We start from the raw sequence: 121896 nt of genomic DNA, 5'->3' as shown, positions 1-121896 counted from the left end.
TCACAGAGTGGAAATCCAGAGGTAAGTGGTGGAGAAGATTGCTTTTTTTGGGAGAAAGTCCAGGATAGAGAGTGACTAGGGAGTATGCAACATTTTATAAAGGGAAAGTTCTACCAGTGTAAGATTTGAAAGAGTTTCCACCCAGCATGAAATTTCAAAGAGGCAATAAAATGGCACATGTGCCTGTGAGGTCTGGGGGTGAGCAGGCTGTATTGGGATGCTACAGGAGGCAATAAACATGGGCAGGCAATTAGGCTTACAGGTATCTAGTACCAAATCAGATATATCGATGGAAGTTTTTCTTTCATATCTTCTTCAAAAACCCAAATAGGAGAAAACAAATGAGAATAAATAATCTGTGGATTAAAGATGAAATTATAAGGGAAGTGATTTTAAATGTTTTAAAATGAATATACTAAATATTTAAAACTGAATGACAATGAAAATACAGTATATTAAAATTTCGGGGATGCAGCTAATTCGTGCTTACTGAGAAACTTCAATTTTATTGAATAGAGGAAAATTAGACTCAATGACCTAAGCTTCCACCTTAAAACTCTGGAATAAGAAAAGAAAAGTAAGCCCAGGGCAGCCCAGGTGGCTCAGCAGTTTAGTGCTGCCTTTAGCCCCGGGGCGTGATCCTGGAGTCCCAGGATCCAGTCCCATGTTGGGCTCCCTGCATGGAGCCTGCTTCTCCCTCTGCCTGTGTTTCTGCTTCTATCTCTTTCTGTGTGTCTCTCGTGAATAAATAAATAAAATATTTTTTAAAAAAAGGAAAAAGAAAAAAGAAAAGTAAGCCCATAGTCCAGAAAAGGAAAGAAATAATAAAGAACAGAAATTTACAAAAGAGAAAAGAGATAATGGAAAAATTCACAAAATAAAAAAAGTGTTTCCCTGAAAAAAATAAACAAAATGGACAAACCTTTAGCTAGACTGGCTCAGGATAAACAACACAAATCATCAATATCGAGAATGAAAAGTGTCATCACCACAGATCCTGTAGATATTGAAGAGACAATAAATATTTTAAACAATTTTATTTTATTTTTTTATTTATTTATTATAGTCACAGAGAGAGAGAGAGAGAGAGAGAGAGAGAGAGAGAGAGGCAAAGACACAGGCAGAGGGAGAAGCAGGCTCCATGCACCGGGAGCCCGACGTGGGATTCAATTATTCAATTCCGGGTCTCCAAGATTGCGCCCTGGGCCAAAGGCAGGCGCCAAACCGCTGCGCCACCCAGGGATCCCTTAAACAATTTTATGCTAATAAATTTAACAACCTAGATGAAATGGAAAAAAAATCCTTGAAAAATACAATTTGTAACAATGATACTTTTAGAAAGCAAGTACTCACAACACATTTTTCAAAGAATTTGTATCCAGAATATGCTATATAACAGTAATAATTATAGTATAATTTAATATAAAATATATAGATCTTCTAATTCATTATATAAGAAAAACTGTCCAATTTTAAAATGGACGAAGTATTTGAAGAGATCTTCACAAAATAAGATCTATAGTCAATCTGCACATGAAGAGATATACAATATAATTAGTCATCAGGGAGATGCAAACTAACTATAATAATTTACCACTAGTACCCACTAGAATGATTACAATTTTTAAAATTCTAAGTGTTGGAAAGATGTGGAGAAATTAAAACTCATATATTGTTTTTAGGAATATAAAAATGGTACAAATACTTTAGAAAACAGCTTGGCGGGATCCCTGGGTGGCGCAGCGGTTTGGCGCCTGCCTTTGGGCCAGGGCGCGATCCTGGAGACTCGGGATCGAATCCCACGTCGGGCTCCCGGTGCATGGAGCCTGCTTCTCCCTCTGCCTGTGTCTCTGCCTCTCTCTCTCTCTCTCTCTGTGACTATCATAAATAAATAAAAATTAAAAAAAAAAAAAAAAAAAAGAAAACAGCTTGGCAATTCCTTTTAAACATACACTGACCATAGAATTCAATAATTCTACTCCAAATACCGGAAGAGTAATTAAAAACATGTCCACACAAAAGCTTATACATAAATACTCCTAGCAGCTTCAGTCATAATAGCTTAAATCTAAAAACAACCCAGTGTCAATTAGCAAGTAAATGGACAAATTGTGGTATAACCATAGTCAGCAATAAAAACAAAAACAAAAAAACCTACTGATACCTGCAGCAACATGGACAAATCTAAAAAAAAAAAAAAAAAAAGTATGCACAATGAGAAGAACCATGCCATATGATTCCATTTAAATGAAATTTTAGAAAATGCAAATCTAATCTATAGTGACAGAGAGCAGGTCAGTGGTAGCCTAGGATGAAGGGAAGGTACATTGCCTGGACCCAGGCACAGAGGAACTTTTAAGGGTGACAGAATTGATTGCATGTGTGGTTACACAGATATATACATTTGTCAAAATTCATCTGCTTGTGTACTTAAAACTAGTGCATTTTATTGCATGTAAATTATAACTCAATAAATTTGAATGTAAAAAATCTTCCCACAAGGAAAATTCCAGGCCCAGATGACTTCACTGGGTTTTCATTAAATATTTAAGGAAGAAATCATACCAATTTTACACAAATGCTTTAAGAAAATAGAGGAGCGAACACCTTTCAACTCATTTTATGAGACTAGCAATACCTTAATACTGAAACCAAACAAGTTACAAGAAAACAAAACTCCAGGCCAATATCCCTTATCAACATAGATACATAACAGACAAAATATTAATAAATTGATTGTAGCAATACATAAAAATGATAATATATCATGACCAAGGGGAGTTTATCCCAAGAATGAAAGATTGGCTTAACATTTGAAAATCAATCAACGTAATTCAATATATTAACGGAATAAAAGAGGATAAAAACAAATGAGGCAATTTTGTAGGTACTCTAAGAATACCTTTTAAACAATTCTCCCTCCAGCTGAGTCTCATCTAATATGGGCTAATATTATGTGAGTGGTTTGACCCCACCTGCCAACTTGCCTCACATCTAATCACCAATTCTTTCTTGAACAAGCTTTGCATTATCAACATCCCAGGTCCATGCCTGCATGGTTGCAGGAGAGGGTCAGAACAGGCATTCAGGTGATAACAACACCCTTTCTTCCTTACAACTTTATTGAAATATTTCTTTTGTAGAAAGGGTTTACATTACTATGGCAATCACGCTGGATTCTGGGATTTATTGTTTTTTATTCTGCCAGTGGAATACCCAGACTAGGAGAATTCTTTCTGGTGCTCCTCTCCTCCAAAAACTTAAAAAGTTAGTAAAAGTACAGCCTGCCCACAAACTGGAGGCATCCAAAGGAAACGACTGCAGCCAGATTTTGCATTTAATAGCCACCCTGAATCCTGGGAAACTGGTCTCACTTATCTGTGACAGGACTCAGCTTCTGTGCTTCCAAACCTGGTCCTTACCTTGATCCTTGCAGCCCCTGTGAGTCTCTTTACCTGCATTTCCAAAGAAGCTTCAACCAAGCCACTGACAGCACACAGACCATGTTAGCAAGATTTCCTCCGCCAGGTAATTCACTACTCCAAATCCCAAGCCACATTCCGGCTCAGGGAGCTCAGAGAGGGACTACCACATAAATGCTCTTACCAGCAATAAATGGGAAATGTCTGCAAGAGCCTGGAGGTGGGCCTGAAATCCCCTGTGAGGAAAGCAGGTGAGAGAAAGAGCTAGTGATTGTTTTGTAGTAACTCAAGAGGAATCAGCTTGAACCACAAACTCATCCAAGATGGGAGTTCAAGAGATATTTAAGAAACTGAAGTAGTAACCTCCATGCTTCTTGGGAAGCATGCTCAAGCCTTTCAACTGTTTATCCTCAGGTCCATCCTTGGTACCAAACTGTCTCCCCATGTTTTCTGCTCTTGCAGCAGTCCCTGAGTCATCTGCTGGCTTTCTCACCTCCTGTTGCTGTCAATAACTAGTGCTGGCCATAAAATTTATGATCTAAACTCAGACACTTTTAAGAATGTAAAGTGGGTACTATTAATAATTATACAGTAACAACAGGAATAAACTGGTTTTGTTCCAGGAAAACCAGGACATACGGTCACTCTAACAATGATCTCCCCACCTGAAGGAATTCTCTCTCTCTCTCTCTCTCAAAACTAACAGGAAGGGACGCCTGCGTGGCTCTGCAGTTGAGTGTTTGCCTTTGGCTCAGGGTGTGATCCCAGAATTGTGGAATCGAATCCCACATGGGGCTTCTTGCATAGAACCTGCTTCTCCCTCTGCCTATGTCTCTGCATCTCTCTCTGTCTTTCATGAATGAATAAATAAAATCTTTAAAAAAAAAATAACAGGAAAAGTCATAGACACCAACCAGCCACATCATTTTCTTCACTGCCCCCAGGAAAAAGCAGACACACTTGTAAAGGCTTTATCTCTACTCACTAGAGGTAAATTGACAAATAGGTTTTAACTTATGGCCCCTAGTCTGAATAGCCAAATTTACTGAAATGGCAAATAAAATTTCATGGACTTTAGTTTTAGATTTTATTTTTCCCCTTTATATAAATTATTATTACAAACCCATCATATGTGTATTGTGCAAAAATAGAAAATGTAGACAAACCAAAACTACAAAATAAAACAGTACATGCCCATCATCAAGAGATTATTGCTGCTGAGCAATGTTAGCAAAGATAGTGGACTAAGAATCTCAAAATCCTCTCCTCCATAAAAGCAATGAAAAAAGTAGCAAAAATCATTAGAATCAATTTTTCAATAATCATCAAGAGATTATTGCTGCTGAGCAATGTTAGCAAAGATAGTGGACTAAGAATCTCAAAATCCTCTCCTCCATAAGCGCAATGAAAAAAGTAGCAAAAATCATTAGAATCAATTTTTCAGAACTCTGGAAATTAAACAAAGGCTTACAGCAATCCAAAGAGTATTTATTCAAGAAAAACAGCTAAAACTCAATAAGAACTATGAGTTTGTGATTATTTCACTTGCTCTATTCCCCTGCACCTCTCTCCAGCTTTATAGCAGCCTTGAAAACCAATAGTCTACAATTACAATGAAAACCAGCAGTCTGGTAGCCACTAGAGAGGAAGAAGGGAGATGGAGCTCCTTCAAAGCCTCATTTATAAAGAACTGTCATTATTTGACTTCTTTTCGAGGCTCCCTAGGAGACCTCACTTGCAAGCTAGCTTTATTTGACTAACTCAAGGTCATCCAGTCAAAAACCCTTCTCCCAGGACATTTGTTTAAAATAATAAGAGGTAATTGCTTAACTTCACAGCTACCTGGGTTATTGGATAATGGTTGGGGCAAATAATAGACTAGCTAAAATGCTTTAAAAGGAGGCACCTGGGTGGCTCAGTTGGTTGGGCAGCCAACTCTTGATTTCAGCTTGTCATGATCTCAGGGTAGTGAGATTGAGCCCCACATTGGACTCCACATTCAGCCAGGGAGTCTACTCAAGATTCTCAATCTCCGTCTCCCTCTGCCCCTCCCGTACATTCTCTCTTTCTAAAATAAATAGATACATCTTTAAAAAAATTTTTAAAATAAAAATCTTAAAAAGGAAAATATGGGAACAAAATGTCCATAGGGGTTGTAAAAGGTCTGTATATTCCTGAGAATCTAGAAAGCCACATACATATGTGGGCTTGTGCTCATGGCCAGGGCTATGCACATGATCAACCTTAAGAACTCACTTTTACTGACCTGAGGCTCTGTGCAAGCAGGAAATGAAGGCAAAGGAAGAATTTTCAACTGTCTGGCTGAGTGTTGAAGGCATGCCCCAACATACATATTGAGCTCCTCTGCAAAGATTAAGAGACTTACTAGTTCCAAGGAAATCTCTGTTTATTGTTAGTTGACCACTATGCTAACAGTTCAGAGAGTTCAATAGTCACAACAAAGAATACAGACTTTACAAAATTTGTTCAGAAAAGCCACTAAACAAACAATAACAAATATATTGTTAAGAAACTCTGGCAAAGAGAGATTTACAGATTATATTCCAGAATTGCCAACCTGAATTCCAGACTACCAGATATTATGATATTATTTTAAATGCCCATTTAAAAAGAATAAAGATAAAAACTAAAATGTTTAGTTTTTAGTAAAAACAAGACGTGAAAATAAGAACATAGATGAATATACAAGGGAGGAAAAAAAAAGAAAAAAAAAAAAACAAGGGAGAAAAGTAATCAGTAGAAACTCTCTGAGGAAGCCCAGACATTGGGCTGAAAGGACAAAAATTTAAACTGGATATTACAAATATTTTCAAAGAATGAGAAGAAGCCATATGTAAAGAACTAAAGGGAAGTTTGAGAGTAATGCCTCCTCAGATAGAAAATATTGATAAAGAGGTAGACATTATATTTCTTAAAAAGGAATCAAATAAAAAATTCTGTAGTTGAAAAATACTATAATGGAAATGAAAACACTCAAGGGGCAGGCAGAACAAAGAATTTGCAAATTTGAAAATAGTTCAATTACCTTATCCAGGCTGAAAAATAGAAAGAAAAAAGAACAAAGAAAAATAAAAAAGAATCTTGGAGACCTGTGAGATACCATCAGCAATTCAACAAAAGTTGGCAATTTCAAAAACCCGCTTTTGATAATGGGTAAAACAACTAGACAGATTAGCAAGGAAATAGAAGACAGAAACACTATGAACCAACTAGATCTAACAGATATCTCCAAAAAATTCTACCCGACAACATGAGAAATCACAGCTTTCTCAAATGCACCTGGAACATCCTTCAGGACAGACCATATGTGAGATCATAAAACAAGTCCTAATAAATTTTAAAGGATTGAAACAATACCAAGTATATTCTCTAACCAAAATGGGCTGAAATTAGAAATTGCTAACAGAAGGAAATCTGAGGAAGTCACAAATATTTGGAAATTAAACAACACACTCATAAATAACACCAGGTAAAAGAAAATGTCACAAGGGAAATTAGAAAATATGTGAAATGAATGGAAATAAAACACAGCATACCAAACTTTATGGGATGCAGTGAAAGTAGTGTTCATATGGAAATATATAGCTGTAAATAGCTACACATTGCTTCTTTAAAAAGAAGTTTTCAGGGCGCCTGCATGGCTAAGTCAGTTGGGTGTATACCTTTGGCTCAAGTTGTGAACCCAAGGTCCTGGGATCGAGCCTCACGTCGGGCTCCCTGCTTCTCTGGAAGCCTGCTTCTCCCTCCGCCTACTTGTACTCTCTCTGTCAAATAAATAAATAAAATCTTAAAAAAAAAAAAAAAGTTTTCATGTCAATCATCTAACCTCCATGTTAAAAAAGTAGCAAAGAAGAGCGATCTAAACATAAAGCAAATAGAAAGATAGGGAAAAAAAAGATTACAACTGAAATAAATGAAATAGATAATAGAAAACAACAGATAAATTTAATGAAACCAAAAAGTTGGTTCTTAAAAAAAATCAACAACATTGATAAAATGTTCACTAGACTGACCAAGAAAATAAAGATAGAAGATTCAAATTATTAAAATAAAGAATGAAAGAGGGGACAATACTAGTGGCCTTACAGAAATAAAAATGATTATAAGGAAATTCTATAAACAGTTGTGTGCCAATAAATTAGATAACCTAGATGAAATGCACAAATTTCTAGGAAGACACAAACTCTCAATACTGACTCAAGAAGAAACAGAAATTTTGAAAAGACCTGTAACAAGTAAAGAAATTGAAATAATAACCAAAAACTTCCCACAAAGAAAAGCCCAGAACCAGATGCCTTCAGCAGTGAATTCTATAAATGTTTAAAGAAAAACTAACACTAATCCCTCATAAACTGTTGCAAAACATAGAAGAGAAAGGCACACTTCTCAACTCATTCTAGGAAGCCATTACTAGTCTGATACCAAAACAAGATAAAGATATTACATGAAAAGAAAATTTAAAGCCAATATCCCTTATGAATATAGATGCAAAACACTTCAATCAAATACCAGATCACTGAATCTAGCAATATATAGGAAGGAATATACACTATGACAGAATATAAGGTTCCTTCGACATAAGAAAATCAATGTAACACACTACATCAATAGAATAAAGCACACCACCACATGATCATCTCAACAGACACAGAACAAACATTTGACATTTCATGATAAAAATACTCAACAAATTATAAAATGGAAGGGAACTTCCTCAACCTGATAAATACCATCTACAAGAAACCCACAACTGACAACATACTCAATAGTGAAAGACTGAAAGCTTTTCTCCCTAACATCAGGAACGAGGCAAAGGTGTCTGCTCTTGATGCCTCTCTTCAACATTGTAATGAAGGTTCTAGCCAGGGCAATTAAGCAAGAAAAAAAAGACATCCAGATTAGAAAGGAAAAACTTTTTAAAATTATCGTTCTTTGTAGATGACATGATGTTGTAATAGCAAATCCTAAAACACACACACACACGTAAAATTAGCACTAATAAATGACTTCAACAAGATTACAGGATACAAGATTTAAAAATCAATTGTATCTTTATACACTGGCAAAAAATAAAACTAAGGAAACAATTCCATTTATAAAGAATCCCAAAAATTCAGGGATGAATCTAACAAAGTGCAAGAGTGAAAACCACAAATATATTGTTGAAACAAATTAAAGAGGACCCAAATGGGATCCCTGGGTGGCTCAGCGGTTTGGCGCCTGCCTTTGGCCCAGGTCGTGATCCTGGAGTCCCGGGATCGTGTCCCACGTCGGGCTCCCGGCATGGAGCCTGCTTCTCCCTCCTTCTGTGTCTCTGTCTCTCTCTCTCTCTCTGTCTATCATGAATGAATAAATAAATAAATAAATAAATAAATAAATAAATAAATAAATCTTAAAAAAAAAAAAAAAAGAAGAAGAAGACGACCCAAATAAAAGGAAAGACATCCTGTGTTCATAGGTTAGAAGATTTATTAGAGGGATCCCTGGGTGGCGCAGCGGTTTAGCGCCTGCCTTTGGCCCGGGGCGCGATCCTGGAGACCCGGGATCGAATCCCACTTCAGGCTCTCGGTGCATGGAGCCTGCTTCTCCCTCTGCCTGTGTCTCTGCCTCTCTCTCTCTCTCTCTCTCTCTCTCTCTCTCTCTGTGACTATCATGAATAAATAAAATCTTAAAAAAAAAAAAAGAAGATTTATTAGAGTTAAGATGGCAATACTCTCCAAGTTGATCTATAGATTCAGTGCAATCCCTATCAAAATCCCAAATGCCTTTTTTTTTTTTTTTTTTTGCACAAATTGAAGGTGATCCTATAAGTCAAATGAAAATGCAAGGGGCCTAGAAGATCCAAACAATCTTGAAAAAGAAGAAAAAAGCTGAAAGACTCACACTTCTCAATTTTAAAATTTACCCAAAAAGCTACAGCATTCAAGATTCTGTGTGATTCTGCCATAAAGATAAACATATAGATGAATAAAATGGAATTGAGAGTTCAGAAATAAACTTATATATTTATGGTCAATTGATTTTTGACAAGGGTGCCAAGATGATTCAGTAGGGAAAAGCTGTCCTTTCAACAAATGTTTCTGGGGAAACTGGATACCCATGTGTAAAAGAGCAAATTTGGACACCTACCTCATACCATATATAAAAACTATCAATATGAGTCAAAGAACTAAGTGTAAAAGCTAAAACTGAAAGACTCTTAGGAGGGACCCCTGGGTGGCTCAGCAGTTGAGCATCTGCCTTTGGCTAAGGGTGTGATCCTGGGGTCCGGGGATTGAGTCCCACATCAGGCTCCCTTCAAGGAGCCTGCTTCTCCCTCTGCCTATGTCTCTGCCTCTCTGTGTCTCTCATGAATGAATAAATACAAAATCTTAAAAAAAAAAAAAAAAAAGAAAGAAAAACTCTTAGGAGAAAATATAGGGGTAAATCTTCATGAATTTATATTAGGCATGGTTTTTAAGATACGACACCAAAGGCATAAGCAACAAAAGAAAAAATAGGTAAGCTGGACTTTATCAAACTTTTGTGCTTTAGAGCACACCCATTAAGAAAGTGAAAAAACAATCCACAGAATGTGAGAAAATACTTGCAAATCATACGTATGATAAGAGTCTAGTATCCAGAAGCAGCTCAATAATAAAGAGACAACCTAATTTTTAAATTGGCAAAGAACTTAGACGCTTCTACAAAGATATACAAAATTGCAAGTAAGCACATGAAAAGATGTTCAGGGACGCCTGGGTGGCTCAGCGGTTGAGCCTCTGCCTTTGGCTCAGAGCGTGATCCCAGGGTCTGGGATCGAGTCCCACATCAGGCACCCTGTGTGGAGCCTGCTTCTCCCTCTGACTGTGTTTCTGCCTCTCTCTCCTTGTGTCTCTCGTGAATAAATAAATAAAATCTTAAAAAAAAAAAAAAGAAAAGAAAAGATGTTCAACATCATTAGCTATCAGGGAAATGAACAGCAAAACCAAAATGAGATGCACAGTACAGCGGTTCTAATAGAAAAGATGGACAAAAACTCGCTTTGGCCAGGATGTGGAGAAATTGGAACCCTCACACATTGCTGGTCAGAATGTAAAAAGGTGTAGTCCTTTTGAGAAACAGTTTGGCATTTCCTCCAAATGTAAGCTATGTGACCAACAATTCTACTCCTAGGTATATATATTCAGGAGAACTGAAAACATATGTTCACACAAAAACTTTTATACAGTGTTAATAGCAGCATTATTCATAACAGCCAAAATGTTAACACAACCCTAAAGTCCATCCATTATTAACAGATAAATAAAATGGGGTATATCCATATAATGTAATATGATTTCAGTCATAAAATGGAATGAAGTACTAATATATGCTACAATGTAAATGAACTTTGAAAACATTATGCTACGTGAATGAAGCCAGATACAAAAAGACCACATACGTATGATTCCACATATATGCAATATTCATAATAGGCAAATCCAGAGACAGAAAGTAGTTTGTTGCTTGCCAGAGGTGGGGAAAGAGGGAGAGGATGCTGATTACTAGCAAGTATGGGGCTTCTTTTGGGGGTGATAAAGCTGTTTTGGAACTACACAGTGATGATTGATGATAGTGGCACAACCCTGTGAATATAGCAAAATCCTCTGAATTGGATACTCTAAAAGCATGAATTTTATGATATGTGAATTATATCTCAATAAAAAAATCTCAGAAAAAGTATCATATCTCAATACCCACATTAACATCTTTATGGATCTTTTTCTATGATTATAGGTAGTATGTAATATTTTAGCCAAAACGACATATCACTAACTATATATACTCTTTGAAACCTTCTTTTCAGTGGACTATCTTGCTGTTTCTGAAAGCTTCATTTCATCCAATACTTGATCCATATCAAAATGTCTCCATTTATTTAAAAAATATTCTCTATAGCTGGTTTGCCCAAATCAGTATCCTGCCCAAGATCATATATCACATCTTGTTGTGATGTCCCTTAAGTCTCTTTGAACATGGCACAGTCCCTTTTCTGTGACACTGGCTGTCAAAGAGGCCAGGTCAGTTGTCTTGCAGAATATCCTACCCTCTGGATTTGTCTGACTTCTTCCTCGTAATATTGTTCAGCTTGTTCTTCCATCTCCTGCTCTTCATATAAAGTAAAAGTTATATCTCAAATATATTTTGAAGTTAATTATATTTGGCTAGAACAGATCATAGGTTATATTGTATACTCCATATTGAGTCACATCAGAGGACACATAATATCTGGTTGAGTGTCTATTAGTAACACTAAGATTGATCCCAGGATATGAGAGTGATGACAGCCTGACTCCTTCATTGCACCTTTTTTTTTTTCACCTTGCCACTGGAAGGCTTCCTGTGATATATTGCTTCTGCACTACACATGTCTCAGCTCCCCAAATAACCATTCACCAAACACTTTTTTTTAACACCAATTGAAGCTCTTTGCCTGAATCCATATTTTCATTAGAGTTTCCAAAATATTGTTTTCCTTATTGTAGAAATCCTTCTACACTTATCTGCTGGCATCCTTCTGGTGGGGTTTTTCCTCATCAGCTAGGTTAACTAGTACCCTGAAATATAGTTCCTACTAGAAAGGAAAGATAAATGCTTAATTCCTTCTATTTAATTATAAATGTTCAGGGTTTTTTGTTTTTGTTTTGTTTTTCTTAGAGTAGGGTTCACCAATCCCATCTTCCATCCTCTACCTTCTATGGATCTTCCTTTCAGCCTGAAAATGTATTCAAGGCCTCTCTCTGGGCCAGGGTTGGTCCATTTGGCATTTCCTACAGCAATGCCATTTACTTAGCCCCAAACTTTTCCTAGAACTCAAATCAGCCCATTGAAACAAAGCATGCCACAGAATATCTACCAGAATCATTAGTTGAGGCTTTAGGTTTTACAGAAATTGTCCAGGTATGCCTTTCAACAAGACTAACTAAACCAGGTAGAGTCTGGTCTCCTTCTTCCATTCTTATTGTACTTGAGCCCTTGTCAGGGCAAGCCCTTGACAGACCTATCTCAACTCTAATCATGTTCTCTGAAAGTAGTCCGCCTAATCCTCAGCTTTTGGAAATGATTATTAAGGTAAATAAACACATGGGCTGGGAACTATGGTATGGGAAGATAAGAACTGTATCAGCAGGAGAGGCCGGATTTCTGAAGAGAGAAAATCCTGAGGAAAGACCCTGCATATCAGCATAGATTGAAAGTCCAAAGCCCACCCGCCCCCCCACACACACACACCTTTTTTCTTTGATGAGGAAGACATAAGTCTGAAGCAAGATGGGCTCAAATCTGGTGGAACTGTGGCTGATTTGAGATACTTTGTCCTCAGCCTGTGCTGAGTGAAGGTACAAACAAAGGGGAACAGGACCTCACTGGCAGCCTCAGTGAGAGCTGGGAGAATGAGCACCTCTGCAGCCCCTGGGGTATATGAACTGACTGATGTATAAACCAGAACACCAGTGCATTCATATACAAAGAGGACAGTCCTTGCCAAATGGACCAGATGTTCATGTTGACTGGTCAGCGCATTCTCTCCTGTTGGAAAATCTACATGGAAAGCCAAATTATAATCCAGAGGTTGTTTGTGAGCATGAAATCAGAACAAAGGCGGGGGTGGGGGGGTGGGGATTGGATGAGCTCTGTGGCATCCATAGGGATAGAGGGTGGATTGCATATTTGTGTCTAACGGTCAAAAAACAACTCTTTCCCTTGACAGGGCTGGAGACATAATGACAAATGTTTGTTCCTTGGCTCTGCTTTTCAGCACTCCCTACAGACCACCCCCCTTCTGCTCACATATTCTTTCTTCAGCTGTTAAGGCCATTGATTATGTTACAGTTTTCCTCCACATTCCGTCATGCCTTGATTAAATTTCCAGGCGCTGCTACATCCTGTTTCTTAGGATGACATTTGCAGACATTTATTCGCATCCATTGTATGTGGATTTCACTAGTTTAACAATCACAGAGTAATATTTATTATCAGTTTGGGGCATACTTCTCAATTACTCCCTATATGTTGATACACTAGACACCAGAAAAAAAGGTAAAAATGAAGGAGACTTCTCATGTTTTGGGTTTCTGTGTATCTCCATGAGCATTGTCACAGAATTTGATTCATTTGACAATACTTACTGTTTGCCTATCATATGCCAGGTACCATAGCAGGCAATAGGAATTTAAAAAATAGGATATGGCATCCCTGCCTTCAAGGAGCTGACAAGGTAGTAAAGGAGGCAGGCAAGGAAATCACCCATCATAGCACAGTATGATAGATACAGGGTGCCAAGGAGGCATTTAGAAAGAGCACTTCTTGAAGTCTAGGATGGGGGTAGGGTTAAGAGAAAGCTTTCAGAAAGGGATAGTTTCTGTCTTTATCCCAAAGGAAGAGTAAAGAGTGAGAAAAGGACTTTTCAAACAGAAAGAACAGACACAAAGACTCACAGGCAAGAGACAACGTGGCATATTTGAAGCTATTCTGTACTTAAGAATGGCTAAAACACTTCCTATGGTAAGAGATTGGGATGAGATGTAGGCAGAGGACAGAATTTCAAAGGTCTTGCTTGTCATCCAAAGAATATGGACTTTGAGATGATAAAACTATGGAGACTCACTGAAGGGCTTTAAAGTCTAGTTTGTCTAAAATTAATATAGCCAGTCCAGCTTTTGCTTTGTTTCATTCTTACTGTGAATAAAATATACATAACAGGAAGCATATCATTTTAAACATTTTTAAGTATGTATAGACCATATCTTGTTTATTCATTAGTTGATGGACACTTGGGTTGTTTCCACCTTTTGGCTAGTGTTAATAATGCTAGTATGACCACTGGTATACAAATATCAGTTTGAGTCCCTATTTTCAATTCTTTGGGGTATATATCTAGGAATGGAATTCATGAGTCATATGTAGCTCTATGTTTACATTTTTGAGGAACCACCACACTGTTTTCCCACAGCAACTGCACCAGTTTTTACACTCCCACCAACACAAGACTTCTAATTTCTCCATGTCCTAACCAAGACGTCTTGTCTTGTCTTCTTTCTTTCAATAGTAGCCATTCTGCTGGGTTTGAAGTAGTAATTCATTGTAGTTTTGATTTGCATTTCTCTATTGACTATTGATCTTCAGCATCTTTTCATATGTTTATTGACCACCTGCAATCTTTGGAGAAATGTCTATTCAAGACTTTGTCCCTTTTTAATTATTTGTTTTGTTGTTGTTGAGTTATAGGAGTTCTTTATATATTCTGGATATTACTCCCTTATCAGATATGATTTGCAAATATTTCTTCCCATTCTGTAAGTTATCTTTTCACTCTCTTGACAGTGATCTTTATTTTTTTTTTTAATTTTTATTTACTTATGATAGTCACACACAGAGAGAGAGAGAGAGGCAGAGACACAGGCAGAGAGAGAAGCAGGCTTTATGCACTGGGAGCCCGACGCGGGATTCGATCCCGGGACTCCAGGATCGCGCCCTGGGCCAAAGGCAGGCGCCAAACCGCTGCGCCACCCAGGGATCCCTTGACAGTGATCTTTAAAGCACATTTTTAGGGCAGCCCCAGTGGCCCAGAGGTTTGGTGCCGCCTTCGGCCCGGGGTATGTACCTGGAGACCCGGGATCGAGTCCCACGTCAGGCTCCCTGCATGGAGCCTACTTCTCTCCCTTTCCCTCTGCCTGTGTCTCTGCCTCTCTCTCTCTCTCTCTCTGTGTCTATCATGAATGAATAAATAAAATCTTTAAAAAAAAAAAAACACATTTAAAATTTTGAAGTCCAACTTACTATTTTTTATTTTGTTGACTGAGCTTCTGGTGGCATATTTAGGAAATCACTGCAAATTCCAAGGTCATGAAGATATCCCCCCATATTTTCTTCTAAGAGTTTTATTGTTTTTTAATTTTTTAAAAAAGATTTTATTTATTTATTCATGAAAGACACACACACAGAAAGGCAGAGACACAGGCAGAGGGAGAAGCATGGAATAGGCTCCATGCAGGGAGCCTAATGTGGGACTTGATCCAGGGACCCCAGGATCATGCACTGAGCCGAAGGCAGATGCCCAACTACTGAGCCACCCAGGCATCCCTCTTCTTTTTTTTTTTTTTTTAGGTGTCCCTCTTCTAAGAGTTTTACAGTTTTGGCTCTTCCATTTAGGTCTTTGATTCATTTTGAGTTCATTTTTGCATATGGTGTTAAGTTTCAACTTCATTCTTTTGTATATAGATCTTGAGTTTTCACAGCAGCATTTGTTGAACAAACTTTCCTTTCTATTTACTTTTAACCAATGGGTATTTTTATATTTAAAGTAGATCTACATTTCTTGTAGATAAAAAATAGTTGGTTTTCTTTATCTAATCTGACAATCTTTGCCTTTTAACTGCAGTGTTCGTACCAGGGGTTGGTAAACTTTTTTCTGTAAAGGGCCAGTTAGTAAATATTTTAGGCTTTGTAAGTCATCCAGGCTCTGTTGCAGCTGCTTAACTCTGCCATTGTAGTGATAAAGAAGCCAGAAAATACCTACATTAGTGGATGAGATTGTGATTCCATAAAGCTTATTTTATAAAAACAGGCAGCAGGCTAGATTTGAGCTGAGGGTCATAATTTATTGACCCCTTGTTTTAGACCATTTATATTTATTTTAACAATTGACATGGTGGGCAGCCCCAGTGGCGCAGCGGTTTAGCGCCTCCTGCAGCCCAGGGTGTGATCCTGGAAACCTGGGATCGAGTCCCACATCAGGCTCCTTGCATGGAGCCTGCTTCTCCCTCTGCCTGTGTCTCTGCCTCTCTCTCTCTCTGTGTTTCTCATGAATAAATAAATAAATAATTCTGAAAAAAAAAAAAAGAAAGAAACATCTCTCTAAAAAAAAAAAAAAAAAAAAAAAAAAAAACAATTGACATGGTTGGATTTAAACCTAACATCTTCCTATGCATTTCCTATTTGTCCCAGTTAGTTTTCAGTCTTCTTTTTTCTGCCTTCTTCGGAATAACTATTTTTATTATCTACTTTATCTCCACTATGGGCTGTTAGGCTACAGTTCTTTTTTCTTAGTGGTTGCTCTAGAGTTTACAATATATATCTTAAACTTATTACAGTCTACCTTGAAATAATGAAGCACTTCATGAATAGTTTAAGAACCTTACAACAGTACACCTCAACCTTCTCTTTCCCAACATTCGTGCTATTATTGTCATACCTTTTAATTCTACATGTTATAAATCTCATAATACATTGTTACTATGTGTACTTAGTAAATTTTCTTTTAAAGAAAACAAAAAGGAAAATATTTTTTATATTTATTCTCATTTTATCATTTCTATTGCTGTTCATTTGTATATGTCCAAATTTTCACTAGTACTGTATGTACTCTTTCTGCCAGAGAACTTCCTTTAACATTTTTGTAATACATACAGGTTTATTGGCAATGAATTCCTTCAATTTTCATTTTTGTGAAAAAGTCTTCATTATTTTCATTGATAAAAGGTATTTGCACTGAGTATAGAATTCCAGAAAAAGATGATTTCTTTTTCCCTTTCTATATTTAATGTTCCTGTACTGTCTTCTACTTTGTATAGTTATTGGCAAGAAGTTTGCTGTAATCTCATCTTTCTTCTTCTGTATGTAATATTTCTTTTTTCTCTGGCTGTCTTTGAGATTTTTCTCCTGAAAGAGGAAAAATATTTGGGTTTGTTTTAGCTTTTTTTTCCATAGTCAATCCACCAGACTGACTATGATGTGTCTATAAGTGGATTTTATATTGATTTTGGTTTGGGGTATTTACATTGCCTGAGATTCTCTGAGCTTCTTGGAACTGTAGTGTCGTCCTTCATTAGTTTAAAAAAAAACTATTAGCCATTTTATTTTATTTTATTTTTTTTTAAAGATTTATTTATTTATTTATTCATGATAGACAGAGAGAGAGAGAGAGGAAGAGACACAGGAGGAGGGAGAAGCAGGCTCCATGCAGGGAGCCTGATGCGGGACTCGATCCCAGGACTCCAGGATCGCGCCCTGGGCCAAAGGCAGGCACCAAACCGCTGAGCCACCCAGGGATCCCGCCATTTTATTTTAAAATATTTATTTTGCCCTATTGTTTATCTTCTTGATATAGTCCCACAGTTTTTAAATTCTATCTTCCGTACCCGCTATCCTCACCTTTTCCTCTGTGTTTCATTTTGGATAAGTACTATCTTTAAGTTCAAGGAGACTTTCATCAGCAGTTATCTAGTCTGCTCGTGAGCACACTATAAGAATTATTCATCTTTGATATTGTATTTTTTTTCTCTCTCACATTTCCTTTTTATAGTTTCCATTTTTCTGCCCCAATTCCCCATATATTCGCACATTTTCTACTTTTTCCACTAGACCTATATTAGTCATAGTTATTTAGAAGTTCCTGTCTGATAGATCCTTATTGATGAGATCTGGTTCTGTTGATTGTTTTCCTTCTTGATGATAAGTTCTCTCTCTCTCATTTTTCTTTCCTTTTTATGTTGTCATAATTTGTTATTGAATGTGGAACATTATTTGTAGACATCAGGAGAGACGGGAGGAAATAATATTTATGCTTGGAAGTGGACTTGCCTCTTCTGCTAGGCCATTATTGGGGGGCAAGGAGGTGAGTTAATCTAGTCAGTAATTGAGCTGGTTTGAGTTTAGTTGTTGTTATCCTTACCCTCAGAGCACTTTGTGCTTAGTGTGAATAGGTTGCTGGAGGATTTTTCTCAATACCCTACTTTATCTTTGGCTTTCAATAGTACCTGCATATTTGCACCATTCAGTGAGGTTCCTCTCCACAGTTGCCTCCTCCTCATTACTGCTTGTTGCTATGCTGTGATGGGAGGCAAGTTGTGATCATTGATTCTCCTGGTCCAGCCTCAGTCTGAGGCAAGTCCTGTGTCTCTTGGCCTGGGGAGTAGGACTTTTTCAATGTTACTCCCCTACTCCTCTCTCCTCCCCTATAGTAACCAAACTCTGTCTTGTATTTTTGGTGGGCCTTGGGCAAGAAAAAGGTACCTGTTTCTCATCCAGTGGTAGTCTACCTCTGCTTCATATTGGTGCAGGTTCTTGGACCCAAGAGGTTTTCATGATCACTCCCCCTCCCCCCACTTTCCACCCTACCACAGAACCACAGCTTTTGCTTCTACCCTTCCCCCTGAAGTAAAAGATATTTTCTGGGTTCTTGAGAGTGAGAGGGATGGTTTCCTGCCCTCCCCCAGATGCAGTCAGATTTGCTTCTATCCCTTCTCTGGTGACCTTGGGGACAGGAGGGTCTGCTTTCCCTCCCCTAGTGACTTAAGACCTTTTGGCTCTAATAAAAAATAAGTCATAAGACACAAGTGATTTGTGCCTGTCCCCTACAGCAGGCAGTCACCTCTTATAAACCTGCACCACCAAGTGGGGAGGGCTCTCTCTGGTCTCCTTTTTCTCCCACTTCTTTCTTTTGAGCACCCAATGGACGTACCTGGACAATACCTTGCAAGTGAATATAAACCTCCCTTGTGTCTGTGACTCTGAACCAACATAAATATACAGAGAGATATAGATATAAATGCATATTTATACCTATCTACCTGCGAGAGAGGAAAAGAGATTTAAGGAATTGGTTCATGTAATAACGGAAGCTGATAAGTCCAAAACCCGCAGAGTAGGCCAGCAGGCTGGAGACCTAGCTGTAGTCTAAAGGCAATCTGTTGGGAGAATTCCCTCTTCCTCAGAGAATTTCAGTCTTTTTCTCTTAAAGTCTTCAACTTATTGAAAGGCCCACCATATGATAATAATCTGTTTTATTCAAAGTCTACTGACTTAAATGTTAATCTCATCTATTGCGCTACTGGATTGGATCAGTGGGTTTAGCATCTGACTTGATTTTGGCTCAGGTCATGAACTCAGGGTCATGAGATTGAGTCCCCCCTCAGGTACCATGCTCAGCCCAGAGCACGTCTGAGATTCTCTCTCCCTCTCCCTCTGCCACTCCCCCAGCTCACACACATGCACACAGGCACTCACTCACTCGATCAATAAATAAAGTTTTTTTTTTTAATGTTAATCTCATCTAAAAAGTACCTACAGAAAGATCTAGAATAGTGCTTCACCAAATATCTGGGTATTGTGCCTAGCCAAGTTGATGCATAAAATTAACCATCACAGGCTCCCAGTTATTTTAAACTGATCCACTAGCTCAAATCCAGCCTTTAGAAATTAGTGAAAATTTAGTTTGATTTCTTCATATTCACATCTATGGCAGTCACCTTTTCTCCAGTGCTCTGCCAAATGAGAAATAGTTTGTATGTCTCTTTTTTCCTCAGTACAGTTTGCCACTTTTTGGCATTTGGTTATGTGGCTGCCTTGTGATCTCAGTTCATACATTCAAGAAAATGTATGGATTTTATAGATTATTCATTCTTACTGATAGGAAAGGAGTGATGTTCTTTGCAACTTTCTACATTCTAAATTAAAGTAGAACTCTTACCTCTGTTTGTTTGCTTTTACCATGGGTATGATCTTGATTATTTAAAAACCATGAAGGATAGGAATTATATTTGCAGAGTCTAGCACAGGGGTTGTATGTTGATAGCCTATGGATTTCACTTGAAAACCAAGGTTTCTATATTAATCTGGAAAATGTGACTATCTGACATACAATCCACATTCACTGACCTTTCCACAGAGCATGGGGTCTCTAGCTGTCTGCTGTACCCAGAGTGGCAACGGTACCTCCACACTGACTCCTCCCCGATCCCCTTGGGGCAGACCATTCTGAGATCCAGGTTGGCTCCTCAGAGTCCTCTTGGATCTGGAGCTGTGGCAGAGCATTATTCTATATAAATCCCAAGACAGAAGCAGAATGTGGCATGTGACAACTGAATGCCCTGGGATGGGATCACAGCAGGTAAACGAAGTCTTGGGTCTGCCTGGGAGGGGACATCATACATCCTTCCTACAACAACTTGACATTCTATGTGGCACTCAGAAGTGGCTGCAGAACTGCACACGTGGGAATGCCAACCCCATTATGTAAGCAACCAGGATGCCAATTTTTTGTTTCACCAGAAGGCAATGTAACCAGTGGTGATCCCAAAGAAATCTTGGTGGAGGGTATTACTTTCCTGGGAGGGGCTGTAGGGATGGCTGATGCCTCTGGGCCCGGCCAAGCACTTCAACTCTGGCCTAAGCTGGGCACAGGTAAGGGTCAGCCCTCCACTCAGAGGCTGGTGTGCTACTACTTCCTTGGGCACTCTACCACCAGACAGAGTGACACTAAATTGTTACCAGGACTTCGGGGAATTTATCACAGAGTGGGGCCTGTGGATTTGCGGGTTTGCAGCAGCAGGTGCTGATCCATTTCTTAGGGAAAAGGAAAGAAACCCAAGACTGGACTGGATTGGGCAGAATTGCTTTCCTTAAGTACCTAGAAGCCCTTTATTTAGGGAAGAAAAGTAAATGAAGCCAAGGAAGGGAGCTAAGGCCCATATCTGAGAAGCAATTTCATGAGACAGATCTGAAGGGGGAGGTGCTGGGCTCTGAACAGCAAAGAAGGCTGAGAGCTAAGGGTGAGGGGGATGGAGAAGTAGTTGGATGGTATGAGGCTCTATTCAGGCTGTGCAGATTCAGGCTGAAGGTGGGTCCAGAGAGTTTTAGGCTCAGGAGAGAATCAGACTGCAACACCAAAACAACCACGTAGTTCCCCAGGAAGGGAGGCTCAAGGGGGAAGGGACTGACCAAGCACAGCAGTACCTAAAACATGAGCTACTCTTAAGCCAGCCACACTTAACCTATCTGGGACTCCCACCAACTCAGTAGAAACTAAAAGCTTTTTGGAACACCTACAGGGTTAAAAAAGAAGACATCAAACAAATGGAAGTTCATAAGAGCACTTCTAACTTCATGAAAAATAAGATTAATCAGTGGAAGTAGGAACTTTCAAAGAAAAGAATCAGAACTTCTTCTCTTACAAACAAAGCTTGAACCTCTTAGCAATCAGGACTCTGATTGCAAGGATCTGACTCAAGTGCCTGGAGGGTCTTTTACTGCCAAGCACGGGAGAGCTGCTGCACTTCACAGAGCAGAAAGGAACAGAATACAGCTCAGGTCTGAATTAGCCCAGACAAAGGCCACAGACCATTTTTCGGGCTGAAATCAGAATCAGGCGCTTTTTTTGTTTGTTTGTTTCTTAGGAGCAGAAGGTTTTTGTCAAAGTATAAAATTAATTCAAAGTCACTGAGGAAATGTGCAAGATACATAAAAGTATAAAGAATTTTAAAAATCCACATACCATCATCCAGAGATGGCTTACATTTACATTTTTTCCCCAATTTTTTTCTGTGGGTACCTGTATGTTTCTCCACACAAATCACGGTTATATTAAGTAAAAAAGTGTTTCCAGCTCTTCTCTTTTACTGTATCAGGAACAGTTCTCCATTGCCTTAATTATTCCTTGAAATTTGCTTTTCAATGGTTCCATAATATTACTTTTTATGGATATGCTCTAACTTATTTTAATCATTTTTAAACCGATGATGAATTAAGTTGTTTCGACTTCTCGTCATTTTAAATAAGATTCCAGTAAACGCGGGATCCCTGGTGGCTCAGCAGTTTAGCGCTGCCTTCAGCCCAGGGTGTGATCCTGGAGACCCAGGATCAAGTCCCACGTCAGGCTCCCTGCATGGAGCCTGCTTCTCCTTCTGCCTATGTCTCTGCCTCTCTCTCTCTCTGTGTCTCTCATAAATAAATAAATAAATAAATAAATAAATAAATAAATAAATAAATAAATAAATAAATAAAATCTTTAAAAAAAAAGATTCCAGTAAATGTCTATGGGTGTAATCTTTGTGTATCTCTCTGATTATTTTGTTAGAAGAAATTCTTTGAATATTAAGATTTGAGTGCTTCTTGATACCCACTGTCAAATTACTTTTCAAAATGGTTATACTCCTTTTAGTCACACTAATAATGTTTGAGCACGCTTGTCTCATGCATTAGCCAATATTGAGCATTATCACTTAAAAAAGAAAGAAAATAAAAACTTTTGTCCATTTGTTAGTTGAAAAATGAGATCTAGCTGCATGGTTTTATATTTTCATTATTAGTTGGACATTTCTTTTTTTTTTTTAATTTTTTTTTTTTTTTTTATTTATGATAGTCACAGAGAGAGAGAGAGAGAGACAGGCAGAGGGAGAAGCAGGCTCCATGCACCGGGAGCCCGACGTGGGATTCGATCCCGGGTCTCCAGGATCGAGCCCTGGGCCAAAGGCAGGCGCTAAACCACTGCGCCACCCAGGGATCCCTAGTTGGACATTTCTTCATATGTTTATTAAGTGCTTTTCTTCTATGAATTATCTTTGACATTTATCTATTTTCCATATTAGAAGTAAGCACCTTGCTTTAATTATGATGCAATTTTGCTATACATCCAAAAGGAATTTTGAAGCGAATTTCATTATATTAAAAGCCTTTTGATTTGTAGCTTTAAGATTTCTAAGGATTCCACTGAGGCAAAATGAGAGGTTCTTCTACAGCAGAACCTCTCAAGGTGTGGTCCTTGGACTCTGCATCAAAATCAAGGAGTCAGAGTGGGAGAATACGTATTTAAATGACAGAATCCGGGATCCCTGGGTGGCGCAGCGGTTTGGCGCCTGCCTTTGGCCCAGGGCGCGATCCTGGAGACCCGGGATCGAATCCCACGTCAGGCTCCCGGTGCATGGAGCCTGCTTCTCCCTCTGCCTGTGTCTCTGCCTCTCTCTCTCTCTCTCTCTGTGACTATCATGCATAAATAAATAAAATCTTTAAAAAAAAAAAAATTAAATGACAGAATCCTAAACCCTCACCATAGACACACAGAATCAGCAACCGTTCCCTAGACCCAAGAACCCACATTTTCTATCTCTGTGCATGCTTCACATGCAGCCCAAATTTGACAACTGAAATGAGTACCAAGGCAAATAAAGCTGGTATTCCCATCCCCTCTTGGGAAAAAGGGAGATGATCACACAGAGAAGTGAGCCCAAACATTGAAGAAGGGAAGTTGAGCTTCCTACTCCAATAGGTGTTGGGTCTTATACTTTCTGTTCTTTTGATTTATTGACCTCCATTGTTAATGCATTATCATTCATCTACTTGGTCCCCTAAGCTAGAAATTATAGCCATCTTTGATGCCTTCCAATTCTTTGCACTCCTTACTTCCTCACATGTATATAACTGCTCCTTTGACCTACAGATGTCTTTAGGACTCTGCCTCTCTTTCTTACCATCATATAGTTTAGTCCCTATTCTCACTCTCTTCTCTGTCCTTTCTTCTTTATTCTCTCCATAAATTCCATCATCATCCCACCTCCACATTGCACCAGTAAGCATTCATTTTGAGTAGTGATGTGTCCAGAAGCCTCTGCATAGTAAGATATCCTCCCCACTGCCCCCTTCTCATTTTTTTGCAGCCCCTAAACTCTCCCTCATTGTAATGGAGGGGCGAAAAGCTGGGAATTTTAGAGTGGTTAAAGAACTGGAGAACCCTAAGGAATTTCAGACAAACTCGGTGGTTATTAATGTGCAAGCGACAGCTGTGTCCAGTTTAAGCTCCTGGCGGTCAAGCAAGACGATTTAAGGTGTGGTCCTACGGGTGGGATGCTGGAGGGTGTGAGAGGACACGGGCATGCAAGGCCATGTTGTTGAATGGGTCCTCTGCACAGACCCGAAGTTGCTCAGCTGCATGCTATTATCCACAAGCTGAGAGCCAGTGAATATGAACAGTTCAGAGTAACCTTTCCCCATTCCTGGAAAAACAACTTAGAGTAAAGGACAAAGGGTTATTGTGTTGTTCTCCCATGTAAAGGTAAATAATAATTTTGACGGATTTGGTGGGACATTTTGAAGCCAAAGTCAAACTGTGTGTGTGATTGTTTTGTAAAGGTGCTAGGACTTAATTTTCAGATCTGGAATAAGAACAGGTGGCAGCTGATGGCAGGAGTCACAATGGTTTCCATGACAACGGGACTGGTTCTTAGTCATCCTCCCATCCTCCACACAACCTACTGCAGCTTTTCTCATAAGGTGCTTATTAAATATTTGTTAAATGAATGATGAATCACAGAATGGTGCGTGCGCTTTGCAATTAAGGCTGCCGTTCTCTAGCTAGCTAAAAAGCTTTTGAAACTACAATAATTACTGTATTTACGCATGGTATTTTGCACAATTTGCATATTAACTTAACCCGAAAATAATAAACTCTAGATTCCCCTTCCCGCGGAACCACCCTGTCTCCTATCTTCTCCCTATTGTAGGAAGTAGCCCAGGCGTTTGCTTAAGATGACCTTAGGAGGGGAGGAGGGTGCCGTGGGTCACACATTTGCTCGCACACTGATTGCAATTCTTGTCTCCCCCGCCCCCCCGCCGAGTCCCCCTCCATCGCCTCCAGCTCTCCGGCCCTTCCCCCTCCCTGGGGCCTGCGCACCGGTTCCCGCGCAGGCGCCAGCCGGCCCCTCCCCCGCGCCCCTCTTCCCGCGCTCGGGCAGCAGCCCGCCGGGCCCCGCCGCGAGCACCAGAGGCTTCAGGAGCCGGCGTCCCCCCCGTTGCCCGTGGCAACCATTGAGCGGCGTCTCGCTCGCCCTTGACCCTGCAGTGGGAGAGTAAACAGGGCCTCCATTGGCCAGCCGGAGAAGGGAGGCCAATCGGAGCAGAGCTTGTAAGGAGGCGGCCGGGAGAGGCGGTGGGGGTAGGAAGCTAGGGTTAGAGGCTACCGGCGAGGCTCGAAGCCCAGCGCGGTCGGCCGGAGCCAGCATGTCTGTCCGGAGGCACATTGGGAATCCTGAGGTGAGGGCCCGGCCCGGCCCGCGCAGCCGGAGGGGGCGGGCGCACCGGAAAAGGCTCCACGTGGGCAGGGAAGGGCCGCCGGCGACTTCCGCCGGCCGGAAGGCGGGAAGCGGCGGGCGTGAGGAGGGGTCCGGGGAGCCGCGGGAGGCGGGGCGGGCCCGGGGCCTCGGGGCGAGGCGGCGGTCGCGTGGCGAGGGGCCGCCCCCGCACGTGCTTGCTGGGCGCCGCGCCGGCCGCCGAAGGCAGCCCCTTCCCTCAGGGCGCGCTCAGTCCAGGCGGGCGGTTGCGCCGCCCCCGCGGGCTCAAGGAGCGCGGCCGAGGAGTGGGGAGCCTCCTCACGGGGCTCGGGGGCAGTGGGGACAAGCAGATGGGCCGCCCACAAAGGACGCGCCGTCTGGGCGTGTGACCTCCAGCCCCCCTTCTTCCCCGCCCAGGGCCCTCCCTGCTGCACTCGTGGTCACTTGGTTTCAGCAAAGGTCTGTTGGAGGCCCACGTGGCAGCAGGGGCTGGAAATACACAGTAAGACCAGGCGTTTGTGTGGGAGACTTGGAAACAGTCTGATAGAGCGTGGTTGGGGACCCTAGGAGAGCGGAGGGGAAGGATGGGCCTCCAGGGAGTGAGGGAGGGAGAACAGCATGAACAGAGAGGAGGAGGCGAGGGGCAGTGGACGGCCCGAGTAAAAGTCTGGAAGGGCCTTTCGGGCCTCGCCCAAGTAGTGCCGCCCCCCCCCCCCCCCCGTGCACAAGTGGGGGGAGGGGCAGAGGGAGGAGCCGACGCCCCACCTGGAACGGGGCTCCTGATGCTAGGGGCTCCATCCCAGGACCCCGAGATCATGACCTGCACTGAAGGCAGATGCTTGGCTGACTGGGCCCCCCAGGTCCGCAGTCACTGGCCTTCGTTGCACGCCGTTTCATTCATGGTGGAGGTCGTGAGGCTGAGTTCAGGCTCTGCAGGAAGAAGGCCCTGGTCAAATACAGTCTCTGCCACCAGAGTGGGGGAGCTGGGTGTGGAGAGTGGAGACTCTGCTGGCCTGAATTTGAGAAGCTCTTGACGAGTTTTAAGTAGCTGAGGGAGGTGGTCAGATCTGCATTTTAGGCAGATGGCTGTAGCCAGGTTGTGGCGAAAGGATTTGAGGAGGTTAGGACTGGAAATAGGCAGATTGGTAAGGTGGTATGTATGATACACACCTAAAGTCATGGAACGAGGGACAAAAATGAGAAATACTGAGGCAGTTAAATCATTAAGACTTCAGTGATTCGCTTGCGAAATGGATGACTTAGTTTCCCAGCTTGGGCTGCTGATCAGTGCCGATGCCATTAATGAGATCAGGAATGTAAGAGAAAGAGGAGTGTGGGGGGATAGGAGCAGAGATGCTCTATATGGTCATACTTTTGTGTCCCAGAGGGAGATGTCCAACTTCCTTATTTTAGTGGAGCACAATTTCTAGTAGTTTCTTGGAAAAGAGTGCATGAGAAATAACTCTTTTTTTTTTACTTATGTCTAAAATGTTAGGGATGTCTGAAAATGTTGTTCTACCTTGACATTGATTTGCCTGCAAATTTGATTGAGTGCAGAATTCTTGATTGGACACTATCAGCATTTTGAAAACATTGCATTATAGTCTTCTAGCATCCAGTGTTGCTGTTGAGAAGGCCAAAGCCATGCTATACCTTTGTATGTGATTTGATTTTTTTCGTTTCTGGATGCTTGTAGAATCTTCTCTGTGTTGCCAGTGTTATGTTTCACAAAGGTATTCCGTGCTTTGGGCCTATTTTCACTCTTTGGTGGGCACCAGAAATTCATGTCTTTCTATAATGTGAAATTTTGTTGGATTATTTTGTTGTTAACATCTTTCCTATTTTCTCCATCCCCTGTTTATTGAATTTGTTATATTTCATGTTGCTTCTCTATAAGACTAGTTCTCTTAGTTTCTTAAACTTTGTTTCCCATTTTCCACATCTTTGTCTTTTGCTCTCTTTGGAGATATGTTTATTTAGCTTTATCTTCTAATTCTTCTATTTAACTTCTGACATTGCATTTTTAATTCTTAAAACCTCTGTTTTGGACTCAGGTGTCCTTATTTATTTGAGAGATAGCAGGAGAGAGCATGAGCATGAGTTGGGGGGTGGGATGGGGCAGGAGAGAGGGAAAAGCAAGCTCTCCACTAAGCAGGGAGCCTGATGTGGGGCTTGATCCAAGGATCCCTGAGATCATGACCGGATCCAAAGGCAAGCTTACCGGACTGAGCCACCCAGGTGCTCCTCAGATGTTCTTTTAAAAAAACTTTATTTTGAAATAACTATAGATTCACAGGAAGTTGCAAAAATAGTACAGTTCCATGGTCCTCACCCAGTTTTCCCCATTGATTATATTTTATGTAAGCATAGTACAATAGCAAAGCCATAAAATTGACATTTATATATTGTGTGTATAATTCTAGGTTATTTTTTTCACAAGTGTAGATTTAATATCAAGATTTCACATGTTTGGGTCATAATCAAAATAGAGCTTATTCCATCACCACAAATATTTCCCTCATTCTATCCCTTCCTAGTCATTTCCACTTTCCTCCGCCTCACCAGACTAACCCCTGGCAACCATTAGTGTGTTCTCCATTTCTGTAATTTTGTCATTTGAAAATGTTATATAAATAGAATCATACTATATGTGACCTTTTGAGATTAGCTTTTTTTCCACTCAGAATAATGTCCTTGAGACACATCCAAGTTGTTGCCTATGGCAATCGTTCATTCCTTTTCATTGCTGATTAATATTCTGTGGTATGTATGTACCATATATGGTATGTAACAGTTTGTTTAATCATTCAACTATTATAAGATATTTTGGTTGTTTTCAGTTTCAAGCTGTTATGAATAAAGATACAAACTTTTGGGTACAGCTTTTGTATGGAAATTAATTGTCATTTCTTTAGAATAGATGCCTAGGAGTATGGTTGCTGGATTGTATGTGAGCTTACATTTAGTTTTTTAGAACTACCAAAATATTTTCCAGAGTGACTGTACCAGCATTGGTGGTTCAGTGGTAGAATTCTCGCCTGCCAGAGTGACTGTACCATTTAAGATTCTTATCACCAGTGAACGAGAGGCCAAGTTTTGCACATTTTTGGCAACATCTGGTATTCAGGTTTTTCTGTTAGTTGGGTTTTTTTGTTTTTCATTTTTAGAGGTGAGGGGTATTGAGAGAGAGGGAGAAAGAATCTCAAGCATGCTTCACACCCAGCATGGAGTCCAACATGGGGCTTGATCTGACAACACTGAGATCATGACCTGAGCCAAAATCAAGAGTTGGACGATTGACTGAGCCACCCAGGTGCCACTATTTTAGTTGTTTTAATAGGTGCACTGTGACATCTCATAACGGTCTCAATTTGCATTTTCCCAGTGGTTACCAAGGTTGAACATCTTACATTTTTTTCATGTGCTCATTTACCATTCATATATCCTCTTCAACAAAATATCTTTTTGTATCTTGCCTAATTTCTTTTTTCTTAAGATTTATTTATTAGGAAAAAAAAGATTTATTTATTTATTCATGAGAGACACAGACTGAGAGAGAGAGGCAGAGAAATAGGCAGAGGGAGAAGCAGGCTCCTCACAGGGAGCCCAATGCAGGATTCAATCCTGGATCCCAGGATCATGACCTGAGCCGAAGGCAGGTGCCCAACTGCTCAGCCACCAGGCATCCCTATCTTGCCTAATTTCTAATCGGATTTTTTTTACTATTGTTTTGCTTGTGTGTGTGTTTGTGACTGTGTAAGTATTGATTATTGCCAAAGCAGTGATCATCATGGTTACATTTTCTTTCATACCCCTTTTTGTTTTTCCTGGAGTTTCTGTCTGCCTTTAGTTTTATTCTGTACTATTTCTAAATTTTCATAAATAATATAGGAAAATTTTCCTACATCACTGTTTACCACCTTTTCAGTTATCCTTTCCAAAACATTCTCTGCGCATTTGTGTGTGTGCTCACATGCTCTTGTGTGTATATAAATGTATAGAGAGTTTTATTTTGTGGTTTTCTTTTACTCAAATGTTATAACATCGCATATATGGCTTTTTTACTTGCTTTTTGCACTTAACAATAAGTCTTGGAGACTTTTCCATGTTAGACAAATATAGGTCAACTTAATTATTTTCTTTTAACTCTTACATAAGTACCTGGTCTGGTTTAGAGCAAAAGTTTTTAAATTTTTTTTTTTACTTGTTAAGTTTAACTGTTTTTACTAACAACAGTATGAGATATAATTCACCTATTTAAAGTGTACAATTCAGAGTTATACAATCATCACTGATAAGAACATTTCATTACACCAACAAGAAATTCTGTAACCTTTAGCTATCACTCCTCAATTTTCCCATTGTCTCCCCAGTCTAGTCTTGACAGTCACTAATCTATCGTGTCTCTCTATAGGTTTTCCTATTGTGTCTACATTTCATATAAATGGAGTCATGCAAAATGTGGTCTTTTGTGTCTGGCTCCTTTCACTTAGCATGATGTGTTAAAGGTTCATCCATGTCATATCGTGTATTAATACATCATTCCTATTACTGAATAATATTCCTTTACATGACCATACTTACTTTGTTCTTTTTTTTTTTTTTTTTAAGATTTTATTTATTTATTCATGAGAGACACAGAGAGAGAGAGAGAGGCAGAGACACAGGCAGAGGGAGAAGCAGGCCCCATGCAGGGAGCCTGATGTGGGACCCATCTCGGTCACACCCTGGGCTGAAGGCTGGCTAAACCACTGAGCCACCGGGGCTGCCCTTGTCTGTTCTTTCTGATGGACATTTGGGTTGTTTCTTTTTTGGAGCTATTATGAATATTCATGGAGATGTTTTTATATGGATGTGTGTTTTCATTTCTCTAGTGATAGTTTTTTGAAATTTTTTTTTCCTCAACAGTCTATTTCCTTCCTATTGTCTATTTTCTTTTTATTTGTTGGAGATATTTGTATTAGTTAACTCAAGCTGCTATAACAAAATGTCACAAGACTGGTTGCTTAAATGACAGAGGTTTATTTCTGGCAGTTTGGGAGTACCGGGAAGTTTAAGACCAAGGTGCTGGCCAGTTTAGTTTCTGGTGAGAGGTCTTCCTTGCCTTGCAGATGACTGCCTTCTCACTGTTCACTAGACTTCTTTCTGTGTATACTTGTACAGAGGGAAAGCTCCTTGGAGTCTCTTTTTATAAAGACACTAGTCCTATTACACTCATGCCACACCCTTATGACCTCATTTAACCTTAATTACCTCCTAAAGGCCCTGTCTCCAAATACAGTTACACTGGAGATTAGGGCTTCAATGTAACGCAAAAACATTAATTAATTAAAAGAAGCCTTCGAACATTGCTATGAAGTAAATTGCGTCCTCCCCAAAATTCGCACAGGTGTTCTCAGGTTTATTTTATTTTATTTTATTCATTTATTTAAAAAATATTTTATTTATTTATTCATGAGAGACACAGAGAGAGGGGCAGAGACATAGGCAGAGGGAGAAGCAGGCTCCCCGCAGGGAGCCAATGTGGGACTTGATCCCAGAATCCCAGGATCACATCCTGAGCCACTCAGGCATTCCTCAGGCTTCTTTTAATCCTAAGTTATTAATTTATGTTTTTGAGTAGGAAACTTAAACAAATGATTGGGATCTGTATATTTGAGAAGGTCTTGCTGATGGTGAGCCTCATTATGGGAAGATCTCATTGGGCCATAATTTGGGTGACTATCCTAAATCTGTACCTTCAGCTCTTTCCTCTTAGGCTGGTTATTTTCTTCAGAGAATTACTTCACTCTCCTGAGAGTAAAAGCCTATCTGAATTCCTGGAGGAATTAGGGCTAGCAGTTAAATCTCAACATTAGTATACATCATACACTTAATGCCCCTTTTTCGGTAATGCCATCTCCACCTTTCTCTGTCTAGAGACCTCCCAGTCCAGAAACGCTTCTCAGGTAATAAATCTATAGGGAGCTACTGTGGTGGGTGGGACAGTAGCAGAGAGTACAGGGATTTGGAGACCATGGTGGTTTTCAATCAACTTTCAAACAGTCTTCCTTATTTTAGCCACTTCTCCAACAATCCCCCCCACCCCACCCCACCCCCCACTTCTGGAGTGCCCGAGGCTGTCAATTCCTAAGCCTTTCAAGAATTGTTCTTGGCTTTCCCTTTGACTTTCTTCAATAACTCAAGTCATTTTCACTGTTGATCTGCTTTCTAGAATTCAAAGATCTATTGCTGTCACTTCTCCCACTCTCTCTGGTTTTTTGAGCTTTATGTCCTTAAAATAGAAGACAAAATTGAGGTTTTTGGAAGGAAGTGAAATTAAATGGAGTGTTCAATATGCTATCTTCACCCAGTAGATCATGATCTGTAATTATTTTATTTGTAATCTATAATCATTTATTTCTGGCATATTTACAAGAACTTAAGTGAGGGTCCTTGTATGCAAGGACCTGGCGTGCAGTAAACATCTGTTGAATAAGTCAATGAATATATGCCTGAGCCGGGAGGAAAAGTCAGGCTCAGGTTCCCTATTTTGGACGTCAAGCATATATAAATGGAATTAAACCTAAATGTTTGGCTCACAGAGAATCTATAGATTGAGAGGATGGAATCTTGGGGAATGCAGTGTTTAAGCAGATGACAGAAATGATCCATGTGTCATTGGAGACTCAGGGAAGGGAGATATCACCAAAGCTAAAGGAGTGGAAACTGAAGAAGGTGGGGCTGTATAACAGTGTCAAATGGCACAGAAAGGTCAAGCAAGTTAAAGAATGGAAAGTCACCGTTATATTCAGCAGTTAGGGGATCTCTGATGTTGGATAGCTGCCACAGTAACCATAGTACAATGGTGGGGACAGTAGCCATGCTGTATTGGATTGAGGAGTAAAGTGCAAATACCCTGAAAGTGTTCCAGTTATATATTAGGATATATATTCTGGCTGTATGTTGATTTGTCATGGATCATTCCATGTTCCGTGGCTTAAAGTAATAGTCATTTTATTATGATCTTTATGATTCTGAAGGTTGATCAGGCTCAGCTAGGTGCTTCTTATTTGGGATCTCATGTGGTTTTGCAGGCAGACAGAAGCTGGGGCTAGAGTTATCTTGAAGGCTTCTTCAAGGCCGTTGATATGGTCTTTTGGCAAGGACCTCAGTTGGGGCTGTTGGCCATACCACCTGCAGATGGCTTTGTCTATGTGGCGTGGCCTGGCCTTCCTCACAACATGGTAACTGAGTTCTAAGAACAAGTATCCCAGGAGAACCAGGTGGAAGTGGTATTGCCATTTATGATCTAGCCTCAGAAGTCATAAGACAGCACTTCTATCATAGTCACAAGCCCATCCAGATTGGAGCAGGGGTGTGTTTGGGGTGGAGGTTGGGGAGACATTGGTCCCACCCAACCAGTGTGAGATGGGAAATTCTGTTGCAAATATCTTGAAAAATACAATCAACCATAGGTAGTAGCTGCTAGCAAAGCTAGCAAAAGGGCTGCTACATGTGCGTACAGTCTCAGGGTTTGTGTTTGAGATCAGTAGAATTGGACCAGATTAAAACTGCCGTTAAAAAAAAAAGACCCATGTTAAATGTGAGATTGCCTTAAATAAGGCTATTTTCAAGATTGAATTCATTTCCCTCATTTTATGGACCTCCTGTGTATACAAAGGAGATAAGTAGAGAAATTCTGAACAAAATGTATAATGGTATTTTTAAAAATCCTTTAAATGTAAATCTTATTACATATGTTGCAATTGAAATACAACCAACCTTGAGAGTTTCATTTTGAGAGAGGTAGGAAGTCAGAAAAGCTCATTCATGTTTGAACAATTTGAAATTCAGACATTCTCACTCATATTTTTTTTTAGTGATTTTCTTTCAGAAAAATCCCGTTGTTGACTTCTTTCTTCTCCCTTCTCTGACATCCATGAATTCATAAAGCCCAGTCCTACTTTGCATATGTTAGTAACCTGCCAAAATACTCTTGCAATTATATGCCTCACAGCTCAGTATTTTTGGTACCTTCCATTGTCTTTGTGAAGGGCCTCCTCCAGACCCTCAGTCTACATTCAGGCATCTACTTGGAGCCTACATGCCCACGTCCCACCATACAGCATGGGATTTCATATACCTATGGTTTTTAACCCTTTAGGGGTTATAAGCCCCTTTGAAAATTTGGTGAAAATCACGGTCCCTCCCCGAGAAAAAATGCACATACACAAAATTTTTCATAGTTTCACGGGACTCGTGGATCATCTAAAACCCATTGGTGGATCTGGTATTCAGAATGCCTAAAATGAGTGTGGAAGAGTGCAAGCTCTAGAGCCAGACTACCAGCTTCATTCCAGGTTTCACCCTTATCACCAGCTGACTAGTCTCGGAAAATCACCCCAGCTCTGTGCTCCTGTTACCTGATATGGAGAATGAAGATATACTAGTAAATACTAGTATCTACATCATGAGTGGCTGTGAGGATTAAGTGAGATAATGTAGGTAAAATGCTTAGTCGAGTGCCTGACAACATAGTTAAGTGCTCAGTAATTGTTAGCAGGGATTATCTTCATTGTTGTTGTTGTACCTTCTCTAGCAAATCAAACAACATGAGGTTCTTTCAACATGCTTTTAAAGTGGCTTTGCTATTGTAATTTTCTCCACTTGAAATCCTTTTTCCTTGTCTTTTTATCCATAGAAGTTCAGCCCTTAAAACACAGCTCCATTGCCATTTCTTCCACAAAGTCTCCCACATCACCCCCAGAGTGTAAGCTTCAGAGTCCTAGAGCCGTCATGTAGTGCTGGCGTGCACACTGTGTGCTGCTCAGGGCTCAGAGCCATCTTCATCCATAAGGCATCCTTACTGCTCACACTGGTGTGAGACCTTGCAGTAGGTCCAGAGATCTAGGAGGCAGAGCCGTGTCCCGAGTGCCAGAAGTGAGGAGTGTGATTTGTACAAAGCGCTGTGACAATCCAGGAAGGGAAGGAATTTCCATCTGCCTGGGGCCCTCACAGGAGTCTTCTTGGAAGATATGTTTATGCCGGGTCTTGAAAGCCGAGTAGAAATGAAGTAGCTGTGATGGCATGGGTAGAAAGGGAAGACCTATCTTTGGACCCTCTCTGGGGGTTGTAAACCCTCAAAGGGTCTTTGACATTTTTTTGATCGCTCTCTGATAATAATACAAACATGAACTTTCTCAGCTCCCTCCTCCTGATGAACTTCATCCTGACCACCTACCTGATATCTTTACCCTAAATACATACCCAAAGCTGAACCTTCCCCTGGGGGTTCTGGGCCTCCTCCTCTCCCACTCCCTCCTTTCCATACCTTCCTGCCTCATTTCCAACCTCTTATCTAGCCTCTAAACATCCTCAAATCTCTCCTTTCTTCCAAAACAAAGCAAAGCAACAATAAAGAAGAATTCCTTAGCAACTCTCAAGGAAAAAAAAAAAAAAAAAGCCCATCTGGCTACTATCCTCTTCTTTCCTCCCTCCCCGTCTCATACAACCTGCTATTTTTGCTTCTGCTTCTGTCAATTCACTGTAACCTCATCCACCAGAGTCGTCAACAAGGTCCTGGTTTGTTCAGTCCAATTTTGTTTTGTTATTCTCTTTCTTGACCTGCATTCTTGCTTGCTGGTTCATGTTTGACCTCTTGTTCTCGGCCTTGACAGCATTGATCACTGTTGACCACTCCCTTCCTAAAATTCGTCTTTAATTTTCATGACCCACTTTCTTCTGGCCTCTCATGAGTCTCATGCATGGTGCTTTTCTCTACCTGACCTTAAGTGTTGGGGCTTTTCTTCTCTGTCTTACACAATCTCTGATACTGATCTTGTCCATTCCTATGGCTTCCCCTGCTACCTATCTGTTGACAACCCCCAAACTTTAATTTCTGCAACCCCAAATTTCTCTCCTGATCTCAGACCCAAATAGCCAGCTCACCACTTCCATTTTGGATAATGCACAGATACCTCATACTTGACATGCCTCAACCTGAAAAACATCATGTTTTTTAACATATGCTTCCTCCCTAAGTCTCTCTTTTGGGGAATGGTATCACTGTCCTCCTCCTGTTATACTAGTCAGTTTTCAATCATTGATTTTCCACCTTTAAAGATTTCTTGAAACTGTCTCTTCTTCCTTGTCTCTACCGCCACTTCCTTAGCATCACAGACCTTAGCACAACTGCCTCTTAACGGATCTTTGCGCCTCCATCCTTGACTATGATCCTATTCATTCTCCAGAATGCCGCCAGAGTGAGCTTTCTAAAATGGAAAGATAATCCCATCACTTGTCTGTAAACTTTCCTCAGTGACTCCCCAATCATCTACACTAGCGTTTCTCAACTTTGGCATAACTGACATTGTGGGCCAGTTCATTCTTTGCTGTGGAGGTATTCTCTGTCATTGTCGGATGTTTTGCAGCATCCCTGGCCTCTACTCACTGGATACCAGTAGCATCCCAGCACTACCACCCAGTTCAGACAGCCTAGAATGTCTCCAGACATTGACAGTTGTCCCCAGGAGCATGGAGAGTAAAATTGCCCTTTCGAGAACTAGTCATCTATAGGGGGGGAAAACCCAAGTTTCTTAGCGTGGATACAAGGTCCTTTATGAACTAACCCCTCCTTGCCTCTTCAGCCTCATCCAACCCCATACTGCCCCGGTGCGCTAGGTCTATCCGGAAATCCTCTAGCTTCCACCCGCTACTCCTTTAGCTTGACTCATTTTCTTGACCCTCAGCTTTTGGCCCAGAAGTCCCCATTCAGGACATAGTTCTTGACTATTCTAGTCAGGATCATGGGCCAATCTCGTATGTTCTTGTTGCACTCCCTGCTTCCCTCTCTTTGTTTATCATGTGGTATCTCTTTGTTGGCTTATGCCACCCCCACCCCCACCCCGGCACCATGGAGAGAGCTGGATGGCTGTGTCCTCAGCACAGTGGCTTACTACTAGAAAGCACCCAGTAAATGTCAACTGAGTGGTTGGTGCTCAGTAAGTCTTTGTTGAATGAATGAATAGTCCTTGAAACAGCTTCTTTTCTCAGCTCTTTCATTTTCCACCATTCCATCCTGTTTATGTAATTGAAAAAAGCCAGTTGGTCAGTAGGTCAAGAAACAGTCATCTCCCCCACCACCCCCCAAAGCAAGAATCTTAAGGAAAAAAGTATGGCAGTTCCATAAAATCTATGGTAGTCTGCTTAGAGTGAAGGACAAAGTTTTACGTTGTGGTTGGCACTAGAAAGTCAGGAGCAAGAAGTTGGGCCAAAATGGGAAAGTGGAAAAGAGACACTACATTTTTCTACTGCAGCATATGGATTTCTCATTAGTCTGTGTAAGGGAAAACTGGGGGCGGGAAGGGGCCAGCCACTGCAGCTGTCCACACTCTCTCCCCCCATCGTTCTGCTGCCACCACACCTGGTCCCCAGGGACACCCTCACTTCTTAGCTATGTTGGCTTAGGTATGGACAAATCCCCTTGGTTCAGCAGAGACTAGCCTGTAGTTTTTCAAAAGACACTTTGCTAGGAAACTAGTGGAAAACAAAACAAAAGTAAAAACAGGAAATACCATATAGAAATTATGAAAATAGAAGTACAAAAACAAAAAGAAAAATAAGTGAAGAAAGAAAATTTCTTTTTTTTTTTTTTTTCCTCACTTGAAAATTTTATTGGTCAGGGAGAAAGGAAGTCAGGTAGCCCCCCAGCTTCCCGCCCAGGGTTCCACAAGCTCTCACTGCTTCCCGTTGCCATTGATGGGGCGGTTCACGTGCTCGGGGGACGACAGGAATGCCTTGAGCTTGGGTCTGGCGCTGAGGCACGCCACATAGGCCGAGAGCAGGGGGAAGGAGTCCAGGCAGCTGGGGGCCAGGACCTGGTGAATCAGCAGCAAGTCCAGCAGGTTGTAGTCCGCGAAGGAGATCTGGTTGCCCACGATGAAGGCCTGGCCCCCCTCATTCTGGGACAACAGCTTTTCAAAAGGCTTCAGGTAACCTGGTAGTGCCTTCACATACTCCTCCTTTCCTGCCTCATAGTTAGTGTAGATGAGGAGGGCGTATTTGCAGCGGAGATCTTCCACACCATCGTTCACTACATCCAGCAAGGCCGCCTCCTGCTGGTCCTTCCCGTAGAGCCCAAGGGAGCGGCCCAGGTGTCGCAGGATGGCATTGGACTGGTACAGGGTGAGGTCTCCGTCCTGGAACTTGGGGAGCTGCCCGTACAGACAGGAGGCCTTGAGTGAGCCCTTCATCCAGGTCTCCATGGTCACCACCTCCTCCTTCCAGCTCTGGCTCTGGTCAGCCAGCAGCATGCGCATGGCCTCACAGCGCCCTCGAACAGGGAAGTAGGTGATGGTATAGGGTGGCATGGTTGCAGCGTGGGTGGCGGCAGCGGCGGCAGCAGAGCTCCAGAAAGAAAATTTCTTAGCTTAAAATAACTGAATTTTACTATTAGCTTTTCTTGACTCAGTTTACCAGACACATGTTTTCCCTGGTTTGGTTTTTTTGTTTTTTTTTTTTTTTTGGTTTGCATTTTTGGTCTTTTGTTTTGCTACGGTCTTATCTTCCTCTTGGGGATCTTCTAAAGTTTCCCTTTTCAATCTTTAAATATTTCCCTTCTCTCACTTAAAAATCTTCTCTGTCTTCATCTAGGAAGGAGTTGGAATTGATGTTACAGTCAGTTTCTTTTAAAGACAGCAGGTGTGGGCAGGTGTGGGCAGCCCGGGTGGCTCAGTGGTTTAGTGCCGCCTTCAGGCCAGGGCCTGATCCTGGAGACCTGGGATCGAGTCCCATGTCAGGCTCCCTGCATGGAGCCTGCTTCTTCCTCTGCATGTGTCTCTGCCTCTATCTCTTTCTCTCTCTGTTTCTCATTAATAAATAAATAAAATCTTTTTTAAAAAAATAATAAAAAATAAAAAAATAAAAAAAAATAAAAAAAAATAAAAAAATAATAAATAACGACAGCAGGTGAGTGGTCAGATGGAGACCGAAGCTTTTCTGTCTTTCTCTAGGGGTAAAATAGCTCAAGGGTTCTGCACACATCCTAGGCCCAATGCTAAGCATTCACAAGAAAGGTTTTACCTGCCTGGAGTGAAATAAAGAACAGTTGAGGGGATCCCTGGGTGGCCCAGCGGTTTAGTGCCTGCCTTTGGCCCAGGGCGCGATCCTGGAGTCCCGGGATCGAGTCCCACGTCGGGCTCTCAGCATGGAGCCTGCTTCTCCCTCCTCCTGTGTCTCTGCCTCTCTCTCTCTCTCTCTCTCTCTCTCTCTCTGTGTCTATCATGAATAAATAAATAAATCTTAAAAAAAAAACACACAGTTGATGTCAAGAGTTTTTTAATAACACTAACAGACCAATCTTTTTATTCTGGGATTTTTTTTTTCTTTCTTTTTAGATATTAAATGGCAGAGGGTAGTTATAAGGTTTTGCTTTTTGTTTTTAATGACATTTCTTGACAAAATGCAAAGTTGATTTTTCTCCATAGGTGCTCTCAGGTTTTTTTGTTTGTTTGTTTGTTTGTTTTTGGTGTTCTCAGTTTTTAAAAATTCCTCCTGGTCTCTGAAATCCAAAACTCCAGACCAGGACATGCTATATAGTTCATTGTGTTTTCAAGGGCAAATGATACGGATTTTAAAGTTTGATGTTCTCCACCTGATTTTTTTTCCTTCTTTCTTTCAGAGGGTAGAGCATGCGACTCTTAATCTCAGGGTTGCAAGTTCAAGCCCCACACTGGGCATAAAGATTATTTTAAAAATAAATAAAAATATTTTTAGAAAATAATGAGAATAAAGTTTGGTGTTCTCTTCCAAGGAACCAGGTAGTTACTATAATATACTCTGTATCCTAAATACTCATTTGTTGACTGCCCCTCAGTAAATGTGCCCACCAAGTACTAGGTCCTGGGTGAACACTTATTTGAGTAAATCATTGTTCCTGCCTTTGAGAAAATCTAGAGAAGCAGCTTGGGGTATAAATAGTGGTGCAGGGCATTCTGGGAGCCAGGGAGAAGAAAGTGCCTGATTCCCCCTTGGACAGCTTATGGCGGAAGTAAGGTTCTGCCCAAGGACAAGCCAAGGAAAGGCATTCTAGGCAGACATTTGCTAAGCCTGGAGACTTGAGTGAGCATAGCAAATTAAGGGAACAGTTGGGCAATGTCAACATGGGAACATGTGTGAGAGTGGCAGATGAAGCCTGAAAGGTACTACCCAGTTTTAATTTCATATTCTACAGCTACATGTGACTGAATGTATGATCTTCATACTTGAGGCCTGAGCAAGAAAGCTACATCTTTTTTTTTTTTTTTTAAGATTTTTTTTTGGGGGGGCGGGATCCCTGGGTGGCTCAGCGGTTTAGCGCCTGCCTTTGCCCCAGGGTGCAATCCTGGAGTCCCGGGATCGAGTCCTATGTTGGGCTCCCCGCATGGAGCCTGCTTCTCCCTCTGCCTGTGTCTCTGCCTCTCTCTCTCTATCATAAATAAATAAAAATAAATTAATTAAAAAAAAAATTTTTTTTAAGATTTTATTTATTTATTTGAAGGAGAGTGAAAGTGAGAGCACAGAGGAAGAGGGAGAAGCAAACTCACCACTGAGCAGGGAGCCTGATGTGGGGCTTGATCTCAGGACCTTCGGATCGCAACTTGAGCCGAAAGCGGACACTTAACCAGCTAAGCCATCTGGGTGCCCCAAGAAGGCTATATCTTGCGATGTTGATTCACTAGCCTTCCCTCACTTTGATGGTTTTTGCAAATGCCATTGAAACTTATTATGTGTAAATGTCATGTGGTTGGACTTAGAGTTCACTCCTGGAGTATAGGACAAGGGAGACCTGATATAGCCATTTTTTAATGATCACCCTGGGCCTATGATGAGCCTGGACTGCCCTCAGAACAGATGCTATCGGAGTGACATTTATGGAGCCTCAGACTCCAGACAAGCAGCAGAGGAGTCCTGGCCAAACCGGGCCTAGCAGCATCTAGGCACAGTGCTCAGGTCTGGGTCCAAGTGCTACTTTTCAGGGGAGATGTGGGTAAAATCTAGAGGGTGTCCAGAGGAGATGGCCTAGAAATCATCATACAAAGAATAAAACTTGGGACACCTGGGTGGCTCTGCAGTTGAGCATCTGCCTTTGACTCGGGGCATGATCTCGGGTCCCACATCAGGTGTCCTGCATGGAGCCTGCTTCTCCCTCTGCCTATGTCTCTGCCTCTGTCTCTCTCATGAATAAATAAATAAAATCTTTTTTTTTTTTTAAGAGTAAAACTAAAAAAAGGATGAAGAGAGCTGCCTTTAGTTATTTTAGCAGAAATTTCTTGAGGGCAAGGGTCAGGGGATGGCTCATTCTGGGTGTGACAATGGATCGGATAGAACTGAGAAATAATCTTTAAGAGGTTTTTTTTTCCCTAATTATATGGTGCTATGAGATTATTTTGACAAAAAATGGAAATATTTTGACAGAAGCAAGGTAACCATCTTCACCTGTGGAAAGGCTATAGCAAAGGCTCCTAGATTAAAGGGACAGTTGGATGTCTAGAGCTCCTTCCTTCTTTACATTTGATAACATTTTAGCATCTGTTCTATTCTTTAAATATCTCTTTCCTACTTCTGTCACCCTTATTTTTACATCAACTCAATTAATTGTTAATTTTCTTATTTTTTAGTATCTGACCAAAAGAATACCACAAAACCCAAGGTATCAGCATATAAAGTCAAGACTGGATACTGGTGAGTAAATATTAGAAAACTAAAACTTAAAAAAAAAAATCCAGCAACATTGCTGGCAAGAAGCAGGCTGTTAATGCCTGCTATCAGTCAAAGCTCAAAGTTTCTCACTTTCTTGCCCCATGGCCTAAAAGGCTCAAGATTTATCTTTGAAAGCTTTTTTTTTTTCAGATCATCAGTAAAAATTTCCATTTACATAACTTAGCTCCTTATGAATTGAGAAACTGATGAAAACATGGTTTAATGAGCTTTAAGGCTGAGGCTAAATAAATATCAGGGGGGTGGGCCTCTATTTTGGAAACCTTAAGTATATTCCTTTAAACTCAGAGTAATAGGTAGTATTTGTGCACATTTGTTCAATTCAGTACTTGCAGAGTGCCAACTATATGCAAAGTTATGGACTATGGGACATAGAAAGATGAGTGTGAATTGTGACTTTTGCAAAGAGCTTAGATTCGAGTGCAGGCAGACAGACCTGAATGAGTAACTAAAATACCAGACAAAACTCAGTTCATGCTTCAATTCAGGTAAAATGAAATTTAAGAGTTGCATTGCTTATTTCCATGCTCTTAACATTTTTCAGTGTCATGATGCAGACCACTCCCTAGGTCTCTAGTGGATTTGCAAGCTTGTGAGAGTTTGGTTTCTTACTCATTTCATTTTTCAACCGTTTGAAGTCTGCTGTGGCAAATCCATTCTGTTGAGATGGTTTTGCTAGTGGATTGGGGCACCACATGCCTTTGGCAATGCTGAATTTGCCACCGGTAACCTGAGGACAACTAGAGATATAGAGGAGATAGTGACCTGATTTAAATCTCATTCATTTTGTCTTTCCCTTCCTCCAGTCTTCTTTAAAATTACTGTCTTCCATTATGCAAAGTTCCTCATATAAAACAAACTTCAATTGAATGTTTTAAATGAACAACCTTTGCAGATACAATTTCTTGGGACCTTTCTTTCAAACATTTCCAAGCTGTACAGATACTTATCCTTGCAAATATCCTGTTTGACAGGAGGTAGAAAATTTTATCTCCGTTTTTAAGGAGGAGGAAATTGTGGCGCAGAGAGATTGTGATGTACTTGAAGTTCAATAAAAGGAGACAGAACAAGGATTTGCATGCAGGGTGACGAAGCTGATGGCACACCTGGAGACCTGGTGTGAAGCCTGGCCACGTCTCTTAGGCCAGCTGTCCCAGCTTTTCCCACAGCCTCATTCCTTCTACCATCTCCATCTCTACCTGTCCCCCTCCTCCTTAACTATACTTATGACCCATTCTTCTAGAATAAGCTATTCTGTGATGGAAGCACTTTGATTAAAAATGCCATATTTTTTCTGAGGGGTCCAGATAACATTTAAAAGACAACTATAAAGGAATGCACTTCTTTTGGAACCTTCTTAAAATGAAAACTTAACAGCTGAGCTTTATTTCAGATACATAAATTTGTCTGTATCTTCATAGGTTTTTCTCCTGGAAATTGAATTGGGATTTTTGACTGAAAACCCATTTCTTTCCCTTCAATTCCTCAATTCATAACCAAAAATTTGACTTAATAATAGATAGTACTTGAAATTAATTTCAAGTTTGAAATTGAGATACTTAAGTCTGCTTTTTATAATATATAGAAGTCATTGCCTGTATCCTTTTATGTCCTTGAATTTTTAACTAGTGTTTTTGCTAATTAAACTTGTTATTTTGAAGTAATTTTGGATTCACATGGAATTTTAAGAAATATTATGGAAAGATTCCATATACCCTTTATCCAGTTTCCCATAGTAACATCTTATGGAAATTATACAGTATCACAACCATGACACTGACATTGATACAAGTGGAGATACAAAACATTTCCATTGGGGATCCCTGGGTGTCTCAGCAGTTTGGTGCCTGCCTTCGGCCTGGGGCATGATCCTGGGGTCCTGGGATTGAGTCCCAAGTCGGGCTCCCTGCATGGGGCCTGCTTCTCCCTCTGCCTGTGTCTCTCTGCCTCTCTGTGTGTCTCTCATGAATAAATAATTAAAAAAAAAATTTCCATCATCACAAGGATCCCTCATGTTGTCCTTTTAAAAGCATATCTACTTTCTACCGTCATCCCTCCTTAACCCCTGACAACCACTAATCTGTTCTCTGGTTCTGTAATTTTGTCATTTCACAGGTGCTATAGAAATGAGATCATACAGGGGCCCCTGGGTGGCTCAGTCAGTTAAGCATCTGCCTTCGGCTCAGGTCAAGATCTGGGCTCCCTGCTCATCGGGGTTCTGCTTTCCCTCTCCCTCTGCCCCTTCTCCCTGCTTGTGTTCTCTCTCTCTCTTTCAAATAAATAAATGAAACTTAAAAAAGAAATGGAAGAAATGGGATCATACAATAATGCCACTTTTTTTTTTGAATTGGCTTTGCACTCAGCATAATTCTCTGGAGATTCATTCAGGTTGTTCCATTTATTAGTTGATACCTTTTTATTACTGAGTAGTATTCCATGGTATGGAAGTGCCACAGTTTAACCATTTATCTGTTGAAGGACGTCTGGATTGTTTCCACTTTTTGACCATTACAAATACAGGTGCTGGGATCCCTGGGTGGCGCAGCGGTTTAGCGCCTGCCTTTGGCCCAGGGCGCGATCCTGGAGACCCGGGATCGAATCCCACGTCGGGCTCCCGGTGCGTGGAGCCTGCTTCTCCCTCTGCCTGTGTCTCTGCCTCTCTCTCTCTCTCTGTGACTGTCATAAATAAATAAATAATTAAAAAAAAACAAAAACAAAAAAAAACAAATACAGGTGCTATACACATTCATGTTTCAGTTTTTGTTTGAATAAAAGACTTCATTTCTCCAGGATCAATGCCCAAAAGTGCAATTACTAGGTCATATGATAGTTGCATTTGCAGTTTTTAAAGATACTGCCAGGGCAGCCCTGGTGGCACAGCGGTTTAGCACTCCCTGCAGCCTGGGGTGTGATCCTGGAGACCCGGGATCGAGTCCCATGTCGGGCTCCCTGCATGGAGCCTGCTTCTCCCTCTGCCTGTGTCTCTGCCTCTTTCTCTGTGTTTCTATGAATGGATAAATAAAATCTTTAAAATAAATAAACAAACAAACTGCCAAACTATTTCCCAGAGTAACTAGACTATTTTACATTCCTACCAGCAATGAATGAATGTTCTAGTTTCCTGTATCCTCATCAGTATTTGGTGGTGTCGCCATTTTAAATTTTAGCCATTCCCATAGATGAATTGGGGCATATCATGGCAGTTTTAGGGTGTGTTTCCCTAGTGGCTAATGATGTAACTCTTCATGTACTTATTTGCCATCTGTATATTTTCTTTAGTGAAGTATCCCTGCATGTCTTTTGCCTATGTTCTAATTGGGTTGTGTGCTTTTTAACTTACTTGTTGAGTGTTCCTTATACATTCGAGCTATGGGTCCTTTGTTGGATGCATGGTTTGCAAAGATTTTCTCTCAGTCTGTAGTTTGTCTTTTCATTCTCCTGACCGGGTCTTTTGAATAGCCTAAGTTTTCAATTATGGTGAAGTCCACTTTATCAGTGTTTTGTTTTCTTTTTCTTTTTTTTTTTATTATATAAATTAACCCATTTATTTTAGGCTAGCAATGTTTCAAATGGCGGAGCTTCTACTGGTCTTTCAACTCCTTCAGTCTTCTGTTGGCAGACTTTACTGTGACAGCAGAAGTGGTGTTGTAGGTCCAGGCGCCCCCGGCCACGGTCTTCATGCAGGAGCCGCAGTGCCAGATGCCCACCGCTCGCCTTTTCATCTTGGTCTTGCCGCAGAAGGAGCAGGTGTACTTGGCGTGCTGGCTGATCTCGATCTTCTTCACCATCTTCCTGAGCGAGGCCCCGTAGCGGGTCCCGTATTTACCCACGATCCCGACCTTCTTGGTGCGTTTGGCCATGTCGCCGCCGCCAGGTCCCAGCCCAGAGAGGAAGAAGTGTTTTGTTTTCTGAATCGTGCTTTTTTTGCTGTCAAGTCTAAGAACTCTTTGCTGAGACTAGATCCCAGAAGTTTTCTTTTCTTTCTTTTTTTTTTTTTTTTAATATTTTATTTATTTATTCATGAGAGACAGAGAGAGGCAGGGACCTACGCAGAAGGAGAAGCAGACTTCCTGTGGGGAGTCATATGTGGGACTCGATCCTAGGACTCTGGTATCCTGCCCTGAGCCAAAGGCAGATGCTCAACCACTGAGCCACCCAGGTGTCCCAGATCCCAGAAATTTTCTATCAAGGTTTTTTCCTAAAAGTTTTATAGTTTTAGATTTTACATTTAAGTCAACACTACATTTTGAGGTAATTTCTGTATAAGATGTGCAGCTTAGATCAGGATTAGCCTTTTGCGTATGGATGTCCAGTTGCTTTAGCGCCATATGTTAAAAGGCTACCTTTCCTGCATTGAATTTTGCATGTTCACCTTTGTCAAAAACGAGTTTGACATGTTTATGTGGATCCATTTCTGGGTTCTCTATTCTGGTCCATTGATCTGTATCTGTCCTTCTGCCAGTATTTCGCAGTTTTGATTAAAATTGATTAGACTGGGGCACCTGGGTGGCTCAGTGGTTGAGCATCTGCCTTCAGCTCAGGGCAGGATACCAGAGTCCTGGGATCAAGTCCCGAATCAGGCTCCCTGCAGGGATCCTGCTTCTGTCTCTGCCTGTCTCTACCTCTCTTTCTGTGTCTCTCATGAATAAATAAATAAAATCTTTTTTAAAAATTCTGATGGGATCCCTGGGTGGCGCAGCGGTTTGGCGCCTGCCTTTGGCCCAGGGCGCGATCCTGGAGACCCGGGATCGAATCCCACGTCGGGCTCCCGGTATATGGAGCCTACTTCTCCCTCTGCATATGTCTCTGCCTCTCTCTCTCTGTGTGTGTGACTATCATAAATAAATAAAATTAAATTAAAATTGAAAAAAAAAATTAAAAAATAAAAAAATTTTGGTTAGACTGATTACTCCCATTTTGTTTTTCTTTACAAATTATTTTAGCTATTCTAATTCCTTTGCTTTTCCATGAAAGTTTTAGAATAATCTCATTTACATTTACAAAAAAAGGCATTGCTCTGGTTTTGATAGGAGTTGCATTAAACCCATATATCAACTTAGGACAAATTCACTTTACTATGTTGATTCTTCCAATCCATTACTATAGGACAGTAGTCTCCCCCAATCCTCCATCTGGGATTTCACTTTCCAGTTTCAGTTACCCACCATCATCCACAGTCCCGAAGCAGACGCTCCTCCTCCTGATGGATCTCAGAAGGTCATAGTAGTTTCATGCTATGCCACAATGCCTGTGTCATTCACCTCACTTCTTGTCAGCAGGCATCTTATTATCTCACATCACAAGAAGGGTATAAGATGTTTTGAGAAACAGAGAGAGAGACCACTTTCACATAACTTTTATTATAGTATGTATTATAATTATTCTATTTTATTATTAGTTACTGTTATTAATCTCTTACTGTGCCTAATTGATAAACTTTATCATGGGTATGTATGTATAGGAAGAACATAGTGTATGTATTATGTCTGGTACTATCATTGCAGGTGTCCATGGGGGGTCTTGGAATATATATCCCCTGAGGATAAAGGGGGATGGGGACCATTATAGTCTCTCCATGTGTTTAGATCTTCTTTGGTTTCTTTCATTAACACCGTATGGTTTTCAGCATAAGTGTTCTTTACATGTTTTATCAGATTACACCTAAGTAGTTCATTTTTTTGAGCAATTGTCAATGGTATTGTCTTTTTAATTTTGGTAGCATTGTGTTCATTGCCAATGTATAGAAATACAGCTGATTTTTGCATGTTTCTCCTGAATCCTAGGACTTTGCTAGGACTTATTAGGTACAAGAGGAGTTTCTTTGCCTGTTTGTTGGGTTGGTTTTTCGGTTTTGTTTTTGTTTTGTTTGTTTGCTTTTGGCAGATTCCTTGGGCTTTTCTAGGTAGACAGTGATGTCATTTATAAAAAAAGAATAGTTTTATTTCTTCCCTTCCGATCTAAATATGTCTTTTATTTCCTTTTATTGCCTTATTGCACTGACTAGGACTTCCAGAACTGTCAGATACAAGTGGCCAGTGTGAACATCCTTGTTTTTTTCCTGATCTTATGGGGAAAACATTCAGTCTTTCATCATTAAGTACAATATTAGCTGTATCTGATCGAGGAAGATTCCACCTATTCCTATTTTTCTGAGACTTTTCCATCATGAATGACTATTGAATTTTAACAAATGGCTTTACTGCACCAATTGAGATAATCATATGATATTGTCTTTAGCTTATTAATGTAGTGGATTACCATGATTTGCAAATATTGTACTATTGCAGCATCCATGAACTAAACCTCACTTAGTCACGGTGTGTAGTTCTTATTATATATTGCTCGGTTCTATTTATTATTTGGTGAAAGATTTTTGTGTCTCTATTAATGAGGCCCATTGTTTTGTAATTTTATTTATTTTTTAAGATTTATTTATTTATTCATGAGAGACAAAGAGGCAGAGACACAGGCAGAGGGAGAAGCAGGCTCCATGCAGGGAGCCCAATGCAGGACTTGATCCTGGATCCTGGGATCATACCCTGAGCCGAAGGCAAATGCTCAATGGCTGAGCCACCCAGGCGTCCCTTGTAATTTTATTTTGGAGGAACTGTCTTTGTCTAATTTTGATAGCAGAGTTAACACTGGCATCATAAAATAAGTTGGAAAGTGTTTCCTCTGGTTCTGTTTTTTGGAATTAGTTTTATGAATTGCACACTTTAAAAGGATGACTTTTATGGATGCCTGGGTGGCCCAGTCAGTGAAGTGTCCGACTCTTGATTTTGGCTCAGATCATGATCTCAAGAGTTGTGAGATTGAGCCCTGTGTTGGGCTCTGTGCTGGGTGTGGAGCCTGCTTGAGACTCTCCCTCTCCTTCTGCCGCTCCCCCCTCATCCTGGACTCATGTTCACTCTCTTAAAAAAAATATTTTTTTTTTAAATAAAAGGGTGAATTCTTATATGTAAATTATTCCTCAGTTTAAGAAGATAACATGACCATTAGAAAAAAGATGGACTAGAAAACAAAACAAAACCCTGGTGTTATTTATATTTGGTTAATTGGCATTAATTCTTTGTTAAGCATTTGGTAGAATTCTCTAAAAACCATCTAAACCTGAAGATTTCTTTCCTGAGAGTTTTTAAATTTCGAATTCAATTTTTTCATAGTTATGGGGATATTCAAATTAGTTTCCTGTTGAGTGAGTTGTGGTAGTTTGTGTTTTTTGAGGAATCAGTACATTTCATCCAAGTTTTCAAATTTACGTGTGTAGGACTATTTGTAGTCTTCATTTATTAACCTGATGTCTGAAGTGCTAGGCCCTGTTTCATTCCTGATACTGCTAATTTGTGTTTCTTCCCTTTTTTTTTGCTATAGATTTGCCCATTTTACTGATACTTTAAAAGAATAAGCTCTTGGTGTCATTAGTTTTCTCTTGTTTTTCTGTTTAAAATGTCCTTGAGGGCAGCCCCGATGGCCCAGTGGTTTAGCGCTGCCTTCAGCCTGGGGCGGGACCCTGGAGACCCAGGATTGAGTTCCACGTAGGGCTCCCTGCGTGGAGCCTGTTTCTCCCTCTGCCTGTGTCTCTGCCTCTCTCTCTCTCTCTCTTTCTCTCTCTCTGCACCTCTCATAAATAAATAAAATAAAATCTTTAAATAAAATAAAATAAAATAAATATAAATAAAATGTCCTTGATTTTTGCTCTCATCTCTATTATTCCTTCCTTTTGCTTTGGTTTTATTTGTTCTTCTGTTTCCAGATTCTTGAGGTCAGAACTTAGCTTATTGATTTAAGACTTTTCCTCTTTTTTAATGCATATAAGTTAGTGCTGTAAATTTCTCAGCACTGGGCCACTGGGGTGGCTCAGCAGTTGAGTGTCTGCCTTCAGCTCAGGATGTGATCTTGGGGTCCCGGGATTGAGTCCCGCATTGGGCTCCCTGAATGGAGCCTGCTTCTCCCTCTATGTCTCTGCCTCTTTCTGTCTTTCATGAATAAATAAGTAAATCTTAAAATAAATAAATAAATGTATTTCTCAGCACTGCTTTAACTGTGACCCACAAATTTTGATATGTTGTATTTTCATTTTCATTCAGTTCGGGGTACCTTTTTATTTCCTTTGAGACTGTGTTTTTTGACCTGTGAATTATTTAGAAGTGTGTTGTTTAGTCTACAGGTGTTTGGAGATTTTCCTATTATTTTGATTTCCAGTTTGCTTCCATTGTAGTTGGAGAACACATTATATGTTTCTTTCTTTTTTTTTTTTTTTTTACATTATATGTTTCCATTAAAAAAAAAAAATTCATTGATGGGGGCACCAGGGTGGCTCAGTTGGTTAAGCATCTGCCTTCAGCTCAGGTCACGATCCCAGAGTCCTGGGATCGAGCCCCAACTGGTGCTCAGCCCTCAGCAAGGAGTCTGCTTCTCCCTCTCCTTCTGCCCTCCCCATGCTCATGCTCATTCACTCTCTCTCTCCTTCTCTCTCAATTAAATAAATAAGATATTTGAGGGACACCTGGGTGGCTCAGTGGTTGAGTTTCTGCCTTTGGCTCCCCGTGGGGAGCCTTCTTCTCCCTCTGCCTGTGTTTCTGCCTCTCTCTCTCTGTGTCTCTCATGAATGAATAAAATCTTTAAAAAAAATTTTTTTAATAAAATCTTTGAAAAAAATAGCTTTAAAAATGCATTGAGTTCATTTTACTTCTCAGGATATGATCTATCTTGGTATATATTCCATAGACACTTGAAAAAATGTACATACCCATATTTTTGCTTTCTGTATTATTTCCTGAGATTTCAAGGTTCTTTCTTTTCCTGTTCCTTCTTTTTTTCTAATACCTTTTTTTAAAGATTTTATTTTATGTAATCGCTATACCCAATGTGGGGCTCAAACTTAGAACTCCAAGATCAAGAGTCATATACAACACCAACTGAGCCAGCTAGGTGCCCCTACTTTTTCTTTCTGATTAGAGAACTTTCTTTAGCTGTTCTTTATTGTAGGTCTGCTGGTAACAAACTCTCTGAGTTTCCTTTCATCTGCAAAATGTCTTGATTTCCTTTAATTCCTGAAGATATTTTCTCTGAATGTGGGAGCCTAGGTTGTCAATTACTTTCTTTAAGCACTTGAAAAATATCGTGCCACTTTCTTCTGGCCGCCATGATTTCTGATGATAAATCTGCTGTCGATTGAACTGTTTTCCCACGTAGGTAAGGTGTTGTTTTTTCTCTGGCTGCTTTCAAGGTTCTTTTTTTCTTTTGTTTTCAGAAGTTTGATTATGATGTGTCTTCATATGGATTTCTTTGGGTTTATACTGTTTGGCATTCACTTCTATGTACATCTCTAGGTTTATGTCTCTTGTCAAATTTGGAACTTTTCGGCCCTTATATCTTTGAGTGCTTTCTCAGCCTCACCTCCTTGATCCTCTTTCTGGTACCTTGACAGCACCTCATCACAGCCCAGCAGGCATAGAAATTAAGCTCCTCCCACCCCAACTTTTGCTGATAAGTGTTGGTGGTGTTTGGCTGGAGTAAAGCAGTAATTGTTTAACAGTTTTCTGGCTGCTTGGCAGCCCTTTCTTCAAGCCCTTGGGTGAAGATAGCAGACTTTTTGGGGGAATTTGTTTTTTTCCTGTCCATTGCTATTTCTGGGTTGCTGGCTTCTTTAGCTCCAAATCTAAGATATAAGAGGCAAACACAGAGACAGACAGACAGACAGACAAACACAACAAAAACCCAAGTAACTCAACTATCATGCTATCATGCCATTTCTTGGGTCCTGAGGTCCCTACGCAGTCTTCCTTCTTCTCTCCAACCTTTCAGTCTTCTTTTATATTTTATACATAATGTCCAGGGTTTTTTTTTTATCCAATCTTTTTAATAATTGATATATTCTTAAATTGAGATGTAATTTATATATCATAAAATTCACTCTTTTAACCTTTTAAGCAGTTCAGAGGTTTTTAGTACATTCACAGGGTTGTGACACCATCATCACTCTAGTTGCAGAACATTTTGTCACCCCAAAAAGAAAGCCCATGTCCAAGAGCAATCACTTCCCATTCCTTACTTTTTCTAGTCCCTGGTAACCACTAATCTACTTTCTGTATCTATGAGTTTGCCTATTCTGAACATTTCATATAAATGGAATCATGTTATATGTGACCTTTTATGTCTGGCTTCTTTCACTTAGCATAATGGGTTCAAGGTCTCTCTGTGTTCTAACATATATCAATACTTCATTATTTTTTTTTACTGCCAAATAATATTATATTGTATAGATATTCCACATTTTGTTTATCTGCTTGTCAGTTGATGGACATTTGGGTTATTCATACTTTTGGCCATTATGCTGCTGTAAACATGAGTGTACAAATTTTTATGTGAACATATGCTTTTAATTTTCTTACTTATATACCTAAGAGTCACATAGGACTGTATGTGGTAACTCTGTGTTTAATTTTTTGAGGAACTGCCAAACTGTTTTTCCAAAGCAGCTGCACTACTTTGCATTTCACCAATAATGTAAGAGGGCTCTTTTTCCCCACATCTTTGATGATGCTTGTTACTGTCCATCATTTTGATTATAGTCATCTTTGTGGATATGAAGTGGTATCGTATTGTGGTTTTGATTTGCATTTTCCTAATGACTAATGATGTTGAGCACCTTTTTATGTGCTTATTGGCATTTGTGTATCTCCTTTAGAGAAATATCTATTCAAATCATTGGCACAGTTTGTGCTTTTTTTTTTTTTTTCCCTGTTACTGTGTTATAAGAGTTCTTTTACATATTCTGGATACTAGACCCTTATCAGAAATATGATTTGCAAACACTTTCTCGCATTTTGTAGATTGCCCAGTGTTTTTGTTGTACTTAGTTGGAGTAAAGTACATCTATATCATCTTCCTGGAAGCAGAAGTCTACCAAACTAGTTCTGTAATAGCTTTTAGAAGGGCCAAAGTGTACTTCATTGCTTAAAACTCAAAATAGTTTAAAGTCAATGTGGGCTGGGGTACCTAGGTGGCTCTGTCAGTTAAGTGGCTGCCTTCAGCTCAGGTCATGGTCCCAAGGTCCTGGGATCAAGCCCAGCATCAGGCTCCTTGCCCAGTGGGGAGCCTGCTTCTCCCTTTCCCTGGCTTGCTCTCTCTCTCTCTTTCTCAAATAAGTAAGTAAAATCTTAAAAATAAATAAATAAATAAATAAATAAATAAAGTCAGTGTGGGAGAGAAATCTTATCCTAGTGTTCAATTTTTTTGTGGTTTCAAATTTAGAAATTATTTTAAAGTCAATTTCTATGAAGGCAAGGGAAACAGAAGCAAAAATGAACTATTGGGCTTATCAAGATAAAAAGCTTCTGCACAGCAAAAAAAAAAAAAAAAAACAGTCAACAAAACTAAAAGACAACCTACAGAATGGGAGAAGATATTTGTAAATGACATATCAGATAAAGGGCTAGTTTCCAAGATCTATAAAGAACTTATTAAAATCAACACCCAGGAAACAAACAATCCAATCATGAAATGGGCCAAAGACATGAACAGAAATTTCACCAAAGAAGACATACACATGGCCAACAAGCACATGAGAATATGCTCCGCATCACTTGCCATCAGGGAAATACAAATCAAAACCACAGTGAGTTACCATCTCACACCAGTGAGAATGGGGAAAATTAACAAGACAGGAAACAACAAATGTTTGAGAGGATGTGGAGAAAGGGGACCCTCCTTGCACTGTTGGTGGGAATGGGAACTGGTACAGCCACTTTGGAAAACTGGGTGGAGGTTCCTCAAAGAGTTAAAAATAGAGCTACCCTACAACCCAGCAATTGCACTACTAAGGATTTATCCCAAAGATACAGATGCAGTAAAAAGCAGAGACACCTGCACCCCAATATTTATAGCAGCCATGTCCACAATAGCCAAACTGTGGAAGGAGCGACAATCCCATTCGACAGATGAATAAATAAAGAAGATGTAAAAAAAAAAAAAAAAAAAAAAGATGTGGTCTATATATACAATGGAATTATTACTCAGCCATTAGAAATGACAAATACCCACCATTTGCTTTGACGCGGATAGAACTGGAGGGTATTATGCTGAGTGAAGTAAGTCAGTAGGAGAAGGACAATCATTATATGGTTTCACTCATAAGGGGAATATAAAAAATTGTGAAAAGGATTATAGGGGAAAAGAGAGAAAATGAGTGGGAAAAATCAGAGAGGGAGACAGAACATGAGAGACTCCTAACTCTGGGAAATGAACAAGGGGTAGTGGAAGAGGAGGTGGGCGGGGGATTGTGTGACTGGGTGACAGGCACTGAGAGGGCACTTGATGGGATGAGCACTGGGTGTTATACTATATGTTGGCAAATCAAACTCCCATTAAAAAATATATAAAAATATATATATAAAGTCAATTTCAGAAGAGAACTTTATTTTAATGGGTTTTTTTTCTATGCATTTTTGTGACTTACACCTCTCTGTGTATTCAGCGAGTTTCCACTTGATGTGCCATGGCCTGATAGTTATGTGCCACGGCCTGATAGTTATGTGCCATTATACACATCCCATTAACTCTCTGAGTAACCATGAGGGGGTGTGGCTGGGGCAGCCAGCATTTACACCAGCATTTTGTTCAAATATTACGACTTATATATGTGCCAACAGGTGCAAAGGGTAAGGGATCCTGGTTAAGAGAGCACAAGAGTAACCTTACAGCCCCAGTGAGAGTAAAGAGCCCCTGTCTATGGTATGTTTTTAAGCTCTGCAGTCAGAGCAGTGAAAATAGGCACAGGTATGAGAGAGCATTCCTCATTTCTAGGGTAAATAGATGGGTCTTTAATCTTTTCTTACCAAACAGTGAGCAATTCAGAGTTAATCACAAGAAATCAAGAATTGTGTGGTATCTCCAGTCTTCACCCAAATCACCTCCTGAGTTCTTCAAAGACCACTGTCTTCTTCCTGGGTAAAGATTATTTTTTATTTCTTTGCTTTTGACTCTACTTCTCTAAACTCAAACACTAATGTATAGCCATGGCTAGAAATAGCAGCATTATTTTGAACTTCAAATATTTCTTTTGTTTCATAGGTGCCTGGGTGTCTCTTACCAGCTCCCCAGCCTTGCCCGACTGTGCCATGAATGGATTATGCTTCTGACGAAATCTCTGACAGCGTTTTGTTCAGTCTCCACCACAGGGTTCTTGTGTATTCTCAAGCACCCTCTCTGGGTTTCCGTTCTGCAGCGCCGCAGGCTGATGAAGGGACACTTTCCAAACCACAGGGCTCTCCCTTTGTCAGTGTCCTGCACTCTTTCACCGCCTGCATGAACCTCTCATTTCAATCTCTATCCAACCTAATTTCAAATAGCTTCAGTTTTCTAAAATTCTGTAGATTTTCTCTACTGCATCTCTTCTGGCCTTATTTTTAATTTTTTAAAAATTCACATTATGCTTGTCTCCATACAAACTAGTCGTTTCCATTTTTCTTCTTTAGTCTCTACTTTTCCTGAATATATGCTAATAGCCTTGATCGTAAACATGCAAACTCATTACAGACTAGGTACTCTTCACTTTCATTTGGCATTTAATTCTGTTTTTTGTGTCAAAGGAAGAAATGTATGTGAAAGCCTTTTATAAACCAGAAAGCACTATACACTCATATAACTTATTGAAATTAACAAAGGACCACTGTGCCTCTTTTCACGCTTTCTGCTCCTTCTGAGCCAAAAGAACTTCTCCATAGAGGAGGGAAATATTGAAGAAAAATAAAGCAATGGAGTTGTCTCTTAGCAACTGAGTTCGTGCCTTATAAATCTTGCCCACTTTAGATTACTGCTGCTCAAAATCACTTGCTTGCCTTACTGGCTCAGTGCAAATAATGTTATTAAATTATAGAAAAACCAAGGAAAAAAAATCTAATGAATGAGTCACTCAGTGTATTGATTGTGCTCTGTCTTGCATAGCACTATTGGCAGAGTTGGATTGTCTCTTTCTCTTGATTCTATTGCAAAACATACACACACACACACACATACATATATGTATGTATGTATATACACACATATCTTGCTGCAACTTAAATTATAAACTAAGTAGAAGCTAAACACCACCTTAGACATTTTGAGGTTACCTGAATCTTGAAATAATGTAGATGTCACATAGGTAGTACATGTACTGTAATAAATCAAGTTGTACATAGCTTAAAGAAGATCAGGTGTACAAAAACTCAAGCCAAATCAAGGTGTGATTATTTCTGTTATAAAATAAACCATTATAAGGATTCTTCAGATAGGTTTTCATAGTATATTTCACTTAGCAAGTAATTCCAAGTATTTTATATGCTAGACAGTAGAAGAGAGAAAGATTCTCTGTGTGTTTGTGTGAATAGTCTTTGGCTTTCAGTATGAGAAGGTAGATATAAGACATGCACACAAATAAGGCAGTACAATGATAAATGTCTTGTGAGTGGTGAGCTGAGTACTGTAGAAGTTCAGATGAGGGAAAGGTCACTTCCAGCTGGGTGAGCTATTATGATTACATGGACAAGATGACATGTTAGAGAACAGAAAACTAACAGAGAGTTTGTCAAGTTTAGTAATTAAGGCAAGATTGAAGAGGCAGGTAAGATGTTGGCGCCTTCAGCTCTAGAGCAAGGAGTTTAAACTTCAGTCAGGAAGCAATGGGGAGCCACTGACTTTTTTTTAATCAAAGCCTTGTCTAGGAAAATTTATCTGGCAGTAATGTGTAATTTCAGTTAAAAAAAACTGACTTGCTGATAGTCTTTTAGGCTCCTTTTGTATGAAACAAAGCTGCATTTATAAATAAGCCTATTATAGAATTGATTCATTTCTAGTCTTTTTAAAAGGTAGTCAAAAGCCTATTTTGAGATGCAATTAGATCCAGTAAGATAAGCTGCTTAGTTAAGATATAAGCAGTCTATGAAGTGGAGTAAAATACTACATTTCATACTTTCCAAAATCATTCTCAAGGATCTTTTGTGTCAATTAGCCATCCTAGTGATTCCTCCAGCTGAAACAATGCAGAAATCCTCCATTTTCTCTTTTTCCCTCCCTACTTTGATAGAATGAATGTCTATGATGAAAAGACTTTCCTACTGGTTGCCCTCTCAGATTTGTTCTTAATTTTACCAAATATTCATATACCCCTGCAAAAGACTGTGCTTGCCTGCCTTTCTCCTTTAGTGGGAGAAACCAACAGTAAGAGTGATGGCCTACCTCACGGGGGTTGTTGTGAGGCCCCCTGGGTACAAAGATGAAGTGCTGTGTAAATACTCGGAAAATGTTGATAATCGATTAAGAAGTGGACCTCAGATGTTTTGTTAATAGAAACCACTGTAGATTGGAAGTGCAATGTTTTTGTAATAAAGACCATCTAATAAGGCTGGCTATTGTTTTCCATGTGTGGTATGCCTCGGGGAAACTTAGAGCATAAAATGGGTCCCACCTGCTACTATTAGGGAAGTAACACTTCCTACATATTTACCTCACAGTGAAATGGTGTTTTTAAAACAGCACAACTAGAGAAGCAGTATGTTCGTGTGAGAGCCATATTATAAACCAAAAGGTTGAGAATATTCATCTCGGCTTAGTTACTAATTTGCTGTGTCACTGAACAAGCCAGTGATCCTTTTTGTGCCTCAGCCTTCCGAAGAGACTGCCTGAAGCCAGCCAGGCCAAAAAGATGCTAACTGCCAAATCAACAGGAAAATGTAGGGGACTCAGGAACACGTAACTGAAAGCTATTGTGTAAAATAGCTTAAGAATCAGATGGTGGGACACCGAAGAGCACACCATGTGCCCGTCTTACTCCCTTGTACTGACCAGTGGGTTTCTCCCTAAGGTCAAAGTGGCAGGGGAGAGAGATGGGCCTTGAGGAAGAATTCGTGGTTCCCACTCCAGAGATCCATCTGGTCACCTCTCAGGTCAATCCAAGCCTAAAGAATCTAGAAAAGATCACATTTGATTCTTCTTGGTCTTTGGTGCTATTAGGACCTCATAGGCATTTTCATTGTCTCTCTGGACAAGGCTCAGGCCTTCCAGCAGCCCTGACTGCCATCATGTCTCTGAGCTTTTGGAAGGGCACAGTCTGGCTCTTGGGCGACACTGCATCCTGCTGTCTCCTCCTGATCCAGAAAGTGTGTGTCTTCAGATGGGGCATGGACTGATTTTTTTTAAACTCAGAATATTATTCCCTGATGAATTCTTAAATACAGACTTAATAATGTGATATAAGTTGTTTTTTTGAAAATGTATTTTGGGTTTCAGAACAAGAATTTTCTCTACTTCTGACCTAAAACATGAAGAGAAGCTCAGGAGAGTCTTTAAAAACATCAGTTCATGGCATTAATTGGAAGCATTTCTTTTATCTGAAGTTGGGACTGAATCTGACTAGCTCCTCTCAAGGCTTAAAAGTTAGGAGCACAATTTTAGAAACAAGAAACTTTGAAAGTTTTCCCTTTTTTGCTGTATCTTTCAAATGCCAGGCAGAGCTTGCTGTGTTGAATCAAATTGAAGCATGCCCAGTAAAAAATAATAGCCCCTGGCTTGGGAACTAGACCTTAGTTCATTCGGAAACCAAAATGATCCTGGCCCAGTTTTAGTGTATGGAAACTCTCCAAACCACCTTGGCTAGCGCCTGGTATTGTAGAACCAGGCTGGGGAACACGAGGGCTCAGTGGCTCTCTACAATGGTGGGAATCTGCTGTTATTTCTTAGCAGATCAAATCCATGGTGAATACTAGCATACAGACTGTGTGGTCTAGTTCAGGCTGCAACATCAGCATGAATAGTTGAAGACAGTTCAGGAAAGTGAAAGAAACCACAAAGACTAAGAGAGTGAGGGCTTGCTTGGGTAGCCACAGCAGCACATTTTAGACATTCAAAGATCATTGCTTCTTTCTTCACAGTACATCTCTGTGGAAAGATTATGGAGGAATGAAAGGAGGAAAGCCTTGACTCAAAAAGGAAAATAAGAAAAAAAACATATATTTGTGTGTGTGTGTGTGTGTGTGTATATATATATATATATATAGCAGGCATATAGTGTATATATATATATACATATACACACACACACACAGTGATCATCTATACTGCCTGGGACTTCCTAGTGTTTATTGGGTGTGTACCCTTTCAATACCTTGGGCCAATACCTTCTCCTTGATTCCTCATCCTTTAATGATGCTGTATAACCCAAAAGACTGTTAATGATATGTGGCCCATTTGCCTACTATTAATTCTGTAAGAACAGGATAGGAAGACTTAGGGAATACTTGTACTCCATTCTGTTTTTACACTGTTCACTCTTTTTCTTCCATTAAAAACCTATCTTATTCTCTTTTTAGGTAGCAGTATAACTAAATACACTGAGAAGCTAGAAGAGATCAAAAAAAGTGAGTAACACTAGTGATCGTTTGGGATAATGGGGCCCTGAAGTTCTAGAAGTTGGTCATTAACAACCTTAACCCCATCCTACAGCTGCCACGTGCACAGAGAAGATGGGAAGTGGGCGAGCCCGGCAGGTGCCTGGGAGGATGTGGGAAATACCGTGTACCATCCCAGCCAGCTGCCGAGCTTGTTGCCTGAGGGCCGAGTTCTGCCCAACTGATCCCACAGGAGGTGTTAGTGTTGGAATGTAGAAAGAGCTCTCTCGTTAGGCAGCAAGCGGCCAGGCTTCTGGTTTCATTGTATTGCAGTCTCCACAGCCTTTTTCCAAGGTCATGATCTTTCCCATCTTCTTCGTTTTCTCTACGCCCAAGATAGGAATAATATCATCTCCTCTTTCATAACATCCTTTTGCGTATGAATTAGTTCGGTATTCATGAAAGACATCGAGGAGAGAAAACGAGCTTATTATTAAAGTGGTGCTATGCCTTCCAAATCCATTGCAGTCTGCTTTCCTTTGATTAAAAATCATATTTCATGCACATCCTTTTTACAAACTAATCTTCAAAGATATGCTACTAGTCACCGAATGCATTGCCTTTGCACAAAATCATAATTTTTCAACCTGTGTCCAAAATGGATGTATAGTATACACACCAATGCCAGAACTAAAGAAGTAGAAACATCCCTTTCCTAAAATGGATTTGTTCATATCCTCAGTAGAAGAATCTGGTGCCAGGGGAGTAGTTAGCTAATGGTAGTAGAGAGGCACTCTGGTGGTTCACAATTCAGGACTTCACTCTGGTAATCTACATCTTTTGGCAAGAGAATATCATAAACCCAGAATTCACCAGAACTTCTGTTTTTATAACACAGGCCTTTTAATTTAAATGATAATGTTTCTGCCTCTCTTGAATTGCTGCGGCATTGAGAAACCCCACCAGTAGTGTGGAACTCAGGAGCAGCTTTATGCTGTGTTAAGTTGTCATGTTCAGCTATAAGGGCTCATGTAATAGACATTTGTTTTTTCATGTGTAATGTCATGCTATCTTTTTCTTTTTCAATCTGATATATTAGATTTTATACTTTTATTATGTTTTACATTACGTTGAGTATATATATTTTAAGTATATATTGGCCATTTTAAACTATTTGAAAAAAAATCTCATCAACTCACCCATGCTTCACAGTTGTCGTCCTTAATTCATCCACAGCAGGTAAAATTCAGCTGGCTTGCTTCTGTTTGGGTTTGCCATCTCTGTTGCCTCCTATCCATTCGTAACTTACTGTAAGCTCACATGTCCACACCAAAATTTGTCCCCTAAAAATGTCCCATTCCACCCAGGTTGCTGAACCCTGTTTAAAACATTTCTTAAAAGCACAATGTGGTTTCTCTGATATCTAAACTTCAAATGGAGCTTGTTTCTACCACCCTCTCTCCCCTTGCCCCCCCAACCACCGTCACCAAATACCTCTAAAATAGAGTCCTTGAAAATGTTTGCTTCCCTCTTTAGATGCTTTGGACTTCCTTTTATTTATTTATTTTTATTTTTTTATTTTTTGGACTTCCTTTTAGCAAAACAGGAGGCTCTTCTCCTCTCACCTTGTTTCACACACTTTGTGCTGATTCCCTGACTAGAATTACTTCAGATTCGGGTTTGAGATCTACATTTTGGAAGATATTTCCTTCTTTTTGCCCACTTTCTATTGTAGATGTTCTTTCAGGTCAAAAGGGAGGAGAATATTGCCTTGTTTCATGTCACCCTACACCCGTCATTTTTCTCGGGTTACCTTAGATGCCATGTCTTTCTGTGAAATCACAAACCTTGTTCTGTTACTTCCTTTGATTTGTCTTCCACTGTGAGCCTAACTTCCCTTTGCTAACAGCATGTTTTAACAGAACCCTGAAAACGCAGCATTCCTCTGTAATCCGAATATTCTTTCTACTCTGTCTCGGGAAAATGGACACTCTGTGTCTATTGACTGCTCACAAAGCCTATTCTTGGCTTCTGGTGGTTAGATGACACTCGCTGGACCCAGTGTGAAGCATCCTAGATAGTTAGGTCTCTGTCCTTTCAGTAACTCGAGAGAGCCAGACTGAGACTCCAGACTCACCGGAGAAGCAAACCTTGATAACATATCTGAAACTAGGATTTTTTGTCTCCATCCCGGAGTTTGGGAGAAGCGACAGGAGCAGAAGCTCCATTCTTAAAGCTCTTTTCGCCCTTGCAAGGACAGACTGCCAGAGCTTTCCAAGTCCTCCTTTTTTATAAAATTTAAAACTTACTAGGAAAACGTCTAGTTTGATCTTTTATCTCTGAGTAATAATGTCAGAAAGTCCTAATGATGGCTGTCCTTCTAAACAAGAACCAGGTATGTAGAGTTCAGGCTCAAATGTGCGGTGGGATGTCTAGTGCCTAAGAAACGATCCTGGAAATGCCAATCACTAGAATATAGTAGAGCCTGTTTTTTCATTTGAGATCATTTCTGCTTAGTCAAAGGGGATTTGAACGTGTACATTTTGTAATGGGAATATGAAGAAGTGGAGAAGTACTTCAAACTCTGTAACTATACCAAAAGAGTATCAGTGGATAAAGGCCACAGTGCAAATTACTTGAAAGCTGTTGACTCTCTTTATGGGCTCATTTATTGCCATTGTGATTTACATAAATGACTTAGGTGGGAAGATTGGTGGCTCCTGAAAGGAGGTGGTAGTTATTCTGCTGCACTTTTGAAAGCTTCTGGTCAGCCTCCTGGGTTGGCATCCTGGCAGGTCTTAGAAACTCCTTTGCATCTAGGTTTGTTACTTTGTTTTATGCAGAAGAAGCTATTCTGAGAATTTTCTAGAAGTAATGGTAAGTTATTAGCCACGTTGCTCTCTCGGAGATGTCTGTAAACAGAGAAGCTTGAATTCATTGTAACAAAGAGACTTGCCAGATTGACAAAAGTCTAGTTTTTAAAGTACTGACTTTACTGACTGAGTGGTAAGGTGTTGGTCAACCAAGCTAACGTTATCCTCCAAAGAAAATTCATGGAAATGATTAGTAACACCAGGTAACTAATTTTAAATACCTTTAATCCCTTCCTTTGTTGCTAGGAGTCTTGGTTTATGTGACTTCTATGCTGTGAAGGCCATAGTAATTATCCACCTAACCTTTAGTAATTCGGAAATAATGAGGAAGTACTTAAGGAGTTATGGGCGCCAATATAAAAAATGTTGAAGGGAAATGAAGCGTAAGGGTGGGTGGGAGTTCGATGCTGAAAACTCTTTAGAATTGGCAATCACCTTCAGGAAATTTTAAGGAAGCTAACTTTTAGCATGCCTCCGTGGGACAGATATGAGGTCAAGTGAGATTGGCTGAATTTTAAAAGACCATTCATGTGATATGAAGAGCTGTTGACACAAACAGGCACAGAAATACTGACATTTGAGTATTTCTCGGGACCGCCAGCTCAAGATAGAGCTGAATAAGTGTTGATGTTTCAAAAAATTTTTTTAAATTGTGGTTAAAAAAAAAACATAGGGGGATCCCTGGGTGGCGCGGCAGTTTGGCGCCTGCCTTTGGCCCAGGGCACGATCCTGGAGACCCGGGATCGAATCCCACGTCGGGCTCCCAGTGCATAGAGCTTGCTTCTCCCTCTGCCTGTGTCTCTGCCTCTCTCTCTCTCACTGTGTGCCAATCATAAATAAATTTTAAAAAAAAATTAAAAAAAAAACATAAAATTTACCATCTTCACCATTTTTTTAAAAAGATTTTATTTATTTATTCATGAGAGACAGAGAGAGAGAGAGAGAGAGAGAGAGAGAGAGAGAGAGGGGCAGAGACACGGGCAGAGGGAGAAGCAGGCTCCATGCAGGGAGCCCGATCCGGGTCCCCAGGATCACACCCTGGGCTGAAGGCGGCGCTAACCCGCTGAGTCACCCAGGCATCCCATCTTCACCATTTTTAAGTGTGACACTGCCGCACAATAAATCTCGGGAACTCTTTCATTTTGCAACACTGGGTGGATTTTTAACCAAAGTGGAGTTGCCGAGAAAGTGATAGAAAAGATTATCAGGACCAGGCTAAGTTTTGTGCCCAGCATGGTACCCCCGGGGCGGGGGTTGTCCTGTGTGTCTCCAGCATAATTTGTAACCTCAGGAACAGAACCGTTCTCCCTACAGGGCAGAGTTAGAATAATAGGGTGTGAATGTCTTACCAGCTGTTTGACCTGGGGCAACTGAGTTTCTCTGGGTCTCTGTCCTCATTTGCAAAACGCGGATGTTTATTCCCTGCTCTGTTCTGAAAAGGATTTGAAGTGGCTTACAAAAAATGCATGCAGCACAAAGGTGGGCAAAAGAAAGACAGCAGAGTAAAAGGGAAAAATGGTGACTGGATAGAATAAATGCGGGGAGTGAAGTCATTAAAATAAATGCAAGGGATAAAGTCACTAGTCAGAAAAGGACAGCTTGTAAATTCAGCTTTAGGCTTCCCACCAGCCAAAGCAAAGGGGGGTGGGGGGGAGGAATGAAGAGATGTTTAGAATGCCTGGCACACTTAATTTTGAGGATATTATGACGATCAAATAGGAGATAGTATAGATAAAAGCATATACATCATTGGAAATGACACCATCTAACTTGAGGACTGGAAAGAATGAGTACTCTAAGACAGAAAAACATTCCTAGAGAATTATTTGTCCCATCTTGCATTTCAGATTATAGATACAGAAAGGATGAGCTCTTCAAGAGACTAAAAGTTACAACCTTTGCCCAGCTGGTAAGTTATATTTCTAAATTCCAGGCAAGGTAATGTTTGCGGATGGGTTTCTTCGGAATTTTCACATTTCACCTGTAGGAGGACTGATGTATGGTGTGTGTGCTCATTCAAGGGTAATATGAACAGTCGTCTTCTTTTTTTTTTTTTTTAAGATTTTATTTATTCATGAGAGACACACACAGAGAGAGAGGCAGAGACATAGCAGAGGGAGAAGCAGACTCCCTGCGGGGAGCCCGATATGGGGACTTGATCCGGGACTCCAGGATCACGCCCTGGGCTGAAGGCTGGAGCTAAACCGCTAAGCCACCCAGGCGTCCCAAGAACAGTCTTCTTTGATAAGAACTTTATAAAGTGAGTGTCTGGGTGGCTCAGTAACTGAGTATCTGCCTTTGGCTCAGATCATGATCCCGGGGTCCTAGGATGAGTCCCACATTAGGCTCCCCACAGGGAACCTGGTTTTATAAAGTAAAATGTACATTCTACCTTTAAATCATCACACTTGTTTAATTTTTCCTTGCATGCTTTAATTTGATATTTAGAATCTAGAATTCTGGTCTCTGGATTATTTGGCCATGTTTCTCCATGAAACCAGGTGATTGCTCTTCCACAGCTGAGCTCTTTTCTGCCATAGGCCATTTTCTTACTTTGGGAAAGTCACTTTCTTCTTTCATTTGAAAATTACAGAAGAAGTATCTCTCTGGCCCTCAAACATGAGTTTCATTGATGTACCTCAAGGTGGATCTTGGATCTTAGGAAATGAACAGTGAAAAGTACTTATTTAAACACTGTGTGTAGGTATACAGCATTGTGATAAATATATTCATAATTACATTTATTTTTTCATTGCACGTGGAATTGTTGAGTCAATTCTGTCATTGTAAGTTTTGCATATTATGTTGAGACTGAAATATAGGTGATTGTCATTCACTTTTATTGTCCTAAATTATCCTTTTGGTCTTTTAAGTTTATCATGTGATGTTTTAAATGAATTTTTTTTTAAACCATCATCTGCAGCATAATTAACACTCCCAAAGTAAGGAGGCCTGAGATTTAGTCTCCAGTGGAGGACGCTGACAGTTCTTTAAACCAAGAGATCTTTGATGTTTGATGTTTCCTCGTCTTTTATAAAAGACAGAATTGCCTCTGTTTAAAGACAAACAAACATACACGCCATCTACACATTTCATTCTTTCTTCTATCAGGTCATCCAAGTTGCTTCCCTATCTGATCAAACACTGGAAGTGACAGCTGAAGAGATTCAAAGGCTAGAAGGTAATGAGAATTGAGGATGTGGGGCAAATAAGCGATTGACCATTTGACTGAAGTACTCACCCTGTCTGTCTTTGCTGTTGTGTTCACAGGGAATTGGGACTTTGATGGATCTATTTGTAATTAGATGGCTACTCTCTGAGAAATGCTATCTGGTGCTTTAATTGTTAATTCTTATTTCTTTTTCAAAAGCCATCTGGTTTTCTGGCTCTAACATTTGTAGTTTTAAATGTTTTTGATGTGTTTAATATACTAATTACTTCTTTTCCAACAAATATTTTTAGTGCCTTGGATATACACACAGGTCATAGTATGTAGTACTAAGAGACTACAAAGGTGAATGAATAATGCACAGCTCTGCTTACACAGAATTGGTAGCCCCGTGTGCACTCGTGCACACACATGTGTGTTGACTGAGGAAAATGATAACAGAAGCACAAAAATCACAAACGTGTCAGAAATTCATAATGGAGGACTGGAAAGAAGCTATCTTTTGTCAAATGTATATGCTAAACACTTCCCTCGAGTTTTCTTATTTAATCTTATGAAAAACTCTAGAAGAAAAGTACACCTTAGAGATGAGAAGCCCAGCCTCAGAGGTTAAATTACTTGCCCAAGGTGATACAGCCAGTAAGGAATGGCGCAGGATATAGATCTACGGGTGCCCAGTAACCACCAGAGTATTTACTGTAGGAGTTCTGAGGCTGGAAAGGTACTTTCCAGGCAGAAAACTGAGGTAGGCTTTCTTAAAGCTTTTATACTGGGGCATAAAAGAGGGTAGAATCTCTACAGGTGCAGGTTAAGGGTGAGGTTCTTGCAACCTGAGCAAAGGCATCTGGGAGAGAATGTAAAGGTCCAAGTGAGTTTGGGGAATACGTCACCCAGCCTGGTGGGCCATCTAGGGGAGGCCTGGGTGCTGGGATGGAGATGGAGCTAGGAAGGTAGGCTTCTAGCTCCAGCTTTCCTTCCTGAAACATTGAGCAAAAAAAATCTCTTAGTACTGTCGTGAAAAGAATTCACAGAGTTAAGGTCTTTATTTTATCCTGAGGTACTCAGCCATCAATGCGTGGCTCTTTACTGAAGGGACATGTGTTTTGTGAAGGTTGATATAGGCCAGGAATTTGACTTCTGATTTCGAGACAAGTTTCTCAGGAAGTCCAAACCCTGGTTTTGTGCGACTTAGCTGTCATTTCCCTGGGCTTGTTTTTGTTAGGGAGGATAAAGAGCATCTGACAAAGACAGGAATTTATCTTTGACAGATGCCTCTCACACAGCAGAGAAGTAAGGGCTCTTTGTAACAGAGATAATTGAGTCTCCTCATAGAACTACTCCCAATTTTAACCTGGTTATATAAGTACCTGGATTTGGTCCTTTAATTCATTGCAATTGCAGCACCAGAACATATGGGCACATGCAATTTTCTCTTCTGAGATGAATTTGCACAGCAAAATAGGCTCTTGTAAAGTAGGACACCATAATGTGTGAGTAATATTAGTGTTTTTCTAGTGCTCTACACAGAATAATAACTCACTCAGGAATGCCTGTGGAACAGATTGTATGCATAGTGGCTATTTTTGAAGGAATAAAAAAATCTCCTTTTGTAATGTGTATTGTTTTTTCCTGACTTAAAAGTGTATCTCTAGAAAATTAGAAAACTGCAAAAAATATATAAAGAAGAAAATTATAATAATAATCCCTGTTAACATTTTGCTCTGTGTTCCCCCAAATTCATACTCTTTGTGTATGCTTTTGAATTGTGCTGTTTCAAATTAACATTTTATCATGCAAACTATCCCATATCATTAAATGGACTTCACAAGCTGAATTGTGAAGGTTGTGTTGTCATATAATGCCTGTCCTTTGGATATACCATAATTTAATTATTCTCCTATTGGACATTACAGCTTTTTAAATTTTTCACGTCTATAAAACAATGCTGTAATGTAAATACATACACGTTTCTGTGCTTCTGATTATTCCCTGAAGATAAATTGCTGCAGATGGTCGAAGGGTGGAACCATTTTAAGATGCTCGATGCTGATTCCACATTATCTCCAGATTGGTTCTTCCTGTTTGCATTTCCAGAGAATAAATGAGAGGACCTGTTTCTCCCCATCCTAGCCAATGCTGAATAATTGTCATTTTTGCAAGTGTTTGCCAATTTGATAGATGAAAAGTGGTATCTAATAATTTTCTTTTGAATCTCTCTGATTATGAAATTGGGCTATGTGTATGTGTGTGTTTATTGGTCATACTTATTTTTTCTTCTGAGAACCTTACATGTCCTTCCCCATTTTTTTCTTATGGAACGTTCATCTTTACTGATTTATAAAAGTTCTGTGTATTAGGATATCCTTAAACAGTGGAAGCCAGTACAGCCTTGAAAGTAAATGAGAAAAAGCTTTACTTAATGATTTGGAACAGTTTTCAAGCTTTATCATTAAGTAAAAATAAAACAACAACAAAACAAAAAACCGGAGCAGTATGAATGGCATTCTCCTGATATGTAAAAAGGGAAGGAAATAAACTGTATGCAAAAGTCCATAGTTGTTTTATTTCTGGAAGGAGACAGAAATAAGTGAAGGTAGTTCCCTTGGGAGGGGAGGCCTAAGGGCCTACGGGTCTGCAGTGGTTTCCATATTAATGTTTTTATCTTTGCATTTTTACTGTGCATATGATCTTTTTTCAATTAAAGCACTAGTTAATTAAAAAAACCTCTTTCTAAATTAAGTATATTAACCTTTTCTCATGCATCTAGGTCATAGAGATTTTTCCTAATCTGTTACTCACCTTTTAATTTTCTTTGGGTTGGTTTCTGACATACACGAGGTTTGCATTTTTACATGATTAAATCTATTAGCCTTTCCTGTTGTGTTCTCTTTTATTGCCTTAGACCCATCAAATCCAAAATAAGATAAATTATTCACCTATATTTTCTTTTATTAGTTTGCTTGGTGGTTTTGTTGTTGTTGTTGTTCCCCCCCCCCCATCAATCTACTTATTAATGTTTTGGTATATGATGTGAAGGGGTTTTATAAATTTGATTTTTCAAATCTAGATAGTTGGCACATTATCCCACCACCATTTATTTATTCAGTCACTCTCCCTTTACCCACTGGTTTATGATGTTACCTTTAATATATGTATTAGCTTTTTATATATATATTCTGGGATTTGTTTCTGTGTTGTCTTTTATATTCCATTGTTCTGGTTTATGGCCCAGCATTGTTTTTGATCATTTATCTTTGCAATATATGTTACTATTCGCTAAGGCATATTCTCCAAATTACCCACGTGTGTGTGTGTGTGTGTGTGTGTGTGTGTATAAAAAGTTTTTTTTTCCTTCTCATCTTTAAAATCCTTTTAAACTTTTCAAAAATCCCATTGGGGTTGTATTAAGGCTAAAAATGAAGTTTGGAAAGGATTAATATCCTTTCACTTTTAATCACCGAGTCAGGAATGTGAAGATATATCACTGTCTTCATTTGAGTTTTCTTTAATATCTCTTAGGTAAAAATTTTTATAAGACTTATAAAGGACTTAAATTTTTACAGGTCCTTTACATTTCTTAATAGGCTTATTTTTGAGGAGAGCATATCTTATATATTTGCAGTTGTTACTTAGATGAGATGCTCATCATGTTCCTTTCTAATTGGCGTATAGGAAAAGTAGTTTGCCTGTTAGTATTTCTTTTTTTATCTAACCACATACTTATTTCCCTTATTCTTATAGGATTCTCCTGAAGTTTCTAGGTATATCATATGCAAAATAAATGTTAGTATCCTCTTTAATAACTAGGTCTTTTATTTCTATTTCTTCTCTTACGGTACCAGTTAGAACAGCAAATTCTCAAAATTTTTTGGTACAGTCTCCCTCCACACTCCTAAAAATTATTGAGCACCTCAAAGAATTTTGGGTTATGTGCATTATATATCTATTAATACTTAGGGTATTAAAATTTTTAGCTGAGAACTTAAAAACATTTATTTACTATTTTATTTATACTAAATCCTTTGCAAACATAAATAACACTTTTATGCGAAATAGCTGTATTTCGAAAACAAAAAATTTTTTTACCAAGCATGGCATTGTTTTATATTGTTTTGTAAATCTTGGTGTCTGATTTAATAGCAGACAGCTGATTCTCATGGCTTCTGCAATCAATCTGTTGCAATATGCTCTTTGGGTTGAAGTACATGAAGAAAATCTGGCCTCACACAGACCTGTAGTTGAAAAAGGGATAATCTTTTAATAGCCCTTTCAGGTAATTTTTGGACACACCTCTCTGATACTACACCAAAACTTGACAATTTGTAGCTTCTTAAAGGTAACTTGTAACAGAATCTGAAACCATATCAATGCACGTTTCATACCTCTGTTAAATTAAGCCCACTGGTCTGTCTTCTACTTTGAATTAATCTTTTTACCCATGCGTGATTTTATAACATCATTCATCGATTACTTGGAAGAGATTGATTCACCAAGTTATGAAGATCTTCCAAACATTGACAAATTTCATTCATTACCCAGTATCAAAAAAATCATATTTGTTAATCTAACCACCTATCTTATCACAAAAGTCATTAAGTGCAAGGAAAGCAGTCAAGTTCCTGATGGCAGACACAGTTTCCAAAATTCTGATTTTTGTTCAAAATTGAATCATTACAATGATACCATCAGTTGTTTTCCTCGAAATGACAGTTCACTTAGATCATTTTTGAGAAAATGTCTGCCACATGCACAAGTCTAAGTAACTATAATTTTTCTGTCAGTTTTCTTTCCAAGTAAAAATGGTGTTCAGGGCAAAAGCAGGAATAATCACACTAATACTTTCCCTTGAGACATCAAGAGGTCTCTTGGTATGTAGCAGATTTGCTGGATGTGGACTCCCCATTTCATCACACAGAATATTAAAAAGATGTGTACTTAAAGATGAGATTTAATAGAATTATGATTATGGCTCCATCAGGGACTTTTAAAAATGTGACTGCTGTATTTATTAACCGAGCGCATTCATGTTGGTGAAAAATATGACGATCACTAATAAAACTTGGTGCCTCTGCCCTGATTATTGCTGCAGCGCTCACGGTTTTAGCCACCTTTACTTTTGTACAAAAGCACTTTTGTACTTTTGTAGTACAGATATCAGCACAGTAAAGAGACCTTGCAGGTTCCCCTGAAAGGGTCCCAGGGACTCCTGGGGTCTGCAGACTACATTTTGAGCACATTATCTGTTAGAACTTCTGGGACAATTTAATAATCCTGACTGTTGCACAAAGTGAATAAACTCTGAGGTCAAATTTACTTCTGTATCCACTTGCAAATCTTAGACAATGACTCTGCTACTTCAGAGCCGGATGGGGAAGTCGGTGCCAGGACCAATGGGAAAGGGAGCCCCGGGGAGCAGTCGCCAAGCCCCGTGCAGTTCATAACCAGTGCAGGAGCTGGAGATTCCAGTCGCTCGACCCTGCAGAGGTACGCTGATCAGATTTGTGTTCTCCCAGCATTTTACTTCATATGCATCTGGATACCAGTTTCAGTGATTTAATCACTCTAAAAACAGACTGGCAGTAGTCAAGTCCCACACTTTCACCCTGCCCCCCAGCCCTTCTATCTTCTCTTGATATAAATGCCACCATCTGAATCTTTTCACAGCATCTTAGTTAAGGTAAGAATACATTGATAGGAGAGCATTAATTTTCACTCCTTAACTCCATCCTTCTCAGCCTTCTGTATACAGGTTTGCTATTAGGACTTAGCTTTACAACCACTATCTTTTGATTCCCGCTCCCGCCCCCTTTTCTGTCTGCTGCAGCTTATAATTACCCTGTCTGGAATCAGAAGAAAAATAGAATGCCATACGCCATGCTCTGATATTGCACAGGTGCAAAAGAGCATGAAAGCAGCCTTCGGTGTCCGTTTTCAAACTGGTCGTGACTGGTCCTTTCTGCATAGACTATGATGCAAACTTTCTCACAGATATTAGGTGTTGATTATAAGATGGTGCTGATTTTCGGCACACAACTGTCCCTTCTACTGGCAAAACAGTTGTACCAGAGAAACTGGGTCTGCAGAGAAAGAATTGCTATCATCAGTACCACTATTTCTTTTATAACTACTTGATGCAAAGACTCTAAAATTGGAATTAGCGACACAGATCAACAAGACTTCCATTAAGGTTGCAGTTTCACAGGACACCTGGGTGGCTCAGTGGTTGAGCACCTGCCTTCAGCCCAGGGCGTGATCCCGGAGTCCCAGGATCGAGTCCCACATTGGGCTCCCTGCATGGAGCCTGCTTCTCTCTCTGCCTGTGTCTCTGCCTCTCTCTGTGTGTCTCTCATGAGTAAATAAATAAAATCTTAAAAAAAAAAAAAAAAAGATGCAGTTTCATAGGAAGTAGATTTTCTTCTCCTTTGGTTCAATAAAATATGCACTTTATGGCATCTTTCAGGTTTAAATGCAGAATTGGATTTGCAGTGCTGGGTGTGGAGCCATTGGTGCCCACCAGTGTGTGGTCTGGCACACATGTCTTCCTATTTGCCTGGGAAAGGCATCTTCTTCCTATTCCAATCCAGATATTTCACTATTTGCCATTTTGTTCATAACACCCACTCCTTCATTTCATTATATGAATGCCACCAAATCTAAAAGCCTCTTCAACCTCCACACTGTAACCTATAAACTGGGAGTAAGTACAGATAACCATTGAAAACATTAAGGTTCAAAGTACGGATAGGTAGCTGTGTAAGTATATGAGACACATCAAAACATTGTCATCGTTTTATGTTACATAATGTATATAGGAAGTCTTCATTTTTCTTGTCCTGTCACCCTTACTCTTTCCCCTTCTGCTCTGCTTTCTTACACGCCTTACAATTCCATTAGATTAACTGTTGGCCTCTTTCTTTTGCTGAATGCTGTCCTTTTTGCTGGAGGTGGCATGTGTCCTACAGTTTCTGCCCCTCAGCCATGTTAATGACCTAACATTCTCTGAAGGTGAGTATGGATGGACACGTGGGTCCCTTCTTTGGGGTCCAGTGTGATAGAATAGAAATCCATACGGTCCTGCAACAGTCGAGCATTCAGAGGCAGAACTGAGACACCATATACATTTTCCTTTGAAGTGTCCTCTGAAAAGACACTGAGCACTCTCTGGCTATTCTGAAGAAGCACATTTGACCTTGAAGACACTCAGCCCTAACTAGTTTCTGCCGATCTACTTTTCATCTCCTTTTCACTTGCAGCGTCATCAGTGGTGTTGGGGAACTGGATCTAGACAAAGGGCTAGTGAAGAAAGCAGAGCCCAACACCAAAGACAAACCTTATCCCGACTGCCCCTTCCTGCTACTAGATGTGCGAGACAGAGATTCTTACCAGCAGTGCCACATTATTGGAGGTAAGAGAGAGAAGGCGTTCTAGTGTCTCACTGCCAAGAACAGAGCCCGTTCTGGAGTCCAGGCAGGCTTGAGCCACATCCCAGAGTCAGCAGTTAAGGACATTTTATGTTAGCCGGATGCATCGTGGGAACCTGGAAGTTGGCTCTACAGAAATGCTCTCAAAGAGGGTGGCGACATTCTCAGGTGGCTCTGGGGCCCAGTGCTAATAAATGTCAGAAATGATGACATGAAGCTTCATATTTTGTTCATAGCATCCCGTTTCTTTTCTCTCCAAAAAGTATTTAGGTTTATGGTGCATTGATTTTGCAAATATGTTTCTTTGAACTCTTAGACTTTAAACCATTCAGGAATTTGGAGCCAAGTTGTACTGAGAGCTACCAACTTCCTAAGCTTTTTTCTTCTCTTTGCAGCTTACACTTATCCAATTGCAACTCTGTCTAGAACAATGAACCCTTATTCAAATGACATTCTTGAATATGTATCCTTTGTTGCATTTTAAGGAGTTGGGTCGTTTGAGGACCTGAAGAGTCAAACTTATCATGAATCATGCTCCTAAGGAAAAAACCTCTCTAAAGGACCTTTGCTATTAATTAGCTCACTTAGCATATTTTAAAATTTGGATTCTCAGCTATTGCTGAGTATCCTGGCCATCCTGGCAGATGCTTCCAAGCCATCCTGCAGTGGGCCAAAAAACATTAGGTTAAAGGCTGTGATCTGTTGAGAGTTAGTTCTAAGACTTTTTTTTCTCTCCAGAAAGCTTTCCCAAGTAAGACCTAAGAAGTAAATTTTTGTACTTCTGTTGTAAGTATTTTCCTTCTTAAAATTTTACTTTTTTTCCTCCTAAAAATTACACAAATGGAAAATAATTTAAGCACTGGAAAACAGAAAAAAGATTGATAATCACACAATTGAACAACTCCAATTATGTTTTTCGCATATTTTATTTCCGATTGTCTTCTATGTGTTCTTTTTAACAAAGTGGAAATCATACTGTATATATAATTTAGCATTTTGACTTTTCCTCAGTACAACATATTTCCCCATGCTAACACAAGCTCTTTGTAAACCCCTTTTTTGATGTAGTGCATTCTCTTATCTTACTATATACCACATTGATTTACTAAACTCTTCCTCTCTAATGGGCTTTTAGGTGGTTCTCCCCTTTTTACCATCATAAATAAGGCTGCAGTGGAGACGTGGGACAAACAAGTTTTCTATCTCCTCACCTGTGAAATGGAGATTGTAATACCTTTCAGGGTCCTAAGAATCAAAGAGCTCAAGTGTATAAACTGTGGAACTAGTGCCATCGTGGACCATGATGATATTAGTTTATAAAAAAACAAAAACAAACAAAACCCCACCAACTCCTGTGGTTTCCATGACAGGAAAAAAATCCAGTAACTGCTGATGTGCTGGGTAAGGAGTGGGGTTGTCCCATCCTCTCTGAACTCAGGAAGGTGAACCTTGACATTTCTTTGTTCCATGGGGCGAAGGGGCGGGGGGGGGGGGGGGGGGCGGGTCTCACAGTTCAATGTGGTCCAACCTTAACTCATGTAACTCTTAGAAAAATGCCCACGGCAAGGTCATCATTCTGTATGATGACGACGAGAGGCTGGCCAGCCAGGCGGCCACCACCATGTGTGAGCGGGGATTTGAAAACCTCTTCATGCTTTCTGGAGGTGAGTGGGCTGTATTCTGCTCAGGACAGATATTTGGGCTCACAATCCTTCAACCCCCTCCCCTATCACCCTTTTCCTGTCCACGCTCAGATTTTAGAATTCTGGAAAGAGTGAAAACCATGCTGGCTGCAAGGGGTCAGGAGTTATGTGAAACTTCCGTTAGCTCCAACAGCACATGTTTTTAATTCCTAAAATAATGCTGTTGCTTTAGGGCTCTGTGAGAAAGCTGTAATGCCGAAGAGTGGAGCAAAAGGATTTCTGGTGGAATTCTCAGAATCCCGCTTAACCACTGACATGTTCTGGTGTAATTTGCTTAATGGTGAAGCAGTTAAGATTTCATGTCCTTGCGTTGGCTTGGACCCGAAGACCAAAGATGAGGAGACATGCAGCTTCCTTTCCAGGTCTTGCCTTAGCCTCACCATGTTAATGCTGCTTTTTCTGATCCTCTTCCACACCTAGGTCTAAAAGTCTTAGCTCAGAAATTCCCAGAAGGACTGATTACGGGTTCCCTGCCAGCATCTTGCCAGCAGGCCCTTCCTCCTGGCTCTGCCCGGAAACGATCCAGCCCCAAAGTGCCGCCCCCACCAGCTGAGAACAAGTGGAGATTTACTCCAGAAGACTTAAAAAAGATAGAATATTACCTGGAAGAGGATCAGGGTCCTACGGACAATCCTAGTAAGATATTTTGACCTTTAGAGATAATGTTTTCTGTAGTGGAGATTTGCAGCTTTGACTATCACCTCATCATGTGAAAAGTTTGATCTCTTATATTCAGGTTCTTAAAATATTTGCAGGGGGAGGGGCAGTGTGCAGGTGCTGTGTGGGGAGAGGTGGAAGCCGACGTGGTGACCCCAGGTTGTGGGAAGAATTAAATGTTGCACATAGAGAAGGAGAAAGGATTTATCAGTCAGATAACGTGTATTTCAGGCAGAGTTGAGCTAAACTGAGGCGCCCAGATTCCCTCTCCGATGAGTTTTGTTTCCCCTCTGCGGCTTCTGGGCACCTTGAAACCCCACCCAGAGTTCCCTTGGGCACACCACTTTCCTTTCTCTTTCCCCTAATCCCTCCTGTAACCGGCTCCAAGAAGGAATGAAGGCCAGGCCAGGTTGGTTGGGGATAACCGAGAGGGAGGGAAAAAAAAAAAGCTCTCTAGGCTTCCTTTCATCCATGCACATTCCCCACCTTCAAGTTAATCTCAAGGATGAAGAGTAGGTTTTAGCCTAAAGTAGACGCTGAATAGGACTTCATTATCTTAAAAGTGGTTGTACCCTAAGACTTCATTAGCTTAAAAGTATACTTGGCAGGTTGTGCCTAGAGTCACTCTTGCAGCTCTACGCCTCGCTTTCTTGCTCCCTTCAGGCCGGCTGAGCCAAGCTAACGCCTCCGGAAGAGACTCCAAGGCTCCAGGCACCCGCAGCGGTCAGACCCTCCCGGCTGGGGGCCCTGGCGGCCCCCCGAATGCCCGTTCGCTCAGCAGTGGCCACCTGCAAGGCAAACCCTGGAAGTAAAGACTTTGTCTGTCTTAGATGAATAAATACTTTTCTTCTCCTTTCGGAATCCCTGAGCAGTTCCCAAGTTGGTCATTTTCAGAAACTGCTGCAGAGGACAGACCACGCACGCCATGTGTGACAGGCCCTCCTCCCTCTGCCCAGGTCCAGCTCCTTTCCTGAATCCAGCTCGCAAGGAGTTTTACAAAAACCAGAGGCATGACAGGCTCTAGTGTCCTCCTTGTTGTTTACAGAATATTTAAGTTCTGAAACTGAGTAGGAAAAAAAGAGTCTAATTTTTTAGGCCTTTCTTTTAAAATAAGGTCCAGCCTGTATTGGTTGATGTCCAGCATTGTTTTATACATTCTTCATTCACATCTTGTGCATTCTTCCCAACCAGTTCTTTTTCACTCACTGTTCTGGGTTTCATGAAGGTTCTGTGAGGCTGGTGCCTGGAGTGTTGCTCAGTGTTCAGGTTTGGTTGAGCGACTCTCACCCTCCTCGAGTGTTCCTCCTCCCCGGATGTTTTCCTGAACCAGCACCCTGACGATGTGTGCTCAGCTGCCTTCACACGGGGCATGAGGGCCCCTCCCAGGAAAGCCCGTCCACTGTATGGGGCTGTGAAGGGCCGGGAAGCCCTCCCCCTTCCCCCTCCCCCCACCCCGCTGCCCTCCTCCCCCCCACACCTGCCCCTCGTCTGCTGTCAGTTCATTGGTGGTAAACTTCCATTCCGGCTTTGGTCGGTCCATCCTAGATGGATCGGAATTACGGCCACTTGAAAACATAGCTTCAGTTGGGCAGCGGCAGGCCCACAAGGTGAGGACGTGTCCCGGTCCTCCATCAGGGCTGACAGTCCCTTTGAGCCCCAGCTTAAAAATACAGTATTAGTCTAATTGAGTAATTAGTGCAATTTCCTGCTTACTTTTCATTCTCATGACTGAGCTGTGATTAGGAGGTTGTGATTATAGATTCTGGTTTAGGCCAGAATTTTGAATCAGCATTAATTGAATTGCTAGGTGACTGACATTCATTCCATTTAATTGGGGGGAACAAAAGACCGCAGGTAAGGATGAGGGACTCCGAAATGATCAGGCAAAGGGAAAGAGCCTTGTTAATTTTTATGGTCTGTGATCTGTAGCTGTGATAAGGGACCAAGGAATAAATTGCGCCCTTTGTCATGGCAACCAGCTTCTGAAAAGCCAACTGAAAATTGCCTATCCTTAGGTGGTTCCTGCTGCCGGGTAAGATTTGCCTTAACAGGACTATTTTTCTCTCCACCAAAAAAAAAGAAAAGAAAAAGTACTGCAGTATTTCTAGCGTGGGGGGCTGTGTTTGTAAGAGAAATAAAGGTAATAAATATCTCGTAGAGACATATGGAAAAATAACTTTCAGATTCAGCCCAGTCCTGTTTTAGTGTGTTTATTCTTCTCTACTTGATTTCCAAAGCACAACATATTCCGATGCTTTAGAAATCAAACAAACCAGGGACATTGTTCAGATGTCAAGCCGTGCCCAATTTTCCACAAGATTCAAGAATCTTGTATAAAATGCAGCCAACGTACACATAGCTTTAATGAGGAGCCTGTCATGTTTCCCCATAAATTTATTGCCTGAGACTTAGTTCAGCCTTTTGCTAATGCCAGAATGCTCTGGCTTTTTATTTTCTTTACGGCATAGATTTTAAAAAATGCAAATTTTTCCACACTCCACTTTCTCCTGGCATGGACAAGATTTTCAGCCATTTATGACGCATATACATTTCTCTCTGTAACAAAGTTCTGTTTATGCCATTTTAAAGTTGACTAGTCAGGAGTTTAGATTTCCCCCCCTCAATTCTACTTTGAAAACAATGGTAGTTCCCCCTTTGTTCCTCCTCTGCATTCCGATCACCAAACCCCCTTAGAGTGTTAGAACCTACTGTATATATGTGGAAGTCACTGTAGCCAAACCTCTTAGAATCGCTGTGCATTTAGCTGAGACATCTGGCGGGTTGAATATATTTATGTGTGTTTCTCCATAGTGCTTTGCCTGTTGGTAAGGATTTTAAATAGCTACCCCTCAAAGACCTGTTCTGATTCTCCTCTTTCTGTGTTAAGTGTCCACTTGCAGATAGTTTTTGCATGGTTAGGTTATTGCTTCGAACATTCTGCTTTACTAGCTTCTTCATTAGATTAACTGACATGTATTATTTAAGTGATCAGTGTTACTCTGTGCAATTATGGATGTCGAAGATTAAAGGACATAGTTATTAACTTGTTGTTTGCTTTTAATATGCCAAGATTTGCAGACTTCTCTCTTCCTCTCTGTTGAGATGGTTTGGGGGAGCCGCGAGCCTGAGGTGATTTGAGAGCATACCTCTTTTAACTGCATCTCCCAAGAAGGCACATATTCTTTGTATAAAGAAAATCAGGACATCATTCCAGCTAGGGTAGGAGACGTTAGCCCTCTACACAGAAGGCCTGGGTTTCTCCTCCTGCTCAGGCAGGGACTGATTGTCCCTTAAGCACATCACAGCAGGAGTCAGTGTTCCAGGGATTGATGGGCTGCCCTTGCCTGGGAACTTGTGAAACTCCCCCTGCCCCCCCCACTCACGATGGTAGGTGCTTTAATGATGTACAGCTGCAGCTCCACCTAAGCATTGATGGCCAATGTCTAAATAATACGTTCCGTGCTTTAAAGGTGTGTGTATTTCAGGAAAGGAAAAAAGGCAAGGAAGTAAGAAAAGGAGTGAGGGATGGGGAGGGGAAGCTACATTACTCATTCGAAAATAAAAAGCACATCTTGGGCTGTAATAATGCCAGGTTTAATCTACTGAAAGGCGGAATGATGCAAATGGCCTCAAAGTAATTTTATATTTTACCTTTAGTAGAAAAACCAGAATCAAGGCAGTCATATTGGACTTGGCGTAAATCAGAATTATAAGAGAACAAGTAGTGTTCATTAGCTGCTGAGGGATCTTTCCCTGTGGTGCTATCGAGATTATATACAAATTATTATTTTTTTAAGATTTTTTATTTATTCATTCATGAGAGACACAGAGAGAGAGAGAGAGAGGCAGAGACACAGGCAGAGGGAGAAGCAGGCTCCATGCAGGGAGCCCGATGTGGGACTTGATTCCAGGACTCCAGGATCATGCCCTGGGCTGAAGGCAAGCTCTAAACCACTAAGCCACCCAGGCGTCCCTATACAAAAATTCTTAAGACTCTAGGCCACTCACCAAGAAAACAGAACAAAACAAAAACCTTCTTTTCCCTAATTCCCTAGTGGAATATCAGTGAAATCAGAGTCCTAGGCTAGGAAGAAAGATGTAGGTAATTTTTCTTGTGTTGGTTTTGGTTTCTGTCATGTTACATATCGGTTATAGATTCTGTCTTTATGTTATCCGACATTTGGCAAGGGGCAGGATAATTAATTTCTGTCCACCTAGATTTACATCCACAACTCCTTCCTTGCCCTACCCCCATGATTATCATAGAGAGCCTTTCTTTCCCTGGTTGCAGAATGCTGTCAGTGTCTTTCCTATGCGTTCAGATTCTTCACAATTCTTTCAAAGATATGGTTCCCATAATTATTTTCCCTCCTCCTCCTCCTCCTCCTCCTCCTCCTCCTCCTCCTCCTCCTCCTCCTCCTCCTCCTCCTCCTCCTCCTCCTCCTCCTCCTCCTCCTCCTCCTTCTTCTTCTTCTTCTTCTTCTTCTTCTTCTTCTTCTTCTTCTTTTTTTACAAGAAACATCAGACACATAGATAATAAATAATTCATCAGTTTAATTATGCAGGCATGATGATAGCTTATATGCAGTTCAATTAATTTTTTGCTTAACAAATATGTTATTTCCTATACTGTGCTTCCAGAGTGTTCAGAATACATTTGGATAGTAATACTTACCTAAAATTGTGGTAATTATTGACATTGTTATTGTGGTGTCCTTAAATTGATACATAAATCAGTTATAGCATGGAAAATATAATGGTGGAAATTTGTTGGCATTGCATTCTGACAAAACAGGAAACAGTGCATGATTTTATGTGTGTTTACAAAACTGTGTTTGTCACACTGCGATCCCCTTAAAAAGTCTCACTCTCTGAAGCTGATCTGCCTTTGTTCTGAATGCAGAAGCAAACTCTCTTCGCCTGTGTAACATCTTGGAGCATCTGGTAAAACGCATGGTAAATAGAGGACACTTATTAAATAGGCCACTATTGACTTATGGACTGCCTTTTTCAAAGGATGCAAATATGTCTTCTATTCGTCATTATTTTGACTATAAGCTCCCAGAGGGTGAAAATCACCAGCGATATGACAGTGACCTTTAGTAAGTGGGTGTGAATAAATGAATTGAACCTGTCAAGACTGAAATCGGGGATGTAGGGCCATTATGGTGGCCACTCAATGCTGGCCTGCCATCCCGGAGACCCAGAGAGCTCGTTATCTTTTGTCCCCATGTACATCCTTTGCTTTTGTAGGAGAGGCATTCACAAGCTGGAGATTTTTAGATTACCCACTGCAGGGGGCACCCTAGGAGCTGTTAGGGGTATTATTATTACCCTGGCTGTCTACAGTCAGCCAGGCCTATTTTCATGCCCCCTCACCCCACCCCCTGGCTGAAAGTAGCCTTCAGAATTCATCAGACACAGGTTGCACACCGTCCCCATCTGAAAGCAGGTTCTTTTTCTCTTTTGTTTCAAATCTTGAAGCTTTCCGGATAATAATCCTAGCAAACGCGTGGAGAGCTTACTCTGTGTTAGGCAGTGTTCCTAGACTCTTCCATATGTGTTTTGACTCATTCGGTTCTCACAACAGTCCCATGAGGTGGGTGCCCCATTTTCAGGTGACGTGGCTGAGGAGCAGGTGGAAATTAAGCAAGTCGCCTGGAGCCCGAGCCTCTGAGCTAACAGGTGAGAAGCCAGGAGCCAGCCTGCAAGCTGTGGCTTCCCAGCCAGTTGGTTGGGCCACTGGACGCCCTGCTTCCCTCAGCCTTGCCCTCCCTCGGTGACGCCCCCGCAACTCACCAACGTGAATGTAACCTTCCCCTGGGTGTCATCTTCCCTTCCCTCCTTGTCACCTGAGCTCCCACCACAAGCCATCCTCCTCGGCCAGCGCAAAAGGCAACAGGAAGTCAGAGACAGCACGTCTGCTCCCAGGAGCATGTCCTTTCCACAAATCCACCGTCGGTGTCCAGGGACCCGTCTCGAGGACAGATGCACCAGGGTCTCTGAGATCTGTTGCATGTCGAAATGAACACTCATGAGGCCTCACTTAAGGAGTTCCAAACTTCTAACCTGACTGTTGGAGAAGAAATGGGCTGCTTCCATAGATCAAACTATTCAGTTAATAAACCATATTGCTATGATTTGTGTCTGATCTTTTCTTTCCTCTTTGGTGACATCTCTGATTTAGGCTGAGACAGAAGTTGGGTGAATTGGCTCCTGGCCACAGGCCTGGGTCTCGTGGGAGGAAGCAGGGGCCAACCTCCGTCTCTGGCTGTGTTCACTGAGCGCTTGTTCCCCTGAACGCTTCTGAAAATGTAGCAGAATGACACTACTGCGGTTGCGCAGGAGACTTCTAATTTTCTTCGTTTGCGTTTGGCAATAAACATTTGGCAGTCTCGGTCTCTGGGTTTGTTAGGTGATGCTCACAATTTGAGTTGCCAAATTAATGCAGATCCTGAAAGCTTTAGGGGGAAATTCATGACCTTTTGACAGTTTTCCAGATTTGACGCGTACTCTGTGCCTCCTGCTCAGAGTTCTTCCTTCACGTGGCCAACTTGAACATTACGGTTGATTGTATCAGTTTACCATAAGTAGTATCTTGAGCTGAGTATGTTCGCAGAATGATGTTTCTGTCCTTAGAGCAAGAGTCCTTCTGCATCCTCAAACCCACCTAGCTCCACTTGCCCTTGCAAAACACTTGCTGAGATGATGAATAGCACTGCACTGGATGAGGGACCAGTGAGGTCATATCTGGATTGTGTTCAATGACATTTCAATTTTAACTTAAAGCCAAAACCAGAAATCTCCACGTGTATTTCTGAGTGTTAATTCAAGAGGCCACCTGAAGTAATCTCATGGACCACCGGCGGCCCACAGGCCACATTGAGAACCAGATATAACGGTGTATGACAAAAGCCAAATGAGTTCATTTAAAGATAAAGATTTTTGAAAAGCCCCGGAGACTAGGCATTAGCATAATCAATTCCCCAGATTGCTGCTGGAACCGAATGTGAGCAGAAAGGGCTCTTGGGGATTTTCATCTGAGCTATGGCAGACTGCTCAGGGAACAGCCACTAACTGGAAGCAGGAGAACCCCCTTCCCTTGGTAGAAACACAGCTGCTTCCAGCTCTATCTGGAGTATAAATTTTTCTGAAGATAAGACACATTGTTCTGGGCAAGATGGTGAAATAGGATGCCAGAGCAGAAGAGATGAGTCGAAGCAAATTATAAAAAAGAATCTGGGCACAGATTAAGATGGGCATAAAATGTTTGATGTTAAGTTGATTCCATATAACTTTATTCACAGGTTAATTGGTGTGTTTTAAATAGTTGTTTGTTAGGGTTTTTTCCCCTCCTGATTATAAAAGCTTTTTGCAAGAAATTCAGAAAAAAGGAAAACTACAACCACCACTACCCAGGGTGACCCCGGATATTACTGGGGGATATATCCTTCCCGGCATTGTGTATATGTGTATGTGTGTGTTTCAAACAAGGATGAGATTCATACCCAACATACTATTTTGCAACCCAGTTATTTTTTTAAACAACTGTATAGAAGTGTAAATCACATACTATAAAATCTACACATTTTTAAGTACGCAATTCAGTGATGTTCAGCAGATTTACAGAGTTGTGCAACAATTACCACAATCCTGTTTTAGAATGTTTCCACCTGGGATCCCTGGGTGGCGCAGCGGTTTGGCGCCTGCCTTTGGCCCAGGGCGTGATCCTGGAGACCCGGGATCGAATCCCACATCGGGCTCCCGGTGCTTGGAGCCTGCTTCTCCCTCTGCCTGTGTCTCTGCCTCTCTCTCTCTCTCTGTGACTATCATAAATAATAAATAAAGGAAAAAAAAATCTAGAATGTTTCCACCGTATTGTTGGCTTCTTTCACTTAGTATTAGTGACCCATTTCCCCAATGTCAACACAGTCTGTGGTGGCCTCACGATATTCCATTGTTTAAACATGTCATATGGGTATCAATACTGGTATCTATATAGATTCTTTTCCTTTTCAGTCAATTTTGTATTATTACAGCCTTGTACATACCTGTATTTGAACTTGTCCGAATATGTTTATAAAATAAATTTCTCCAAGTGGACTTTCTGGGTCAAAGCAACAATACATTTGAAATTTTGTTTTATATTGCCACCCCCACTACCGCCCACGGGAAGGTGGCGTAAATCTATCCTCACACCAGTAGTATATGGCAGGTCTTATTTCTTTATACTCTTGATAACACTGAGGTGTCAGTCCTTTTATTCTTTGTCAATCTGATGGCAGAAAAATGATCCCTTTGCTTTTGTCTAATGTACAAAAAATCACTCAGGATCAGTATCTCTCATACGTTTATTGGCTTTTTCTGTTTCTTCTTTTGGGAATTGCTTATTTTTCTTTTGAAATGGTAGTCCTTTTTACTTAACCCTTTTGCTCATAAGAACTCTTTTGCCCTCAAGATTTTTAATGCTTTTCCATATATGTTGCAATATTTTATAAAATTATTTTTTCTCTTTTAGCTTTATGTTTCTATAAAATAAAATTTTTAGGGATGCCTGGGTGACTCCGTGGTTGAGCATCTGCCTTTGGCTCGGGGTGGGATCCTGAAGTCCAGGATCAAGTCCCACATCAGGCTCCCCAGAGGGAGTCTGCTTATCCCTCTGCCTATGTCTGCCTCTCTCTGTGTCTCTCATGAATAAATAAATAAAAGCTTTAAAAATAAATAAGTTAATTAAATGAAATTTTTACCCACAGATTTGTAAAAATATACATCTGCAAATAAAATGTAAACCTCTTCCTACACTTCAAAATACAAAAAAAAAAAAAAGAAAAAATAGTATTAACAAGTTCCCTGTCTCCATTTAACAAGTATTTATTAGGTGCCTTGTATGTGCCATGTATTTGGCCAACCAGCAGGGATTAGGTGTTGAATAAAATAATGCAATCTCTTCCCTCATGGAATTTTCATTCTGGTGTTCATTCCTTATCTTGTCAGGAGCCTCACTTTCTAAACTACAAGTCAGGGAGTTCAAGATAACGCAGAAGCCTACACTATACAGATTATAAAATTCATGAGTTTGTTCATTAGTAAAAGTAGAAAACATTCACTCAATTCTTACTGGGCATGCAACTACTTTTGGTGGTTTTGGAGATTGAATGCCAAGCAAAGTGGTGCCCGCTATCAGGAAGCACAATTATTTTGAATTAAGCAATTCTATCCTTGAAGTCTAAGTAATCAATTTTGTAAGATACTGTCCTTGCTAACTTAATAATTTTTGTTTATCCATCTTAAGCAAAAAATAAGATCAGCTTTTTATTTGTCCAAACTGAGCCATTAAAGTGGGTTTCAGCTTATCTACATAGATTGAATGGAAATGTTTCCCAAAAGATAACTTGAAGTGTTATAAAATCATTTTTCTGTAAAGACTAAAACACTTGGGTGCCTATGTGGCTCAGTCGGTTAAGAGTCTGCCTTCAGCTCAGGTATGATCTCAGGGTCCTGGGATCGAGCCCCACATTGGGCTCCCTGCTCTCAAGGAAGAGTCTGCTTCTCTCTCTCCCTCTGCCCTTCCCCCCAGCTTATGCTCTCTCTCTCGCTCTTTCTCACACACACATAAAATCTTTAAAAAAAGACTGAAAAAAAAAGACTGAAACAACATTTTACTTGCCTCATAAACCTACATATGTATAATTTTATCTATACTATACATATAGTCTCCCTCATACTTTTTGTTTTTTCAAATGTTGGGTAGCAAAACAAAAAAACAAAGAATAGAGCATTTGACCTGAGGAAAAGATAAGACTTTCAAGTCCTTGGAGCTGTGTGCACTATAACACCTCCCTGGCTCACACAGGGGAAGGCCTCCATCTTCAACCCCAGCTTCCCTCTTTGGGGAGCTACCTGTACACACACCCTCACCCTCTTCCCAGTGATGTCTGCAGGAGTAACCCCCTACTCCATATTTGCATCTGAAGAGAATTGGAAGAAACACAAGGTAGATTCTTGCCTTGAAAAAAGCTGAGATACCCAGTGTACCGTGGTGCTAGCACTAAAGGTGATATCACAGCCATCAAGATCCCCACGCCAAAGGAGAAAAGCCAGTAAGTTTTAGGAGCTATGGAGACTATCAAAAGGAGAGCCTTATACTTGAGGAATTTTGCAAATGGTAAGGGAGTGGTGGTGAGTGAAACAGGAGAGGAAGTGGAGACCGTGTGCGGAAGGATGCTAGAAAGGACGTGGCGTATGAAAATAAAGCTACTTTTGTCCCTAAAAGCAAAAGTCTTGGTGATGTACTGCAATTAACAAAATGTTCTGGGATTGGGGTTTGTTCTCTATCTTCAGTGAATTATTTCATTGAACCTAATTGTTTTCTTCTGATTTAATTCAAGAGCAGGAGACCATATTTTGCTTTATAGAAATTTGCTTGGCCTGCTGCAGTATCTCTTTGGGACAGCGGTGGCCACCAGGATTATTCCATCCCATACTCAGAGTTATTGCTTCTGTAGATAAATGGACCCAACTAGCTCTGCTATTGTACAAGCCGAATGCCTCACCACTGCAGGGTGCCCGGCATTTGGTTAGCAGCTGTGGCTGCTGCTTGCTACTAAGGTATGAACAAATCACCCTACTGATGAGCTGAGCTCAGGGTGGTCTAATTAAAACAAATGCCACTTGGATACAACTTCAGAGGACCTTGGAATGCAGGGGAATTCAGGGGTCATCTAGTCCAGCCACCCACACATTTCCAGCGAGGCCTGTAGGAACTAAATCACTTCTGCCCCAGCTTGGAAAGGCGGACAGGCCATATATGTTCCTACACGCAAGCCCCCGGATTCTGATCCATGGACGTTCAAACTTTATTTGGTTGCATGGGCGGGGCCAGAGAGGAGGAAGAGGAGGGTGGTGAAGGGCCAGTTCAGTAGGGGTGATTCAGGGTGTGCTCCATGATGGTCCGAAGCGCCAGCCACGTCTCCTGGGCCGTGGGGATGATCTGAGAGGCCGGCAGCAGGAAGCCGTAGCGCCCCGTGTCCCGGAGCTCGAAGGTGAAGGAGTACTTGATGCCCTGGCTGTAGGTCCAGTCAACAGTGCTTCCACTGGCTTGGTCTAGGGCGGGAGCAGATGCCAGAGGGCAAATGTCAATCACTTTGACACATTAATATGGGCTGGGCCATGGTCCAGAGCCCCGAGCCTCACGCAGGGTTCACCGGGGTCAGCATCCAGTAAGTGCCTGCTGTTGACCAAGCAGCCTGGCTCCCTCCCAAGCGGCTCCCCAAAAGGGTCTCAGCTCTAGAGGCCCGGAGAGGGGCCAAGCGATGATTCTCCTAGCACAGGGGGGAATTCAAGAAAGCTCTTGCAATTGTGAAAGCCGCCCTGAAAACCACCTCCCTCCTACAGCTGCTTTGGTCAAACCTCCAAATATATCAGAGTTACCCACTTGAGTAACCAGGACTCGTCCCCTGGGGCTCTGGTCTGCAAGAGATAGTGCAAAGGGCCAGAGGCAAAGTAAAAGCCTCTTCACTGTCTTTTTGGAAAAAACTCTGCCCAGATTTGCCATTAACGGTGGGTAACGAAGTTGCTTTGAATTGGGCTGGGATGCAGGAGGCGGCTGCATATTAGAATTTAATTTGACAACAGTGAATGAAGCAAAAAACTCTGATGCAATTTGAAACCATTTCCAAACAAGGCCTGGAGTCCAAAAGCAAAACCAGCCCTAGCTAAGACTGTGGCCCACTCACCTGCTGAAACCTGGCACTCGGGGAGGAGGGGCGGAGGTATGCGAGGGTGTGTGCTGCCCTCCCACCTCCGTCCCTGCCCGGCCTCTTCAGTACTCCAGCCTCTTGGCCAGAAAACTTGTGTTCCTCAGGTCTCTGGGAGATCTGCCCCCACCCTACCTGTCCCCTATGACCCCGTGCACTCTCACCCTCCGCCATCACATGGGGCTCCATGTTGTTCCTGCTATTCCCCCAACACACCAGTCCAGGTCACATAGTAGGGCCTTTGTTCTAGAAGGTTCCTCCACCTGAAGGCTCTTTCCCCAGATAGGCTCTTCCCCAGATAGGCTCACTTCCTCATTTTCCTTCAGCACTTGCCCAAATATTACTGACTCAATGAGGCCTACCCTTTTATCCACCTCCTCAACTTCCATGCCCAGTATCCCTGATTCCCCTGACCCTGTTCTAGTTTTTCTTTTTCTCCCTTTCTTTAAAAAAAAAAAAAAAAAAAAAAAGTATTTATTTGACAGAGAGATACAGCCAGAGAGCACAAGTGAGGGGAATGGCAGAGGGAGAGGGAGAAGCAGGCTTCCCACTGAGTAGGGAGCCCAATACAGGGCTCAGATCCCAGGACCCTAGGATCATGACCTAGCTGAAGGCAGGCGCTTAACCATCTGAGCCCCCCAGGCACCCCTCTCCCTAACTTTCATCACCTAACATACTGTATCATTTATTCATGTTTATTGCCACTCTCTCTCATAGTAGGTGCTCAAAAACATTTGCTGACTTAATTCCATTTTGATGTTGCAGTAGCTCCTCCCAGGGGCATTGCATGTACAAGTGAGCTGGGGGGTGGGGGATGGAATATATTCTCTAATTGAAAGGCACCAGAGGAGGAGCATTTTTTTAGGTTGAATTTTTTAAATTGAATTTCTTGGTGATACGGAAATATCAGCAGAACCTTCCAGTCCCTCCATAAAGCTGGACATAACCCAAGACAAGGGGACAAATGTTCTCAGGGGAACTGATACAAGGTACCAAAGAAGATGAAGTTCATGTCAGAAAAGGGCCCCACTGCCCACCGAGGCACGGCTGAGAGCCCGCGCTCCCACAGCTAGGCACCCCTGGGTACTTCCTCCAGAAGGACGCTACCTCAGGCAGGAAAAGCCAGCTAAGCTTCCTCCCGGTGCCGCCCCAGAGACCATGCACCCACTTACAAATTGTTTTGATGATGCTGCCATACTTGAACTTGGTCCCATACAGAGAGGCGAGCGCTGTCACAGCAGCCTTGGCCAGCTGATCCTGCAGAAAATGCCTGTTACGGCCGGTGACACCAGGCCCCCAGAAGCGCAGGGTGGGGCCAGGCAGAGAGCGGGAGGCCCGCGGCCCCGTGGTCCTCCAGTCCCGCACGATGTCTGGCTGGCACTTCCGTCTCCACCCTCTGGAGACGGTGGCACTTTGGTCTCCACCTCTGGCCACCCTCTGGCCATGCTGCTGCTCCAAATTGATCTTAGGGCACCAGCTCCAAGTCTAGCCTCTGGCTCTGGCATGTGGCAGAGGTGACTCAACTGTGCTGTGCCTCAGTTTCCCAGACAGTGAATGAGGCTAGCCTGCCTTGCAGGTCTTCCCAAGCCATCGGGGGTCCACGGGAGAAAGGGGTGCAAGGCATAGGAGGGCAAGCAGGGGACCGGCCCATACCAGCTCTTGCTGGTCAGGGGCCGCTTCTGCTTTGTAACCGTAGGGATACAGGAGCAGCTGGGAGTAGCTGTGGATGGAGATGAAGGCCTTGATGTTTCCGTGGCTCTTCACAAAGTCCACGATGGACTTAACCTCCACTTCGGAATTGGCGAACTTGCCGTGGTAAGTCTCTGAGCAGGGGTTGCTGCTGGCTCCGGCCACTGCGGGAGGAGAAGGGGTGCGCGGCATCCGTTATGCCAAGCTGTGCGGCTTGCACAGCCTAAAGTATGGAAGTAGGGGTGCGGGTGAAGGCAGGAGGGCTCCCCCACCCCGACCCTGGGATGAAGGAGAGGCCAAAGGCCTTTTATAACCAGCGGCTGATGGATGTGTCCCGGGAGGGAAGCAGGGCTCCTCGAGCAAGACCCACTGTTGCGGTAAAGGGACCAGAGAGGGAGGGAGCTGCAGTTACCCCAGAAAACCCCTACATGGACTTGAGACCTTGATTCTGGGGCGGGGAGAGGGGCTGCGGAGAGCAGGGTGGGGGGATTCATTTCTATCAACCAGGCACAAGGAAATCTCACTGAGAGCCTCAGGAGAGGCTGCCATCCGCCCCCTCTGTCACTCTGCCCTCGGCTGGGGCAGGAGAGGCTCGGGCCTGGGACACAGGAGGGTAAGAGGCCACCCTGGGGGTCCCGGCCCTGCCTCCAAATCACACTGGGCCTTACACCCGAAGCCGGTGTCCCAGTTCCGGTTGGGATCCACTCCAACACAGGCGGAGCCCGGCGTGAGGGATCGGGTCTTGCGCCACATGCGATTCTGCAGAAGGAATCACACACTTGTGGGTCACCGGGCTGGGCTGGGATTGGGGACCCGCAGGGAGTGGCCACAACCAATGTGAAGCACCGAGATCCTATCACAGGTATGGACCTAGCATGGGTCAGAAACCACTTCCTACTGGTTGTTAGGAAGATCCACAAAGGAGGCTCTTGGCTGAAGGAGAACAGAGGGGATGGTGGATGGTGTTTGGCCAGAGGGTGCTACGGCTGGGAACGAAGGCATGAAGTGGGCCCCCACCCTACACGCTAGATTGGAGCATGCTGCACCTGCCATAAAAGTCAAATAAAGCTGGGAAATAAGGTCCAGGGCAGTGGTCTCCCCAGGGGACAACTGTGTCCCCCCATACCTGGACATCTGGCACTACCTGAAGACATTTTTGGCTCTTTCAATGGGGGGGGGTTCCTACTGGCATCTCCTAAATATTAGATCAGGATGATGCTAGACACTCTGCATGCACAGGACAGCCCCCCACACAAAGAATTCTCTGCCCCAAATGTCAAGAATACCAAGGATGAGAACCCTGGTCTAGGTCTGTTTGGCCCTCCCTCAACTTCTGGGGGTTGAGGTTAGGGGTGAGTAGTCCATGGGACTCAGAGGCCAGAGGTTCTCCCTGTTTCTCCCCAAGAATGGGAGAGAGCCTATACCTTGCTGTGAGTGAAGGCAAAACCGTCGGGGTTGGTGACAATCTCCAGGAAGATGTCCATGGAATCAAGAATGGCTGTGAGTGTGGAGTCCTGGCCATAGTCTTGTGTGATCTGGTGAGGAGTTAGGGGACAGACAGACAGAGTGGGTCAGGCCAGGCATCTGCCATGCTAACGCAGTGAACACCTGCTCCCCTTCATCCCTGCTTCTGGATGAGAGGGGAGGCCAGGGCTCCCGTGGGCCCTGACCACCCGCCCCACCAGGAAGAGCCCTCCCCTCCCCAGACTTACCTTCTTTGCAAACCAGACCCCGCTGGCCTGGGTGACCCACTCCCGGGAATGGATGCCTGTGTCGATCCAGATGGCAGGGCGTTTGCTCCCCCCCGTGCTGAACTGGACAAGAAGCACAGGGAGACCCAGTGGGGGTCCTGTCTCGGCTCCTTGAAGAGGAGCATCCCCAGGTATGCTCATCCCCAGAGGCCATCTGCTCCCCAGGTATGTCAGGGTGAGGCTCCATTTGTGGGGCCGTCACTCAGGTGGGGGAGGGGGTCTGGACAGGAATCCTGCGGGGACTTGGCCTCCAGCCTTCATATTGACCTTGGGGCAAATAGATCTCGGCCAGACCTCTGGGCCCTGCCCTTTGCTGCTGCCATTCTCTGTGGCGAATCACAATAAACCGTTTTATCCAGACTATTGTGACTCTGGGATACTTCCCACGACATGGCAGTTGGTTGGAAATACTTGAGTCACTTAAAAATGTAAGAATTCTGTGTGTACAGGGATGCATACGGCTAGACCAGCGTAGAAATTCCGCCCTTTCCAAACGTCAGCACGGGCAGTTCGTGTAACCGTGTCCTCCGGGGCCGCGGGCTCACCCACGGGGCCTGCACACGGATGTGGGTGCCCTGGCACGTGCGCCGTGAGCATTCTCACGCGGGTGCCCTCACCTTCAGCACGTAGATGGGACGGCCTTCGTAGCTGCTGCCAATCTGGAGCTTGCTGACAAGCTGCGGGTGCTCGGCCACCAGCAAGTCCAGGAAGCCATAGATCTGAGAAGGGAGAGGAGGGGGCTCCAGCTGTCGCCGCGGCCAGGCACCGGGATGCCCCCCTTCGCAGCTGCATCAGCCAACCCGCCGCGAGCCCTGTGATTCCGGGGAGCCACCACCCAGGCCACCTCGAGACACGGCAGGTGTCTGTGACCCCGGGGGCCTCACCTCCTCCAGGGTGTGGTAGGTGGCGTAGTTAAAGGTGTCGGTGGAGCGGGCCCAGGCCTGGAAGGCGAACATCTGCTCCTGCTCCTCGTCCAGCAGTGACTGCACGTCCTCGATCATGACGGTGTACCCGATGCCGTGCGCCTCCAGGAAGACTTTGACGGCCTGGCTGCTGGGGAGCGGCACTCGGACATCGATGGGGGAGCCCGGGCGGCCAGGGCCCCGCCAGAAGTCCAGCTGGGGAGGCCAAGGGCAGGCATCGCGGTGGTGAGCTGCGGCAGGGCCAGCCCCGACGCCGATGGAGCCCGACGGGGGACGGGGGGCGGGGGGGTGCACTGGACGGAGCCCACCGTGGCCACGGAAACGGCCCAGGAAGCACCGTGGAGGAGCTCCGAGAGGGCGGGGGAGAGAGAAGTGCTGGAAAGGATCCCTCCTCCCCGCCGATGCTCGAGGGCAGCAAAATTCTGGCACCAGGACAGGGTGGGGGTTAAATCATGTCCTAACAGGGATCAGTCCCATGGCTCCTTTCTGGGCGGCTGAGGAGACAGGGCCCAGGACCTAGGTGGCCCCAGGGGGTAGTGGCATCCTGCAGTGGGTCCAGCTGGCCTGCGAGGAACCCTGGGGCCTCTGGGAGGACTCCCCCCTCCTTCTGACCTTCAGGTGCTCCAGGTCCTCCAGCTCCTTCACCTTCTGGACCTGGGCTTCATCTACAGCAGAGATTCGGAGCACCTGGTGCCTGGGCAGAGAGGAGGGGAGATTAAGGACCTGAGCAAGCCCAAATGGCCATTCACAGTCCCCAGGTGGGAGGATGGTGACGTGGAGCAGCCTGGAACCGCCAGGCTGGGCCTCCATCCTCTAGCTGAGCTGGAGGAAGCATGAAGGGTCTTAGCAATGAGAAGCCTAAGCTCCTTGGGACCTTCTGGTCACAGCTGCGATCCCCATCCCAGTTTAGACTCTATTTGTCTCTCCAAAGCCAGCCGCCTCCTCTTCTAAAAACTTCTTCAAGCTCAGATTTCTCTAGGCCTCAGGAAGCCTGTCCCGAGGGACTGGACCCCTTCTTAGCCCTGGTCCCTGGTCAGCCTGCCTCCCGGGGTGTCTTGGTCTGCTCCTCTCTGGAGTCTTCCCATAAGTCAGCCTGCCCGTTGCCTCCAGACGCCGGCTGGGGGCCGCGTCCTCCCCTCTCCTGTGTGAGCACCCTCTTCTCTCCACACTCTTACCCCACAAAGTCCTCTTTGCCAAGGACAGCCCCTAGCAACACACTTAAAAGCAGCAGCCCCCTCATGCTGTAGCCAATTGGGAATGTCAACTGAGGCTGAGAGAAGGTCCTGGGGCCTTTTAAACTCTCCCAGGTCAGAGGACTTCCGGTTGTGCCTGAGTGTCGTCCTCCCCCTTGCACCTGGGCCCTGTCCCACGGGGAGGGAGGGTGAGAGTCCTGAGCTCTGACACCTTCTCACCCTCTCACCCTGATAAAGTGGCAGGGAACCCGGCAGCTGGGAAGATAAGCCAGGCCTCAACGCCTTGGCCATGAAGCGCCAGCCTGAGCTGTCAGCTGGGGCCGGAGGCCTCCCAGCTGGGCCCCTGCCACCCACAGCCCCGGGTACCTGCACCTGGGCTTCAGTCCTGCTTGCTGACCAGGCAGTGGAGACGGAGCCAGGCTCCGGAGCGGCCACGCCAGCTGGAGCCTTATGTGAGGCGTCCCCTTCTCCCTCACTCTAAGGGCCAGCCTTCTGTTCCTGCGACAGAGTGAGCTGGGGCTCTCTGCCCCCATCCAGCTCCTGTACCTGCTGGCTCCTCACCATACTGGCTCCGTCCTGGGCTGCCCCTCCCCTGTGCCAGGTACACCCTCCTTGGGGGTACAGCCCTCTGAAGGGCACTTCCCAGCCCCTCTCCGCCCTGCCTCGGTGGCTCTGTGGGAGTCAGGGCACAGCAGCAGCAGCTGGGGCAGAAACCCAACTCTCACCAGTGCACCCCCCTCCCCGTCCCCACCACTATAGGCTTAGGGTCGCCCTTGATGGGAACTATAACCAGATGTCATCTGAGCAGACAGCATGGTGGTAAGAAGCAGGGCCAGACCCCTGTTGGGACTGCACAGTGTACAGGAGAAACTGGAATTCACTCTGGCTCTGGATGCTGAGTTCACTGCAGAAACATCTAGCACAAATCCGCCATAATCCACGGGGTCCCCGGGGATTACCCAGCACCATCCGGGGGCCCTGCTCTGTGTCAGGGCCTCAGGCTTGGACACTGACAACAGCCAAGATTGCCCCTTCTGGTTTCCATCTGTTCCTTCCACCTCCCTATCCCACCCCCTGCCTGGCCAGCCCTCTGGTGCCAGGACAGGGTGACCCACCCCATTACCTTTACCCCCTACTCTCTCCTGAGCCTAGCTCTGAGAAGACCAGAGAACACTGAACCTATCCTTAGCAGATGTTGAGCCTCCATGAAGACTGTTTCTTTCCTCTCCGGCACCCTTGCCTGACCTCCAGGCCCCAGACAAGGCCCACCTCCTCCCGGAATCTTCCTCTGGCTTCTTTCTTGAGCTCCTGCCCCTTCTCTGAAGGCTCACCCCTTGGCTTATCCATTCTTCTGGGCCAAGCACTGTGCTCCGCCCTGGGATGATGCCCGAGACACACAGGTCCCTGATCTCAGCCAGCTCACGGTCTACTGGAGGAACGGCAGTGACCCACTGACTTGTGTTCTCTCAGCTCCTCCAGGAAGCTGACTCCAAGACAGGATGGGACGTGCAGGAGATTCTCGGGGGAGAACTGCCCCTGAAGGATACAGGAGAGGCAAGAGGAGGAGGCAGGAGGGACTTGCCACCAAGCTGCAGGTCTGACACCTGAGAAAGGAGAGGGTGAAGGAAGGGGAGAGGAGAGGAGAGGAGCAAGAAGAGATGGGGAAGGAGGGAGGAAGGAGAGGGAGGAGGCAGAGGGAGGAGAGCAGGGAGAGAGAGGCATTGGGCAGGAGAAGCTCAGACAGGAGCAGCTCTGAGAACATCTGGGCCAGGCCGACACGAAATCTTGGAGCCAGTGCTGCAGTGAGGGGAGCCCCGCACCCCCTGGGAAGGCCGGTGCCCAAGCTGTGTCATGCAGTCACTGGCTGGGCACGGCCTGGGGGATGTGTGGCCTCGTCACAGCCCTGTGGTGGGGCCACCAGTCGATTTGGCTCCCCAGTGACTTGTACACGACCTCAAAGGGCCCACGGACCGGTGCAGAAGACAGAGGTAACCAACTAACGAGTCAGTTCTCCAACGGGTCTTACAAGAAGCTGTCGCCCAGACAGGACTAGGTGAGCAGAAGGCTTGCTGGGGCTGCTTTCCTCACTGCAAGAGACCTGAGTGGCACGGGGGACGGAGGGCCCCAGGAGGGCCGCGGGCTCCCCGCCACCAGCCCATGCAGGAGGGTCCAGGGAAGACTTCACCACGAAGGGGACATTTGGCCTAGGTCTCAATGGCAGGATTCCACAAGGCAGAGGAAGGAATGGGGGTCATTACACTAGTCAGCGCTTGAACACAAACTCACGTTTGCTCCTCCTTCGTGTGTCTCCCCAGTGAAACTCTAAGTTTCCTCAGACCAGGAACTGTCCTCAGTCATCCTTCATATCCTCCCTCAACTCTTAGTCCCCTGCAGTGTTCTCAAGCTTTCAGATCTGTGCTTCAGCAAGGGAAAAGGTTCTGTAGGAAAGGTTCCTTCAGTCTGCATTATGAAAACAATATTTCTTTTTGTATTTCTAAATCTAGAGCTGTCCTGTAAGTCTGACTCTGTTTCACGCACACCACACACATTCGGGGGTGTTGGCTAATTCTTTCTTGGGCCTTCTGTGAATTTCTTCCTGAAAAGATAAGCCCACTGGAGAAAGGGGCCGGGGGTGGGGTGGGGAGGGGGCACAGCCCCGCCAAGCAGGCCTCTGGAAGCCTCCAGCCAGCGATCTTGGCCAGCAAGGTGGCCAAGAGTCATGTAATCTATTTTCTTGCAAGGTTGGAAAAGATCGATTCAATGTTGCAAGCTAAAATTAGGGCCAACACTGGCAGGAAGCTGAAAGCACAACAGGAGAGGACTTTGGGCCTCAGGTGGAGGCTAGGCCTAATTCCTGGGTCCCTCCAAAGCACCTCAGGAAGCTAAAAACTGCCTCTTGGTGAAGACCAACTTGCTAGAATGGAACCTGGGGCAGAAGGCCACAGCCCTGCCTTTCCACGGGTGCTCGTTTCCCATTGGTCCAAAGCAAGGGCAAAGATGAAGGCCATGAAGCAGAAAACTAGGAGTGTACCCAGAGCATCAAGACCTATTAGCACAAGAGAGAAGCCACCAGCCCGGCATCCAGATTCAAGAAAAGGTCACAGGCGAGAGGCCTGAAGGCAGACAGTGGAAGGCCTGCTGTAGCCACGTGGAGCAGGGTCCAGAGTCCCTCCCTCCTTCCCCTCTGAACAAGCCTAGATGCTGTATCACCTCTCAGGAAAGTCACCCCGTTCCCAGCCCAGGAATAAATTCCAAGGTTGTTTTAAGACAGTTGAGGAATCCCATTGTCTTTGGCAAGTGATTGATTTCGGAAGTAGGCATTTGACCCAGTTTGGCCAAGAAGAAGGGAAGGAAAGCCAGCAAGGAAGCTTCTAGAAAATGTTTCTCCACTCTTGAGAAGGAGACACCTTTCTTTGGGTGTCACCAAGTCTGTTACCCCAACTTTGAACTATATGTATGAAAGAATATAGGGGCAGCCCAGGTGGCTCAGTGGTTTAGCACCGCCTTCAGCCCAGGGCACGATCCTTGGAGACCCGGGATTGAGTCCCACGTAGGGCTCCCTGCATGGAGCCTGCTTCTCCCTCTGCCTGTGTCTCTGCCTCTCTCTCTCTCTATCTCTCATGAATAAATAAATAAAATATCTTTTTTAAAAAGAAAGAATATACATTTCCATTTTATTGACTGTAAAAAGCACTGAGGCTGTAAAAAGCATTCTAAGAGATGTACCTACTGAGCTTTTATTATTTTTTTAAGATTTTGTTTGTATATTTGAAATCTGAAAGCAGGTGAGTGAGGGGAGGAGCAGGAGAGGGACAAGCAGACTCTGTGCCGAGTGTAGGGCTGGATGTGAGGCTTCATCCCACGACCCCTGAGATCATGACCTGAGCCAAAATCAAGAGTCAGATGCCCAACTGACTGAGTCACCCAGGCTCACTAAGCTTTTAAAGTGCTTGTGTTGTCAGAAGACAGTACAATTTTAGCCTAGGGGAGACTTTATGTGAAATGGAAAAAGGCATCCTTCTCCCTCTGGGCGGACATCGTCCCTCATCCTCTCAGCAGAATGCTTTTGTGCAGTGCACACACTGGACGACTATCCGTAGCAACCTTGTTGCCAGAGAGTGTCCAAACATGGTAAACAGAAGCTCTAAGCCAATCCTTAACGATCCCCAAACTAAAGCCTAGAAGTTAAAAAGGCAGGAGATTCAGTCCATGCCCCTATCAGGGATCAGAGGAGGACAGTGAACGAGGGCTGTCCTCGCCGACAACACAAATCAGCACAGTCCAAATGGCCGGATGCAGTAGCTGGATGAGTGTTCAGCTGTTCTCACTTTGGCAAATGTGTTTAAGGCTGTCTGGGGCACAGTCGTGTATATGGGAGGAGAAGCCCGTGAGCCTCTGGGCAGCTCGGTGGGGGACTGTAAGGGACATCGCGAGCGATCTCACTTCCCGCCGGCAGCCTCCTCCTGATAGCAGCACCTCCGCCCTTCCCTAGGGCCAGGCTTCGCAGCTCCGAGGCCAGGTGATTCAGGTGGGTCTAGTCACCACACCCCACCCCAGCTAACTCCATCTCTGCCCCCTCGAGCTGTATCAAGTTGGCTTTCTGTCACCTGTGCCTGAAGAGAGTCCACAGCTAACACAGAGACATCCTCCAGCTACGGAAGAGGGCGGGACGGGAGGGGCTGCGGTCCACGAGCACGCGGCCACCGGCCCGGTATGGTTCAGGCAGCTCCACCGCACGGCCCGGACCATCACGGATGATCTCTGTGGCCCCTTCTGGCTGTGACACGTTGTGATTCCAGGACATTCGTTGTTTTCACCCCCAAACAAATCACAGCCCTGGTGACGGGTCTGGGCAGGGTAGAGAGAGGCCTTCCAGGTGTGTGGGCAGATCCGAGGAGAGCCCCGGGGGCCCTGGGGCGCGGGTGGAGGGGCTGGGGGTCGAGGCCCACGGGGGCGGCGGTGGGAGGCGGCGGACCTCGGGGGCTCCTTCGTGGGAGGCTGGGCGCAGGAGGCTCCGAGCTTTGCTTCCCTCCCTGGGAGCCCGGCAGCAGCCGTTTGCGTTGAGGCTTGCGGCCGGGGCAGGGCGGCGGAATGGGCAAGCTGCAGAGAGAAGCCTCCCGCGGGTCTGCAGGTGTCAGGTCGGAGCCCAAATCTCAGACAGAGACTCGGAAGAGAGAAGACCTAAGCAGGAAAGTCCCATCACTAAGAGGGGGAATGGGGGGGGCGCGTGGGAACGGAGGGCCAAGGGGAGTGAAGGCTGGGCGGGAGGCCTGGGGGTCTCCACAGAGGGACACCAGCCACCTCCGAAGCCGGGGTCAGGCCGAAGCGCTTTACTTTCTATATCGCACTGCCCTCCTGCAGCCCCGAGGAAAGTTCTGTGAAATGCCACCCCGCAGTCTCAGCTGTGCTTTGGGGGGAGTCGAGGCAGGCGACGAGGGGCGCGAGGAGGAGGAGGAGCCGAGGGCTTGGTCGGGGACAGCGAGCGGCCAGCTGCGGCCGGGCCGGGCCACAGGCCGGGAGCCACGAGCCGAAAGAACGGATTTGCAGACACGTTATCATTCCCCACGACTGTCCCCAATACTTGGGGAGGGAGGACACTCGAAGGCCCAACGGGTTACAGTTGTCCTTCAGGACACCCCCGTTGCCAGAAGAGCATGACTTGACCCCCGCAGCCCCCAAAGTGGAGATGGGTATGACTGGGCCGGGTGTGAGGCGCTCGCTGGATCCCCTCGGCCCGCACTAAGCGGCTCTCGGGCCTTCTTATTTTTTCCGCAGAAGCTTTTTTCAATTTAATTTTACGTTTTCGGTAAAGTCATTTTCTCTCTGGGGCCGGCGGAGGTGGAGGGCGGCGCGGGGCCGGGCGGGGTCGCTGACGGCCGGGCAGGCTCCCGGGCCACTCGCTGGCCCCCGGCCATTCGCCCGTCCCTCGGGCCTCTGCCGCCGCCTGCCCTCACACAGGACTCTTTCACGTTCCAAACTGCCTGCCTGGTTTGTTTTTTTAAGAAAGCAATAACCGCAACACATTCACTGTGGCTCTTTATAGCTTTCCATATGTATAATCACTCTCTCTCTCTCTTCAGTTTTTCCAATGTTTTTTTCTTTTAAATAAATGCTCATAAATTTTACTGGTGAAAACGATGAAAAAACATACCTAAAAAGAGCAGTTTGTTGGAAGGGGAAAGAAGAAGGAAAAAAAAAAGAACACCAAGCAGAATGTAGAAAAACTGAACTCCTGTTTAGCATTATATACCTAAGAAATGGAAAAAAAAGTTTGGATTTTGTGAAAAAAGAGATTATTCTGTAATATCTCCGAAATTTGCATGTTTGACTCTTCAGCTTTTATTTGATACACTTCAACCGCTCCAGCCCTCACCTCCCTGGGCCTGCTGAGGAGAACCCTCAGTCATAGGAGGAAGACTCCTGCCTTTAGTCTTCTCTCAGCCATTACGTTCATCTAGGGCCTCACAGGAGTCCAGTGATCCAGAGACCCCCAGTGTCCATAACTGTAAGATGAGAGAGGTTGGACTAGGAGCTTTTATTTATTTATTTTTAAAGATTTTATTTACTTATTCATAAGAGACACACACAGAGAGAGGCAGAGACATTGGGAGAGACGTAGGCATCAGGGAGCCCAATGCAGGACCTGATCCCAGGACGCAGGGGCCACACCCTGAGCTGAAGGTAGATGCTCAACCGCTGAGCGGCGTCCCAGGCTTCGCAAGACTAGAAGTTTTTAAAGGACCCTGGAAAGTTCTATGGCTTAATCCTTAAGTCAGTCACTTGATTAACTAGAACCAAGAAATGGATTCGGAGGCCCCTTCAGATCTGCTCCCCCTTCAGGGAGGCTGCAGCAGACCGCTGGCCATCTTTCCAATATCCATTCTCCCCGTTCTCCTTCCCAACAGAACTCTCATTTTACTGGCAGCAGCAGTGTGCTCAGCTAGAGCGGTTGTCCAGCTTCCCTTGCAGCTGAGCATGGCCACCTGACGCAGCCCAGCCAATAAAGTGTAAGTTGAAGGCCACGGATGGTCCAACTCCGCTTCAGCTGCCGCCTCACATTTTTTGCGCCTGCCATTCCTGCCTGGAATTCGGTCACACGATGGGGTGGAAATGACAGCAGAGTGGCAAAACAGAGCAGGCCAGAGAGGCCTGGGTCCCCATTACATCAAAGAGTCACATTCAGGGACGCCTGGGTGGCTCAGTCGGGTAAGCGTCTGCCTTCAGCTCACGTTGTGATCTCAGGGTCCTGGGATGGGGCCCCACATTAGGCTCCCTGCTCAGCCGGGAGTCAACTTCTCTCTCTCCCTGCCCCTCCCCACGGCTTGTGCTCCCTCCCTCTGTCAAAAAAATAAAATCTTAAAAAAAAAAAAAAGTCACAATCAGCCAGGTGGGCTGATCCGCCCACCTCAGGTGACTTGTGACATGAAAAAAATAAAAGCCTGATCCATTAAGCCACAGTAAGGTGGGTTTCTATCACCTGATGGTAAACCTAGTACTAATCTGTACAAGGCCCAGGAGGAGAAACACTCAACAAATACTTAGTACCTGACAGGAACTGAGTGAGGCTGGATAACCCAAACGTGGTCCCTACTCTCACAGAGCAGCCAACGTAGGGGCCGACACAAAGGAGCAAAGAAGTCAATTAATTATTATCATTGTAATCTCAGAAAAGAGAATAATAGATCCACTTCTAATGGGTGGTCCTAGAAGGATCGGTAAGAAAATTACATTGAAGGGAAAAATTTAAGAAGTGAGCCATATGGAGGAATGAGTGAGAGGAGAGAATGTTCCAGAAAGAAGGAACAGCACATGCAAAGGCTTCCAGTGGGGAAGGGACTGAGAGGAAGCCCATGAGGAAGGGGTTCCGGCAAAGTGGAAGAGGTCTGCAGGGGCCAGCCAGGCAGCACCTTTGGCGGAGTGTGGGAGGGGAATATTTTAAGTCATTGAAGGATTTTTATTTATTATTAAAGATTTTATTTATTCATGAGAGACAGAGAGAGAGGCAGAGACACAGGCAGAGGGAGAAGCAGGCTCCCTGCAGGGAACTCGATGTGAAACTCGATCCCAGGACCCCAGGATCACAACCTGAGCCAAAGGCAGATGCTCAACCGCTGAGCCACCCAGGCATCCCATTATTGAAGGATTTTTAAAGAGAAAATTTCAAAAAAAAAAAAAAAAAGAGAGAGAGAGAGAAAATTTCCTTTCAAAAAGACCCCCTTCTGTAAAGCAGCTTCAGCTCCAACTTTTGTGAGTCTATTGGTTGCACACAAGTCTTGCCAACATAGCTGTAAGAGGAAGTTCCTGGCCCCGGTCCTAAGGGGTTCTGGGCATGACTCAGGTCCCAGGACTGCCACTCAGTAGTGGGTGCCCCTTAGCTACTATCCTGAGCCTGAGCTTCTTCATCAGAAAATCGAGACAGTAAGAATCCTACTTGGAGCTGTGAGGAGGCAATGTTTTGAACCCTGTAATGCACTTGGAACCATGCCCGGCACATAGTAAGTGCTAGAAAAGCTTATTATTTTCATTGTTGTTACTGAGAAAATCATCAGAGTCCAGTACTCCTGACCCTAGGGCAGTGCCTCTCAGTGTGGCATTAGCATCACCTGGGGCCCATCCCCAGAGATTCAGATTCAGTAGGCCTGAGAATTTGGTTTTCCAGAATTTGTATTGCTGCCGGTAGTCTACAGACCATGCTGCTTTAAGCTTGGGCCAAGGCAGCCTCTTGGGAACAGCTTGGAGAAGGATGGCCAGCTCCCCACTGTTGTAACCACCTTCAGCCCTAATGGATAATGGCAAAGAGTGACTCTGAGCCCCAACTTCCCCAAGAAGACTCGAATATATTCTCCTGGGAGGCAGGAGAGCAGGTGGTTCTCAGCCTTCAGGGGACCTCAGAACTCCTGGAGCAGATGGTAAAAATACAGATTTGGGGGGGTACACCCCAGAGATTGTTTCAGTCTAGGAACAGAACCCAACGATCTTCACATTAAATGACTCTCCATGGACTGCACATGTGGCCGCAGGTCACACTTGGACAAATGGCAACGTAGTGGTTTGGGAGTCAGACAAACCCAAGTTCAAATCTACCTCAACCACTTCCCATTCGTGTGGCCTTGCGTGGCCTGTAAAACCTCTCCAGATCATGAGCATGCTTTCCTCATCAGAAATACAAGCTTATTAATACTGGTAATATCCTCCCCAAGAGGATGAAGTGAAAATATTTGCGCAGAGGGTACAAAAGTTATAATCACAGACTCAAGTATGCAAAGGTATAACTTGCTTTATTTATCTATAGCTTATACGAATTCAGCCCATGGCCTTGTATTTCCACTAATAGAGAAAACTTGAGCTTGGAAATTCTAGCTTGTTCAAATCACTTCCAGCTCAAAAACAATTCCGCCTCTTTTGAGGAACTGCAGCCCAAACTGGCACGCTCTCCTCCTCCCTTGTTGGCTCTGCCCCTGGAGGAGATCTGGGCTCTTCAGGTGTTCATTACCTCAGTGACTTCCTCAGGCATCCTCATGGCACAGCTGGTCGTAGGCACAGGTATCCCCTGGCCACTGTGCCACCATGGCCACTGACGGCATAGCCCCTGGGTTCAGCCTTCTTGCCTCTACCCCAGACCTCCTCACCATGTCTTTGCTTAGCGCTCTCGACAGCTGTGCTGCTCGGATGTGCCCAGCACTATGGGTACCCCCACAGGTACACTTTTATCACCTATCTAGACCCCTTACTTAGCCATCCTCAGTCTGCTGCTCAGCTGCCACACTGGACATGGGCCTTACTTATGAGATTTTTCATCACTGCCGATCCCCGCCTTCCACTGAGTCGACCTCTGTCTTCTTTTACAGGTTGGGTAGAAAGGGAGACTTGTTCTTATTTCACCCTGCTTTCTTCCATATCCTATATGTGATTTATAGTAAAACCCTGTGCCATGTGTCCTCAGGGACCAAATCACAGGTCCCACAATTCTTTTCTTTTGCAACAGAAACAACAAAAGTCTGGCCCTTGTGAATGAAAGTCTTGTTTTCTGCCTCAGACTGACACAAACCCATGTGGCTTCTTCAGAGTACCTGCCTCCCCCTGAGGGCAGGACAAATAGGCCCACCATCCCTGCTCCCCAAAGGTGGAGGAAGACAAAAGCTATAAGGAGCTTCCGGATGCAGTGGAGGGCACCTCATTTGTATCTCAAAATATCATCCCCTTCTCTCCTTTAAATAGAGTCCTTACTTAGTAAATGCCTGCCCTGGACTAACTGCTCGGTGCCTGACAACCATGGTGACTATGGGTAAAGGAGAAAGAGGACTCCTCTTCCTGGATGTGTGATGCTTTGCTGTGCTGCCACTGACTGGCTGTGACTCTGCCCCCGAGACCAGGGGAGACTGGGAGGGTGCTCAGTCTTCCCTTAGAGGATGAATGGGATCTTCTAAATGGGAGCCACTGAAATGTGCCCCTGCCTGTCTACACAGTATGGGAAATGAAACAGGAAGTGGACGAAGTCGCCGGTCTGTACCCACCTATCCCTCATGGTGCCAGAAACGCCACCACTGGAGACCCAATCCTTTTGCTCAAACATTGTCCCCTCCAGGATCATCTTAGAGTATAAACACCAAGGGGACAATGTGTCTATGTGTCTCAGCTCCCGGAGACTGAGTTATCTGTTCTGGGCCTGGAGAACATTGCAGGAGGAAGAAATACGAGGTCTGCTAGCCCCCTCAGCCTCCTGAATTCCTGAGGTGTGAAGAGGCATTTCAAGCTGCCCAAAGGCATCGGTGGCCAGCACCAGAGGCCGCCAAGCCTGTTCAAACTCGTATTTATTTGCTAAGGGGCCAGGGTGAGTGTGTGGGGAAGAGGATATACAACTTGGGCTTCAGGAGGAGCCTCTCAGGCCTGGGGGTAGGAAATGAATGCTCCCGCTCTGCCCTCAGTGCTGTTGCTAGTAGGGGTGATTCAGGGTGTGCTCCATGATTGTCCGAAGCGCCAGCCACGTCTCCTGGGCCGTGGGGATGATCTGAGAGGCCGGCAGCAGGAAGCCGTAGCGCCCCGTGTCCCGGAGCTCGAAGGTGAAGGAGTACTTGATGCCATTGTCATAGGCCCAGTCGACGGTGATCCCGCTGGCCATGTCTGGATATAAAAGGGCAAAGAAATGCCCCCCAGAGGAAGAACAGAGTGTGGGCCTAAAGTGCAGAGGCATCCTGAGCAGAAACTAGCCCTGGGGGCCAAACCCCAACCCACCCCAGACAACAACAAGCTTCCGGACCGAGCGTCAACCTGGGCCACACCCTGTCTACCCTCCCCTTGCTCTGCCCCCGGCCAAAAAGAAAGCTCCTCAAGGCCTCCACACTGGAGATCTTCTCCTTCAAGGGACATCACAATAAGCCAGACACTGGGAGCTGGACATTAATGGATGCTGCAGAGAAATAGCTGCCGGTTTCTGGGTACCACTGCTCATCCCTCTATTCAGATGTGGAAACCAGCTCTGACCCAGCCCGGTTAGATCTCCGGCACTGCCCTGTGGCCAGCCAGCTCTGATGGTCAGCACAGAGCCTGTACCTCCTGACCCCAGGTGGGGGTGACACCTACAGCAGCGGCCAGGGGGGAGGCACACTCACAGAGGGTGGTGCTGATGCTGCCATAAATGTACTCGATCCCGTGGACTTGATACAGGGCCTGCACTGCGTCCTTGGCAAGATTGTACTGCGAGATTACATCCAGATGTGAGGCTGGGGCTCCCCACACTCCCACACCCTCACCAACTGCTGAGAAATAAGAACTTAGGAGTCCTGGAAGTTGAATGAGTCCATGGGAAGGGAGCACAGTGGCTCTGGCATTGAATTTGACCACATGTGAGAACAACAAGCTCTCCCCCTCCTCCCTACCACACGGTCAACAGGCCCAGATCCTTGTTTCAGAGTGAGGGCCTGAACCTCTGGGGGTCTGCCTGATGCCTCCTCCAAACCCCAGGCAGCCAGTCTCACCAACTCCTTCTGGTTTGGAACAGGCTCCAGTGAGTGCCCATAAGGGTACATGAGCATCTGAGAGTAGCTGTGAATGGAGATCAGAGCCTTGATGTTCCCATGGGCAGTGATGAAGTCCACAATGGCAGCCACCTCCGGCTCCGACTGAGCAGAGGGCCCATGATAAGTCTCTGAGCAGGGGTTGTTATTAGAACCATTTCCTGGAAGAAAAAGAAAAGCACTCAGAGGTTTCAAATTCCCGGGTTTGGGAAAGACACTTAATGCTCACAAAATAGCCAGGTATTCTTCGAGATTTCCCAGCCTCCTTTGCAGCTTGGTCGAGGCCATGTGACTGCTTCTGACCAACGAGAATGTGAGCAGTAACGATGTGTCACTTTTCATTTGAGGATGTTAAGAGCAGGCATGACTTCCCCACAGTCTCTTCTGTCTCTGTGGTTGGAAGCAAAAAACTCTAGGTGGAGGAATCTTTGGAAGAAAGCTGCCAAGGAAAGTTACCTACCCACATGGGACTTCATGTATGAGAAAAATAAACTTTTACTGCATGGAGCCACTGAGATTTGGATGGGTATTTATCACTACTGCATCCTCTAGTCCAATACATCAGAGGAGTGCAGCCACACCATGATTCAGCAACTCTGTGGGCCTTGTAGAGAGCCCACAGACTCTCGACTTGTCCTTTGCTTAAGTCTTGACCCATTCCATAGAAAAGGACTGCTTCAGTGGCTGCCTTCAGAGGAAACGCTAGGTCTCCACCCTTGGCTTCCTCTACAAGCGGCGACCCCTCTGAGCTGACCCTTCTCTGCTGACCGTTCACTGCCAGGCAGAAGGCGTGGGTCAGTTGAGCGCTCAGACTTAGTATCTGCTCAGGATTTGCCACAACCATGGCCCCAGGAGCAACATGGACTCGGGGCCAGAAAAAGAGCAAACAGATCCTCATAGCTGCTTGAGGCTGGCCTGAGAGCCACAGATGTAAAGAGCCTTTGACAATTCTTGGGGACCTCAGTTTAGGGACAGGAGCTGAGCTTCTATGTTGTTCACAAATTTAATTTGTTCCCATCTCCTGGATTCTTTGCTCTCCATCTCTTTTCTTCCTCTCACCCTCCTCTTCTGTCTTCTTCCCCTCCCCAAGGGCCATGTCATGGAGGGCTGGGCTGTGGGCTGGTCAAGATTTGTGGGTTAGCAACACATTTGGAAAGAACCATCACAGTTTCTCCTCTCCCTCCTCCTCCCTGAAATGACTGCACACAAGCCCGATGCAGAGGTCAGGGATCACCCCAACTTCTGAATCCTCTTGAGGATGCCAGAGCACCCACCCCAGACCCGCAAGGCAGCGCGTGGCCAGATTGCTGAGGAGCTGGCCCAGGGACCGGCTGAGATGCTGCGCTAGGGTTGCAGCAAACCAGTCCTCCCCGAGAGTGCAGGTAAGGGCAGCATGAGTGGGAGGGATGGTCTACAGATTACTCATTATGCAGCAATTAAATTAAGGCAATGATAAAACCATAAACAAAATCTTCCTGCCTGAGTCACCAACCCAGACACACACTATTTCTGTCCACCGGCAGGCCCAGAGGCAGTTCTGTCACCGGGCAGTACATCCCTCCTTGGTCTGCAGGTCCCTCCTGGAGTGAGGACCCTGCTTAGAAGGGGATGTGCCTGCAGGAAGCAAGGGTGAGGACCAGCCCCACAGGCTGGACAGTAGCCCTGTTTGTTGTGTCTGCCGGGAGCTTCTGCACCTGCTCCACTTGATGAATGACAAACAGCAACAGATGAGCAGAGCAGGGGAGGCTGAGAGCTTTGTCTGCGTTTGCAGCCCACGCATGGAGAGCGGTTCCCCTGCCAACAACCAGGTGGCTTTGCCCAAATATGGAGAAACACTTCAGGCCATTAGTTCTGGTTTGAGCTAAGCAGCATAAACTAATCTTCCCCTGACCAAATGGGAATTAGCTGCCTGCCTCTCTCTGACGTTCACAGTCCAAGTCCTCTGAGCCTGCCTGTGTCACAAGTACCTGCTAATGGATTCATTAGCTATTTATTTTTCCTCCTCTGAAAATGTAATTTGTAGCAAAGGGAAATCTCTGGAAGGACATGGTAAATTATTAAAAACAGTAATCTTTGGGTAGGGGGATTATGGGAGGTTTTAGTCCCCTCTGGGCTTTTTTCCCCCATATATTTTGTTGTTGTTGTTACATTGTGTATATACTGATTCCCCCACTCCACCCCCACCCCCATGGTGAAACACACACAAGTTATTTTCTTTGAGAGATCATTTGCCTTTCCCTAGCTGGTCTATCTTGGGGGTCCACAGGTACTCGCTTCAACCAGTTCTGAGGGGCCCACGTGAATGCCCATATGAGGCAAGTGTCTGGTCATCTGGAGGTGAGAATGTCTGTTTTTACACAGCTGTGTTCCCTTGCACAAGCAGCAACACACACAGTGCCAGATTCTCAGACAACCCCCACATCACAAGCTAAGAGCCTCCCTCCGGATGCTTCAGATGCTTATTTTTCAATGAGAACAGACTGAAAGAAGCCAGATTTTCAAAGTGATGGGCAGATCTAGAATGTTCCATCTCATTAGTTTAGCCACCCATCTCTGAATCAGCTTTTCAACAGCAATGGCACCTTCTCCTGCAGAGTCAAACTTTACGCAGTATACCAGGTGCTGCATCCAGAGCCTGAAGGCTGTACCCTTGCAACCTGTCTTGGCTAGACCCAGCATCCCACCATCAAATGACTGCATTCCTCATGGTCTCTAGGCTTTCTGGAGGCCTCAGTTCCCCCATCTAGTACCTAGGCCCCTGGCATGGTAAGGGAGATCATTGGGAAGAACACTGGAGGAACTTGGGAGGAAGCTGTCCACCTCTGCCCAGAACAACAGGACCCTGCAGATCTGCAGCAGCTCGTCAGCCCAGGATTAATTACAAAGCAACTGGGAAAACACAGACACACACATACACAGCAGCCTCAAGTCAGTGTTGATGATAAGAAATTGGCTTATTCTATATTAAAACTATTGTTCTGCCTCCCCAAAGGGCAAATTTCTGGTCGTGGCTCTCAGGAAATGAGTTTGGAGGCATTTTCTTTTGGTGGGCTCCCTATTAGGAAGGGCTAGAAAGATTCCGGGGGCCTATTTAAACTCTGAGTCCCGAACAACTAGCAAGACCATCTTGTACCTCTTGAAGGTACAACCTGAAGGCTATCTGCCATATTTAGGACTCGACCCTTACAGTTAGTTCTATTCAGGGAGCTGTTTCCCGTGTTTCCCACCAAGCTGGAGCCTATGCATACATTTACCACACGTGGGCCACCTCTCCTGTATCACATGGCCCATCTGAAGCACGTGCTTGCCTGTCCCCAGCCATGACTCACTTGCATTACCTAACTACACTGCCTCCCAAATTATGTGTCCACATAACATGACTGTGGGAGATGTGCCAAGGATCAAGGCCTTTTCCAGCCCACCCCCAGGTCCAGCAGACTGCCATACCTCCAAAGCCCGACTTCCAGTTCCTGTTAAGATCCACACCAATGCAGAAGACTCCAGGTCGAGTAGACTTGTTCTTCCGCCACAGGCGGTTCTGAAAAAAACCCAGGGCAGGTGACATTCACCCCCTTTCCCAAGGGCGGGAGCCTCTGACATCCTGTCCTAGGAAGGCGGGTCTGGTGGGACAGAGAAGGCAAAGGGGAAGGACTCTCTAGGGCAGGATGGGGCTGGCATAAGGCTAGGTCAGGACTGCGGATCAGCTCATGGCTAAAGCCAGGATGTGGGGAGAGGCCTGCGGACAGGCACAGGTTGCCAACAGTGGTCTTCCCAGGCAGCAGGGCAAGGGTGGAAAGGCAAGAGCCAGAGCTGCAGGATCAGGGTTACCTGTCTGCCTTCGAGAGACCCTCCCTCCACCTGGAGCCCCTGAGGGGCCGGTCCCCAGGGAACCTCAGTCCAGCTTTCCAAAGCTGCAGTTACCTTTCCTGCATCCCCCTAGAGCTGACCCTGACCCCTGACCCCTGACCCTCTCCTTCCCAAGTGCCCTCACCATGCTGTGGGTAAATGCAAACCCATCAGGGTTGGTGACAATCTCCATGAAGATGTCCATGGCATTCAGTATGTTTGTCAGGGTGTGGTCTTTGCCATATTCATTGACAATCTGCAAGCAAGGGCAGAGTGGGTACAGGCAGAGAGATGGTAGGCACTGCTGCGCTCTCCTCTAAGGCGGGTCAGGACATTTGCACAGACAGTGGCTGCAGGCAGGGGTGGCATCAGGCCATCAGATACATTCTTTGTGCAGAATTAAAGGCTTGGACAACTGGAAGGCAGAGGATAGATGTGGGCACTATGCTGCAAAAGGGCAGAGCACATGGCAGCTATTCCAAAGGACAGGAGGGTAGAGAGCCCCTGAGTCTAAACAAGTATAATTTTTCAACTGGAGGCACCCTAAAATAGTCAAGTAGTCCCCACCCCTGCTCCACCCCCATCATTGGTGCTGACCTTCTTGGCTGTCCAGATGCCAGTGGCATGGGTGATCCACTCCCGGGAGTGGATTCCGGTGTCGATCCAGATGGCCCGGCGCTGAGAACCTCCAGTGCTGAACTGGGTAAAAGCACCAGGTCCCAAACAAGTTGGAACTGAGACAGCTTACAGGGCTGTCCCTGGGCTCCCAGAAGGAGGCCCCAGGTGTATCCTCACTGCCTGGAGTGGCCTTACGCACCCAAGAGGGGGACTGTGTGTGCAGGTACTTATGCACAAGTCCACCAAGTGCACATGTGTGGGACCCTGGTGACACAGTGGTACAAGTGCACGTGGAGAGCCCAGTGATCCAGCTAGAAGCATGAAGCTTCCCAGACTTGAAGGGTTTCTCAAACTTTAAAGGGCACATGAATCCCCCAGGATCTTACTAAAATGCAGATTCTCAGTCAGCAGGTCTGGGGAGGGGTCTGTGGTTGGGCATTTCTAACAAGCTCCTGGAGATGCCGCTGAGGCACCAGGACCACACTTTGAAAGGTCTTACACAACATTAAAGAGAGAACACCGACAGCCCCTGGGGGAAGTCAAAGCAGGGACTGGGGAGGTCAGTCCCAAGTGAGAGGTGGATGCTTGACCCTTTGGAAGAACCCTCCAGGGCATTGTTGAGAGCGACAGCACTTGTCTCTCTGAGAACTGGATGTCACGTCCCCTGTGCAGTCCACACTCCTGAGCGCCCTTCAGGGCACATTCTAAGAATTGTTTCCCAGTTGGTTCCATGCTCCTACCTATCCTGCCTCATTCACGACCAAGGGCATCGCTGCTGTCAAGTTTGACCCAACTCTGTTTCCAGTGGCCCCTGTGAAGGGCTGGGGGTGTCTCCCCACAGACTCAGGCCTATCTGTGGGGCTGCCTGAGCCAGATGACCTCAGTCATTTGTAAATGAGGCCTCTATTTACCTCTCTTCCCATTTAACAGATGAAGAAACCGAGGGAACGGAGAGAATGTCAGCTCCCCCACATTCACATCCCAACTGCCACCTTGCAGTTCCGTCTCCTTAGCAACCCTCCCACCTACTTCCTGACCCAAGACACGCCAGGTCATCATACTGTCACCTGTCCCTATCTATGAGGGTGGGTCCCTGAATGTCACAACCCCAGAGCTGTGGGTCACCTCAGGGCAGGAGTATACTGAGTATACCCGTAACATCTTCTCTGTCCCTAAAACTCCCAGCCAGCCACGGCCCCACACAAGTTCAATCTTATGCCAGAAGCTCTCACTGTAGAGTCTAGTGGTCAACACTGCCAGCTTTTATTTACCTTCAGAACAAGAATGGACCGATTTTCAAAGCTGTGGCCAATCCGAATTTTTGAGACAATATCTGAATGCTCAGTTACAAAGTTGTCAATCCAGCTATATATCTGACAGGAATGAAGTTTATCGGACAGGCAGTTAGGCAGGGAGAGGCAAACACCAAGGGTCTCCCCCGCCCCAGGTACCCCCCTTCCCTCCTGAATGCTTTCCCACCTCCCTTGAGGATCTAGAAGAGCCCAGATGGAGAAGTGCACAAATCAAAGATACCCACCAGGCCTAAGGCAATGGGCTGCTGTCAGCCTGGATTCGCAGGCAACTCAGCACACGCAGAGCTAAGCCCTTGCACATACTCACCTGCTCAGTCCCCAGGGTCAGCCTGCAAGGCTCTCTCGGGGTGGAAGTCTCTCTTGCTTCCATTCTCTTGGCCCAGTCAGGCCATTTGACAGACCCCACAGATCCTGCAGTGCTTTTCAGTCTTCTCGGCCCTTTTAGACTCTAAGCCCTTTGAAGGCAGGGTTATTTGTCTCCGATACCAATAAATACTGACAGGCCATATTAATCTTCTCCCTTTCTCTTTCAGTGGATATAACTGAATTACCAAATATATGGGGGAACATGGATCTTCTCTTATAGGCCATGTGAAACTGGGAGAATAATGATGATGATAACATAGTGGACCATATCAATATTACCACGTCCTTTACATGAAAGTGGGACCTATGCTTTGAGTTTCTTTCTGGACTGGATGTGTCTATGTTCTCCTTTATAAACAAGTCACAATCAGTCATGCCTCCTCTAGCTGCCTGTAACTGTTATCAAGAATTCTCTCCAACTGAAGCAACTCTGTTCTCTCTCCCACAGACCTCGGAGTCTTTCATGAGTCTCTGCCTGAGTCTGGAGACCCTGAGAGCCCAGAGGGATGATGGAGCCCAGAGTCTGACTGGGGAGACCTACCTCCTCCAGAGTGTGGTAAGAGGAGTAGCTGAAGCTACTGGTGCTGCGCTCCAACCGGCGGGACCTCGCCATGGCTTCTCTCTCCTTGTCCAGCAGCACCTAGGAAATAAGAGCACATACTGGAAAGGAAGGGGAGGACTAGGCCAGGCGTGCCTCCTTAGAGCCCTGCTTCAGCTGGCTGTGCACAAAGACAGCACCGACACAGGTGAATGAGCCACCAGAGTGTGAACTGCACAACAGGAGGTGATACAGTTGCTGGGTGATTCCGTGTGGCAAGCCGATATTCACGCCACCATTTCCCCAATGAGCATGGGGTGAGGAGTCCAGAGAGCTGTGTTCCACATCTGCCACCAATTTGCTGTGGAGACCTGGCCTTAGTTTCATCAGCATGAACATTAGGACAGTAATACCTGCACTGCCCATCTCATAGGACACAATGTAACGGTGGATATGAAAATGTCTTAGAAAAGTGCTCATGATCTATTGCCAACATTGCTTTTGCCCTCTCAGAACACTGCTGATTCAAGCCCCAAGCTGATCCATGCACACTGGCCCCCCTAGAGGAGCAGAGGGCTCCCCTGACCCGTAACATCCACTCTACCCACAGAGAGTAGCCTAAACGATTGATGTCCAGACCATTTGGAAAGCCAGCTATGAACTAAGCTGCTCCAAATAATTATGGGATTAATGTGTCAACAGTGTTTTTCTCACCATCTTAATGGCCTCTTAAACACAAGTATAAGTGAGCCAAAAGCAATGTCCTTATTGCTGTCCTTATTGGTATTATCTGAGGTTGGTACCCAGTCTTCATGGGGTACTTCCCACTGACCATAGGGAGGGCATATAGTTGGATTGGGTTGCCCTCCCACATCATTCTGGGATACTTTTCCCAGCTTGGGACTCAGTGAGGTAGGCGGGTGCCCTTCACCCAAGCCCATACCCTTACATTGGCACCCAGGGATAGAGACATCTCAGGATTCTGTGCTGACTTGCAGCATGGGAAGTACCTGGGCCCCTCTACTACAAAGGGTGAAGAGTCACCCTGGTTTGAGGTCTGGACACAGTCAGTCTTGATAATGCCTTGCTTCAGGCCAGAGCATTCTTTTTGTTTACCAGGCATCCTTCTCCTCATTATCTCTGTTGATCTGGTCAAATGACCAAATAACAGGCCAGGAATTAACTATTCATGTTTTAGAGATAAACCAGATTGGAGAGTTGAAGGGATTCAATGGCAAAGCCAACAAGGAGCAGGGGTGAGATAAGAACGCAGATACCCCAGTCCTAGCCTTGGGTCCCTTAGGGCTGGCTAGCTATCAAAACCAAAGGCGAGGGATGCCAGGGTGGCGCAGCGGTTTAGCGCCTGCCTTTGGCCCAGGGCGCGATCCTGGAGACCCGGGATCGAGTCCCACGTCGGGCTCCTGGTGCATGGAGCCTGCTTCTCCCTCTGCCTATGTCTCTGCCTCTCTCTCTCTCTCTCTCTGTGACTATCATAAATAAATAAAAATTAAAAAAAACAAAGGCTAATAAGAAAAACACATACTTAGAATATACATGATAAACATAAATGCACACGTAAAAATAGATACACATATCTACAGGTATATACAGTTGATCTTTGAACAATGAGAGGTTTAGGTGCACTGACCCTTATGCTGTTGAAAATCCACATATAACTTTTGACTCCCCAAAACTTAACTACTAATAGCCTGTTGCTGACCAGAAACCTTACCAGTAACATACACAATTAACATATATTTTGTATGTTCTAGGTATTATACACTATATTCTTACAATAAAACAAGCTAGAAAAAAGAAAATGATATTACGAAAATCATAAGGAGGGGCACCTGGGTGGCTCAGTCAGTTTAACATCCAACTCTTGATTTCGACTCAGGCCATGATCTCAGAGTTGTGAGACTGAGCCTGGCATTGGGCTCCATGTCCAGCGTGGAGTCTGCTTAAGATATTCTCTCTCCCTCTGCCTCTGCTTGGCTCTATCTCTCAAATAAATAAAATATTTTTTAAAAAATAGAAAATCATAAGGAAAAGAAAATACATTTATAGTATTGTACTGTTTTTATATAAAAAAAACAAACAAACATGTATATTCACACAGTTCAAACCCATGCTGCTCAAGGGTCAACTGTATTCTTATCTGTGTGTGTATGTGTATATGTGTGTACATACAGAGAGAGCAAGCAAATGTGTAAAATGTTAACAACAGGTAAAAAAAGTCCATTATACTACTGTTGCAATTAAAAAGTGTTCTAAAATAATGAAGAAGCAATACCCCGAGCATTGGAAAACATGACACTAAAATGTCAAAAAAGACCAAAATGTAAACAATGTCTGTTGGAATGGAAAGATTATGATAATTTTAAGCAATTTGAAAATTTTCTCTGTTTTTACATTTTGGCAACATGCTTATACTAAAACAAGTATAATCTTCTAAATGAATAAATAATACTAAAGCAAAAATAAAAGCCCCTAGTGGCAAAAATAAAGTAGAAGCCATGGAATTCTCAGTGTTGGCAGGGCCGGAAGAGAGGTACCCACCATCATCCCTGCAGTGGTCACCACCCAGTGACCACTCACCCTGCTGCCCCAGTCAGCTTGCTCACAACCCTCAAGTGCCCAGATTTAAAAATGGAACTGGAGTTCAAGTTCTTGGGCCTCATTTTCTTTTCTTTTGGAGCACCCAGTGCACCTTAGGCAATTGTGATTGCAATGTTTTCTGCCCTAACTGGCTGGGCTGGGGACATTCTTACTTGGGCAAAGCTGGCATTGCTGGTTGAGTGAGGGAAGACTGGAAGAGCTTTGATCCTTGCTGGCACAAGCACCACCCCAGGAAGTTCTAACAAAAGGGACTTGTCTTCTCCCAGGAAACCAACGGAAATCTCAGCAGCCTACCATGACCAATGCGTGCCCAACACTCTGGGCCGGGTGCAACCAGCTGTGGCGAGCAGCTGCAGGGGAGCAAGCAGGCTGGGCTAGTGCCCCCCAGAAGTGCCACTCTGGCCCCACCTGAATGAAGGGCCCCTATGTCCGACTTCCCAGGGATCCTGAGGCAGTGGGTAAAGGTGGAAGACCGGACCAGAGGACCCAACTCTTCCCACACACCCCAGGGACACCCACAAGGACACAGCTCCCGTGAGACTGTTCTTTGTTCCACAGAATAGCTTGGGGGCAAATGGGAAATCGGCACCACACCGCAAATCACTTTCCAAACACCCTCACAGGCTTGTGAATGGATCTGACACCCGCTTACAAATTGGGAATGCTCGGGCCTCACAGCTGGGCCCCAATTCCAAGAACACTAATCCACCCTGGCCTGAAAAAGACACAGATGTTTGCTCCCTTCACGGGCTGAGGGAAGGAGATGGGAGAACTAAGAATGCGGTCTTGCCACAGGCTCGGGAAGCCTAATTACAGCCCTGTCAAGGCTTCTCAGAGGAAAAAAGAAACAACTCCGAAGTCAGCCATTTGCCTCCCTGGAAGCCATAACCTGACAAGGAAAGTAATACCTTGGTGTGAATTAATTTATGACAGGGGTGAGGAAGGCCGGGAACACAGAGCAAAGAAGAGCACCTCCAGGATAGAGGGGAGGGCGTGAGGGCCGAGCAAGGTGCCCCCGGGAGGTGACTCTGGTGCCTGAAGGGAATGGGCAGCTGAGTTCCAACCACACCCAGGAAATGGGCCCCACTCCAGGTAACAGCGGATGGGGAGCATCTCAGCAACCCCCAACCCCACCCCCCACCCACCCCCTGCTCTGGGACAACAGCATCACCTCTGCTCATATGTCCCTGGCCTTCTCTTCCAGGCCTGACATTTGCAGTAGCAGCTGCCTGGCGGGCAGCAACTGCCGTCCACGCTTCCATGCTGGTGGCTACATACAGATCTGGGGTTTTTGGAATGGACCCCCTCAGAGATCAAGGCTGAAGGGTGACTCCACTGCCCAGGAGGCAAAGTTAAAACCACCCACACCAACAATAATGGCAGCTGCTGAGGAAGTAGATGGGCACAAGAGCAGCAAGTGCAGGGCCTGTAGCCAGGCTGCCTCAGGTTGAATCCTGACGCCATCACTAACGGACAAGTCACTAATCTCTTGGTGCCTCGGTTTACCAGAGTGCTCATCTCTCTGTGCCTTCCTAAAGTTATCACATGTACACATTCTTTAAAGTGCTCTTGTGAGGATTAGAACGGTTAATAAGGGTAAATTCCTTGACACCTTGCCTGGCATGTAGCTATGATGATGAGGAGGAGGAGGATGGCAGGGCAAACAGTAATTCCTGGGGTAACTCCAGGACTCTGCGATGGAACAGTCATGACCAGGCATGAGCCGAAAACCTAGATTCCTCCAGAGAGAAGTGGTATCTGAAGGACCTGAATGGCGGAGGGCGCCCTTTAACGGTCCGTTGAGGGTGTCGATCAGCAACTGGCCCCCTCCCAGAACCAACAAAAGGGCCAGCCCTTCTCTCTCTGTTCCCCCTTGGCGCAGGGGGACTTTGCCTCTCCCTCGGATCCTTGCCCATGACTGCTCCCTCCCTTGCCTTCTCCCACTCATCCCTGCCTGGCCTCCTCTCCTTTTAAGAGATGCTGTCCAACCCCACCCCAGCCACCATCATGGCCACTTTTTAATCTCTTCTTTTCAGTGAATGAGTGTTGAGCACACATTGGGTACTAATGATGTGACAGCCAACGAAACAAGACTGCCTGCCTTCATGGAGCTTACAGTCTGGCAGGGTAGACAGACAATAGACATCATAATGACATAAATTAGATGGGATATTAGAAGGTGTAAGTGTCAAGGAGAAAAGTGATGCAGTGAAAGGAGGGAGGGAATTGGAGAATGTAGGAGAAGAAGGGTACAGTTTAAAATAAGGTGAAAAGGTGATCTGTGAATAGGTTTTGAAAGCAATGAGGGACTAAGTCACACAGATATCTGCAGAAACAGCATTCCAGTCATAAGGACCAGGAAGTGCAAAGGCCCTGAGGTATGAATCTAGTCAAGGGCCTTGACGCAGGGATGGATCAGGCTAGTTCAAGAAACCTTAAGGAGTTGCAAGTGTCTGGAGCAGAGTGAGCGAGGGGAGAGCAGTCAGTGGTGTGGGGGTGGGGCATAGATCATGTGGCACCTAACAGCCATTTTAAGGCTTTTACTCTGAGTTGGGAAGTCACTGAGGGTTTTAGGCAGAGAAGTGACATAATTGGATATAATATATAATACTAATAATTGCAAAGGACCCCTCTGAATGATGTTTTAAGGCTAGGTAACAAGGAGGCAAGGGTGGTGCTGGGAAGAGCAGTTCAAAACTCTTGGAATAATCCAGGTGTGGAACTGATGGTGATCTGGCCCAGGGTGGCAGCACAGAATAGTAAGATACCAAAGGGAGAGCTGATGGGGATTTGCTGATGAACTGAATGTGGGATGTGAGAAAGGAGTCAAGGATGACACCAGGCTTCTTGTCTGAGTGACCAGAAGAATGGCACTGCCATTTCCTGAGATGGAGAAGGCTGTGGAGAAGCAGGCTGGGGGTGGGGGTACTCAATTTGAAACAGTGAAGTTTGAGATGTCCATTAGGTAGGCAGGAGGTGATGTGGAGAAGGTGGTGGGATATAGGTGCGGGGCTGCAGTTCAGGTCGGATGTGGGAGTCTGGCTGGAGCTATAAGTATGAGAATATTCAGGGGGCTGAAGGTTTTCAACACCATGATCTTGGACAAAGGGATAGAGGAGAGGTCAAAGGACAGAGGTGGGAAACAGGAAAACAACATGCAAGGAGCAGCCAGTAAGATGGGATAACCCCAGAGAGTGCAGCATTCTGGAGGCCAAGACAGGACATATTTCAAAAGAGGAGAAAGTGACCAGTTGTGCTGAAAAGTGAAGGAACAATGGGAACTCAAAGTTGACCACTGAGTTGGATCTAGGAGCTGTGGGTGATGACATCAAGGACTGTTTGGCTGATGTGAGTGATGGACAGTCCACCCAAAGTGAGGGATGAAGATGACAGGTATAGTCCACCTTTTCAGGGGTTTTGCTATATGGGAAAGCAGAGAAATGGTGTGATGGCTGGAGGTGAGGGGAAGGGATCAAGAGTGGATTTTTTCAGGGCAAGAGAAATAACTCTATATCTATATGCTAATGAGAATGATCCAGTAAGGGAAGGGGGGGAATTGGCAAAGGAATATTTACACTAAATTGTGTTTTGCTCTAGATGCTCAGAGCATGGTGGTTTTTGTTTTCTCCTTTGTGCTTTCCCCTATTTTCCCAATTATCTAACATGAATATTTATTAATTTTGTAATCAGAAAAAAGCCATTAAAATCCACAGAGCTGATTGCTCAAGTGAAGCTTTTCCATGGTGACTCATCCTAGAGAAAAAAAAGAAAGAAAGAAAGAAAGAAAGAAAGAAAGAAAGAAAGAAAGAAAGAAAGAAAGAAAGAAAGAAAGAAAAAGAAACCACACCAAAACCAAAGGGCTGAAAAAAGGGGGAGGTGAAGAAAAATTAAGTGCAAATAGAGCTCTCTCTGAATCAGATAATTTCTTGCCTGGCCCACTGCAATTTCCTCAGCACCCTCCTGCCTGTCAGTCTCTCCCTGCTCCTGTCCCCAACTCAACATTGTCATTGTCAGAGGGATTTTTCTTAAATGCAAATCTGATCATGTCAGAGCCCTCCGATGGCTCCCCTATGATTTCTGGGATCAAATCTCGACCTCTTCACCCAGCAGAGGATGCCCTTTGTGATCTGGTCGGGCCATCGCCAATCGGGGGCCCCCTTCCCCTCCAGGTCCCCCCTCGCCTGTTCTGCCTGCTCTTCAGCCGCACCGCGCCGTAATTACTGCCTTCTGAGAGTGCGACGTGCAGTGCCTCTTGTCCTCGCTCCCATAGCAACCTGCTGCACTCCATCAGCACACTCATCCACTCCATTGTAATCACTGATTTACTCCCCTCCGCTCCCCACCCCCACCCCATCCCGGGCTCCTGGGTACAGGACCAGAGTTCTTCTCTTTATATTGCCTGCCCCTTGCACACAGTAGGCATCTCGGCATCAGTGAGTGGACTGAAGGAACCCATCTCGTCTACCTCAAGCAGCCTCCTGATCACAACTTGGGGGCGGGGGTGGAGGCTGGGGTACACTTTCCTTCCTCAAAAATCTCTGGTGCCTCTGGCCAAAGCCAAAGCCTGCATTGAGGTTTTTCCAGCTCCCTCTCAGCCTGGTGGTACTGTCCAGCAAACACATCCTTATTTCTCTCCTTTTCTTGCATCCATTCATTCATCTAACATTTATTAAGCCCCAAATGAGTGGCAGGTGCTATAGTAGGTGCTAGGGTTTCAGCCCCTAAAGATAGGCAAGGGGCTCGGGAGAGGGGGCTCTGGAGACAAAGACCAACATAATAGCAAGTTCTCTGTCTGGGCATGCTCTTTCTGAACCTGCCAATAGAGTAATTGTCGAGACAGTTGAGAGCCCACCGAGCAAGAGACACTATGCCAAATACTACGGCCTGAGAAGGTCCGGAAGATTCAGAAGAAATTTGGCCTGTGCGTCAATAACTGAAAATAAGGCTGGACGCCAACCACCTGAGTGGTGCAAAGCCTTCCCCTCCTGTTAGCGCCTCTGAGCTTTTCTCCTCCTGGGCACCCTCCCCCTCATCACCACAAATCAACTCCACACAGCAGCCTCCCCCACCCCCAGCTCGCTCTAAGCCAAAATGGGATCTTAAGTTTGACAATTGGAGCTTGATGCACTGCAGACAGAACCAGTCTGTGGTGAAAACCCTGCCTGGCGGAGGGCTGAGAGTCCAAGGCATCTTCCTGAGAGGGAGTATAATGCCCCCCCCCCCCCAACCAGAGAGGGATTCCAGGCCAGGGGTCACAGGAGAGGACAGGCTGAGGAGAATGAGGACGACAGCTCTGGAGGAGCCAGGGGGCAGGCTCAGAGGTGCCTCTGGAGCCATTCCTGATGCGTGGAAATCAACAGGAAATTTTGAGAGACCTCTTCATATCTGTTTGCCAAATGCTGTGGGGTTTCCAGGGCACGGCAGAAGTAGGGAAATGCAAACTTCAAAATTTAGGCTTGGGCTAAAAATGAGAATTGAGTGCTATTTCTTTTGATGTGGTACCCTGTCTTGTCTGTGGAAGTCTCCCCCATTTTGGTTTGTGGGGGATTAATTAGAGAAAGAGCCTACCCTTCCATGTTGAGTGGACACATAAGGTCTTTGAATGGACCGAAGGGGCCCAGCCCTGTGCTCCTATGGGAAGGGAATGCTCCTAATGCGTTGATCCCTTGGCATGTGGTCTCAGTGTGTGTGTTCAGGGAGACTGTTCCCACACTCGGAGCCCTCAGAGATTAGTTGCAGCACAGCGTGGCTGGAGAGGAAGCGATGTGGATATGAAGCTATAGGTGTACAACAGCATGTGCAGAGGGGTGCAACCAGAGAGGCCTAACCAGCACACTCTGCCCACAAGGACAGCTTTAAGAAGGAGGCTCCTTGGGATAGCCTTGAAGACAGAACAATGGAAATAAAATTTTATGATGTTCAGAAAAGACTGGAAGGGGCACTGATGAGTGGAGGCGGGGAGGTTGGCATGGCCTGGAGGAAGGCTCCCTCTGCCCTACCTGAGGGCGGGTTGGCAGCCACCTCTCCCAAAGTCATTCCCCTGGGAGCATCCTGCACAGGAGAGGTACCCAGTACTGAGAGCCTCATGGTATTGATGTTGGGAGGGAAACCACAGCAGGCTCACAGTCAGCTTCTTTCATCTCTGCCCACTTCTCTGGAGTGAAGGAGCTCTCTGGTATTGGATGGCTAAGACATGGCAAGGACACGATGGTCAGAAAAGCCAAGGTAGTTGTCCACAGCTGCCTTCCCCTCATGCCTAGGAAAGACCTGAGCTACTTCCTCTGTCTCCCTCCTCCCCACACTCCTCCGTTGCTGTGAGCTGCAAACCCCTCCCCAAGAGGACTCGCCTGCAGTGGCTGCCATCACCACACTAGTCCCTGCATGGACTCTGTCCTAGACTTAAATAATATTCTCTGGGACATGTAAGGTTTCATTCCTTCCACAGCTGGTTCACAAGAATGCAGATGGAACCCCAGAAACAAGATGCTTGTTGGCTCTGGTTTGTTTTCCTCCATGTTAGGCCCAAACCAGCAAGGCACGTGGAAGGTGGGTCCCTTACTGTGGCACTGGGGCAGGACCTCACCTGGATGTCCTTTATCATGATGCTATAAGCAAGGCCATGAGACTCCAGGAAAGCTTTGATGTCTTTCAGTGCAGAGAAAGGAACTCTCATATCCACAGGGAGGCTGGGCCTGGCCGGGCCACGCCAGAAGTCCACCTTGGTCACAAAGGGAAGGAAAATAGACACGATGACCACACTTCCTCCTGATCCTGTAGGCATCTTGGGTAGCCAGGTGATCTTCTTCTCTTACACAGTTAAAAGGGCCCCAGTTTCGAAATGAAAACCCTAACGCCAAGCAGGAAAACAGAGGCAAACAAACAAAATCCCCAAACTGAGTTTCCCTCTGTAATTCCACGTACCTTTATCTTTCAGCCTCAACCCACACACTGCAACTTCACTTGGACTCCTAAAGCCCTAAATGGTTGCTAAAAGCAAGCCAGCTCATCATATAGGGCATTAACATGGACAAGAACGGTGGTCAAAAGAGGGAGGCACCACTGCCCTCAAACCCTGGACAGGCATGAGGAACCCAATCCAGATTCCCACGTCATCCAAATGCAACGTCTGTTTTCCAATTTGTACAATGGAGAGCACTGTTATAAAGTGTTATGAGTCCCGGTAGATAGGGGTACTCAAACAAATCACGACAAGAGCTTTGGGCCACCTCCAGAAATATCTGGTTGTCTCAACAGTCCTCAAACGAAACCCTTCTATTATAACAGTTGAAGAAAATGTTTTCCATTGTGGAATACTTGCAGAGGACAAATGTTCTCGGAAACAAATGCTCAGCCTGACAGGGACAAACCCAAATAAAACACAGGTTTGCCAAGCTAAGCCATTTCAGTTGGGAAACAGATGTGTCCAGTCTGCACACTGCATGGCATCCCACCCGGAGACATATGTACTTCCTGTGTGGCTTCAGGGCATTCCAGTCACTTGTGAGGTGGCCTCTGACAGGGTCTGCAATAGCCCCCCATCTAGGACAGAGGAGAAAGCCAAGAAGGGCCACCCAACTTTCTGGGCAGAGTGTTCCCAATCTTTCCTATAGAAGAGCCACATTTGATTTTCCACAGTGTTTTGATATTTGGCAGAGCTATCAGGGCAGGCAGGCTGGGGGTGGGGGGAGCAGGACAGGGGGCAGAAGGTGCGAGCCACTATAAAAGAATGTACAATGTGTTCCCCAGCCCTAAGGAGTCCATACCTTCTGGGGCTTCAGGCCCTCCAGATCCCTGAGAACTGAAAGCTGCTTCTCATTTTTAGCCAAGACTCGAAGAACCTGGTCTCTGGAAGGACACAGGGAGGGCAGAGGGAGCTGTGGAGAGAGCTTCCTGGAAGGCTGGGCTGCTGGGAGGAGGCTGAGTGAGAAGACACCAGGCCGAGGGCACCTGGCAGGAAGGCTGGGAGGCTAGAGAACTCTGAGCAGGACACATTGCTCTGCAAGAGGGGCTGCTCTGGCCCAAGGACAGACCACCTAAGGGACTAGATGAACCCAGCACCAAGATGGGGGAGGAAGTACAGAAAAGGAATAGGAGGAATGGACGAGGGCTGGAGAACAAAAGGAATGAAGGGGTGAAAGGAAGGAATAGATACAGTGTCAGGGGAGACCAACAGAGGCCCCACGTGCTCTTCATACAAGGGCTGGAACCACAGTCTGTTCAAATCCTCTGGCCTCTCCAGCCTTCTCTCAAGAGCTTGAGGACACAGAAGGGGAGCTCAGTCTCGCGTGACCTTAGGGAGGAAGCCGAGCCCCTTCCCATCCCACTGGAGTGGCTGTGAGGCTGTGCAATTCAGCAGCCTGTCTGTGACATCCTGGCTCTGCTGCCCAGATGGCACCAGCTCCCTCCCTGGCTGGTTCTGGTATCGGGAAGAATGAAGCCCCTCTCTAATCACCATGATGGAGACACCATGGAATAGTGATCTCGGAAGGCTGAGAAACATGTTCCTAGAGGGCCTGAGTGGAAGATGCTTACTGTTATTCACAGGAGGACAATACTGCATCCCTATGGCAGGGACACACAGTCTTCTGGTGGTTACTCACTTCTTTAAGAATCAGGAAAGTTATAAACCTCTCCCCCAGAAAGAAAAGTAGATATGCAAACTATCTTACATATAATCAAGAATCGGGGGATTCTTGGAGCCCTGAAACTTCCCCTTGGGTTGCAGATTAAGAACTCATGTGGTGAGGGACAATGATACAGCTGCTTGTCCCGCCCTTGAGCATGGGCATGGGAGACTGAGGACCTGAATGGGAACTGAGGTCCCGATTCCCTTCACTTTGGCCAGGTCCCAGTAGGATAGACACCTCCCTCCCCTCCACACACACCTGGTCCCCAAACTCTCGACAGCCTTCCCCCGCCCCCGCCCCCCTCAGTTAAGGAGCAGCCACTTACCCTGTGAAATTCATTTGGCCCGAAGCTGCTACCATAATAAAACTGGAGACCAGGAGTGTCCACCTGTCCACAGGGGACAGGCCAGGGCACACACTTCCTCCGGGGGTAC

The 121896-nt window shown here is 44.2% G+C and overlaps 4 protein-coding genes and 1 pseudogene across 13 annotated transcripts in view; 1 reads left to right on the top strand and 4 right to left on the bottom strand.

Annotated features, from left to right (window-relative positions):
• Nucleotides 1–24943: 24943 nt before the first annotated feature.
• On the top strand, nt 24944–80349 carry CEP41 (centrosomal protein 41). Of its 3 annotated transcripts, XM_072784579.1 has the most exons (11): nt 24944–25265; nt 40921–40984; nt 58369–58416; nt 63107–63168; nt 64371–64440; nt 69768–69912; nt 71682–71833; nt 72245–72312; nt 73399–73513; nt 73973–74188; nt 74873–80349. In XM_072784579.1, the coding sequence occupies exons 1-11, from the start codon at nt 25233–25235 to the stop codon at nt 75019–75021; spliced, it is 1122 nt and encodes a 373-aa protein (XP_072640680.1). In that variant the 5' UTR covers nt 24944–25232; the 3' UTR covers nt 75022–80349. The 3 variants fall into 3 exon arrangements, with proteins under 3 accessions (XP_072640680.1, XP_072640681.1, XP_072640679.1); XM_072784580.1 differs by lacking the exon at nt 58369–58416 and having other exon boundaries at nt 25007–25265; XM_072784578.1 differs by lacking the exons at nt 24944–25265; nt 40921–40984 and adding an exon at nt 46250–46385.
• On the bottom strand, nt 36900–38671 carry LOC140609272 (glutathione S-transferase P pseudogene; annotated as a pseudogene).
• Nucleotides 44519–44917, bottom strand: LOC140609273 (large ribosomal subunit protein eL43-like). Its single transcript, XM_072784581.1, has one exon. The coding sequence runs from the start codon at nt 44878–44880 to the stop codon at nt 44602–44604; it is 279 nt and encodes a 92-aa protein (XP_072640682.1). The 5' UTR covers nt 44881–44917; the 3' UTR covers nt 44519–44601.
• Nucleotides 80350–85041: 4692 nt separating the features above from the next.
• On the bottom strand, nt 85042–91662 carry CPA1 (carboxypeptidase A1). Its single transcript, XM_072784577.1, has 10 exons — nt 91504–91662; nt 90941–91022; nt 90290–90523; nt 90023–90124; nt 89367–89468; nt 89079–89189; nt 88323–88413; nt 87619–87818; nt 87138–87222; nt 85042–85312 (listed from the first exon to the last, which is right to left on the bottom strand). Exons 1-10 carry the CDS (start codon nt 91566–91568, stop codon nt 85125–85127), a joined length of 1260 nt encoding a protein of 419 aa, XP_072640678.1. The 5' UTR covers nt 91569–91662; the 3' UTR covers nt 85042–85124.
• A 10653-nt stretch (nt 91663–102315) lies between these two features.
• The window catches only part of CPA5 (carboxypeptidase A5), a 37560-nt gene continuing 17979 nt past the window's right edge, over nt 102316–121896 (bottom strand). For 7 of the 8 annotated variants that reach the window (XM_072784573.1, XM_072784567.1, XM_072784570.1 and 4 more), the window contains 11 exons: nt 121788–121896; nt 120599–120680; nt 119419–119553; nt 110220–110318; nt 109271–109372; nt 107979–108080; nt 107527–107637; nt 106983–107073; nt 103497–103696; nt 103131–103215; nt 102316–102642 (listed from right to left, as the gene is read on the bottom strand). The exon at nt 121788–121896 is cut by the window's right edge and continues 82 nt beyond it. In XM_072784573.1, coding sequence (XP_072640674.1) covers nt 102455–102642; nt 103131–103215; nt 103497–103696; nt 106983–107073; nt 107527–107637; nt 107979–108080; nt 109271–109372; nt 110220–110318; nt 119419–119553; nt 120599–120680; nt 121788–121896 — 1304 coding nt within the window. In that variant the 3' untranslated portion in view covers nt 102316–102454. The remainder of the gene's footprint in view (nt 102643–103130; nt 103216–103496; nt 103697–106982; nt 107074–107526; nt 107638–107978; nt 108081–109270; nt 109373–110219; nt 110319–119418; nt 119554–120598; nt 120681–121787) is intronic. The other variant, XM_072784574.1, reaches the window with a different exon arrangement.

The sequence above is a fragment of the Canis lupus genome, chromosome 18 (genome assembly GCF_048164855.1).
Source record: "Canis lupus baileyi chromosome 18, mCanLup2.hap1, whole genome shotgun sequence".
In the NCBI taxonomy this organism is placed as follows: domain Eukaryota; kingdom Metazoa; phylum Chordata; class Mammalia; order Carnivora; family Canidae; genus Canis; species Canis lupus.
This window is presented reverse-complemented; position numbering and strand designations above follow the sequence as displayed.

Bases quoted from the DNA above. Each gene is read 5' to 3' on its own strand.
- CEP41 (XM_072784578.1), top strand. From the start codon at position 46,265: ATGCCTGTGTCATTCACCTCACTTCTTGTCAGCAGGCATCTTATTATC. The intron at 69,913-71,681 runs GTACGCTGATCA...TTTCACTTGCAG, and splicing joins AGTCGCTCGACCCTGCAGAG to CGTCATCAGTGGTGTTGGGG. The intron at 73,514-73,972 runs GTGAGTGGGCTG...TTCCACACCTAG, and splicing joins CCTCTTCATGCTTTCTGGAG to GTCTAAAAGTCTTAGCTCAG.
- LOC140609273 (XM_072784581.1), bottom strand. From the start codon at position 44,880: ATGGCCAAACGCACCAAGAAGGTCGGGATCGTGGGTAAATACGGGACC.
- CPA1 (XM_072784577.1), bottom strand. From the start codon at position 91,568: ATGAGGGGGCTGCTGCTTTTAAGTGTGTTGCTAGGGGCTGTCCTTGGC. The intron at 87,819-88,322 runs GTAAGGCCCAGT...CTCCTCCCGCAG, and splicing joins CTGGGACACCGGCTTCGGGT to TGGCCGGAGCCAGCAGCAAC. The intron at 87,223-87,618 runs GTATGGGCCGGT...CATTTTCTGCAG, and splicing joins CCCCTGACCAGCAAGAGCTG to GATCAGCTGGCCAAGGCTGC.